The following is a 144179-nucleotide window of genomic DNA, read 5'->3' as shown; positions in this document are numbered from 1 at the left end:
GACTGATCCTGGCAACCAAGAGGTCTTCTTTATCTTTAAAAGTTGTGCAGGGGGAAGGGAGAATTCCACCTTGTGGTTTTTCCCATTACAGCATTGCAAGAACACCTGCACTTGGTTTTACTTTCTCTTCTCCTAAAGATACAGGATCAGTCTCAGGTCATGAACCTGGCAACCCTACTGACCAGAACAGTTTCTTTTTTATGATCACTTTACTAACTCAGCGGGAGGAAAGCTGACACAATTAAAAAGGAACAGTTGGAGATGGCAAACACTGAACTTGGGATTCTTCAGACATTGTACCACTGAGATACAGCCCCTCCTGAAGTTATCCAATCCTCTAACTCAGGTGTCGGGTGTTGGATGTTGTATCTGGCGCAAGCAGATGCCCAGGATGCAGAACAGTATAGTGACAGGCTAGATGCCAGTTGAAGCAATGAGCCGGACAAGCAATAAGTTTTAAGAGTTACTTTACTGACAATATATCACAGCTCTCTCTGTACAAACTCCTCGACCCCCACACTCACAAGTGTCTGCTGGCCCTCTATATAGATAAGGCCAGCTGCCCGAGCCTAGGTTGCATAGCAACGTGTCCTTGAAGATGGCTCGAGCTCTGCCAACTTTCGCTTCTAAGTCACGTAGCTCACTTGTGGAAATTTAACCTCTGCTTTCTCGGTTTAGTAGCCAACAATCCCCCACCTTAAATTTCCACATTCAGCCAGTTACATTTCTTTTCCATTTACATGTGTTACATTTCATATTTACATTTGCATCATCTGGTTTTACAGCCATTACATTTCATTAGAATCTCAGCATCATTTTTATTACATACATTTATTACAGCAATTATTCTTCATGATTCCCATCATCCCACTTTTGCTGTCATACCTACTTGATTTATCAGTTTTAAGAACTTGTCTTCACTTAGTGGTTTTGTCATAACGTCAGCCAGCATATCAGCAGTGTTACAATAAGTTAATTCCACAAACCCTTGTTTAATCATTTCTCTGATATGGTGATATTTGATGCTGATATGCTTGGTTCTCTTGGTGTGTGCTTCTGACTGAGCTAGCTTAATGCAGGTCTGATTGTCCTCATATATTTTGATTGGTTTGTCTATGCCTTTTCCAATTTCAAACAGTAGATGGTCGAACCAGGTAAGTTTGTTACAAACCAGAGACAACGCTATATATTCAGCTTCTGAACTCAATGTAGCCACTATAGTTTGCCTCTTACTGCACCAATCAATCACTGAATAGAATGACAACACCAGTAGTAGACTTGCGGCTACTGGGATCGCCAGCATGATCCGCATCTACATAGCAGCACATACTCCCGTGTTTACTGCTGGACAACACTAGACCTTTACTGCTAGTACCTTGCAGATACCTCAGGACTCGTTTTATTCCTTGCCAATCTGTCTCAGTAGGCTGTTCTACTTTTCGACTTAAGATGCTAACAGCATTACAAATGTCAGGTCTTGTTACCTTAACAAGATATTGCAACTGTCCTATGATGTGTCTGTACCTAGCAGGGTTTTCACAAACTGTCTCTGTGGTTTCTTGTTGAAATGATGTTGTCATGGGAGTCCCTACTGCCTTACATTCAGACATCCCACATTCTGCTAGTATTTGTTTTATCTTTCCTTCCTGTTTTAACACGAAACTCCCGTCTGAACCCCGTATGACCTCTGTACCTAAATAATGACTTACAGGTCCCAAACTTTTCGTTACCACATGTTGTTTCAGACTATTATGGAACTCTCTTTCGTCTTCCTCCCCATGGGAAAAGTACAGGATGTCATCTACATAAACTAGGCAGTATATGAGCCCCCCCTTTGTTTCTTTCACATACACACAGGGGTCTGCCACACAACGCTTGAAATTCATTGACTGCAGAACATCATCTAATTTTTCGTTCCAACAGCGCACACTCTGGCGCAGACCATAAAGGGATTTCTGTAACTTGCAAACTAGACCTGGCTGTGTTTCACATCCGGGAGGCTGTTCCATATAGATTTCTTCTTTTAACTCCCCATGTAAAAACGCCGAGCCGATGTCATAGTGGCTTACATGCATGTTTTCTATGGCAGCTATTTTTAGCAAAACCCTGATTGACTCATGTTTCACCACGGGAGCGAAAACTGCATCGTAGTCCGTCCCGAATTGCTGTGTAAAGCCCTTAGCTACTAGGCGTGCCCTATACCTTTGTATCTGTCCTGTACTCGACCGCTTACGTTTAAATATCCATTTACACCCTATAGCTTTCTTCCCTGGGGGCAGAGGTACTAGCGTCCATGTGCCATTTTTTCGCATTGCTTCCAGCTCCTCTTTCATCGCTGCATGCCATTCATTCTGTTCGGCTATGGGTAATTGTTTTATATCCCTGAGGCTTGAGGCCTCTTTGTCCTGCTCTGTTTTATTAGCCACAACATCAGCATCAATCACTGGTGTCTGTGCTTTCACTGACTGTGTTAGGTTAATCCCTATTGAACCTCTATGTGTCCTGTCTGTGTCTTTACTGAGGACTCTCAGCTGCATATAGAACAGTGACTTCTTTACTATCCCTTTCATGAATATTTTTTCTCCTCTCATAATATGCACTGAACCCCTTTTGAACATTACAATGAACCCCATTTCATTGAGTTTCGACACAGCCATAATGTTGACTTCAATGTCAGGAACAAACAGCACATCTGTCATAATGGTATTGAAACCTGCTAATTTCACTGTTCCTCTACTTTTGATAAGTTTCTTAGATCCATCAGCCATTATCACATGATCCTCTACATCACAAAATGTATGAAACATAGATTTATCTTTGATTATACTATTTGTTGCCCCACTGTCAATTGCCCATAAATCTTTGCAGTTGTTTCCCTGCTCATTGTTAATACATTGCTTATTCTTACTAGCATAGATCACCTGTACACATGGTTTTCTTCCTCTTTCTCTTCTTCTTGCTTCACAATTCCTTTGAAGATGTTGCTTGGAACCACAAAAATAACATGCCTTTTGTCCATACAGTCTCTCTTGTGCAGCTTTGTTGTTCTGCTTTTCCACGTTGTGTTTAGACTCAGTCTTTTCCTGCTTTGCCATTTCCTGCCTCCTTTGAAATTCTTGTAAAAGTTTGCCTTCTATATAATCCATATTGAGATTTGCATCATCCATTGCTTCCAAAGAGCTCACCAGACTATCATAACTTGAATCTAGTGAAGCTAATGTGATATACACTTTTTGCGTTTGAGAATGTTCAATTTCACGTTCTGACAACTCAGTAAACAGTCTGTTTATTTCCAACAAATGCTCCAACATGGTTGTATCTCCAGATAAGCGCATCTGATACAATCTTCTGGCAAGATATATTTTAGAACTGGCAGTCTTTTTCACATGAATATTTCTTAAAGTTTCCCAGGTTTCCTTAGCTGTTGTTGCATCATGCACGTGCAGTAATTGAGAATCATCAATAGCAAGAACAATTAACGCCTTTGTCCTCTCATCCAGCCTTCTCCAATCTGCTGGAATAGGCACCCCGGCGGGTGGGTCTTCTGCGATAGCTTTCCACAGGTCTTCTTTCACTAGAAAAGCCTGCATTTCCAAGTGCCATAATTTTTCCCTGTCAGCCTTTCCAAGGGAATCCCGGCCGATAACGTAACAGACATACTTTCACTTTTCACAGTTCACCGCCTTTGTAATTAGAGCTTCTCACCTCTGTCCTTCAGTCAGTTTTTCCCACGGCTCTCTCACAGCTTTTAGCTCAGCTTTCGGATTCTCCATCTCTCTGCTGTTTTACTCGCTGGTCTGCAGTTCTGGCTTTTCTCTGCCGCTTTTCTGCAATCCTCAGCACCAGGTAACCATCAGCACCAGGTAACCATCCTCTGCTACCACTTGTTGGATGTTGTATCTGGCGCAAGCAGATGCCCAGGATGCAGAACAGTATAGTGACAGGCTAGATGCCAGTTGAAGCAATGAGCCAGACAAGCAATAAGTTTTAAGAGTTACTTTACTGACAATATATCACAGCTCTCTCTGTACAAACTCCTCGACCCCCACACTCACAAATGTCTGCTGGCCCTCTATATAGATAAGGCCAGCTGCCCGAGCCTAGGTTGCATAGCAACGTGTCCTTGAAGATGGCTCGAGCTCTGCCAACTTTCGCTTCTAAGTCACGTAGCTCACTTGTGGAAATTTAACCTCTGCTTTCTCGGTTTAGTAGCCAACATCGGGTGTCAACAAAAATGGAGCCAAAGCAGGGCCACTGAGAAACATAACAGAGATAGGGTTGCCAGGCTCAGGGCCTGAGAATGATTTTGTATCTTTAAGAGAAGAGAAAATTCAGCCAAGTGCTCTGTCCTCACTGTGGGAGGCTGTGTGCATCTAGGATTGGCCTCCACAGTCACTTACGGACCCACAGTTAAAGACCTTATCTTGGAAAATAATCTTACTCGGTAATGAGTGATTGCCAACAAATGAATGATACCTTCCTATATAATAAGAAAGTAAGCTGTCAAACTGTCATGGCACCACACAGCTTGACATCGGGTGCAGAGGGCAGCAGCAAAGACACCAGGCAGGCAAGCTATATGTTGGTGATAGCTGCAGCAGCCTGGGTGAGTGGGCAAGAGTTTGGCAGTGGTAGCAGCAGAAGCGGCTCAATAGCTGAGGCAAGTGGGTTGGGTTGGAAAGTGTGAATGCCCGGGGGGCAGCAGGAGGTGGCACATGGGCAGACAAGTGGCACAGTGGCGGCACCAACCTGGGTGGGTGGGAGGCTAGTTGTGATGGCACAATAGCTGAGGCAAGAAGATTGAGGTGGAGAGTGTGGATGCCTGGGAGAGGTGGCAGTGGCAAAGGGGAGGGGGAGGGTGTGGAGTGGTAGGGGTGCCTGTGTGTGTGTTTGGGAGCACCTGGGGTGTTTGGAGGTGCCTGGGCGCTCTCTCTCTCTGTGTGTGTGTGTGTAAGAGAGAGAGAGAGAGAGAGAGAGAGAGAGAGAGAGAGAGTCTGTGTGTATGTGTGTTTGGGGGTGGGGGTTGGTGAGCAAAGTGAGCAGGGGGTATAGCTAGCTAGCTAGCTAGCTAGATAGCTAGATGGATAGATAGATATTCCAAAATGATAAAAGGACTGTGTTTTACTTAGTGGGGTGACCTGTGTCAGCTTCTTGGAATGCAGTATTGAAGAGTGAACAAAACAGGAAGATCTTTGCTGAGAAAGAGATGCCAACACAGACGTGATGCTGGCAGTAACAATGGAGTGATGCATTTCTGCTGAATTCCCAGAGGTAAGTGGGCTTGGAGGGCAGAGATGTAGTCCTTGCTTAGTGACATGTCAGCCCAATGATCCTCCAGCATGCTGCTCTGCTCAGTCTTGAGCTGTGTTTAGGAAACCACAGGAAAGAGACAAAGTGATACAAGATTTCCTGGAGAGGTAGGCCCCAGGATTATGTCTTTAGCTGATTTTTTTTTTTAATCAAGCTGTTGAGCATGGAAGCCAAATTTGTCAATTTCAGTTTCTCTCTGTTCTCATTTTTCCAGTCTTCAGTCCTCCACATGTGCATATTGGTTTGTGATTAAAAAAAAAAAAAAAGTACTCAAGAAAATTCATCAGCATTTTAGTGTGAATTTCTCCTAATAACACACACATGTTTGCACAGCAATTTCTCCTATAATGCCTTTTTGTATATTATTTTCACTAATATGGGCTCCTTCAATCAATAAATGCACATGTTTCTGCAACGTTCATCTTAGTATGTGCATTTTGCTACAATTACTCACATTAAGAACTGCAGCTGCAAAATTAAGAGAAGACTGAATTCTGAAGGAGGTTGCATTTCAGTTTGTGTGTTGTTTCGGAAAGTGGATTAGGTAGGTTCACTGAACTAAACAGAACTGAATTTCTCCCCCATTTGTAGCCTCCACAAAACATGCTTAAGGGGATCAATGGGTTTTAATATTTTGTTTATTTGGGGAGTAATGCAAACTCCACCCCCCCCCAAGCTCCGTGGCACTTTACAGAGCAGCGGGGCCGTTGTTCCATTGGCAGCCCTGCCACACACAGCAGCTGAGGAGGAAGGTTGGGGAACAGGCATATATCAGTGTCAGTCCAGAGCTAGCACAGTGACTAGACTAGGATTGGACCCGATGCTATCAAATGACAGCAGAGGGGCTGACTCAGGACCTGTTGGATCCAGGCCTGACTCAGCCCTGCACCGTTCCCTAGGAAACCATATTTGGGGGTTTTCTGCTGGTTCTCATCATGGGCCATCCCACTGGTGGTGCTTCTCAGAGCACTTCTGAGTGCTTTGTACCAGTGGAGGGATGCTGGGATCACTCCGCAGGCAGTGGCTGGCGAGATGCCCACAGAGGGCAGCTGTTTTGGCCCTCTGCCCAAAACCTCTCCAGCCTGGTGCAAAGGGGTTCTTTGGATTGTGCTGCAGTTTACTTAAAATATTTGTAATATGCCGCCTCTGAAGGTGAACGCTTTCAAGGCAATTTACAGTTGCGGAATTCCCTTGTGTTGGAGATCTGGTCATTCCCCATGCTATTCTTCTTCAGGAGACAACTTAGAACATGCTTGTTTGGGGCTTTGGTACATAACTGGAATGGAGTTTAACCATCCAGGTATTTGCTGTCTGCTATGTTGTATTTTTTGTTGATATTGGTTGCAATTATTAGGTTGCATTCAACTAAGTCCTGCTCAGAACAGACCCACTGAAATTAATGAAGCTAAGTTAGTCATGTCTGTTAACTTCAATGGGCCTACTCTGTGTAGGACTTTTATTGAATACCACCCATAGTCTTATGTTGCTTTTCTTTGCATGGTTATTGTTAGCTGCCCTGGGCTCCTGTAGGGGGAAGGCCAAGATATAATAATGTTTGAAATAATAATAATTATAATTATTATTTTAAAAAACCCCACAGAAATACAATAAAAATGCACAAATAATGTGGGGGGGGGCTAACAAAACAGGCAGCCCATCCAAATGTACTAAAATATAGGAACATAGGAAGATACTTTATACCATTGGTTCATCTAGCTCAATATTGCCTACACTGACCGGCAGCGGCTCTCCACGGTTTCAGGCGGTGGACATTCACTGGCTCACAGGCCTTTCTAGAGATGCCAAGGACTGAACCTGGGACCTCCTGCATGCAAAGCAGATGCTCTCCCACTGTGCAATGGCCATTCAGGGCCAATTGCAAAAGCAGACCAATAATAACAATGTTTAATACCCTTCAGGGGAAAACCAGCAGAAATGCAATGTGAGTCTTAAGATCTGGGGTTTTGTGGTGTGTGGCAAATCTCGAAGGGCAATCAACTGGAAAGGCTGGGGCTGGTGTGGAGGATGCCCTTTGCCTCGTGCCCACCAGTGTAACTGATCCTGATGGTGGGCAAAGGATAAAGGCCTTTGCTGCTGAGCTCAGAGTGTGGGCAAATTTGTAAAGACCATTGGCAGCTCCTCAAATAATGCAGACCCAAACAGTTTAAAGCTGGGCTTGCTCCAGCAGAGGCTTTGACCTCTTGTACCTCAGGGCAAAAAATTCATTCTCCACCACCTGGAAAGGAAACTTAAAGCGTTCAGCATGACCAACGTGTTCTTATGATACATGAGGCCAATGCCGATGCATTCCTTACCTGCAAACGACCCATGTGGAAGAGGTGTGAAGAAAATATTAATAAAACCAGGCCACAAGAAGCCAAAAGTGATTTATGATTGCAATCTTAAGCATCTTTGCTTGGAAGGAAGTCCGTGGCTCAGATTCATGGGACTGGCCTATAAGGCAGCGGTGGGGACAATGGTGGCTCCATGTCAGTGGGATAGAAGAATCTGCTGAAAGCACCTTGGACAGCTCCTTGAAAGTTTGGACTAAAACCCAGAGCAGATTCCGCTCTCCACCAGCTGCCACTGGGTGGGGAACCTTTTTGGCTGCATAGACCAGATCCTAATCAGGATTAGCCTAATCAGGATCAGCCCCACAGATCCAATTTGGAGTCTGAATAGGACTGTATCAAACTGAGCAGAATTTAACCTCTGCTCATCAGCTGACAAACGGGTTACACCTCACATTGACAGCAGGCACCTGTTCATGGCTGGTTTCTCTCAGTTCCTCATTTTTCTAATTTAATCTCAGTTCTCCACATTTCCACATCAGTTTGCAATTTTAAAAAATACCATGAGAATCCATCAGCATTTGGGGGTGATTTTCTCCTAATATACACATTTTTGTATGTGGTTTTGCTTCACATGCATAGTTTTTGCAAAACAATGTTCCCTTATATAAGGAATTTTTATACATTATTTTCACATATGCATTTTTCTGCACATTTTGCCCTAGTATATGCATTTTTGTGCACAATACTTGGCTGGGGAACTGCATGGCAATATTTGGAAAAGTGTGAATTTCAAAGGTTGGTTGTGCTCACATATTGTTTCAAGAAGTGTGAATTAGGTAGGTTCACCTTTAAATGTGAACGGAATTGACTTTCTTCTCCTTCCCTAACGACCGTTAATTTTGGGGTGGGGTGGGGAGGGGACTCCTCCTCCAACAACAACAACGTTTAAGTATGGTTCAGCTTTGCAAGGCAACTAATATGTTCTTCAGACAACACATTGCAAATTCTTCCTTGCTGCCATAAGACGCATTGATTTTGCAGTCAACTAAGATTCTGGCTTAGTTTGGCCTTGACATAACAGGTGCATGAAGATACAAACCCCTGGGAGACCTGGAATGGTGGGAAGACGATCTATCCGTTGTCTTGGGAAAGGCTCTGCCTGCCCTGTACAAACATTTGCTCACCCAAATGAACAAAAACACTCTTTTTTTGCCCTGCCTTCGCCTTGCAAAATCTCTCTCTCTCTCTCTCTCTCTGCCAAGGAGCTGATATGCAAATCCTATCTGGTACACAGTGCTGACCCTGTGGTTTGCAGCTGGCAACCCTCCTTCACCAATTGTGGTCATAGCTTTCTACCTGACTCTGGTGTGAGTAAGCAAAGTGGAATTAGCAGGGAAGTCTTTGTTCTTTGCAGCATAGGTGAAATATGAACATGCTGGTTTGAATGACGGCAACAAAATAAGAGCGGCCTCTTTGCATACAGGAAATAACTGAACCTGGGAAGGCTGGTGAGTGACATCATCAAACCTCTTGGCAAAACAGGAAGGCAACAGAGAACTGAAACAATCAATCGACTAAGGTGCTGCTGTATGGTAAAAACAAGGGCTGTGCACTTCACTTCCGAGCAGTGTCTTCAGCAAGGGTCAAACAGCCTGCCACTTGGCAAGAGGCAAAGGCCAGGCAGGCATAACAGGCAAATGGGCAATGTTCAGAATCATGGAAGCATGGAGCAAATGGGGTAACGCCCCATCAACCTCTGTCTCCCCTAAGCCAGCCCCCACCTGCTTGCCTTCCAACTTACAAGCAGTGCAGTGGGTGACCCTAACCATCTACTTCATCCACCTTAGTTTCCATGTTGCCCCTTGCAGAATTCAGCAGGAAGAAGGAAGGAGACAAAAGCAGAATGTATTGGCTTTGTCTGCCATTGGCTTTGGCTCCACCTACTGTTGGCCTCCCTGCCTTCTGCCCTACCAGTCTCAAGCCACAGTGGGACAGTGGCACCCCATGGGGGGGGAAACATATTGTGCAGGGGCCACAGAAGGAGCAAATTGTGTATTGCTGTACTTTGGTCTCCTTTGCACTGTACGTTTAACACAATCCTATACCACTTGAATCAATCATGGCTTCCCACAAAGAATCCTGGGAACTGTCATTTGCTGAGGATGCTGAGAGTTGTAAGGAGGTCCCTATTCCCCTCCCAGAACTGCAAATCCCAGAGTTCCCAGAAAGAGGGATGGATTGTTAAACCACTTTGTCTCTTCTGCAGGCTACTGATACTCTAAAGCAGCATCTAACAGCCCAAGAGTGGCACCTGGTTGGCCACTGTGATAACAGGATGCTGGACTAGATGGGCCACTGGCCTGATCCAGCAGGCTCTTCTTATGTTCTTATGTTCTTATGTTCTTATGTGTTGCGGAGCTCCAATAGCAAGTTATTTATTGAAAAATGAAGCAGTTTTGCTATGTACTGGTGTGAAACAAAGGTATTCACCCATATACACTGCTGTAAACAATTTAAGGAATGGTCAAACTTATAGCTGCTTTTTCCCGCAGTTGGTGCTGGTGTTGTTGTTTTTTGCTCTGCTTCGTGTTGTTTTATTTTCCATGCATCGTTTCAGTGTAGAAAATTAATTGTGTGTGTATTTGCTCTCCCAAGCCTGCTGGAGATTATGCACAGGCTCCTACTGGGAGGAGGGCAGGATATAAATCAAATGATAAATAAAGAAAATAATGAACAGAGCATGTACAAAATGCAGTCGAGATATGCACATTCCCCAAAGCCCCAAAGCTGTTAAAGATTATGTATATTGACCAGATGCACAATTCCCTCATCATGGACAGTATGTGCACGTTCTCCGTGAGGTGAATGTGCACAATGTCTGTTTGTTAGGCACATTAACCACTCAAACTTACTTTAACCCCTAACATTTGTCAAAAAAGGAAAGCTCTGATCCTTTCTTCCTACAAAGCAATGTCCCATTCTCCAAAAATACAAAAGAGAGGAGTTTTGCCTCCTCCTTTGCTGTTGATCATCCCTCCCAAATCTACAGTATGATGAACTTTAGACCTTTTGAAACAATTGCTGAGATTTGCTGGGTACCTTCTTATTGCCTGACACAGGGAGCCGTATTGTGGCCATGGCAGTTGAGCCCATGCCATGATCTGTAGCCAGCAATGCAAAATGATACCTAGGACACTGTCTGCCTGTTCTTACCTGATTGTGCTAGGGTGGGAAGGAATGTAGTTATGATGATCCTGAGAACAGGATCTTCAGGGAAGGTATCTGAAAGTTCCTTCTCCTCTGTTGAGGGGCTCAAGCCTGCCGGTGGAAAGTGTACCCACCTAGTTCTTTATGGCACCTCCACTCTGTACCCTGGAATGGGCTCACATATTGTTCCTCCTGCAAACTATTTTTTTCTGTAGATACCAATCAGTACACTGTGCATCATACTCTGGCCAACCAGGTGCAGAAATGCAGGTGGCTGAGAAGATCTGAAATGGGCAACCTCTACACAAGGAGCAAAAATATTTGGCTATAATGCAGAACGGGAAATTGCTGGAAGGGTTCCATAAGAATGTACATTCACGGTCCTGGGTCTTACGTGGGTCTGAATGTGTGGCTCAGTGGGTTCTGGGGGGGAGGTGGAGGGTTGGTATGTCAGGAAGTGTGTCGGTGCTGGCACAGGGCAGGGGGTGAGGACAACTCTGGCGAGGGCCAATCAACTTATTTATTTATTTATTAAATTTATATACCGCCCGACTAGCAATAGCTCTCTGGGCGGTGAACATAAAATAGCATAAAAATACAATGAATAACAAAATAATACTAAAATACAATCATCAATCCAATACAATAAACATTTTAAAAAGTAAATCAGTGTAACTTAAAATGCTTCAGAGAATAGGAAGGTTTTGACCTGGCGCCGGAAGGAGAGCAGAGTCGGCGCCAGGCGTACTTCCTCAGGGAGACTGTTCCATAGTTCGGGGGCCACCACTGAGAAGGCCCTAGATCTTGTCATCACCCTCCGGGCCTCCCTGTGAGTTGGAACCCGGAGGAGGGCCTTCGTAGCAGAACGTAGTGCACGGGCCGGTTCATATCGGAAGAGGCGTTCCGCAAGGTATCGTGGTCCCGCATCGTATAAGGCTTTATAGGTTAATACCAACACTTTGAATCTAGCCCGGAAACATATTGGCAACCAGTGCAAGCTGGCCAGAACAGGTGTTATATGCTCGGACCGCTTGGTCCTTGTCAGCAATCTGGCCGCCGCATTTTGCACTAGTTGTAGCTTCCGAACTGTCTTCAAAGGTAGCCCTACGTAAAGCGCATTACAGTAATCCAAACATGAGGTTACCAGAGCATGTACCACTGATGTAAGGTCCTCTTTACTCAAATAGGGACGTAGCTGGGCTACCAACCGAAGTTGGTAAAACGCATTCCTAACCACCAAGGCTACTTGAGCCTCAAGTGAGAGGGAAGAGTCTAAAAAGACTCCCAGACTACGAACCCGGTCCTTTAGGGGGAGTGTAACCCCATCCAGGACAGGGTATATATCCACCATCCGATCAGAGAACCCGTCCACCAACAGCATCTCAGTCTTGTGTGGATTGAGCTTCAGTTTGTTAACTCTCATCCAGTCCATTGTCGCGGCCAGGCAATGGTTCAGCAAATCGACAGCCTCACCTGAAGAAGATGAAAAGGAGAAGTAGAGCTGCGTGTCATCAGCATACTGATGACAACGCACTCCAAAACTCCTGATGACCTCTCCCAACGGCTTCATGTAGATATTAAAAAGCAGGGGGGACAAAACTGACCCCTGCGGGACCCCATATTGGAGAGCCCGTGGTGTCGAGCAATGTTCCCCAAGCACTACCTTCTGGAGACGACCCGCCAAGTAGGAGCGGAACCACTGCCAAGCAGTACCTCCAACTCCCAACTCCGCGAGACTCTCCAGAAGGATACCATGGTCGATGGTATCCAAAGCCGCTGAGAGATCAAGGAGAATCAACAGAGTTACACTCCCTCTGTCTCTTTCCCGACATAGGTCATCGTACAGGGCGACCAAGGCTGTCTCAGTGCCAAAACCGGGCCTAAAACCCGATTGAAATGGATCTAGATAATCAGTTTCATCCAATAGCACCTGGAGCTGGCCAGCAACCACCCGTTCCAAGACCTTGCCCAGGAATGGAACATTTGCCACTGGCCTGTAGCTGTTAAAATTGTCTGGGTCCAAGGAAGGCTTTTTCAGGAGTGGTCTCACCACTGCCTCTTTCAGACAGCATGGGACCACTCCCTCTCGTAAAGAGGCATTTATCACTTCCTTGGCCCAGCTACCTGTTCCATTCCTGCTAGTTTTTATCAGCCAGGAGGGGCAAGGATCCAGTACCGAAGTGGTTGCACGTACCTGTCCAAGCACCTTGTCCACGTCCTCGAGTTGAACCAACTGAAGCTCATCCAACAAAACAGGACAAGACTGTGCTCCGGACATCTCACTAGGATCTACTGCTATAACTTGAGAGTCTAGGTCCTGGCGGATACATGAGATCTTATTCTGGAAGTGATCGGCAAACTGATTACAGCGGGCCTCCGATGATTCCACCGTGTCCGGAGGGTTTGAATGGAGAAGCCCCCGGACAACTCGAAAGAGCTCCGCTGGGCGGCAAAGAGATGATTTAATAGTGGCAGCAAAATGATGTTTTTTAGCTGCCTTCACTGCTCCTACATAGAGCTTAGTAGAAGCACTAACCAGCGCATAATTGTATCCGTCGGGAGTTCGTCTCCATTTCCGCTCAAGCCGCCTCCTATCTTGCTTCATCGCTCTCAGCTCCGGAGTATACCATGGAGCTGTATGAGCTCTACACAGGAGAGGGCGTGCAGGAGTGATCGTGTTTACAGCCCGGGTCATCTCCGTATTCCACAGAGCGACCAGGGCTTCAGCAGGAGCGCCAGTCCTATCAGCCGGAAAATCCCCCAGAGCCCTTTGAAAACCTTCAGGATCCATTAGTCTCCGGGGGCGGACCATTTTAATAGTCCCCCACCCTTGCAGAGGGAAGAGGTTACTGAAAGTCTAAACTTCAGCAAGCAGCGGTCTGTCCATGACAAAGGGAGTGTTGTAAAACTCCCCACATCCAGATCACTTTCCCCATGCTCAGTAGCAAAAACAAGGTCTAGAGTGTGCCCCGATACATGTGTTGGACCACTAACATATTGAGATAGCCCCATGGCTGTCATGGAAGCCATGAAGTCCTGAGCCGCGCCAGACAAAGTGGTCTCGGCATGAATGTTGAAATCCCCCAGTACTATTAGTCTGGGGGACCTCAACAATATATCCGAGACCACTTCCGCCAGCTCAGTTAGGGAAGCCATTGGGCAGCAAGGTGGGCGGTACACCAAAAGGATTCCCAGCCTGTCCCTCTGGCCCAACACAAGGTGCAAACACTCCAGGCCAGTAACTGAATGAACATGGTGCTTGGTGAGTAAGATGGAACTCTTATAGACGACAGCAACCCCACCTCCCCGACCCTCAGATCTACCATGATGCTGAACCAAGTACCCTGGTGGGCAGAGCTGAGAGAGACCAACTCCTCCCTGCTCACCCACCCAGGTCTCGGTTATACATGCCAGATCGGCTGCCTCATCCACAATCAAATCATGGACGAGGGAGGTTTTATTATATACCGATCTGGCATTTAATAACAGCAACTGGAGATCTGAGAGTTGGCTGATAGGACTACCAACGACCTTGCGGGTGTGGGAAGGACCGGAACAAGGCACAGCCACAACATGTCTGGACCACGTTCCCCTTACCTGGCACGTCCTTCTCACAGCGCCATACCTTCCTTTGCCCGTCACTACGGTAATTGGGGCCCCCTCAAGTCTCCCCGCCTGATGGATAAAACTCTCTCCGAAGCACATAATACAACTAAAATATACAACAATTAAACGTATAAAAACAGCCATATATACAGCCATATATACAGCATATAAACATACACACTCACTCAGACATACATTCATATAATCAGGTACCCATTCATCTCAAATTGCATCAACACACCAACAAAAAAGTAAAAAAAAAGAAAAGAAAAGAAAAGAAAAGAAAAAAAGAAAAGAAAAAGAAAGCAGCAGCACATCAGCAAGAGCAGCAGCCTCTCCTTCCCTTGGGCGATGGTTTCTTCCTCCTGCAGGCACTGGGTCTCCCAGGCCACCTCAGCCAGCCAGCTTCCACAAAAGACCTCCCTGTCTGTATCTGGCAGTTTCTGAAAAGCTTTCTGAAATGATCAGGCCCCAGTCTGAATCTTTTAAACACTGCTTCTTTGAATTCAGCATAGGTGACGGGCCTGTCTGAGGGGAAATATTGGTATACCTCAGCCAATTCCCCTTTAATCAGGTTTGATAAATACTGCATGTATTTATCTTCAGGTAGCCCCCACAACTGAGCTGCTTTTTCAAAGGTGCTGAGGTAAATTTGAGGATCTTGACCAGGCTCATAGACAGCAAAGTCCTTTGGAGTAATTTTTATTTTTGCTCCATCTCTGTCTTTCCTTGTCTCCTCAGAGTGAAATTTCTCTCTATCAAATTTTAACTTTTCTACTTGTAATTCAGCATCCAATGCTCGTTGCTTCTCCCTCTCCTCAAACCCCAATCTCATTCTCTCAATTTCCAACTCCCTCTGTTTTTCCTTCTCTGCACCTTCCATCCTCAACTGAGCTGCTTTTTCAAAGGTGCTGAGGTAAATTTGAGGATCTTGACCAGGCTCATAGACAGCAAAGTCCTTTGGAGTAATTTTTATTTTTGCTCCATCTCTGTCTTTCCTTGTCTCCTCAGAGTGAAATTTCTCTCTATCAAATTTTAACTTTTCTACTTGTAATTCAGCATCCAATGCTCGTTGCTTCTCCCTCTCCTCAAACCCCAATCTCATTCTCTCAATTTCCAACTCCCTCTGTTTTTCCTTCTCTGCACCTTCCATCCTCAATCTCTCAGCTTCCATCCTCAATCTCTCAGCTTCCAACTCCCTCTGCTTGTCTTTTTCCTCAGCCTCCCATCTTAACTTCTCTCTCAGGTACTCTATATAAGCGGGATTGCTTAAATATCCTTCTGGGGTCTCTTCCCTGACAGGTTGTTTTTGCTGGGCAGTTGCAAATCCTATAAGTGCTACCCTCAATTCATCTACCCCTTTACCCTCGTGAGGTAAATTGAATGTTATGCACTTCTCCACCAGCTCCTCTCTTTTCATTTTTATGTATTCAGCCATGGTGTTTGAGTTCACTCACTCTTTGCCACACACTCTTTGCCAGTCACTCTCACAAGAAATCTTGTTTTGTTATTTCTGTTTGCCACACCACTGTTCTGGATTCTCTAGTATTCGTTTCTGGATTCTCTGTTGTTTGTATCCCACCGCTACTGACAAACTTGCTGCTTGGCTTTTGCAAGAGCAGGGCACGCAGGCAGACCAGAGGGAGAACTAGCTTCTATCAGGTCCACCTGTGACCTATTTAAAGAACGTTGCCCCATCCTCCACACCCAGTTCATGCCATGACTTTTCCCACCCACCCTCCTTTGTTCCAGTTTTCTGTGGTTTACCTCCTGCTATGTAGCCAGTTGCTGGTTGACAGGGCTAGGAAGGAATTTGCCCTAGGGTGATTGGCTGTTCCTGTGGATGTTTGCCTTCCTCATGGCAGGGGCTTCTTCTTTTCATCTTTTAATTCACTGTCACAACTTTATTGGCAGGAATTGGCATTGCGCAGGATCCATTTCCGGGTAACGGATGAGGATCCTCCAGTTTCCCATTTAGCAGTCCCTGTATGGTATGTGGTGTGCAGCCAAAAATACCCAAAAGCCCCAGCTTGAGGGGCAAGATGGGTGGCAGCATTCCTGGTTAGCAAGGGCCTCCACAACAATGCTCCAAGCCAAGGAGGCCCCATGTCCCCCTCTATCCTTACTCTCAAAGGGTGGGAGACACCAACCCCCTAGGTTTTTCCCCCAGCACTTGGAGCTGGGGGCAGGGGGTTCACATCACATAGCAAGTGGGCTGTGTGATGATTGGATCCTGTCCCTATGCCAGGCCAAATCCTTTATGTCACTGTAATCACTAAAGAAGTTGTGGTCATGTTCTACTTCATAACTGTCTCATGACTCTTTATTTCTCTGCCTTGGCCTCCCAGGGGCACATCGCACCTGGGCCCACAAGAAGAGCCCTGCTAAATCAAGCCAAAGGCCCATCTAGTTCTCATGGTAGCCAGTTTGATCAGAGAATTCTCTCTTAGACTTCTTCTGGCTTCAGTGTTTCTATGGAGTTCTAACAAGTTTGGGAGCCAAACTAGGAGGGCAACAAGTGTGGTGAGGGGACTGGAGAGCAAGTTCTGTGAGAAAGGGTGGGAGAAGTTGGGTATGCTAACCCTGGAGAAGAGAAGACTGAAAAGGGCATGAGAGCCATTTTCAAATATTGGCGAGGTTGTCATATAGATGATGGAGCAAATTTGTTTTCTGCTTCTCCAGAACATCCTTCCCCAGTGTGGGACTCTCTGGATATTGTTGGTCTCCAACTTCCATCAGAGTCTTAGTCAGGGATGATGGAAACTGGAGTCCAAAACATATGGAGGATACCAGGTTGAGGAAAGCAGCTCTAGAGGTTAAGATGTGAAACAATGGCTTCAAATAGACTGCCTGAACCCTTATATCCCAGCTCAATCACTGGAGTGCCATTGGTGAGGCTCATTTGACATTGACACGAAACCCAGCCTTTAGTGTAGTTGACCCAGTCCTGTGGAATACTCTTCTGACAGAGGTTTAGCAGGCACTTTCTATTTTAACCCTTGAACATTTGCTGAAAACTTTTCTATGCCACCAGTCTTATGCAGACAATTGGAGAGCAGCTTCTATAAATAGTTAGCTGATGATCTGTGATTTAACATTTTTATATGTTTTTATTGTGCATTTATAGAATTGCTGAACCAAAAAAACCCCCCATCCATCGAAATTTGCACTTCTCCAAATTTTGTAGTGCACTTCTGCAGCCGAGTAATGTGCACAAACATGAGTATACTAAGGTTAAGTGTGCTCAAAGATAAATATAATGGTGAAAACAATACATTGGATTCAATTTGCAAATGTAAGTATATTAGGCAAAACTGCATACAAAAATGTGTAAATTATGAGAAATTCACATCAAAATGCTGATGAATTTTAATGGGGGCTAAAAAAAAGAGAGGAATATTGCAAACTAATGTAGAAATGTAGAGAATTGAACTTAAGACTAGACAAATGAGAAACCAAAATTGACATATTCGTCCATCCCTATATGGGTGACCTTGTTTCTATACATGGGTTGCCCACTGTCATGTGACCTTTTCCCTCCATGCAAGCTGTGCAAAAAGATTATTACTAATAAATGAATGCACATTATTAACTTGTCATTACAGTAAACCGGTATCCACACATGAGCTGGCACAATACATTGGCTCTGTCTTCTGTGTTGCTCATTGCTCTTATCATTAAATTATTTGCTGAATGGGTTTGGTGGAGTGACTTCCTCCTCTTTGGAAAGTCCCCTCCCCCTCTCTTAACCTAAAGGCCAACAATAAGTGTCAGCATTAAGCAGTCAGTCAGTGGAACATTACATTCACCCCACACAATCCATATTATATGGATTTCTACTGGACATGGTAGTTTGGGAACATAGAACAGTAGAATTGGAAGGGGCCTAGAAGGCCATCAAGTCCAACCCTCTGCTCAATCAGGAATCCAAGTTAAACCTACCTAACAGATTTATTTATTTATTGAATTTATATCCCATCCTTCCTCCCAGAAAGAGCCCAGCTCTGCTGTCCAGCTACCTCCTGTCTCCAGTGTTGGAGACCGCACCACCTCCCTATATATAGGATGTCAACTACATATAGAGATGGAAGGATCTTTCAGTGTTGGTGCAGTTTCTCATTTTTCCAGTGTTAAATTCAGTTCTCCCCATTTCTGCAGCAATTTGCATTTTAAAAAAAAATCCTAATGAAAATTCTTCAGCATTTCTACTAATCAATACATTTTTGTATGCAGTTTTGACCAATGTACTAGTGTACAGTTGTTGCAAGCAATTTCCCCTAATCTAATGCATTTTTGTAATTTTCATGAATATATTCATTTTTATGCACACTTTTCCCTAACATATGCACTTTTGTAAACATGGGTTGGTTGGAGAACTGCATTGCAAAATTTGGATAAGTACAAATTTTGACGGAGGGCTGTGTCTTGGTTCTCATATTGTTCCAGAAAGTGCAAATTTGGTATATTCACCTTTAAATGCACACTGAATAAATTTTCTTCCCCATTCTTACCTATGTGACATTTTCAGACAAAAGCTGTGATTGAAGAAGTTGCTTTTTAAGAAACAAACAAACAAAGAAAGAAAACTCCAATATATTGAAAACTCCAAAAACAAGCTCATGTTTTCCTGTCCATTCCCTCACCCGTATTAGTCATTAAAAGTCCATAATCCATATATAGCACCTGCCTTGATTGAGCAAACTGAAAGGAATCGGAACTATTTACTTTGGCACACTCGCTTCTTTTGATGAAAGATGTTGGAATGTATGTTGTCGGCTTGTTGGATTGCAAGGAAGCACCTTAGGCTGGCCTCTGCTTGCATGTGCTCCCTGACATGGCATGAGGTATGGAACTTCCTACAGCTGCCATGCAGAAAACCGGTACTCATTTGTAGGATATGAGATATGGGGCTGAAGGGGTCATTTTGAGGGGAGTTGTGTAAATAGGAGGAAAGTAGAGGTGAATGTAAAAAGGCAATCACACGCACGCACACACACACACGCACGCACACGCATGCACACGCATGCACGCGCACGCATGCACACGCACGCACGCACACACACACACACACACACACACACAGGCACTAGGTTAGAACAGGAAGTGGGGATGGCCAGAGGAGGCTAATTCTACCCTGTTTCAGTTCTTCTGGTGCTCAATTATAGGTCCATTCCATCCCATTTGGTGCAGAATTTTTTTTTTTAATGAACACAAAAAGCCCACTTTGAAATTGTATGCATTCTGTATGCACTTTTCATGTAAAATAGACATTTTGATGTATTAGTGGTTAGAGTGTTGAACTAGGACCTGGGAGACCAGGGTCCAAATCTCCTCTCAGCCATGAAGCTCATTGGGTGACCTTGGACAAGTCACTCTCTCTCAGCTTAACCAACTTTACCAGGACCCTGGTGGTCCACAGATCACGGTTTGGAGACCCTTGATCTAATTTTTTTTAGTGGTATCGTGTGTTTCCTCCCTCCACAAAAACCCAGAGCTTGGAAAAGTTACCTTTTTAAACTACAACTCCCATCAGCCCCAGCCAGCATGGCCACTGGATTGGGCTGATGGGAGTTGTAATTCAAAAAAGTAACTTTTCCAAGCTCTGCAAAAACCCTATCAAAGGTCTAGATATCTAGAAGAACTGACAGTATTTCCCCTATGCAGGGCCGCCTTAGAGCTATTCCTACAGATCATACTTCCTGCCATTGTAGCGGATTTGCATCTGGATATTGTTGGAGTTTAAACTTGTCAAGACTAATGGCTAGTACAATGAAACAGGTGGAAAATGTAATCCATTATGTATCGAAATGTCCTTGACATGATGGTCCGAGGGAAAATTCTTTAGAAATATTTTGTCTAATTAACCACCAAGAAATGGCCAAGAAATGATCTCTTTACTCCTATAAAATGTTTACCCATTTATAACATATAGAACAGCATTGTATGCTTTAGAGGCAAGGAAACCTCAAACAGAAAGAACTAGTGTAGTGAAAGTTCTAAGACTGGGCATAGTTTGACTTTTACTCTATTGTTTTTATATAAACATGTCGTATATTAACTTTCTTATTATCTTCACGTTATTGTTTATATATTGGACATTTTGGTGTTTATTTACAAAATATTATTATTGTTGCTGTTATTATTGTTTATTAGATTTATATCCCACCCTCCCTTTCAAAAGGTGCCCAGGGTAGCACCTGTTAAAGTTGTCAAGACCACTGGCTACCACAATAAATTTCGTGGTGATGAAACTGTGTGTGTGAAAATATCTGTCTCTAATGGAGATGGGCAAATCTGTCCAATTTTAGTTTCTCTCTGTTTCTCATTTTTTTCAATCTTAAATTCAATTCTTCACAGTTCCACATCAGTCTGTGATTTTATTTTATTTTTTTTAAAAAGTCCTCCCTGGCAGCTAGGAAGGCTGAAGAGTTCAGACCACTGGTGAGACGATCTTGTCGTATGAAAGAAAGGATGCTCGGCAACACCCCTAGGCCACTTCAAAAGGAAAGTATGTGTGATGGAAACCCTGCAACAGACTCTTGAGAATTTCACTGAACTTTTCTCTCCTTTTGATCATTTTCAGAATGCGGTTTCATTTCTCATTAGTTGATGGAGAGTGGACTGGAAGTGTTTATGTGTGGGAGAACACAGAAGAAATATTCAGCAAATATAAAAAAGGGTAAAGGTGAAGGTGACCCTGCACTTGTAGTGTGAGTCATTTCCGACTCTTAGGGTGACATCTTGCGACGTTTACTAGGCAGACCATATATATGGGGTGGGTTTGCCAGTTCCGTCCCCGGCCTTTCTTTACCCCCCAGCATATGCCGGGTACTCATTTTACTGACCACGGATGGATGGAAGGCTGAGTGGACCTCGACCCCTTGTACCGGAGATTCGACTTCCTCCTTCCATTGGAATCAAACTCCAGCCGTGAGCAGAGCTTCGGCTGCGTTACCACCGCTTACCACTCTGCACCACGGAGGAGGAAATATAGCATTCTTCTATTCTATGGAAGGGCCATGGCTCAGTGGTAGAGTACCTGCATTGCATGCAGGAGGTCTCAAATTCAGTCCTCAGCATCTCCAGACAGGGCTGGGAGAGACTCCTGCCTGCAACTCATTTTTTTTTTTATAAAGCCCTCATGAAACTCTTCAGCATTTTAGTGTGACTTTCACATAATAAATACATGCTTGTGTGCAGTTTTGACTAATGTACACATCTCTGCAAGCAATATAGCTTAATACAATGCATTTGTGTATGCTATTTTCACCAGTATATTCATTTTGTGCACACTTTCCCGTAATATATGCAGCTTTAAAAAACATAGCTTGGTTGGCCTTGTAAAAATTCAGATGAGTGTGAATTTCGAAGGACGGCTGTGTTTTGGTTCTCATATTGCTTCAGAAAGTGCAAATTTGATAAATTCTGCTTTAAAAGCGAACTGAATCAGATTTTTCCGCAATCTCTAGTCAGTGTGGACAACACTGAGCTAGATGGACCAGCGGACTGACTCAGTATAAGACATCTTCCTATGTTCTGCAGGGTAGGACACCTGGACATCCTATACCATAGAGAGATTGTTCCCTTCCTCTGCCAATGAGAGCGTTCCTGAGGCTCTGAGGGCATGAAGCTGCTATGTCATCCCTGTCTTAGGGATTGGTATGTTGATGCCAGCCGGCAGCCTTTTAAGGCGCTGTTGACAAGACTGAAAGGAAGGCTCTGATTGGCTGGCAATGAGTCACACCTGCAGTATGTGTTTCGGCTTTCTCCTAGACCTCCGAGGTACGACAGTATTGCTGTCATCGACTCCATTGAATTAAGGAACTCATGTGGAATGAACCGACCGCTTTGAGCTGTGCTGCTCTTTTTCTTGCCCTAAAAGGGAAAAGGGAGCCAGCGAGACAATCACCTGCACAACGTGATGAAAGTAAACATGCAGGCAGGAAGGGATTTTGCAGAGGTAATGCGCCACAGGTAGACAAACGTTCAGCAAACTGAGATGAAACCTGACTAGCCAAACATACAATCACAGGTCAGTCTGGGGTAAGATCTTCCAGGCAATGGTGACCTCACTGGAAGATTATCATAGGCCACATCTGCACCATGCATTTAAAGCACTGTTGTATTGCATACTTGAACGAGTCATGGCTTCCCCCAAAGAATCCTGGGAAATGTAGTTGGCTAAGGGTATTGAGAGTTGTTAGGAGACCCCTATTCTCCTCACAGAGTTATTATCAACTCAATTATGACTTATGGCGACCCTATGAATCTTTGTTTATATATATTCATAGGGTTTTCATGGTAAGAGGTATTTAGAGGTGGTTTACCATTGCCTTCCTCTAAGCCTACGGCACCTGGTATTCCCATCCAAGTACTAACCAGGTCTGACCCTGCTTAGCTTCCAAGATCAGATGAGACTGGGCATGTTCAGGTAGTATGGCCGTAGGCAATTTAGTAGTAGTAGTAGTAGTAGTAGTAGTAGTAATGATAATGATAATGATAATGATAATAATAATAAATACCCAAATTGTTGCAGAAATGTAGAAAACTGAATTTAAGATTGGAAAAATGAGAAACTGAAAGAACTGAAATTGACAGGTCTTTCCATCCCTTGAACCAAAGAGTCAAGATTGAAGGAGAAGCTGGGAGTCAGGGCAAAAAATCCCACAAGAATGCAGGAACACTCTCAAGCTCATGGAAGGCCTTGTGGCTCAAGCAAGACTCAGCTGGGACAGGAAGTCCTTGAGGCTCCTTCCTGCCCATAACGGTCATAGGTTTCCCTCCCATGATCTCAGCTCATGATGGGAGAGGAATTCAATTCCGTTTGCATTTAAAGGCGAATTTGCACTTCTCTGAAGTTTGCAGTGCAACTCTCCAGCCAAGTAATGTGTACAAAAATGCATATACTAGGAGAAAGTGTGCATAAAAATCCATATGTTGGTGAAAATAATATAAAAAAATGCATTGCATTAGGGGAAATTGTTTTGCAAAAGCAGGTATATTGGGTAAGTTAGTGTGTGTTAGGAGAAATTTACATTAAAATGCTAATGTTGTTTCTCCCTCATCCCTACTCATGTGCAGAGCATAAACATGTAAAACGGGGATGGGGATCCTTTCACTCACTAGGTATGGCTGAACTATAACTCCCATCAGCCTTAGCAATCAAGGCCAATGACCAGGGATTATAGGAATTGTAGTTCATCAACATCTGGAGAACCAATGTTCCTCACTCATAACGTAGACCAAGGATGCTTCTAGCCTCAGTGCCACATCTCTGCTGTTCTGTGTGATTTGGACATCCAAATAGGCAGGAATACCAACTGTGCAGAGAAACTTTTTGTGGGCAGGAGTTCATACACTGGACTTTCTGTTTGTGCAGCTGCACACAACGCATGGATTTGGGAAGGGGAGAGAGATATGGAATCAGGGCTATGCCCTACACTTGAGTAACGCATGAATAGGGATGGGAAAGAAATTCTATTCAGTTCACCTTTAAGTCAAATTTACCAAATTTGCACTTTCCAAAACAATTAGAATTGAAACACAGCCATCCTTCAAAATTCACACTTGTTCAAATTTTGTGATGCGGTTTGCATTGGAAACAATGTTTCCAAAAAGTTGAATTTTTTCCACATTTTGCAATCAGTTCTCTAGCCAATCAATGTGTAAATAGGCATATATTAGAGTAAATTGTGCATATATTAGTGAAAATAGCATACAAAGGCATTATATTAGTGAAAGTTGCTGGCAGACCTGTGTATATCTGTCAAACCTGCATATGAAAATGTGTTTATTAGAAGGAATTCACACAGAAATGCTGAAGAATTTTCATAAGGTTTTTTTTAATTTAAGAACTGAATTTAAGATTGGAAAAATGAGAAACCGAGAGAACAAAAAAATGACAAATTCGACCATCCCTACATGCGAACAGGACTCTTGCCTATCTAGAGCCGGGGAGCTGGGAACCACTTCCAGATGTTGTTGGACTCTAACTCCCATCAGCCCCAGCCAGCACAGCCAATGGTCTGGAGTGATGGGAGTTGCAATCCAGCAACATCTGGAGGGCCCAGGCATCCCTAGCACCTCTCGGTGGAGATCAACAGAGTGGGCCCTTTCGGTAGTTCTGCCACCCTTGGAAGTTCAGAGGGGTGGCCCAGGAGAAGACATCTTCTGTGGCAGCCCCTAAGCTTTGGAACTCCCTCCCCACCGAGGTGAGTCTGGCAACTTCGCTGTACAGCGTTTGGCGAATGCTGAAGACACACCTCTTTACCCTGGCCTTTGACCCCTGAGATGTATATTTTTAGGACCCACCCTATTTTCTGTGATGCTGTTTAGGTTGTTTTTCACTGTTTTTAATCATGTGTTTAAAATGTTTGCAACCCACCCTGGGACCTTTGGATGAAGAGCGGGTAATTAATAATAATACTGCATACTCTCCCCTGGTTGATTTGCACCCTCAGATTTTCGCACCAAGCCCAGAAAGTAAAAATTTGTGCTGAAAATCTTGTGGGGGCCACAAGGTGTTCAGTCAAAGATGGTAGTGTAGTGGCAAATTCAGAAATGCAGGGTCCCTTCATGATAATCAAAGCTATGCCCCCTTTCCACTTTCCCTAATCTCCCTTGCTCTTTGTGTCATCTCCGATTCCACACTCCACTGAAACAGACTTCCCTAAGAGCCAATCATCATGAAAGGGGAGGCTGTGTGTTAGCTACTGAGAAGAGTCTTCTCTGTGGCTGACTCACCTTCTTCCACTCTGATTGGTTCCTATCAAATGACTCTTCTCAGTGGCTAACATGCTCCCTTTACATGCTGATTGGCTCATACATAGGGACCTGGCTGGGAACCTGCTACCACAAAAGTAAAGGGTCTGCAACCCCCCACAACCCCAGATGACTATATCCCTGGTCAAAGGCTTCTCCCATTCCACAGATGAAGCTTGATGACTGAAAACAGATGCATGTGTGGGGGGAATGGGGGGCTACAATCCTGGCTCAGATTAAAGCCAGACACAATGTTCTTCGGAGGCATTTCATTACCAAGCACTTCTTGGTGCTTATCACTCTGGAAGAAGAGGTTGGTTGATTAATTATTTCCATTTTTGTAGGTGGCATTGGAAGCATAATATGTCCTGCTCTGTCATTCTGGAATCGCTGACTCTGCAAGTGGTTATCACTCAAATCCTTCTCTGCGCCATGAAGCGATCCAAAACTGCTGCTAGACAGCGCCCTCTTGAGGCTAAAGAAGGAAGAGGGAAGTCAGCAATTCTTAATTGCCTAGCTCATTGAAGCTTCAGTTGATCAGGATTCGGTCATCTCCAAACTGTCAGTATTTTGCAGGAGAGATTTAAGGACATACCCAGAAAATGAAGGATGAATGCTCATTGTCACAGAACCTCCCTGAAAACAAATCAGAATGAAAGTGCCTTACAATCTAACCTCAGTGTAAGCTTTGTACAAGCAAATCAGGACGAATGCTCAACAAATAGGACTTCTGGAGAAGCCCTTAGTAGGGCTGCACCCAGCCCCCCCATCCACCCTGTGGATCCACTCTGTGGGCTTCAAGGACGGTCAGTCTGCCCTATTCCAAAGATGGGACCACCCACCCCACCTCAGATCTATCCCCAAAGTTATGTGGGGTAGGGCTAAGAGTTTTTTAAATTAAAAATATTGTCATTCGGGAAGAAAGAGATGCTATGTCTCCTTCCCATCCACCCCTGATTGAGAGCAGGTGGGTGCCACTGCATAGCTGATAAGCAAGAGGATTCCTACTGAGGGGTGCTGCTCCTTTTCAAGTGGATCACCTGCATTTAGGGAGGACTCTCGCTAAGGGGATTTGGCACACGGGGCTGAGGGAGGCCTGGCAGGGAGGAGGAGAGGACAGGTGGAAAGGCACCTATCTTCTCCACGAAGAGTTGCTTCGTTTACCTGGTTTTCCTCTTCTGTCCCATGCATGCATGCCTCTTTTTCTGCCCTACTCCCCACCCCCTGTACCCGACTCATAGTGATCCAGGACTATCTCAGTCCAACCCCCTACCTCCCCAAAAAACATGGATTCACCTGATTGGGGACATGTCAAAACAGCACCTGCATTGTAGGAGGAGGGTAGAGAATGTTCAGCTAGTTGGGGAGGGGAGGAGCACCTACCAGGACAGCAGAGATGACTCTCTCATTGTCATTCCTTTTTATACTTTAAAAGACACCTGCTGCAAGCATTCTTCCATCTGTAGCCTTAGAACTGTTTTAGGAGGGTTTTCCAAGGAGATCCGAAAGAGTTCTGATTAAACAGACAGACAGACAGACAGACAGACAGACAGATAGATAGATAGATAGATAGATAGATAGATAGATAGATAGATAGATAGATAGATAGATAGATAGATAGATAGATAGATAGATAGATAGATAGATAGATAGATAGATAGATAGATAGATAGATAGATAGATAGATAGATAGATAAAATTAAGATCCAGAGAGGAAGAGTTGATGGTTGCTTTGCCTTTATCAAAATGTATGGTGACACCACACTTGGAAAACAGGTCATCAATATTCAAAAAGGATATCATACAACTAGAGATGGTGCAGAAAAAGGCAATCAAAATTATCAGGGATCTGGAAGAACTCCCTTACAAGGAAATGTTACAACAGGTAACAGGCAGATAGCCAGTGTGGCGTAGCGGACAGAGTGTTGGACTAGAACCTGGGAGACCAGGGTTCAGTTCCCCGCTTGGCCATGAAGTTCACTGGGTGACCTTGGGTCAGCCACTGTCTCTCAGCCTAACCCACCTCACAGGGTTGTTGTGAGGATAAAATGGAGAGGGGAAGAACCATGCCAGTATGCCACCTTGAGGTCTTGGATGGTATGTGAGATATAAATATAATAATAAATAAATACAATGATTTTTTTAATTTGGAAAAAGGGCAAGGAAGGAAATTATGCACGGTGTTCAGAAAGTGGACAGAGAGGGTTCTAGAATCTCAGTCATCCAATGAAGCTGAATGGTGGGGAATTCAGGAGAGACAAAAGAGGTACTTCTTCACACAACAAATAGTTAAACGGTGGAAATTGCTTCCACACAATTGTGGAACTTGGATGACTTTAAAAGGGTCAGACAAATTCATGGAAGATAAGGCTACTAGAGTTGGTTGCCACTGGTTATACTGGTTACCCCAGTATAAGAGGCAGTATGACAGAGGTATGCAATGGCTCTGTGTGTACCCTGAAGAACATGGCAAGTCGGAGTCACAAACTCACATTCCTGAGTCAATCAGTGCCATCTCCCTGATGAGGTGCGCCTGGCGCCTACACTTTTATCTTTTCGGCGCCAGGTTAAACCCTTTTTATTCTCCCAGGCATTTTAATTCTATCTTTTAGCTTTTAATGTATATCAGGTCGTTTAATTGTTTAATATGTATGCTTTTACTGTTTTTGTGATTCTATTGTATTTTATTCTATGTTGTGCACCGTCCTGAGAGCCTTCGGGCTGTGGGCGGTATAGAAATCGAATTAAATAAATAAATAAATAAATAAATAAATAAAATTAACAAGGTATCTTGAGGCAGATCAGGGATCCCAAACACTTCCAAAACACTCTGCAGCCTCAGTTTTTTGAAAAAGTTGAGCACATCTCTCTCCTCCCCATTTAGTTTTTTGAGAAATAAAATGAAGCTGACTGAGGAAATGCCCAGAGCTCAAGAAGGGAGGGAGTAGAGAGGGATTTTTAGCTTTGATTGACAGGTCTAGTTTTTAATCACAGTGGATTATTTTCCAAGGCATTCCAATCACAGCGATTTGATGGAGAGATATTGAAGCAGATGGAGTTTCTCTTCACATGAGTCATCACTCTCTTCTGAGTTTGGGGTTGCGAGAACAGGGCATACGCAGCAGTATTAATCTATTTGGGATGCCTGCTTCTTTCCCAATAATACTTTCTTCATACGATTTCCCAAAACCATGAAGGGAGGGAATGTGATTTCTATTTTCCCACTCCATAACAGTAAAATCTGCCCTGTGGGAGTACCACTGCACCTATCTTTCTGAAAGGTGCTAGGCTTCATCTCCTTGCAATGGGCAATCATGCCTGCAATTTGCAACCAATTCTGGCAGAAATCTAAAATGTTAGAAATGTCCTTTTTTAAAATGTAAAGGTTCCCTACACTAAAACCTCTTGATAGATCTGGCAGGCTTAATGGGCTGCCTTTGCATGCATGGGTAGATAGGCTCCTGGGCCTGCAAATGTCATCCACTTATGTGAAAAAGGAAAAAAAATAGCCATTTTTAGATTCCCTATTATAGTCAATGGGGGCAAAACAGAGCTTTGGATTTAACAAACCTGGATCCAAATAACAAACTGAACCAGAACAGAGCCAATCCGAAGCAGATAAAGCTGTTTCCAATTGCTGCAGATACAGATCTAACACAAATCTTGTGGTTACTGCATTCCCTTAGCCTCTGAATACCAGCTGCTGGGGAACACGAGTGTGATAGTGCTATTGCACTTGTGTCCTGCTTGCAGGCTTCCCATGCACATCTGGCATTCTACAGTTTCATCTTGTCACAACAGTCTGGAATTTGGTGTGCAATGTGGATGTACTGAACACGATAAGCTCACCAAAATCCTAGACAGATTCACTGAGTAATGACTGAGGAAAGACAGTTCAATTATCTTACCCTGGTAAAAAACAAATTGGGGGCAAAACCAAAAGAAATTGAGGGTGCATAGAGGCTAATTGGTAAGTAAGCAGTGGTATATGTATGACTGGCATTAGAGTTGTTATCGTTGAGTCACTGGGTTAAGACTTATTTATTTCTCCAGGCCTTTTAAGTTGTGTATGTTGATCTTTCTTTAATCTGTTCTGTTGTTTTAGCTGTTTCATATTTGAGTATGCATGGTGTATTTTATGGTTTGTTTAGGGATGGGGAGAAATTTGATTCAGTTTGCACTGAAAGGTGGACCTACCTAGCCTGCACATTAACAAAACAGTGCACGAACCAAAACAGAGTCGTCCTTTGCCATTGGCACTTCTCTGAATTTTGCAATGCAGTTCTTTAGCTAAGTAACGTTTGCAGAAATGCATCTGTTAGCGTAAAATGTGGATTAAAATGCACATGTTCATGAAACCCCCCCCCATGCACTATGTTAGGGAAAACTGCTTTGCAAAAATGTGTATTTTAGGCAAAATTGCACACAAAAATGTGTATATAAGGAGAAATTCAGAGTAAACTGCTGATGAATTTTCATGAGGATTCTTAAACAAATAAATAAATTGCAAAGGGAACTTAATATAGGAAGAAAGAAAACACTGAGAGAAACCAAAAGTGACATCCCTATGTTTGTTTATTTTGGTGTGAGTTCAGTATCTCGCTCTGGAATCTGTTGAGAGCAGATTATAAATACTTTTAACATAAATGAGCAAGCAATTTTCAAAACTTTTAGAATGTTCAGATTTAAACATGGTAGAATACACTTTTTGACCACTTCTCAATTCTACACATAGGCTGCTGTGCTTATATTATTCCTTCGCAGTTCATCAATTTGTAGCAGGCAGAGCAGAGCTTGGAAAAGTTACTTTTTTGAACTCCCATCAGCCACAACCAACATGGCCACTGGATTGAGCTGATGGGAGTTGTAGTTCAAAAAAGTAACTTTTCCAAGCTCTGAGGCAGAGTTATATCCCCCAAGTCCCTCTAACTCTCTCTGGTAGTAAAATTGTTGTTGTTGTTGTTTAATTAAACAGTAATGTATTTATTTATTTCATGACAGCTAAAATCAGTTCTGATTTTGTGTCGTGGGTGAAACTGAGCTTCATTAATCCACAGCTTCAGTATTTCGATAGATTCAAAAAACTTTCAACTTCAGAGAGATACTTGACAAGAATGCGCATTCTCACCATTATTATTCAACATCTCAATAGAGCTGCTTGAATCATAGAATCCTAGAGTTGGAAGGGGCCTTGTAGGCCATCGAGTCCAACCCCCTGCTCACAGCAGGAAATCCACAGCTAGAGCATCTCCCGCAGATAGCTGTCCAGCCTCTGCTTGAAGACATCCAGCGAAGGGGATCCCACCACCTCCCTAGGCAGTCGGTTCCATTGCCGAACCGCCCTTACTGTCAAGAAGTTCCTTCTAATGTCCAATCTGAATCTCTGCTCCTGCAACTTAAAACCATTAGACCTAGTCCTACCCTCTGGGGCAGCAGAGAACAAATCTGTACCCTCCTGTATGTGACAGCCCTTCAGGTACTTAAAGAGTGCAATCATGTCACCCCTCAGCCTTCTCTTCACCAGACTGAACATGCCAAGTTCCTTCAACCTTTCCTCATAAGACTTGTTCTCCATACTGGCTGAAGCTATCGAAATGAATCAAGGCATTACAGGTTTAAGTACTGGAGGCAATGGAAAATAATTTATATGCAGATGATATATCTAATCTTGAAAGAGCCAGAGAGTGTATTTGCATGTGTTTTAAGGGTTCTTGATTAATTTGGCTGGATTTCAGGTTATAGGATTAATTTGTAAAAATCAGAATGGCTTGAATATCATATGCAAAGAAATGTGAAGGAGAAAAATGCCCCTCCCCCCCAAAAAATCCTTGGAGAGAAACTTCAGTTACTCAGGATCTTGAAGATTTAATTCAGTTCAATAGTCTTAAGTTAATGCAGGAAGTAAAAAAAGGGGGGATCAAAAAGCTTAAAGATTTCCTGGTTTAGGTCATAAAGTGGCCACACTGCCCTGAACACTCCCAATCTCATCTGATCTTGGAACCTAAGCAGGGTCAGGCCTGGTTAGTACTTGGATGGGATACCACCTGGGAATACCGGGTGCCGTAGGCTTAGAGGAAGGCAATGGTAAACCACCTCTGAATACCTCTTACCATGAAAACCCTATGAATGTATCCAAAAAAAGATTCATAGGGCCGCCATAAGTCATAATCGACTTGAAGGCATATAACAACAGGACATAAAAATGAGCAAGCTGCCACATATTTTGTTAATATTATTAAATATTGTGCCAAAAGTGAATGAAAGTTAAATTTAAAATGGCAGGATCTTTTGTTAATTTTTTTTCTGAGCAGGTAAATCTAGTTGTATCTACAACAGTTTGCCAACAACATATATAGGTGGTTTTTTCCCCCTAAAATAAAATACTATCAATATGCTGCTATGCTTGGAATCTAAAAATATGATTTGAAAACCCTCCTATTACAATATATATATATATAACAAGTGCCACACTGCAGTTCACTTGGCCACAGACATGTGGCGCTGCGAACTACAGTGTGATGATGGGCAACATTCCATGGTGGTGGCCAGACCAGGCATGGTGGAAGTGCAAGTGTGTAAGATACATCTGAGGAATTGGAGAGAAATGGAGAGAGAAGTAAACGGTGGAAGGTTTAGCGGAGAAGAGAGACAAAAGTAAAGCAGGGGTGAGAAGTTTTAATGGAGGTGGAGCACAAATGGGCTTATGGGTGTACCAACACCTGGAGATACCGGGGGGGGGAGTGGTGAGGAAAGCTCATAGGAGGGAGGCAGTGGTGGTAGCTGGTGCAGGGAAGCCATGGAAGAACAGTCATGACAGGCTGGGCAACTTCTCAGCAACTGTCCTGCTTTGCTGGTCACCACTGCCTGCCTCACCAATGACACTGTTTCAGGCTCAGCCTCAGAGGACAAGGAGGAGGGAAGCAGTGGGCAGCAGGATGGTTGCTGAGATCCTGCCCCAGCCTTCCTGATATTTCCCCTGTGACTCTCCTGGGTCATCTGCCTCCATCTCCCTCCCCCACTTCCCTCCTCCTCATGGGAGAAGGTTGAACCCTTTCTGCTCACCCTTCCCTGCGTGCTGCCTTGGAGGGAGCATTCTCCTGCTTCACCCACATGGGCAGGCACTCTTGCGCCTGGGCCAGTGATTGTCCCTACAATTGAAGTTGCAGTGCTGAAGACTTTGTTGAAGCAAAAGAAGAGGAGGAGGAGGAGGCTGCCCCATCTGTCTCCCCTTCCCAGCATTCCAAGTCTTTTGGGGGCTGGCCTAGGTGGCACTGCTATGCCTGAGATGGGGAGCGCCTCCATTTCCCCTTCTCTTCTCCACTGTGGCTTCATTGTGAGTTCCCATTGCAATGAGGAGGAGGAGACTAATGACAAAGCTGAAGACAAAGCTGTGACAGTGGCAAAGCTACTGGTGAACCTGGGGAAGCAGTTCCATCTATGGGGGGGGACAAGAATATATGTGTCCGTCTGTGCGTGTGTGTGCTGTGCATGTGCATGCATGGCACTGTAAGTTCTCTGCTGATGGAAGACACGAGGAAGGCTATGGGATGGAGGAAGGTAGCTCTTGGGGGTGGGGTTGTATCTTTTGAAAATAATGGTGGGTTTAAGGGGAGGCCTGGATAGAGGGAAGAAGGGTCTCTCTGCATGTGACAGTTTTATGCTTCTGGTGACCAGATGCAGGGGAGAAAGCTGGAAAGGAGGAATTGTGTAGACGGCAGATGGAAGTAGCTGAGGGTAAAGGGGGCATTTGCAGTGCTTGGGAGGAGCAAGAGGGGGTAAATGATAAGGGACTGAGGGAGGGAGTGCAAAGGGTGTGTAAAATGGTGTGCAAAGGGGGTGTACAAAATAGAGGGAAGAAGCAGCTTCAGAAAAGGGGCTGGGAAGAAGGGAGGCAGTAATTGCATGGGGTGATGGGATGGTCTAAGGGATTATTTGGGGGAGTGAGAGTTGGCAAAGGGTGGGGGTTGGCAAGCAAAGCAAGCAGGGATGCAGCCTCTAGTACAGCCTTTCCCAACCAGTGTGCCTCCAGGTGTTGTTGGACTACAACTCCCATCTTCCTGACCATTGGCAATGCTAGCTGAGGCCGATGGGAGTTGTGGTCCAACAACATCTGGAGGCACACTGGTTGGGAAAGGCTGCTCTAGTATATATCTGTGAAATATACTATGGCATAATAATAGGTGAGCCATATCATGATAGCGTCCCAGGAAAGAATATTCTGGACTTAATTTGCCAGGCTGGCCACTGGCACTTCCTGGACAGGAAGTAGTATAAGAGGACTTCCCTGTCTTGGTAGACATTTGCTTGAGCAACAACGATTGCCTGATCTCTGGTGTGTCTTGTGTTTTTGATCTTGCCTTTTAGTCTTGCCTCCTCGCTAGTCTTCCAGTCCTGGCTTCTAGGCTCCGTCTGCACTATACATGAAAAGCAATATTATATCACTTGAAGCAGTTATGGCTTCTCCTAAAGAATCCTGGGAACTGCAGTTTGTTAAGGGTGCCGCAAGCTGTTAGGAGAACCTTATTCCCCTCATAGAGCTACAGTTCTCAAAGTTCCAACAAATAGGGATTGTTAAACCATTCTGAGAATTGTAGCTCTATGAGGGGAATTAGGGGTCTCGTAACAACTTTCAGCACCCTTAGCAAACTATAGTTCCCAGGATTCTTTGGGGTAAGCCATGGTTGCTTAAAGTGGTATGATCCTGCTTTAAATGGATTGCACATATGGGGCCTTAGTTGACTTTGGATCCAGATTGCACATCTGTCCTAGCTTCCAGTTTCGCCGCTTTGTCAGCCTCCAATATTCACGCCATATTTTCTCAATGGAGAAATTTTGGTTCAGCGCCACAATACTTTTTTTTTAATAGATTGCTGTGAACAAAGTAATCCAGCAGATGGCACTAATGGACAGAGCTCCAGCTCAAGATAATGTTCCAATTATTCTTTTTAAAGTTGGTGCAGCCATTTCCTTGGTCTTCTTCAACCAGGAATACCAGGGGGGAGCTTGTAGGGGCACTTAAGTGCTATGCTCAGCTCATTGGTTGCAAAGGGAATCCAAATGGACAGCATCATAATGTTGGAAAGGACTTTGGAACCACCTAGTCCAACCCCTTGCTCAATGCAAGAAATCAAGAGCTAGAGCATTCCCAACATATGGCAATAAAGCCTCTGCTTGAAGGCCCCCAGTGAGGGAGAATCTACTACCCCTCTAGATAGTTGGTGCCTTGGTCAAAATGTGCTTACCATCAAGAAGTATCTCTCCTGTGACTTAATCTCATTCGATCCAGTCTTGCCTTCTACACAAGCAAAGAACAAATTGTTGACTTCTCCTATTTGGCACCTAGGGACAGGGGAGAAATTTGGTTTAGCTCTAATTTACCAAATTCACATTTTCCAAAACAATATGCAAACAGAAACGGCCATCCTTTGAAATGCTCTCTTATCCAAATTGTGCAATGCAATTTTCCAGGCAACAAAAATTCTCCAACAAAAATGCATAGACTATGGGATAGTGTGCATATAATAAATGCATATATCAGTGAAAACAACATATAAAATATATTATGTTAGGGGAAATTGCTTTCCAAAAACGTGTATAGTAGCCCAAATTGCAAAAATGTGCATAGTAGGAAAAATTTGCAGAAAAATATGAATGAATTTTCATGAGGCCTTTTTTTAAAATCACCAACTGATGTAGAAATGTGGGGAGTTGATCTTAAGATTGGGAAAATGAGAAACAGAGAGAACCAAAATTGATGTATCTGCCCATCCCTAGTGGCAGCAGGCTTTCAGATATTTGAAGATCACTATCATATTCCTTCTCCATCTACTCTTCTCCAGGCTAAACATACCTAGTTCCTTCAACCTTTGTTTTCCTTGAAAAATGGAAATGGTCTGCCTTCAAGTCAATCCCGACTTATGGCTACCCTCTGAATAGGGTGTTCATGGTAAGCAGTATTCAGAGGGGGTTTACCATTGCCTCCCTCTCAGGCTAGTCCTCCACAGCTGGCTAGGGCCTGCTCAGCTTGCCACAGCTGCACAAGCCAGCCTGTTCCTCGTCCGCAAGTCCCAGCTGGGGGGCAATCCTTACTGCAGGCCTATTGGAAGCTGCATCGATTTGAGCACAAACCCACACATCGTGTGCGATTTCTTTCCTGAGTAATTTTCCTGCATAGCAATTCTTTAGGGTTACTCACTGGCCAGAAAACAGCCATCACTGGCCCAATCTTCCACTGTGCCTTTTACAGAAGCCTGCTCTTTGGAAATCAGAGGGTGATGCTCTTCCTGCACAGAGCTCCACATCAGAATGGGCTAACTGCACAATCAAAACCACTGCTAAAGGTACCACTGAAGGACCTTGTTTGAAAGTTGGCAAACCTAACCATATGAGATATCAGAGGTGGGGAACGTGTGGCCCTCCAGATGTTGCTAGACTACAGCTCCTAGCATCCCTGACCATTGTCCATGTGGGCAGGGGCTGATGGGCGTGGAGTCCAACAATATCTGGAGAGTCCTTCGTTATGTGTAACATTGGTGCAGATATGCACAAGTATCAGTAGTGAACTGGAAATCTGTCATTCAGAGTTCTCAGGGTGTGTTTCATCTCAGGGAAGCACCATAGCTCAGTGGTAGAGTGCACACTTTACATACAAAAGGTCCCCAATTGGCAGTAGGTGTGAAAGGATCGGTCAGTCTTGGTTTTTCCAGTCTTCATTTTTCCCAGTCTTAAATTTGGTTCCCTACATTTCTGCAGCAATCTGAGGGTTTTTTTTTCTAAAAAAAAAAAATCCTTCTGCATTTTAGTGCGAATTTGTCCAAATAATTTTTTATATGCAGCTTTGACTAATGTACACATTTTTACAAGCAATTTATCTCAATATAATGCATTTTCACTAATATGTTCATTTTTATGCACACTCTTTTGTAAACATTTTTATAAACATCACTTGGTTAGAGAACTGCATCGCAAAATTTGAATCAGTGCAAACTTTGAAGGTGTTTTGGTTCTCGTATTATTTTGGAAAGCGCAAATTTGCTAAACTGGGCTTTAAATGTGAACTGTATTGCAGTGGTTCCCAGCCTGGGGGCCGGGACCCCCAGGGGAGCTGCGTAGTAATCCAGAGGGGGCCATGAACAGTAAAGAAATGAATTATTTATTAATTTTTTAAAAAAAGTCTTCACTCCCTCGACACTGTCTGCTTCCCACTGCCGCTGCAGATGACACCTCCCCCTTGCTCCAAACGAGAGGGAAGGCCTTTTGCTGAAGTGCCAGAGCGTCTTTCAGACGCACTGAGGGCAGGCATCTGCCTATAAAATACATGGCAGATGCCAAAGGAGGCTGAGGGTGGAGCTACCAGGAAGAAGAGGGGATTACTATCACTGATTCCTGTCTCCTTGCACTGCCACTACTGGCAAACATGCTTGCTTAGAATAAGAGGAGAGGGGTTTTTGTGAATCAAAAAGAAGCAAGCCTGCAAAAAAAGGCTGCTTTTCCCCTCTTTCCTGGCAGCCAGCCTGCCTCCCTAGGGGGAGAGGTTCACAATTTTTTTTCAGCTTATAAAGGAGGTCCCGTGCTCATAAAGGTTGGGAACCACTGCTGTATTGAATTTCCCCTCCATCCCCAGCTAGCAGAGACATGAAGAACATCATTTCCCCCACCAGGGGTCCCAGGCTATGGTCTGAAGGCACATAAGACCAGCTCCCTGCTGAAGGTAAGCAGGGTCAGGTCTGGTCAGTGCCTGGATGGGAGACCGCCTGGGAACCATATGTAAGCCACAGTGGGTTTCTATCATGAAAAGAAAGGTGGCGTAAGAAATGTAATAAATAAATAAATAAAAACTCTCAATCCCAGTGCCAGTTGGAATAGAGGCTCTGGTGCAGCAGATAGCAGTGGGACTTTGGGGCCAGGGGAGTTTCAGGAATGCTGGAGGGATGCAGAACCACACCCTTGAGGCTGGAGTCAAGCAGGCTATGCTCACGGCCTGTTTTCAGTAGGCTGCAAAGAGGACCTTTTAAAAACTCAAACAAGAATGGAAAGCAGCAGAAATAAAGTGGACTAATTCAGGAAGGCTCGGAAGAAGTTTTCAACAAAAGTTGGAAGCATAACAATGTGGGGGTTGCTTCACTTCTGGGGAAGTGAATGCCAGAGAACTGGTGCCCCATCACTACAACCATGGGCTTGAGTCACTGCATGCTTTACTGCATCAACTTGTGGCACCGTCAACAGATCTTCATCCATAAGTGACCAGGGCGGGATGGAGGGGGAGAGGCAGCTTCTCAGATACCCTGCTCCAGAACTGTGTATGGCTCTACAGACAAGCAGTGAAACCTTTCCTCTAGCCAGTGCAAGGCTTTCAACAGAGGAGCCACATGTTGCCGGTAGGTTGCTCTGGAGAGTTCAGAAACGGGAGGTTATTGGGGATTTGGATGTACTAACCTTTCATATCAGGCAGCTAACATGCATCCAACATTAGTGGCAGGTGGTAGGAAAAAAGTATTTGCCTGATATGCAGGGAAATCTGCTACCAGTCAGAATAGACAGTGCTAGTCTAGATGGACAAATAGTCTGATCTGGTGTAAGGAACCATAGAAATATGTGTGTTTAAATGCACACCCCACAGAAAGGACAGCATTGGCCCTGGATGCACATCTCCTGAAAAGCAACTGACAGCATACACATTTGATGTGCCTCCAGTTTATTCCTGTAGCTCCTACAGGACAGAAAAATGTGAAGGAGAAAGATGACTTCTGACTCATGTAGAGGGAGTGAAGGGAGGCAGTTTGATACTGGAGGATGGCGTTTGTAGTGTTTGGGAACCCAGGCTGTGTTTTTTGTGTTCCAGTTCACCAGAGTCTGAAGCAGTTCCAGCCCAGGTTTTACACAAAAGGCTCAGGAGCTCTAGAGCAGTGGTTCGCTCCTGGTTAACAGACCCCCTGAAGCCCATGGACCACAGGTGAAGAACCCCTGCTCTAGAGACGAGGCCCTGAGTCAGCTGAAGAGAGAGTGTTCTGGTGGGCATTGCTCATGCTTAATGTATACTGGAGTTGTTCTAAATAAAAATCCTTTGTGTAAAGAGTACGCCTTACAGTGTTAAAGTGAAAAGAGCCCCAGTTAGGAGCTTATTAAAATTTGTTCAAAATAGTGTGATGGAGGGGGGGGAAACAAATTTCAATTTTCTGTATTCTCACAAATGGATGGATTACATGTTACTGCAAGCTGGAAGAGTTAACCTGCAGTTTTAAGTGGATGGAATGGAAATGATAAGGAAACTGTGTAACTCAAGGCTTCCCAAACTGTGGTCCATGAGCTCCATTCAGGCGGCCTGTGGCATGGCTGTGGATTTGTGAAACCACTACCACCACAACAGAAGCCATGGCAAATGTCTTGTTCCCCTGCAAAATTAATCTTTCCTGATCTCTGGGAAATGAACCATTCAGAGCTTGCCTGGGGTAGGAGTACAGTTTTATGCAAGTAGCTTAGCTTATTTGTAAAATCACTGGCTTTAAACAAGTGTAGTTAGATGTAGTTGTTCATTGGTGATTAGAATAGTGCTAGCCCATCGACAGACAGACAGGTAGATCGCTTGAGATATTGGGTGGGGGTGTGTGGAGCTGGACAGTGTGTTTTTAGTTTGAAATCCTATGTGCCAGAGTTCACTGGAAAGAGAGACTGATTGCTAAACAACTTGTGGAACTGTAGCTCTGGGAGGGGAATAAGGGTCTCCTAAGAACAAACTACAGTTCCGAGGACTTTATGGGGGAGGTCATGACTGTTTGAAGTGGTGTGACACTGCTTTAAATGTATAGTGCAGAGGGGGCCAAGGGCTGTAGCTCAGTGGTAGAGCATCTACCTTGCATGCAGAAGGTTCCAGGTTCAATCCTGGGCATCTCCAGGTAGGGGTGAGAGAGACCTCTGCCTGAAACCCCAGACAGCCACTGCCAGTCAGTGTAGACAATACAGAACTAGATAGACCAATGTTCTGTCTTGGAATAAGGCAGGTTCCTATGTTCCTATGATTCCCACATCCTGATATTCTAGCAAATAAAGACTGCCAAAAAAGCCTGTAATATGTTGGGACTTTAAAATTTATTCCAACATGCTATTTTTTAAAAAATAGGCTCAGACCGAATAGGCAATCTGAACTGTAGTAAAGGCAATATACGTGTAAAAACTGTTTTTTTTCTTCATTCACAGTACAGATGTCATTTACAATAAAGTTCACAAACATCAAATGCTGAGTATTTTTTCTTTTTTTCCCTTAACATTATATTCTGTGCTTTTTACCTGCAATTTTTCTTTTGCACTCTTATAACCATAGACATTGCAAGATGCAAATGTAGAAACTGAATTTAAAATAAAATTACAGGCAAAACTACCAACTTACACTGAACTCTAAGTCTGTACATATTTACAGTACCTTTTTTGGAATGTATTGCCATTTTTTTTAAAAGAACATATAGAAACTTTCTAAAGACTATTCCACTTACAGAATACATACACCTTTTAGAAAAAAAGGCAAATATTTATCTTACATGAGACCATGTATATTAAATTTGCGCACACATCATCAATATTATTAATATTTTACATTACATTTACTAAAGTGAGCATAAGTGCCATAATAGTTCAATAATGAAAACTTGTTTTATGTCATTGTTAGGACCCCAAATTTGGTATTTATTTATTTTTTAAAAAATTACCTTTTAAAATTCACAAATACTGTGCAATAACTGGACACACCAAAACAATTCATAAAGAACACAGAGAATAAAATCAAGTGTACTTTAGGGCTGGGAATAAAAATGGGGGAAGGGCTGAAAAAAGAGGTAAGAGAAAGGCTAGATCACAATGCTTCACGCTTAGCTCAAAAATGGTTTATCGGTATCAAGAACACAACACATATTGCTTCAATGCTTTTTAAAAGCCAACTGCAATGACTTGGCATTGTATTTTTTAATGGTGGCCAAACTAGGCATTGCCAGGCATGGAAAAACACCTATAAAGAATCAATGGGATGAATACAGTGAGTGTGGGAGCATTTGAGGGATGGAAAAACGTGCCCTTGAGGTTAAAGAATTCCTAGAAATTATTCTTTCATTCACATTAAATAAGAAGTTACAAGCACTTGATACCTGGGTGATTTCATCTCAAGTGCAGTGCAGATTTTATTTGGTTTCTCCTCTTAGGTTATTCATTACTAGAAAATAAAAATTTAAAAAGTCTTGAGAGCCAATCACAAATATAAACAGCAAATGTGTTTTCCTTGAGGTTTCCCCTTTTATGAGGACTGTCATCTGAGTTATAAAGGCCAGAATTATTTTTTAATTGTCTGAAGTGAAATCAATCATAAATCAGTCAGCAAACTGCTCCTGGAATTACATGCTGGCAGAAGATTCCATGGGTATTGTAGTAGAGAATGGCCCTGGAGTATTGGCCAGCAGTGATGTGAGTGGGAAAGTCCAAGCATGCATCAGGGTCCTGTGAGAACTTTGGCTCCAAGCCAAGGGTTTCATTTGGCATGCATCCAAGTACTGTACATTGAGCTGGTTTGTGGACTACAGTAACACCTCAGTTAACAAATCCTCCATGAACCAAGCTCCTTTCAGTGAAAGCTTTTTTAAAGGTGAAACTTACCAGCTTTGCTTTACTATGGATAAACTTTCAAGCCTGTGTCTTTGCTTTAAGGTAAAACTGACCAGCTTGTGTCATTGCTTTGCTATCAATAAACTGGCAAGTCTGGGCCTTTGCTTTGGTATGGTGAAACTGACAAGCCAAGCCTGTGCCTTTGCTTTGCTATAGTGAAACTGACAACCATGTGTGTTTGCTTTGCATTAAATAGATCTCTTGCTTTCTCTCAATGCTGGATTGGGGGGGGGAGGGAAGGATCCAATACCATTCAGAGGAAAAGAAGGAGGGAAGGGGGAAGGGAGAAGGAGGGGAGTGGGTGGGTGCTGGGTAGGCACCCTTTAAAGCCCCTGTTGAAGCTGCCTCCATCATCTATGAGCAGATATAGGAACCTATCCCTATTCTTTCCATGTTATTCCTACTTCTGATACCAAAGCTTCTGTTAAAGAAATAATGTCCAGGACAACATCTGCTTTGCTAACTAAGGTACTACTGCATTCAACACCAGCAGATTTTAAGTCCCTTGGATATCCCGTAAAGATGATTCAGAACTACCACCGTCATGATTTGTCATGATGTCTGAAGCAATGCCATCCAACCAACCATGGTTTGTGTGTAGCCTCCACACCAGGATCTGAAACTACAGTTTGAATGAAAGATTGGGCAAACTGTGGTTTGACATTACATCTGAACCAATATGCCATATCTTGGATCACTTGTCTGCACTCAGCGTCTGCTGTTTGGGATAACACCTATGGATTGTCAGAGAAGGCAGAGAAAAGAGAGCAATCACACAAACCATGGTTTTCTTCCATCTGGAACATAAATCATGTTTGGTACCTGAGGTTGCATTCCTTTACACACTTACCTGGGAGTAAGTCCCATGGTAGACATGTATAGTATTGCACTGTAAATTGCAGCTAGAGCAAACCATAATTTGGTGTTATGCCCAAGACAACCCCCTAAGTGTTGTCAATTTCAGTTTAATTCATATTGCTAGGTAGATGACCAACTGTTTTGAAACTCAGGCCTTTAATTGTCATGTCCAAATGGCCTTCTGTAACTAAGGCTGCAAGCAAATACACACTTACCTGGGAGTAAGTCCCATTGAACCCAATGGAACTTACATCTGAGTAGATATGTATTGGATTGCAGCCTAATGCTGTAATCTAGGCATACTTTCTTGGTAGTAAACCCCAACAAACACAGTGGTATTTATTTCTAAGTAAATATGCATTGGATTACAAACAAAAGTAGCCATTAATTACTGACTCTCAGAACACTGGAAATCAGGAAGCATAAAAAGGGCTTAAATATAAAGTCCTCAAGAGATTATAAATCTAGTAATAAAGTGCTCCAAATAAAAAGCAATCAACTGTCACTGATGCCATCAATGTTTTAAAATAATTATCTTTGTTTCTTTGGGCTCAAAAGGGATAAAGATACTAGAGGCTCTCCAAAATCCCCAATGGGGTGCTTGGAAACCAAAATACAGAGGCCTTGTCTATGCAAAATAAATAAATAAATGGCCTAAGTCTAGGAATAAAAATGCCCAGAATTTGCAAAGGTTTTTGATGCAAAATAGCTTTACAACAAGGGTTTAAAAAGGAAAAAAACTGAATTCAAAGCTAGCTCAAAATGGAAAGTAATTGTAGAAATAATCTATGGAAAGCACAGACCAATATCACACATTTACTCTGAAGTAAATGTCACTGTGTTGAGTAAGATTTATTTCCAAGAAAGTTTATATAGAATTGTAGATTTTGGAACGGGAGTTTTAACCCACAGTTGCGCATATATATATACACATACATACATATATGGAAAAAAAACCTTTTAATAACAAAAAAATGAATGATAGAATCTGCCAGGTCTCTTTAGTTCAAGGACATGATAGGGGACCATTCTGACACATGGCTGTCTTTGTTGGCTTTCATTATAGCACCACACTGTGGAGACCAGACAGCAACGTTTGAGATTGACCCAGAACTTGACCTTCAGTGGGGCAATTTAAGTGCTTCAGGTGAGGCACGTTCTTAAGGCTTTGCTAGGTCTGCCTAGAGTGCTCAGCACCTTGCAGTTTGAGCCCTTAGGGTGTTTAGCTTGCCACAAGGAGAGCCAGCTCCACCTGGCCAGCGAGTGCACTTAGATAGGCCACCAAAAAATGCCCCAGAGACTTTCAGAAGACTCGATGATTGGTAAGGATGAGTGGAAGGAGATAATTGTATTCATTCATTTGCATGTATCAAAAACTATCTCAAAGCTTTTTTCACATGTGAGGCTTAAAACCATCTTGGCCTAAGCTGATATCTTCTGGGAATGTGAAATCTACACTAATGAGAATTTCCATTCCTGCACTCACAACTGCCACCAATTGTGCAAGAGAGGCCCATTTAACCCTTGTGTGTGATAACTTAAGCGTCAGATACGCCATTGTATAAGCTATGCCATGCCATCACTGGAGAACCTGACATTACATTGATGTCTCAGAAAGGGCAAAATGCTGTCATGGGCAGATACACTGGCATGAATATTCAGGATCTAGGCACTTGTCAGATCCCAACTAGAAAATAAAAGGAAGAGTTCAAGTAGAGTCCTCTACAGAAGGAGAAGGAAACAGATGTTGACATCCAAAGCCACAGAGCTTTGCACGGTGTCTTGGATGCTCTGCCTGTCAGCCTGTTCAATTAGCATTGTGGTCTTGTGCCAATGATGCCTGTGCTCTGTTCCTTTGCCCCACATGCACATGCACTCACTAGGATAATAAGTAGATGACACTATTTACATTTGCAGTGTTTGCCTGTTTGCAATGCAATATGGATGGAACATCCCTCTGTAGAGCCCCAACAGAGAATACAAAAGGTTCAAGAGCAACAGGCAAACATACCCAGGAAAGTTATTATTATTATTACCTCTGGGTTGTTTACAGATGCCATCAGAACAGATAGGAAACATCACTTCCAATGCATCCAAAGGAGAGATCAATCCAAAGGCTGAAAACTGAGCACCAGGTTGCATTAGATCTAGCCTCAAAAGAAAACCAGGGATGCTTAGAGCATGAATGGAGAATAGATGAGCAAATGCCCAGTAATGGCTCAATACCGAAAACCATTTTGTCCAAAAAGAGCTGCATGAAAAATAGGTTAAGTGATGGGAATGGAGGGGAATCAACCCCCTGAAATGGTACAGAATTCAAAACCATGGCAGAGATAAGGTGCTGCTCTCCAACAATGCCCACAGATGTTCTGATCCAGGGTTTGTTCCTTCAGTGAAGTTGACGGGTGACATTTTGTATCTTCTGAAGATAATGTGAGCGTGGTACCGATTTCCATTGGAGCCAGGCTTTAGCCCAGTGGCAGATGTTCGTCCCCATGACCTGTTGACAAAGAGGATTGTATTGGACCTTCAATAAAGTCTCAGATTAGGTACTGGCCACCAGTGCAGATTGTATAACAAGATCATTCTAGACCTTAGCACTGAAAGGTAGTGGAAGCAGAAGTAAACCAAGCAGAAAACAGCAACAAGAACAACCATTGTCCATCATGAAAGGAGATTTCCAGGGAACAGTGAAATTCCAGCGTCAGTTTGGTCATCTTCACAATTACATTATTTTGACCCCCCCAAAAAAAGAAAGAAGCTCCACCAAAACTATCTAATACAACACAAAAATGAAATGATACATCACAGAAACTTATTCAACTCAAATCCCATTCATTCCATGTCATTCACCTATGCGCTAGTAAAAGTTCATGGGTTTCCATGCCTGCTTTATACATATATATATATATATATATATATATATATATATATATATATAAATTCAGGATTTTATTTTATTTGTACTTTGCGTGTGTTTGTGTGTGTGTAGCATGCATATATTATAATGGAACATCTGGTCCATTGGTTAAATATTTGTGGAACGGGTTTTTGCGTAGTTAATTTTGAAAACTGTCTGTACAGGCTCCATTTAGAGCAACAGACTCTTCAAATGAATGCACTTGCTGTAGATCAGAATGCACAACTGTTTTAACAGTTGCACTATTAAAATGGCATCATCATGGCATCATTCTGTATGTGACACCAGGTTAGTTAGCCATTGAGGCTACTGCACTCTTCTGGATGGCCACCTTTTAAAATTCACTAGCGCTTTTGCCATTGCAACCTATTGATCTGAAATACAAACAATTCAATCCTACCCATGTCTACTCAGAAGTAAGCCCCACTGAGTTCGATAGGGCTTACTTGTATAAGATTGTATGGGCTGAAAGGGCCCACTAAATAAGATCAATTAACATTTGTAGTATTCCATTTAAAAAGGGGTGGAGGAATAAAATACAAATGCTTAATTACTTCTTTGTGGTGTCTATTCAGTTCCACGCATGGGTGACGTGATACAGATAAAACACATCTAAGACTAATAATACAACCCAGTAGTGGACAGCATGATGGGTACTGCTGCTCACCTGACCTCCATTCAGTTGCATCACTGCTGCTTACTGGGAGGTAGAGGGAGAGCCGGTGGCGACATCGGAATGGTGCAAACAGATCAGTGGAGTCAATCCACACTTTTCTGACCTCACCCCTTCCCCTCTACCTCCTGGGTACCAGCGTCACTGCCTTACCACACCACACGCTACTGACAGAACCAGAAATACAGATATGGTTTGGGTGTGATATAACACAAGCATGTATTTAGTCTTGATTCGTGGCAGGGGTGGAGAACCTGTGGTCTCCCAGATGTTGTTGGGATCCAACTCCCATCATGCCAGACCATTGGCTATGCTGGTTGGGGCTGATGGGAGTTGAATCCAACAACACCTAGGAGGGGCCCAGATCCCCATTATCAGTTTGCAGCATAGCCACATTTCTGGTTCCATAGCTGTGTTCATCTCTTAGCAGATGGTTCATAGTTCATGTCTGGGATCACACAGATAACCACTCAAAGAACATCAGTTTTCATAGGTAAGCATCCTGTTTTTATTTTTCCTTTTTTTCTGATTTCCAAAAGAGGGATCAGAGGAGATTTTTCTGCATCGGGATTTAAAGTAAAAATAAGTAAATCAAAAGCTGAGTTATTATTTCTCAGACTACAGAGCAAACTTCCAAAGGGCAGGATCCCCAGGGATCACAGCCCAGCCCCTATGCCTAGCGGCTGGTGAAAGGCACCCCTTAGAGATTGTGCACATGTGTCAAAGCAGCAGCCAAGTCATGGAATGTCAGTATTAAAGCAAAGATGGTGGCCAGAAAGCCATTCTCAGAACAATTTTTACATTCAATACATTCCTGTTTTTTTACAATTTCTTTTTTTCCCCCCCTCTTCGGGAGGGGGAATATTGTGTGTGTGTGTGTCTTTTTTTTTAAAGTGCTTTTGAGGGATTTTTATATGGGAGGCACATTCTGAGATTCTTTGTTTTGGAGAGATTATCTTTCACCGTTACTGGGCCCTCCCCATAAAAAACAAGTGCTAGTTTAATTTACAATTCAAGGGTAAACATTTCTTTCTTTCTTTCTCTCTCTTTTTTTCTCCTTTCCAAATCTAAAGCAGTCACAACTGTACTTAAAGCACATTTATAGGCAACCAGAGTAATGCAAATAATAGAAGGAATAATTATATAATAATAAGCACTTTGCCAGATATTAAATAAAGCAAGTAATAAATAAGGGGTATGGGGGAGGTTGTAACTCTCTGTACATGGGGGCAGGGTTGTCCCTCCCCCCCTTAATAATTCAACCATTCTCTTTTAAGAGGCGTTTATTTTCATTAAAAAGTTTTTCAGTGCGTTGGTTGGAAATGCTTCTCAGCCCTTTCCTGTCTGCATGTGGTTGAGCCCAGAGCTCATAACGGGGATGGAGATCTAACACCAAGCCCCATTCCAGATTTCTTTTTAAAAATAATAATTAGAATAATAAATCATAGCTTTCATTTGTTGGTGTATTTCAAGCAACAACCAAACACACACATGCGCGCGCACACACACACACACACAAGTCTAGAAAAGGCACACATGTACATGTGGAAACAATATCAGACTGAAACAAAGAGAAGAACCAGCAACAGTCTCCGTGGGTTTGGTCATATGCTAGAGAGCTGGGTTTCTTTTGTTGTTGTTCCTTTCACTTTGAAAACCAACTGCACGGGCAACGGTCTGTTGATTACGTGGGCAGCTTGGGTCAAAAGACGGCAGGAGGACTTAAGCGCTTCCTGTCTCGTGGTCCACTTGCCTTTGTGTTAGGGTGAAGCTGACTTGTTCCAAGGGTGGGCTCCTCCTACTACTGTGTGCCCCCGCAGGGGGAGCTGGCTCTCCTGAGAGGTTCCTTCTCCTGACAGAAGGCTGGCGCGAAGAGAGGCTCAATGAGTGCTCCAGCAGGCAGCCGGTGCTGCTGCTCCTGTCCAGCGTCTGAGCGGGGAAGTCTGAGATCAAAGTGCAGGTGGATTCAAAGGAGGTGTGTGAGCTGCTATGCTGTCCCTTCCCATTCTTGCCTGGGTCTCCTCTACTCTCCAAAGGCTTTGGAGAGCACTCATCCTCTGGGCAGGGACTATCTCGGGTGGCCATACAGCTTCCCTGCTCCGAGTCGCCAGGTTTGGTGCATGTTTTTACCCTGTATTCCTCCTGGGCTGCCTTTTGCTGATGCTCGCTAGTCCTTGTTTTCTCGTCCAGGTACCTGCTGCTCGTAGGCGTCAGGGTTGCTGATGAGGAACGGGCTTCTTCTGGGCCTTGGGCCTTGTTGCCCCTTCCTCTCGCTCGGCCAGGTTCAGAAAAGTCGTCACCGGGGGTAAAGTAGCTGGCTTGCAGTGACATCACTGATCCATGCGCCAAGCTGGGATGGCCACTGGGCCTTGCCTGGATCATCTGGATGCCCCCAATCGGAATCATAGGGAATGGGCTCCTGGGGAGCTGCTGCGAGTGCAATGGGAGATGACTGAAGATATAGTCATCCACCCGGCTTGGTGCATGGGTGTGCATTTCTTGAGGCGATTGCAAAGGCCTTATGCAGAGATGCTGAGGAATGCCTGGTGAGCTTGCTGGGCTCCTGGATTCTGTCTTCTGTAATGACAGGAGGTAGATATTAAAGAACATTGGGAGCTGCCTTATATGGAGTCAGACCATTGGTCCATCTAGCCCACCGCTGTCTACACTAGGGGTGGGGAAACCTTTTCCACCAGAGCGCTGCATTCTCTTCTAGGCATCCTTCTGTGGCCATATGCCAGCGGTGGGTGGGGCCATAAGGAAATGTGGGTGGAGCAGGTGTTAATTTTACCGTTGTACAGTAGGCCTCTTTCTACACACACTCACCCATCCCTCCCTATCCTACATCCAGGCAAAAGAAGCATGAGCAGACTTCAAGGACACATTCCAGCCAGGTAAAAACAAACAAGGGCCATGGACAGGTGTGGCCTGGGGAGAGTCCTAAGGATATGATAGAGGGACCTGGAGGCCTGCATGTGGCTCCCAGCCCTGACGTTCACTCTCCCTGGTCTACAGTGACTGGCAGTGGTTCTCCGGGGTCTTAGATAGGGAACATACCCAGGCTTACCTGGAGATGCTGGGGATGGAACCTGGGACCTTCCGCATGCAAAGCAGATACAAGGTAGGGTTCCCAGGCTCAGGGCCTGAGACTGATCCTGTATCTTTAGGAGAAGAGAAAGTCAGCCAAGCGCAGGTGTTCTTACAACACTGTAATGGGAAAAACCACAACGTGGAATTCTCCCTCCCTCCTGCACAGCTTTTAAAGATACAGATGACCTCTTGGTTGGCAGGCCCAGCCTCCAAGAGGTCTTCTGTATCTTTAAAAGTTGTGCAGGGGGACGGGAGAATTCCACCTTGTGTTTTTTTCCTATTTCAGTGTTGCAAGAACACCTGCACTTGGCTGACTTTCTCTTCTCCTAAAGATACAGGATCAGTCTCAGGCCCTGAGCCTGGCAACCCTAATACTAGGCCACTGAGCGATGCGCTCATCTTATAGAGCTGGTGCATGCAGAGACATGAGTGTACTGAGGAGGATGCATAAACTGCCTTGGTTTGGCAAGGAAATCTTAGTTTCGTGAGGGAAACACCCAAGGGAAGGCAAAGATACAAGGAAATCTGTCCTTCATTACATGGAGCTGCTCTTCTCAAACCTCTCCCCCCTTTTTTAAAGACCCTCCCACCTCAAAGAAACATTGACAAAGTAAACTATTTCATGGCTGCAAGCCTCCTTAGATTGGGCACGCAACCCATTTGCCCGTCCTGACCCACCCCTTGAAGATCAATGCCATAGAACTTACCAGTTTAGGTTCTTCATACAGTTCTGTGTTTTTTCCGAGGGACCTGTGAGGTAGAGGCATTGAAGACTGTATCCCATGCGGAGTTTTACACAGGCTTTGAACTTTTTCATCTGCTGACGACAGGCTACGAGAAGGCAAGTCCTCTCTTCCTGGGGACGGGTAGCGTGAAGGTGGCTCTGAATAGCTTTGGGACAACATCTTCTTTAAGGATAAGTATCTGGCTGATGATATATCCCTGCTTGGGGACACACGTCTCATAGGAGACACGCCTCGCTCTGGTGGAAGGTACGTTCGTGATGACAGCTCTCTTTTTGGAGACATGTACCTGCCGGGTGAGAGCTCAAGTCTTGGCGACATACTATGGAGGGGAAACACCTCTCTCCTTGGAGACAATCGGTGACAGGAGGACTTCCCCACCCCTGCAGAGAAGCACCTCAGGGAAGCAGTTTCTCCAGTTGGCAAAAACCTTTTCGGTGAAGTTTCATTTTTGGTTAACAGGTGCTTCCTAGCCAATATGGAGTGGTTACTGCCACTACTCCCAGGGCCAGAGTCCTTGCTTGGGGACCCCTTCCTTCTAGGAGAGGTGTCTTTGGAAATGGACAAGTCCATTGCTAAGGACATCTGAGGCCTTGTCATCAATTCCTTCTCAGCAGAAGCTAAGAGCCCACTGGAGGTCAAAACTGGCCGATGGAGTCTTAAGAAGCTGTGGCAGACAGCAACTTCACTGCTATCAGCTGACCATTTCATTTCTGGCCCTGAAAAGCTGGTCTGGGGACTCTGACCAGCACACTTTCTGCTATGGACAACATCTTCCAAAGTAGGCAACGCTGTCCTGGTGACTTTCTCCTGGGCGGAGTGAAAACTTCTTGGAGAATGTCCTGGCAGGGAGATGTTCTTCATTTCTGAAAGCTTCACAGGTGGCTCCTCTTGGCTTTCCTCCTCCTCCTCCTCCTCCTCCTCCTCCTCTTCTTCATCGTCGTTGTCATCAGACTCTCCCAAGTCTGAAAACTGGTGTTCTTCAAGTAGCTCAGATCCCTCCTGCCCTTCTGAATCTTGGAAGAGATCTTCGCTGGTTCCTAAGGAGGAACAGAAAAAAATATTTATTAGATATGCAGAATGGATATGTCTTTTATTTTATTTATACAATTATTCATAGGCTGCCATTTTGGACACAAGGCACATCTTATCAGCTACTTCCAAACCCTTAAGATCAACCTGGTGCCCTCCAGATGTTGCTGAACTACAACTCCCAATATCCCTGACCACTGCCCATGATGACTGGGGCTGATGGGAATTGTACTCCAAAACATCTGAAGGACACCAGGCTGGGCAAAGCTGACCTAGATAAATTAAGCTACTGCTGGGCTCAAGCCCCAAACTCTAATCGTCAGAGGACAGACTAGAACCAACGGACACACAGAAACAGATTATGGCTAAACATTAGGAGAAACTGGTGAGAAGACCCCTTTTCTCTGCACTGCATTTAAGCCAGGCAGCTGAGGCTCTCTGAAGTGCAGGAAGACTTGCACCTGCAAATGGAACGTTCAGGAGGCTAGGGAAGACTCACCACCATTGCTCTTCCCTTTTGCTTCTGTTGGTCCCCTCTGGAGGAGAAAAGAGGGAGCCAGCTGTAAGTAATCTAGCCTGGTGAGAAGACCCCTCCTCTCTGAACTGTATCTGAGCCAGGCTGCTGAGCCTCCTTGGAGTGTAGCAAGACCTAGAACTTTACTGTCTATTAACTTCTTTTGCTTTGGACTCAGGCATTCTGTTGATTGAATTTATTCTCCGTTTGCTGAATTGTTGATTTTTGTCCTGTTTGAATATTATTATTACTATTAGAACCAGTGTGGTGTAGTGGTGAGAGCGTTGGACTACAACCTGGGAGGCCAGGGTTCGAATCCCCACACATCCATGAAACGCACTGGGTGACCTTGGGCCAGTCGCTTCCTCTCAGCCTCAGAGGAGGCAATGGTAAACCCCCTCTGAATACTGCTTACCATGAAAACCCTCTTCATACTAGGGTCACCATAAGTCGGAATCGACTTGAAGGCAGTCCATGGCTACTATTACTGCTACTACTACTATGATTATTATTTGTTAGTTGGCTCATACCCAGTGGTCTCTAGGCAACTTACAACAGATTTAAAAACATACAATATAAAAACTTAAAACCCAAACGGAAAGAACAAGCTATTTGCTATGTGTTGTAAATTGACTTCTCTCCCCTATCCCAATGCTTTGCATTTTGATGTTCTGAATGTATATTGGAAGCTGCTTTGGGCACAGCTCACTGTGGAAAGGTGGTATATAAATCAGCTGAGTCAATCAAACTTCCTAATGATACAAACTGGTAAGACAACAGAAAAGAATGCCTTGGAAGGTGATGAGCTCTCTTTTGTTGGAGGAGCCAGTGTGGTGTAGTGGTTAAGGTGTTGGACTACGACTTGGGAGACCAGGGTTCAAATCCCCACATAGCCATGAAACTCACTGAGTGACCTTGGGCCAGTCACTGCCTCTCAGCCTCATGAAAACCCTATTTGTAGGGTCGCCATAAGTCAGAATTGACTTGAAGGCAGTACATACACATATATCTTAGTAGAGCCTGGATGGCAGTCTCTCAAATGACTTGGCACTATGGCTTGGCAGCAAGAAAGCAGAACATCCAGGGCAAGCTGAATCTGAGAACTGTAGTTTGTGAAGGCAGCTGAGAGTTGTCGGGTGATCCCTGTTCCTCTCCCAGAGTGATTTAACAATTAATCCCTCTTCCCAGGGAACTCCAGGAACTGTAACTCTAGGAGGGAGAATAGGGGTCTTCTAACGACTGGTATAGCACAGTGGGGAGGAGAGCCTGGCTGGGAGCCCAGAGTCTGTGAGTTCAAATCCCCGCTCGTGTCTCCTGGGTGTCAAGGGCCAGCTAAAGATCACCCCCACAGGGAGTGGCTCGGGGGTTACGTGCCCTGCCACCTGTGCAGCCGTGGGCAAGCTGCAGAGTCCCAAGGAGCCCAGTTGCCCCCCAGCTGGCACTTGTGGACAAGGAAGGGGCTGGCTTGTGCAGCTGTGGCAAGCTGAGCAGGCCCTAGCCAGCTGTGGAGGACTAGCCTCAGAGGGATGCAATGGTCAACCCCCTCTGAATACCACCTACCATGAAAACCCTATTCATAGGGTAGCCATAAGTCGGGATCGACTTGAAGGCAGTCCATTTCCAACTACTCTCAGAACTCTTCACAAACTACAGTTCTCAGGATTCTTTGAGGGAAGCCATGACTGTTAAAGTGGTATGACAGTGTTTTAAATGCACCAAACATGGGGCCTTTGAAACAAAAGAAAATAGCAGAGGAGCACCACTGTGTTCTTACGCAATTTCCATTCAGTTCAAAAAGGGCCGGGCAGGGAAACGTCTCTGTGTCCTTCCATATTTTTTATTATTCATTTGTTTTTACTGACTCTCAAGGTGTTTCAGTGTGGATGTTTATTCATCCGGATGATAGATGGATGAGGTATGCGCCCATCATCATGACTCTGGGTGTTACTCTTACACAAAGAGACTCTATTACTTGCCACCCTGGGCTCCTGCTGGGAGGAAGGGTGGGATATAAATCAAATAATAAATAAATGAATAAATAAATATTAGAATAAGAGTGAATGAAGCTGTTGGATGGGGACCTGTTTCAGATTTATCAAATGGGAGTGTTTCAGGATGGGAGAAAAGTTGGGGGGGGTGAATGTGTTTTTTTAATCTACTACAAGAAGCTGATTAAGTAGACTAAAACTCTCATGTAAGGATCTATAAGCAAGCTTTCCATTCTTCAGCAGGCATAGGTGTAGAGCAAGCAAAATCAACAGATACATGATATGATGTCCCCAGGTTGATTGGAGACCCTGGTTAGTTAGGTGAGCTGTCCCTGCATTAGGGATGGAGAAGAATTGCATTCAGTGCACATTTTTAAGTAAACCAACTTAATTTGCACCTCCTGGGCTACTTCACAGATCAGAATAAAATTATCCTTTGGATTTCCCACTTCCCTGAAGTTTGCAATATAGTTCTTGGCGCAAAACAAAAAACCACTTGCATTTTAAAAATGCATATTTTTAGGATGAAATACATTTTGAAATATGTATTTTGTTATAAAATATGTATTTAAGAGTTGTGTCCTTTTAAGTAATACTCAGAGTAGACCCGCTGAAATCAATGGACTTACTTAAGTCAAGTCATGCTAAACATGTTTTTCAAATTAAAAAGTAACAGAGCAATCCAATTTGTTGGAAGGAGTCTCCACATCCATCTGCCACTTGAAGGCCTCTGGGAGGGGAGGACGCTGGCTGTGTCGGCAAGGTGAATTGGAAGGAAAGGAAATAAAAGTTTCCTTCCGCCATCCATTCCGCACTGGCTGCTGTGACGGAGAGCTACAGAAGGGAGCCAAACAGAACCTGGGCATTGCGTTAAGTCCCCTAACCCCCTCCTCTGACATCCCCAGAACATCCCTTTTGCAGGGCTTCCACTGACTTTCTCCAGCTCCCCTTATGCCATGCCAGGCTTCCCCAGCGGACCTCCTGGGTTGAGGGGCTTCTGGCAGCATAGCTAGGGGTCTCCCATATCCAACTCACCTCAGCCCATAGGTAGCTGAGCCCATAAGTGGATTGCACCCTAAATAAATAAAAGATCAATGCAGACTGCACTTAGGAAAATAGACTAATCTGTCCAACCCTGCCCTCTCGCTTTTTTCTTTAAACTTCATTATATTCTTCCTCTTTGTGGACAGCCTGCTTGACACAAGTGCATTTTAGCTAAATATGGAAATGAGGTGTGTGTGTGTGTGTGTGTGTGTGTGTGTGTGTGTGTGTGTGTGAGAGAGAGAGAGAGAGAGAGAGAGAGAGAGAGAGAGAGAGAGAGTTGTAATTCTAAAATTACATGTCTTGCTTGCATGAAGCAGCAAAGCCCAGACAGCTAAACACATTCCAGGGGACGAGGTGCAGCCAACATCAACAGATGGGGAAGGATACCATTCTGAATATCAGCAGACTCCTGCCACAGAGCTGAGATCATCTCTCATGGTGGAGTTCTGCAAGTGCCCAGGGACTGAGAATGCCCCCTCAACAGGCTCTTGGGAGAGGAAATGGGAACCCTCAGTGTATGCAGCCATGCAGTTTGTAAGCGCGCAAGACAGTACTGTGCTGGAGGTTCGGCTAAGTGTTAAGGGCCCCCCTTTTTTTTTAGAAAGCAGATGCCTTCACGCTTTCCTGAGTGCACCTCCTCTTTGTAAGCAGAGCAAATGTCCAGTTTGCTTTGAGCCTTGAACTGCTGCCAAGGTGCTGACACACTGTGTCGCTCACAGTGTGTCACCATTAGCCCAGGAAGGATGTGGGAAATGATTGACAGGGCAAATAATTAACAACAGCTACACACACACAAACAATTCCTTTCAGGGTCTGCACCAAAATCCTCCTGGCTTTGGCCTTTTCATCCTATAACTATCCATCGCGCAGACCAGTGCTGTGATTTGCAGTCTTTCAACACACGGCTAACGAGAACAAATACAAGCTTAAATGACGCCTTTCTTGGGATGTGATCGCTTGGCTTGTGCCACCCCAAAATGTTGCAGCTCAGTCTGAGAAAGAAACATACACCGGTAGTCAAGCTAAGAGCAGGGAACACTTTTTGAGAGGCTCCCAAAGCTAATCAGTTATGCTGAATAAGTTAACAGGCTCCACAACTCCTCCAGCAATCTGACACTGCAGCAGATGTCCGCTGGCTGACACCAACATGAATGCATCTCCCTTGTGACTGACACAGTACTGGACTCAATTCTTCTCTCTTTCGCTCCCTTTTTGCACATTTTTTTTCCTCCCTAGGGTAAAACTCTGGCAATGCACCATCCATTCCAAATAAAGAATGTTTTTGCACAATGCAAAGCAGCAAGTGGGGGGGGGGGAGAGGCTAGAAGTGAGCCTAGATTAAAAGGAAGGAAAGGAACCTCTTAAGCCATATCACGGACAGCAAAAGCCAGGATGCCTCCTGTCTAAAGGCCGTAAGGTCATAATGGCATTAAGTAAAACAAAACAAAAGAAAAGAAAAAACACTGCTGGATCAGTCTGAAAGCCTGTCCAGTTCAGTATCCTATAGCCAAAGAGATGCCTCTGTGAAATCCACAAGCAGGGCAGAAAGACAATAGCTCTCCCCTGCTGCCTCACTCCAGAACAGGGCTGCTTTAGGATCAGACTAAATGATGCCTGCAATGTGTGATCTGGCGGTGTTAGCAGCCACTGGAGTGAGTGAGTGAGTGAGTGAGTGAGTATGTATGTGTGTGCGAGAGAGAGAGAGAGAGAGAGAGAGAGAGTGTAAGGGATCCAAACCCAGATTGGGACTGCAACACACAGTGAGATTTGATTAACCCTTCCCCCCCCAAGCAGCAAATCCCAATGAAAATCCTCCCCTGAGCTTCTATTTGAATTAGGAGGGCAGCTCCAATAGCAGTTTCTCTCTTGTGACAAACACCAACTTCTGTGGTGGTGGTGAGTGCCGTGTAGTGAGGAAGAGACAATCTCTCCATCTTGTGTTGCCACAGTCTTAATCCTGATTTCCCCATCACTGCCACTGCTGTTTCACAGCAATACAAAAACATCAACCGACAACAAAGCACATTTTCCTGTATCATCAAGTTTGGCTCCAAAATGACACCATCCACCTGGCAATGCGGTGAAAAAGGAATTTTTCAGGCTGCCTCTGTGTGGGATTTTAAGTGCTGGAGACAAGCACATGCCATCTGGCTAGCTAAATGCATGGCCGCATAGCTAGGTTAGTTGGTTTGCTAGTGGAAGGACACATCCTCTGGGCTTCTTACTGAATACATTGCTCTGTACTATGTTCAGCTGTACAACACAGTCATCCGGATAATGACTTTCTTAAGCTTATTCATGGTACTTAATGCAAGATACCACACTGAGCAGTCTCTCCCAAAAATCCAACTCTCCTTAATTCAACGCTCATTTTCTTTGCCCATCACTATCACAACTATCAGGAAATGGACAGGTAAATCATGGTCACTACAGAATGAAACAAACGTTTTCTGTAATAGCACCCCAAGTATGAAACTCCACCCCCTCTGGGAGGCTAGGCTGGCTTCATCTCTCTCTCTTTTTTTAATAGAGTTTTAGGTGGACCATTAAAACCTTTTTGCTCTGCATGACATTTGGATGATTTTAAATGTAAATAATTCTGCTCTGTGTTTTTAAAGTTGGGTCTCCTGCCTCGCATCTATTTGTCACAATATTGGGTGGCATCCAATGAAGCATTCTGTTGACCTAACAGGCTGGCATTGATTCCAGTTTGTTCTGTATCCGCTAGCTGTGTTTTTTTTGCTTAGAAAAATATATAGATATTAATATTGATATTTTAAAAGGAAATAATTGATATTTTGAAGGAAATACCAATATTTTAAAAGGAAATATTGATAAATTACCATTCTTACAATCAATATTTTAGAGGCGTGTTTTTTTTTTAAAGTCCATTTTCAAAAATAGTCGTGGAAATCCACTACATTAAAATCCAATCCTCAGCAATTGAGAATAAGCGAATTAATGGAAAATTTGGTACCAAATCCGAATTGGGTAGAATTCTAGCACAACCTTTAAATGGGGGGGGGATTTAAGATGAGCAGTTAATGGGCATAATAATTGGTCAGGCCTTCTTCCAAGAAGAGGGAATTTTACACATTTTCTGGTCAATATACATAATCAGCAGGCCTTTCACCTTTCACCCAAGATGCAGCAACGCAAGAGGTGGGGTGACTGGGCGTATTTAAGCGTGTGCCAGCTGTGCATATATGTGGGAGTGGTGATGCCTGGGTGAGTGGAGCTCCCACTCTGTGATCTGCACCACCACCTGATTTGTGATCATCCCCTGCACCCCGATGCTGGCAGAGATTGCAGAGAGGAAGCTACATCCTCCTTGCCTCAGCCACAGGGGCCCTTGACCAGTGCCCAACCTGGACACCCACTGGCACCAGGCCTGCCTAAAACAAGAGACCTGGCTATCACAACTATCTGCATATACCTACAGTCAGTGCTTTTTTGAGGGGTTATAATTTTTCAAGGGGAGTAAAGATAGATCTATGCACTTCGGAAAAATATGTAGCTACAGCCCCTTAAGGATGTTATCACTACAGAATGCAGGTGGGAGAATCACACCTTTGAGTTTTCGTCCTCATCAAAAACTTATGGTCCAGAAAAAGAATTGTAGCCGAGCCTTCTCCTTAAAACCTAGTTTTCTGAATGCAGGGAGTTTTAATGTTGGGAGACACATTATGATTTCCCACCATCTTCACTCAGGAGTAGTATGGCATACTCTTTCCAGATCTGTCGACTGCCTCTTAACTCTTCCTGATGCTACTCTTGTAATGCCTATTGTACAGGCATTAGGAGTGGAACCAAGGCCCCACCTGCACTATAAATTTAGAGCAATATCTAACAGGGGAACATGGCTTTCCCCAGAGAATCCTGGGAACTGTAATTTGGTAAGGGTGCTGAGAGTTGTTAGGAGACTCCTACTTCCCTCACAGAGCTACCCTTCCCAGACTGGTTTAATAGTCAATCCCTCTTCCCAGGTAACTCTGGGAATGGTATCTCTGTGAGGGGGGATGGGGTCTCCAAACAACCTTCAATACCCTTAACAAACTGCAGTTCTCAAGATTCTTTGGGGAAAGCCATGCCTGCTTAAAGTGACATGATACTGCTTTAAATGTTCAGCACAAATGAGGTCCAAAATCACTGACATTAGAGCGGTGCAGATTTCTGCAAGAGGGAGAAAATGAAAGTTGCCACCATTGGCGAAGGCTTACCCTCAGCATTGAACCAACTTTTTTTTTAAAAAAACCTTAATTTTGCTATCAATGGAGGCTGCCATTTTTAGATATTTACCTAAAGCTATGAAAAGCTTTTAGCCACAATGGCTATTTTCTATCTCCACTGCTGGAGGCAAGTATGGCACTGAGAATACCAGTTACTGAGAGTGGGGAGAGGGCAGTTGCGCTCAAGTTCTGCTTGTGGGTTTCTTATTGGGGCATCTGGCTGGCCACTGTGAGAACAGGACACAGGATTAGATGGACCTTTGGCCTGATCCAGCAGGGCTCTTCTTATGTTCTTATTTTTGTGACAGCTACCATTTCCCCCTGCAATACCCCAGAATGCTATGATGTTCAGGGCATACTGGAGGAACAAAAATGACATCCAGGCTGCCTTGTGGAAACCTGTGGCATTGCCTCTGCGCCAGCAAAATAAGGTTGATGATGATGATGGATGGAAGGTGCTGCTCAGGGTAAACCCCCCACGCTTCTAATAACAACAAAATTTGCCAAATAAGCAAAACAAAATCCCCAAATGAGCAAAATTCCTCCCCCACCTCCCATGGATGGCAAAATGTGGAGTGTCGGATTAAGACCGGGGAGACCAAGATTCAAATCCCAACTCAACCATGAAGTTCACTGGGTGACCTTGGGCCAGTCACTGCCCTTCAGCCTAACCTAAAGTTCCAGTTTTTGAAAAATGGCGGGGTATAAATAAAGATAATAATAATAATAATAAATAACCTGCCTCACAGGGTTGTTTGTGAGAATCAAACGAAGAGGGGGAGAAGTGTGCGTGCCACCTTGAGCTCCTTGGAAGAACAATGGGATATAAATGTAATAATTAAAATAAATAAATGGCTTTGGGTCTTATTGGCATGAAACATGAAGTAGCAGGGGCAGGATCGGAGCTTGAGATCGATAGACAAATGGTCAAGGAATACCTAATCACTTTGAATGAGTTCAAATCGGTAGGGCCTGATAAACTGCATCCTAGAGTATTGAAGGAACTGGCTGAAAAACTCTCAGAACCGCTGTCTATTATCTTTGCGAAATCATGGAGGACTGGTAAAGTGCTGGATGACTGGAGGAGAGCTAATGTTGTCCTTATCTTCAAAAAAGGGAAAAAGGAGGAACCGGGGAACTACAGACCAGTCAGCCTAACATCAATCCCTGGAAAAACTCTGGAGCAGTTTATAAAGCAGTCAATCTGTAAGCACCTTGAAAACAATGCAGTGATTACTAGGAGCCAGCATGGATTTATGAAGAACAAATCCTGCCAAACTAATCTTATCTCATTTTTTGACCGGGTAACCTCCCTTGTAGACTGTGGGAATGCTGTGCACATACTATACCTCGACGTCAGCAAAGCTTTTGACAAAGTGCCCCATGATAGTCTGATTAGCAAGCTAGCTAAATGTGGGCTGGATGGAACAACTATCAGGTGGATCCACAGTTGGCTCCAGAATCATACTCAAAGAGTGCTTATCAATGGTTCCTTCTCAAACTGGACAGAAGTAACAAGTGGGGTACCACAGGGCTCAGTCCTGGGTCCAGTGCTCTTCAACATTTTTATTAATGACTTGGATGAGGAGGTACAGAGCATGCTTATCAAATTTGAAGATGACACAAAATTGGGGGGCATACCTAATACCATGGAATATAGAAACAAAATTCAAAGGGACCTTGATAGGCTGGAGCATTGGGCTGAAAACAACAGAATGAAATTTAACAGGGATAAATGCAAAGTTCTACAGTTAGGAAAAAGAAACCAAATGCAGTTATAAAATGGGGGATACTTGGCTCAGCAATACGACATGTGAGAAGGATCTTGGAATTGTCGTTGAGCACAAGCTGAATATGAGCCAACAGTGTGATGTGGCTGCAAAAAAGGCAAATGCTATATTAGGCTGCATTAACAGAAGTATAGTTTCCAAATCGCACGAAGTACTAGTTCCCCTCTATTCAGCACTGGTTAGGCCTCATCTTGAATAATGCATCCAGTTCTGGTCTCCGCACTTCAAGAAGGATGCAGACAAACTGGAACAGGTTCAGAGGAGGGCAACAAGGATGATCAAGGGACTGGAAACAAAGTCTTATGAGGAGAGACTGAAAGAACTGGGCATATGTAGCCTGGAGAAGAGAAGACTGGGGGGAGATATGATAGCACTCTTCAAGTACACGAAAGGTTGTCACATAGAGGAGGGCCAGGATCTCTTCTTGATCATCCCAGAGTGCAGGACAAGGAATAATGGGCTCAAGTTGCAGGAAGCCAGATTTTGACTGGACATCATGAAAAACTTCCTAACTGTTAAAACCATATGACAATGGAATCAATTACAAAGAGAGGTAGTGGGCTCTCCGACACTGGAGGCATTCAAGAGGCAGCTGAATTCTGTTGTGAATGCTTTGATTTGGATTCTTGCATTGCGCAGGGGGTTGGACTTGATGGCCTTATAGGCCCCTTCCAACTCTACTATTCTATGATTCTATGGCATCAGGAATATATAGTATGGCATATGGTGAAGGGCAGATAAGAAATCAAATAAGTAAGAAAGAAAACAAGTAAGATGACTTACCTTCATCTGCTTCTACCTCCACCAGTGAAGACACCACCACACCCATTTCCTGACATTTTTTGCTGTGGGCTTTTGACTTCATATGCTTAGTCAGATTCCCTGAAACAAAACAGAACATACACATTTGTCAGTCCCGGCTTGCTCTCTGCATAGTAACCAGTCACATGCTCGGTGTTCGTTGCCAGATCCAGAGGCAGATGCCCTCAAGCCATTTCCATTCCTTACTCCAAGCTGCTTCCCTCAGAGCACATGGTTAGTTGTTTGCTTTCCTAGGATGATTAAAGTGTGACTTTCACAATGACTAGCTCTCATGCAACGCAGAAAAGCAGGCACGTGCTTGTCTATGTTGGGAAGGCATTACACCAGAATGCTCTCTGCTGTGAGCATTTCTGCAAGAGGGAGAAAACATCTAAAAACAGGCAGGGAAAATTAGGCAAGAGAGAAAGATGCTTACGTTAGTATGATGACAGCATGGGCCCATCTTTCTCTCCAAATCTGCCAGAGCACATATAGCAGTCGGGCAGTATCAAACACAAGGCGACCTCTCTTGGAGGCCAAGCAACAAAGCTGGTCATTTAAGTAACAGTTAAATGAGGAACATAAGCAGAGCCTTGCTGGATCAGGCCAAAGGCCCTTCTGGTCCAGCATTCTGTTCTCACAATGGCCAAACAGATGAAGCAGAACATGAGTGCAACAGCACAATGGTACTAGAGAGTAATCTGTATCTATCATGACTAGGAGCTATAGATAGCCTTGTTATCCATGAATTAGACTAATCCCTTTTTAAAACCGTCCAAGTTGGTGGCCATCATTACATTTCATGGCTGCAAATTCCAGTAGCTATGTGCTCTGTGAAGAAGTATTTTTTTTGGGGGGGAAGAAGAATTCAGGGGAAACATAAAGGCAAGAGAGGCAAGTAAGAGAGATGAAACTAAGGAAACAAAACATCTCAGCTGAGATAGGATCCTCCACTTTTAATTTTGGATGTGTGTTCTTATATAAAGGCTCATTCACCCTTGATCTTGCAAGTTTAAAAAGAATGCACACTTTGCATCATGTGAGCTCTCTTTCCCTCTCAGTTCTGACATAATGCCAAACCATGGTTTGGTGGAGTACCAGCTCCAGATGCAGAGGAACACTCAGGCAAGATGTCCTCAAGTGTGAACCCCCCTCCTTCAGTGAAAAAGCAGAGGGCAGAACTGCCACTACCACTGGTTCTCATTCACTCTAGGCTGGGAGAGTAAACAAACAGCAAAGAAGAGCAGCAGAGCCAAAGGGCTCCTCACTGTGGGCCCCCTGTTCAGGCGTGGCACTGGTAGGTGCCCAACCAAGCTGACCCTCAACGCCAGGCTGGTTTAGTCGTTTATACTGTGTGAACATACTGGTTACTACACCATTTGCGATATGCATCTGCCCTAATGCTTGATTTGGCCCCTGGAAGCCCCCAGGAGTGGGGAAGATGAGCATCGTAACATTGGAAGTGCCCTGGTGAATCGATATAAAGTTCCATCAAGTCCAAGCTTGGGCAATATTTTGTTGACGGCTGCATTCCCTGGGTGGTCTCAGGTAGAAGAGCTAGAGATAAGTAGGACCAAAGCCAAAAGGGGATGGGACCACCACCTTTTCTCTCTCCCTCTTCCTTCTTTATCTGCTGGAGAAGGGGCAGATCACTTCTGCCAAAGATCTAAACTGAAAACTTGCAGAAAGCTTTTGAAATCAGGCTGTGGGCTGCAAGTGGCCTTAGATTGCTCATCCCTGAGCAATGGAGAACAAGCAGAGGTTTCTGGAAAGCTTACCACAGGACATGAGCAAATCCGCCTTCGTTTGCTGTCACTCCCACACCCAAGCAACTGGCATTCACCAGCCGGTATCATATTGAGTTGACACACCACTGGACATCCACTGCAGATCCTCATGGTGAGATTGCATCAGAACCATCATGATCTACATCTATAATCGAGATTCCTAGCATTAGGTCGCTAGGACTTGGTTGCAAATATCTCAGAAAAGGATAGCTTTTCCACTATCCTGGAAATTGTCATGGGGGTCAATGGACCCCAAGGTCCATCTGGTCCAGGGGTAGCAAGTATGGTGTTCTCCAGATGTTGTTGGACTCCAGCTCCCATCAGCCCCAGTCACATCTGAAGGGCACCACATTGATATAATCTAATAAGGGCCAGCCAGAGGTTTCTGGAAATCCCACAGTAGGGCACAGAGAAAACAGCCTTGATGAAACCTTTTGAAGGTCTACATGTAAGAAGAGCTCTGTCAGATCAGAACAAAGGTCTGTCTGGTCCAGCATTCTCCTTCATTTAGTGGACAACCAGATGCTTCTCTGGGACCCACACATGATCATAGGAATCTGTCTTATGTTGAGTCAGGCCATTGGTCCATCTAGCTCAGTATTGTCTACACTAACTGGCAGCAGCTCTCCAGGGTTTCAAGCACAGATCCTCTCCCAGCCCTACCTGGAGATGCAGAGGATTGAACATGAGGCCTTCTGCATGCAAGGCCGATGCTCTACCACTGAACTATGGCCATTTCCCAAAGCCATGGCATATAGTGTAATAGCAGCCTCCCAATATACACTCATCCCAAGAAACCTTCCCTCTGAAGATGGAGGTTCTATTCAGCTATCATGGCAATAGTCTTAGATATTCTTGATCCTGCACTTAGTTCCTAATGCTAAGAATATACAATGTTTGCTGCATAAGAATGTTTGAAACTAATCTGAATGGAAACCCTAAAGAAAGATTTACTTTGCAGTGATTCATGATGGGTGATCCCCCGCAACCCACAGCTCAGGTTGGTTTTGTAATAGTGGGATATAGCTCAGCCACTTAGCTGTCTTCAAGTCCCAAAATTGTCATTTGCAGATGGAGATTGCAAAAGCTGCAAGGCTCCATGATCCCTGGCTTCAAAGGCTACCTCTATTAGGGCCCATGTACCTCCATGGCCTAAGAGGTTGCAGGCCCTCTCCTGGTCTACAAAGCTATGATTTGAAGCCTGAAATCAAGGGCATTTGCAAACTCCCCTGATCTTAAGCTGCAAATGGCAACCAGATATCTACAAGTTCAGGATCTCCTTAGTTGCATGGGGGTTCTTTGTAGCCTGAGATTTTGGGTGCAAGCAAGCACCCTCAATCTTGGGACAGAAATGACAACCAGACTATCGATCCCCCACAATCCATGGCTGCCTTTGACAGCATCACTTGGCCAAGAGAAACCATACTGAACTTCTCCTTGTTCAGGTGAAGGCTTGCCATTTGGAGGACTGGTCACTGGGAGCCTTTCTTCTGAGAATCTGAGCCAGAGAGTAATTCAGGGATCTAATGATTTCCTGTTCTGTCAGGCACATGCAATGAACCCCAGAAGTCCATGTCCGATCTCAGACATGGCACCAGGAACAGTGACATACACACTAAGGGTCTCCCTGGTTCCACTGATTATTTGAAATCACCACAAGTGAATGAAAAGGTGTCCACCCTCTGTTGAACAGGAGAATGGAGTGTGGTAGGATTTGATAGGGTGCAGAAAAAAAAGGGTGTGAACCCTGAATGCCTAAGGAGGGAGTTCCAATGTATTTATTGTATAAATTCTTTGAAGAAGTAGTTTATAGTATAAAATGCCCAACGCGTTTCAGCCCATCAAGGGCTTTCATCAGGGGATGATAGTTGCTAAAAACTCTATATGCACCGAAGGTGCGAAAGTACAATACTGCAGCAAAGAGAATTTACTTGATTGCTGCAGTATTGTACTTTTGCACCTTCGGTGCATATAGAGTTTTTAGCAACTATATCCCCTGATGAAAGCCCTTGATGGGCTGAAACGCGTTGGGCATTTTATACTATAAACTACTTCTTCAAAGAATTTATACAATAAATACATTGAAACTCCCTCCTTAGGCATTCAGGGTTCACACCCTTTTTTTTCTGCACGCCATTGAATGCCTTCCACCTTCCTTTCTACTAGGATTTGATAGGGAACAGAGAAAGCAGGCATGTGAGAGAAGAGAAAGAGTTACAGAGCAAGAATATTATGGAACATTTCCCTTCTCTTCCTTACCCTTCTCCCCTCTTTCTCTCTCTCTCTTTCTCCTCCAGGGATTGAGCAGACTGAAAATAGGACGACATGCACATCCTCGGTGAAAAGTCCTTCAAGGTTTGGATAGCTCCTGAGTATGTCTCAATATCTAGCAGGGTTCTTCAAATGCACTTCAACAAGATGACACAGCCAAGACTCTCCTAACTGTTGGCAAAATACCTGCAACCCAATAAACTGGAAGATTATAGTAAGCAAAGGAAACCAGCCAATTGCTGGTCACAATTGCTTTACTTGGGTAGGGGCCAAAGCGCAGGGCCAGAATGCATAGTTAGTTTACCAATACAGTCATTCTGGTCCATTTTGTCTAGCAGATGACTGACATGGTACAGAGACTGTGGTTTTGGACCATGGATTTAGGAGAACTGGGACTGACTTAGTAGTTTCAGACACATCCCTCAGTACTCCTCTCCCCATCTTTAAAGTGGAAATGTTAATGATCTGCAGTCGTCTTTGCTTCAGATTATTATTATTTTCTAATAAATAAGGATTGTAAGGAAATTTGCATATGAAACCTGCTTAAGGGGAAAGGATTCATAGCCATAAAGGAATCATCATGTGGGATTTGAAGTTTGCCCAATCCTGGACAGCAGCCATGCATGGCAATTATTGTTCTCCGGAATCACATTGTGTGAGCTCAAGTGGTGGGCCTTGGCCACAAGATAGAGTGTCTCAGCTTGGAGGACACATCCACACCATACATTTAAAACACTCTTATACCACTTTAACAGCCATTACTTCCCTCATAAGAATCCTGGAAACTGTGTGCTGAGAGTTGTTAGGAGACCACTCACAGAGCTCCAATTCCCAGCACCCTTAACGAACTACAGTTCCCAGGATTATTTGGGGGAAGCCATGACTATTTAAAGTGGTATAAGGGTCCTTCTAGACGTGTTTTATTGAGAGTGTATCTGCAATAGCTCTTGACACTAATAGTGTACTAGTGGTGGATTTATTCTGCTTAAGCTTGTTCTGTGATGCTTCCCTAATGCTATCATATTATTACTGTCTGGAGGGGCTATAGTGCAACAAAAGCAGGACAAAAATAAACCAGAACATTTGTGGTATAAAAAGTTACAAGATTTCACCAGGAAATTATGGGATAGGTAGGCACTGACTGAAAGTGAAGCAGTGTGACCACCCTGTTGGCAGGAACAAACAGTATTGAAAGCAATATCCTGTGTGACCGCCCCAATAGCATCAAGAGCACAAATCATCATGAATGTGAAATAAGAAGGATGTCTGGAGGTCCACTAAGAGTGCTTTACATGTAACATATGGGTATGGCCACTTTTTCTTTTTAAAATGAAACCATTTTCTTACGCATCAAATATCTGCATTCAAAAAAGGTCAGGGCAAAAAAAGGTTCATGCAACTCTTCCATCCAATTATTTCCACACACACTCTTTGTCACCCATTCACTAGAACTAGATCCACAGCTGCATCCAAAATTCGGCCCAGGTCTAGTTCATAAAGGACAGTATCATCATTCTAATTAATGTTTGTCATGAGATCAACTGAGTCAGAAAGAGTCCCCACCTTGTTCTATTGGACATTTTTAATTCAATTGGCAGACAAATGAAAGCATGCAGCAGCGACACAGACAAGATATGCCACACAGACATGCATAAAAGTTTCCATCATTGTCTGCTTGTCAATGAACATTATTAACTGCTTAAGCTCTTTTGTTGGAAGGTCTTTTATGGGACTTTTATGGGACTTAAGCAGTTGCCTAATGCACCTTTGCATCCTTAAACCTCAAAAGCAGCTTAGCGAGGACAAGGAGTGCTTTCTATTCTTTTCAGAGCCAAGTGCAAAGGAATGGACTCCTTCAAGTTAATCACGGCTTATGGAGACCCTATGAATAGGGTGTTCATGGTAAGCAGTATTCAGAGGTGGTTTACCGTTGCCTTCCTCTGAGGCTGAGAGGCAGTGATTCACCCAAGGTCACCCAGTGAGCTTCATGGCCGTGTGGGGATTCAAACCCTGGTCTCCCAAGGTCCTAGTCCAACACTCTAACCACTACATCACACTGGCTCTCAAGTGCAAAGGAAAGGAAGGAACTTGATAAACAATGTTGATTGCAGAGTCCAAAATGGCTGCAGAGTTGAGGGAGAACATGGGTTGCTATCAAAGGCTGTTTTTCTTGTTAACCATAAGAAGCCAAGCTTGCCACATTGGACAATGTCAACACAGCCCTCTTTCTCTCCCTATTTCTTCTCAATGACAGCATATTATAGTAACTGCTTCTCTAGGATTTATATAGGAGTGTCATCATGATGTCACCTGGAAGTCATTGCAACTGAGTGCAATCTTAGGCAAAGAGTATTTAAATTCATTCTTCTGCAAGCAGAACCTCACAGGATTGGGTGAAAATAGTCACACCTGCTTTCAGCTACTTCTTTTATAAAGCAGGGGGCAACCTGGGGCCCTCCAGATGTTGGTGGATTACATCTCAAATTGTTGTTGACTATTGGCCATGCTGGCTGGGGCTGATGGGTGTCAGACTCCATGCCTAGGAATGGACAAATCTGTCAATTTCAGTTTCTAATTTTTCCCATCTTAAGCTCAGTTCGCCACATTTCTATATCGGTTTGTGATACAAAAAAATGTCTGAGTTGCAATGCACCTTTCTCCTAATATACACTTGTGCCTCATATCATGCATTTTACATGTTATTTTCACCAATTGATGCATTTTTATGCAGACTTTCCCCAAATGGATGCATTTTTGCACACTTTTTTGTTTGGTTTAGTTGGAGAATTGCATCACAGAATTCAGAGAAGTGCAAATTTCAAAAGATAACTGCATTTCAGTTCACATTTGAGAAAGTGAGAATTACCAAACCAAATTGCTCCCCACCCCTATTCCTGACATAAGAGATTCCAATCATTCTTTATAGAATAAAGCTGAACATCATTTTCTTAGGTCTATAAAGGCCCTTCAGTAGGGGCATTGCTGGTCAGTCACTTGGGTGTTTGTCAGGTATGTTTTCCTGGGGGGATGCAGACCTGTTACTTCTTTTGCAGCCGGCCCCCTGCTGGAGTCCCTCTGCCTGTCTCTACAGCCAATCAAGCCACCACAATTCCCAAACGTGGAGTGTATGCCCTTTCCTCTTGCCTTTATTATTATTATTATTATTATTATTATTATTATTATTATTATTATTATTATTATTATTATTATTATTATTATTATATTTGTATGCCGCCCCATAGCCAAAGCTCTCTGGGCAGTTTACAACAATTAAAAACATCAAAAACAAATATACAAATTTAAAAACACTTAAAAAAAACAATTTAAAAACACATGCTAAAATGCCTGGGAGAAGAGGAAAGTCTTGACCTGGTGCCGAAAAGGTAACAGTGTTGGTGCCAGGCCCATCTCGTCAGGGAGATCATTCCTTAAGAGAGCTGGAGAATCCAGCAAGGTCAGGAGTCACTACAGCTAATCAGCAGTCGGTATTCAGAGGGGGTTTACCATTGCCTCCCTCTGAGGCTAGTCCTCCCCAGCTGGCTAGGGCCTGCTCAGCTTGCCACAGCTGCACAAGCCAGCCCCTTCCTTGTCTGCAACTGCCAGCTGGGGCACAACTGGGCTCCTTGGGACTATGCAGCTTGCCCACGGCTGCACAGGTGGCAGGGCACGTAACCCCTGAGCCACTCACTGTGGGGGTGTTCTTTAGCTGGCCCTTGACACCCAGGAGACATGAGTGAGGATTTGAACTTACAGACTCTGCACTCCCAGCCAAGCTCTCCTCCCCACTGTGCTATACCAGCTGTTAATCGTTGACATATGTCTTCTCAATCTTATAAACAGCTCTCGTCAGAGATACAAATATATGGGGGCAGAGGGATCAAGCACAAAGGCCCTATCTTGTGTCTGCGCATTCACCTAAAGTTGTGAAGAGAGCCTACAGGCTTGCAAGCAAAACTGAGGATCTCCAATTTTATGGTACAACTTGTACGTGTAGCAACTCTTGTTCACAGCTTGGGATGAATGCATGGATGGGGAACAGGGCCAATTTAAGTTTTGCAAAAAAAAAAAAATATTGGGGGGTGCTGAATGATCCTCCGTTACATTCCTGAAGCAGGGGAACAATCTTTCAGCCTCACCTTTCTTTTAACCCAGGTGTTCTCAATCTGGTACCCTCCATATGTTCTGGACTGCATCTCCCTTCGGCCTCAGCCAGTATGGCCAAGCTGGCTGGGGCTGATGGGAGTTGTAATTCAAAGCATCTGGAGGGTGCCAGGTTGGAGAATGCTGCTTTAACCTTTCCACAAAGCTACTTCCATCTCCTTTTGTTAGGTAAGGATGAGACTCGGAGTGGCCATGTGTCCTACTTTACACAGGCCAGTCCTGTATTTGAATCCAATTCCAGTTAAGTTTAAAGATGAAGAACCTCAAGAAGGGAGAGCAGGAGGGGCCTCAATGTTGCCCATCGACGCTCAGCATGTGGGCAACAGGCTGAGCAGCCACACAGGCCACCTGGTCAAGCCTTCCCCATTATGATGGTATGTTCTGTATTCCTATTTAAATAATAGTAAGGGGGCAGTATCTGACAATCTCTGTCTCTGGGCACAAGGGCTCTTGCCCTAGTGGAATGGGTGAGTTTTAATGTTGCACAACAGAAGAATCCAACACAACAGTTGCACTAGTGGAGAACATATTCTGCAACAGGCTGTGCAACCTATTGTGCAACACTGCCAGCAACCTGCTTCTGCGCTCCCTTGTGCCGCAGCATTTCCACTGGCGCAACCCATTTTGCCAGCAGAACAAGTATACTGCTAAGTGACATTAACATAGTGCTGCATTGCACACAACCCATTATTTTCAACCGTACATATTGAAATTAGCGTGTGAAAATTTTATGCAATCTGTGCCTTCTTTTCTCTCTTGGTAATGCATTTCCTTTTTTTTGGTTGATATGCAAGTGGCACCTTAGATGGGGCATGTGTTAAAACCAGTGATGCTTGAATGAGGCCAGTGGAAGTATATGATAGAGAAAACCAAGGCCACATTTACACTACATCTTTATTCTACTGTTATTCCACTTTAAACAGTCATGGCTTCCCCCAAAGAATCCTGGGAAGTGTGGTTTGTTAAGGGCGCCGAGAGTTGTTAAAAGACTCTTGTTCTCCTTACAGAGCTACAATCCCCCTGAGTGGTTTGAGTCCGTCCTCTTCCCAGAGAACTCTGGGAATTGTAGCTCTATGAGGGAAACAGAGGTCTCCGAAGAACTCTCAGCAACCTTCACAAGATTCTTTGGGGGAAGCCATGACTTTTTAAAGTGGAATAAGTGGAATAAATGTATGGTGTGAATGCGGTTCCAGTCTGGAAAGGCCCTTAGAGGGCACCCTCGTCCCATCTCTTTTGGCACTCAACCAATTAAGAATTAGCCCAGGTTTGGGTAGCCAGTTCTCAATGTAGCAGTGTACGCCTTCTCCTTTTGTGTCTGCCATTAGGAACCAAGAGGGCAAACTCAAGAGTACAAAACTCAGAACGGGGGGGGGGAGCAAAAGCAGGAAATCAAATATAACATCTATAAGATTATTTTTTAAAAAACTAACTTGCTTCCCCAGGTTTTAAACAAAGATTTCTTTGCAGTGCTTTGCAGGTGCCACCAATTAGCTGATTGGCAGTGCCTGCAAACCCCTTTTCGACCCAGCCATGTTTTTACTTGCCCCATATCTGATGTCATATATGACATCGGGGATACAGCAGGTAGGTGTGGCTTGGCCTAAACAGGATCAGTGAAGGGCATGGTCCTGAGGCCAGATAAGGTTCACAGGTTGGAGATTCCTCATCCCTAATCTACAGCATTACCCTGTGTTAGGAAGGCTGATTAGAACCAAATCGAAAGCAGTTCTCCGTATTTTGCAGTGATGGCAGAAATGACTGTCAGCCCCTTTTCATCAACGTCCTGAAATGCAAAACCAACCCCTGGGAATGAAGGCACGTGTGGTTGACATGAAATCTAGACACATGCATTTTCCTAGCTGACAATCCAGTAGAGGCACCCAGCTCCCAATCCGAGAGTTAGGAGGGCTACTTACATGACTTTCATATTGGCTGCTACAAATCTGCAAGCAAAAACTTTTAACCTGAAACCAACTCCAAAGCCAATTCAAAGTTGTCAGCTCTCAAACAAGGGATCCTGGTCATTTTTTCCTCTGACAGAGTGATTCTATACCACCTTTTCTGATAAAACTAGAACACCCAGATTCTGCAGGAAAAGCCAGGATAATTAAACCAGTTCAAAACCAATTTAAATGTATAGTGTAGATTCACCCTGAGACCAAACAGAGCAGTCCACATTCTTCTGTAATTGTGCTGTATCACAGTACAAATCAAAGCATGTAATTTTGACTTAGCAAGTTTTTCTCGGCAGAATTTTTTTTAAAAAACCCAAACCACAATGACACTGTGCTCAGGCAATACATTAACTAACCCGAGACATGAGATCTCAGTTGTATTAGGATCATATGGTTCAGCAAGGACCCAAATTTGACCCCAAATTCAGTCTTTTTTATTTCCCTTTTGTGGTGTGTGTATATGAGACACTCAGCCAGATGCAACGTGGCATCAGCTGACCTAAAAACAGCATATCACTATTTAGACTGTTTAAATGACCCAAACCCTCTGATTGTGCAGTGTACACTAATAGAATTTATTAATTCTGCAAGCTTGGGCTTCAAGTGACAGTGTCTGTAAAAATGTTGATTTATTCTCCTGATGTTAGTTTTCCAAGAATTATTTACATCACAGAAATGGCTAGCAAAGATCATTCATTTAATGGCCTATCTTCAGCACAGGAACAGTGGCTCTCATCCAAACTTCTGTGTCCATCAATGTGTGCATAAAGGTAATTTACCATTAAGAATATTCCCATTGGTTCATTCATTTGTTTACATTCACAAATTAGAACCATCCATTAGAGATGCCAGAAAAGCTTTCAATTTCTAGGTTCATATAAGCGCTTCAGAGGCTCACAATCCTAGCCTCGAAGAACAGGTAAGATTTACAGACCATTGAGTTATTCTCCAGCTTGTATTAAAATCCAAACCAGAGAATAATTCCTGCATGCACCCTACCCACTCTGCCAGGCCTCCTCACTATGCCTACACTGCTAGCCCTTAATCCTGAACCCCTTCTCCCATCTTTTCCCTTTAAGTCTTACCATGAGCACCAGGGGAGCAGTGGTGGGGCATAGGAAAGAGGGGGAAAGGAAGGTCCATTCTTTCATTCTCCAGAGCTATGAAGCATTACACAGCCAGAACATAGAGAGGCAGGAGGGAAGGAACAAACTTCAGTCTCTCATTCTTCCTGTGCACTGTCAGTGCTCCTGCTGTTGGCCAATAAGTATTTAATGGGAAAAGAATTGAGAATTAAGGGAGCTTGTGAGGAGAGATAGATAGACAGATAGTTTTTATTACGACCATATGGTCAGCAAATTGTGAGGAGAGTATTTGGGGGATCAGGGAGGGGTGGCAGGAGGGGAGGGAGGGAGGTAATGGACCAGTTCCAAACATCTGATTGGTTTGGAATATAAACTGAATTATTCTGATGTTTGTGAATGACCCGGCACATTTCCAAACCAAGCCAACAGGAAGTGGGGCAAGTCCAACCATCTGTACACTCCTTTGAAGTGAATGGTGGCAAACCTGACTCAAATCAGAACTCTAGTATCTGAAAACTACCTCTAGATCAGGACAAATGCATGCTTTTCCATTTTCACACACAATGAAGATGGTGACTGACAGTATCTCTCCACAGTCTCAGGCAGAAGCTTCTGCCAGCTCTGCTATCCAAGACCTTTCTAACAAGAGATGCTGGAGATCAAAAATTTGGTCTGCACACAAACCATGCACTCTACCGCTAGGAACATAGGAAGCTGCCTTATACTGAGTCAGACCGTTGCTCCAGCTAGCTCAGTATTGTCTACACTGACTAGTAGTGGCTCTCCAAGGTTTCAAGCAGGGTTCTGTTCCAGCTCTTCCTGGAGATCCCAGAGATTAAAACTGAGACCTTCTGCATGCAAAGCAGATGCTCTGCCACTGAGCTATGGCCCTTCCTCACTAAGCTGTGGCTGTTGTGGAAGGGGGGGAATGGGGGAAAATAGGGGAGGAGTTCCACAGCTAAAACTGCACACTCAAATTTCCCTCCATCCACAGTTGGATTCTACCCAAATTAAGTTTTGAGGGGTTTTTACTGCAATCTTTAGATTCTCCTGAATCTTGGGCACAGGATTCCAAGTGCCAACACAGTTGGGAACATCAATTCCAGCTGGCTCCTTGAGGCCTTTGGCAAAGCCCAACAGAAGAGTAACCTGCCAGAACCTGTGGGTGATTCCTGTAAGCTCTTCCACCCTGACTGCTGAAAATCCACTCTAATTCCACTCAAGGCGTAACCTCAATATCAGGTCAAATTCTACCTTTGTTTGCAATACTGAGTGGATGACTCCACTAAACTGTTACATGATCATTCCACCTGGAACAATTCCAAGGGAAAATGTCCTGCACACTCCCCACTGAAAGGAAGAGAACATTGCATTCTTGAGCATAATGGGCTTGCACAGTAGTCCCCTGGTTTCCAGAAACCAGGAAAGCAGTATATATGCTACGTGGCACTGTGCTCACAAATAATAATCATAGCAATTGTGGGTCTTCCTTGTCAAATCCCAAATTTGTGGGTTGGCCTGATTTCATAACCTCTTGGTTTGTTGTGATCCTTAGGGTTTACAGCCCAGGCATATATTTAGGCTATCTTTGCAAGAAGGATTAGGAACCTCCCTCACTTAAATGTAAATGATAAGCAAACACACTGAGCTAGAAGCTTAAAAAGGGTGGGAAGAGGCCCAACATTCCCAAGAGCTAGCAATCCCACAGGCTTTGGATCAGAAGCATGTTTGTCTGGGGGAAAGTCTTTGGATGCAAAAGTTTTGCAGATAAGGAAAGTAAAAGGCATGGGAAAATAAACAGCAATATTTCTATATAGTATTGAGAGCACTAGCACTTTTTACCCCCACACACACTTGACAGTCTCAGGGGACCTCTTTGGAACCCCCAATTAAAGGCCTTTGCCCTACAACCAAGTGCTGTTTCGTTGGTTGTTCAATCGTTGATGAAGTGGGACATGGGTCCATTATGTTTTAGCCACAATTAAGGCTCAGAAACCCCTTTCTAATAAAGCACAAGAACGGTTCATACTGCTGCAGACAAACTCTGAAAGAAGCGTGCCACACTGTCTGGTGAATTAGCACATTACAGCCTTGCTTTAGCATGCTTCATCCAATCTCAGCCAATCAGAGGTTCTGCACTTTCTCATACCCTCAAAGGATTTTAAGCATCCTTTCTTCTTTCGCAAGTGCCCCAAAGAGAATGCCAACTAGCAAGCAAATGCATTGGGAATGCGAGCGTGAAGCTGGCCGGTGCTTACCTTTGGTTTTAAAAGCAAAGTTACAGTATTTGCAGACATATGGCCTGACGTCTGTGTGCGTGCGAATGTGTTTCTTCAGCATGCTGGGTTTCTTGCAGCGAATTCCACACTCCTCACATACATACTTCCCTCGTCCACGGCCTCGCACATACACATACTCTTCGTTTGATTTGTACCTATGAGCAACAGGGTGTCATGGTGATAGAAATAAAAGATTCCCACCTTAAAGTTGTAACAAGTCTCCTTTGAAATTAAAAACCATCGCACAATCCCATTGCATTATTCATGGCTATAAGCTAAAGGAATTGGCTAGCAAATGATTGTCAAGGAAAAATCAAGCTGCAGTGTGCGCGGGAGCAGGGAGCACCACAAGTTGCTGACACAAAGCTCCCTTTTAACTACAGTTCTTCTATTCATTTCAACAGATGAGAACACGAGTGGGAAAATGCTGTTGTACTCAAGTCCCGATTGTGGGCTTCCCATGGGCACTGGACTAGATGGACCCTTTGGTCTGATCCAACGGGGCTGTTCTTACTGGAGAGCACCAATCTGCAGGTCAATTCTTCCTTTTCTATATTTGAGAAAGCCAGTATGGAAGAGCAATTAAACAGGTGCAGCCAACATGATACCCTCTGGATATTGCGGGACTCCAAATCCCACTATCCCTGACCATTGACCATGCTTGCTGATGGGAGCTGGAGTACAACAAGATCTGGAAGGCACCACTTTGGTTATCCCTGAATTAGCATATCTAGGACCAGAGGGACCAGGTTCAAATCCTCACTCCTCATGCAGCTCAGATTTCAAGATAAAACGGGCAGGAAGAGAACTGTATGTGCCAACCTGGCCTCTCTGTAAGAAAAGATCAGATGCATTAAAAATAAATGAGCGAGTTGGCTTCCCAGAGACAGTGAATAGGGAACTCTGTGAAAACATGGGATCATTTCGCATGCAGATTTCTAACAACAATCTGTGGCATTTCACTTTCCTCCCAAGCGTATGAGCACCTGCCATTTCAAATTGCCTTCAATCATATTCAGTTTTGACACTTCCTACTGTTAACAGCCACGTGATCTCCTGAATAAGATCTAAACATCACAGAGATGACGATCTGACACCTGTGGCCAGAAATTCAAGTGAAATATGTCAGGAAAAGACATTTCAGAAACTTAAATATTGTTCGTTTTGGGCTAAGCCAGGGATGAGACCTTCATGGCCTCGCTATCTGGCCCTCAAAACTCTCTTTAGACTATACCTCTCACTGGCTCTGCTTGGCACTTTTCGCCTGGCTAGAATGTGTCCCTGAACTGGGATAATTCCTCTTGCTTCTCTGGATAGGAGTGAGGGGTCTGCAAGTGTGGGTAGAAACTACCCTACTGTACAAAGCTAAAGTCTACATTTGTTGCTCTGGCCACTTTTTCTGGCCCTGCCACCAACTAGCATGTGGCCCTTAGAAGGTTGCCCAGAAGGGAAGGTGGCCCTCTGGCTGAGAAAGGATCCCCACTCTTGCCCTACACCAAGTAACTCAAGTTTCTTTTCACTTTAGTACAAAGACCAAATAACCATTCATGCAGGCACATGAAAGGACCACTGCAGCAGCTCATGGGTGGTGATACCAAAAAATGACAGAAGCAATTGCTGCAGCTTCTCTACATTCTAAGCAGACTGAAACACACCTTTTGGCCTCACTGAATTTAAGAGATCACTACCACCTTTGGGCAACAATTTCTAAAGAGTGGCTTACGTTTGGAAGCATCTCAGCTTTGGTGTCTAAACATTTGAAAGAGAATATACATCTCCCAGGAGTTGCTCAAACCTTTTCCTTTTTTTAAAAAAAAGTGGAATTCCCAACAATAAAATAGAAACGCTCAGAACTACCAGATGAAATATATTGGCTAATAAAACCAAACAACCTTCAAAAAACCACAATGAGGGCGGGAAAGTCTCTAACTCTGGGTTTACAAGTGATGCATTTATAAGAGACAAGGAAGTGAACGGCCAGTAAATGTCAAAGATATGTCAAACACGCTGTAGATGGGCACAAGGACATTAGAAGAAAAAGAGAGACAGCCACCTATAATGCTGATAAATTTCAATAAAGCTCTATAATTGTTAAGTATAAATGCAACTCAGTCATTATGTAATTTGTGAAACACTCGTACTTGCCTTTCAAATGGAACATTAGTATAATAGGTGTCTAAGGGGAAAAAACCCAAAACAAATGTCAGCAGGGTTCTAAGAATATTTATTTATTCAACTGTCTCCAGTACAAGGAGCTCAATAAGCATGCACAAAGTTCTCAGGGTATCTTCCCAGATTGGTATCTTCCCTACAATTCACAGAGAGCCTGAACAAGCAATCCTTCTTCTCATGGAATTCTGGTTATTGTAGCTCTGCAAGGAATAGGGGATCTCCCAACAACTCTCAACATCCTTTACAAACTACCCTTCCCAAGATGTTTTGGGGGAAGCCATGCCTGTTTAAAGGGGCATCACAGCGCTTTAAATATTATTATTTATTTATTTATTAAATCTAGTCATTGTTTTTCTTCATAAAAATGAACACAAAGCACATACAATAAAAAGATTAAAACCAATATAAAACTAAGACAATTAAAAAGCTGAAAAACCACCACCACCACATTACATGGATAAGATGGTGGAACAACCTATCCCCTAAAAGGGGCTACAATGTCAAAAGCCCTCCAAAAAGTAAGAGCCGAGCGCCAGGGAGAAGAGGAATGTTTTTGCTCGGCACCTAAAGATGGCACCTAATGATGGTCCCAGATGTGCCCCTCTAGGGAGAGGCTCCATAAGCAGGGAGCCAGTGTGACCTTAGTCTTATGACCTTTCCACACTTACCATTTATAGCGGTATAGTTGCGGGGGGAGGTCCCCAGATTTTTTCAGCATGCTGTCACATGACATTGTCATTATTCAGCTAGTATTCCAGTACAATGTGCTCAAAAGCCCTCTTTTTCTTCTACCATAAAAAAAATCCGATTTTTGTGAAAGATCTGGAATGGATCCCCAAGCTTTTCATTCGTGTGGCATGCGTACAAGCGTCATCCTGGTTTCTGTGTGGAGGAGTTGGGAGTTGGTGGGGGTGAGTTGAGAGACAGCTGTTTCTCATCACTTCCCTTTGACAGACGGAAGCTGTCAGTTTGGGCTGTGTGCAGTTCTGTTCTCAGGAGCAAATGGCTGTGGCAGTGACAATTAGCTGAAGACAAAATGCAGTCATGATAACCAGGTTAGCCATAATTCAGGAGATACACTTAGTTCCTCTTGGCTGACCTCTTCTAGTGTCTTATACTCACAAAAGATGTTTTTTTAAGATGTGTTGCTTTTCTGAGGTTTTGTAAGATGTTTTGCTTTCAATATTTTATAGATATTTCTAGTGTTTTGACATTTGTTTGCCGCCCTGGGCTCCTTCTGGGAGGATGGGAGGGATATAAATTTAAGTAATGATGATGATAACAATAACAACAATAATATCAACAAATAACAATATCAACTCTTTCATAAACAAAACTCAGAAACTCTTCAGTCAAGAAAACATGTTACCTTGTCTCAAGGAAATCTACCAACAAGTCATTGAAGTTAAAGAGAAAGAAAGCTACATATTTGGATGCATTGGATTGTCTCAGAAGTACTCAATAAAATTTCCCCAATTAACCGCTAATCTATTCTGACTTTGGCCTCCTTCTCTTGTTCTAATATAATGTGTTAATTTTGCCATCAAAGCAGAATCCGTTAACATAAACCAATTCCTTATCAAGGGTAGTGTATGAGTCAAAATTAGGCCGAGGGCCACAGGCAGATACAGAGTGACAGGGCTGGCCCCCTGTGATATGGTAAGACAAGACCTGTCTGTACTATACTTTTAAAGCACTTTTACACTACTTTAACAGCCATGGCTTCCCACAAACAATCCTGGGAACTGTAGTTTGTCAAGGGTGCCAAGCGTTGTTAGCAGACCCCTATTCCCCTCACAGAGCTTCAATTCCCAGAGTAGTTTAATAATCAATCCCTCTTTCCAGGGAACTCTGGGAATTGTAGCTCTATGAGGGGAACAAAGCTCTCCAAACAATTCTTGGCACCCTTCACAAACTACACTTTGCAAGATTCTTCGAGAGAAGCCATGGCTGTTTAAAGTGGAATAATGATAACAGTTCTCAACATCCTTAAAAAATGGCAGTTCCCAAGATACACTGGGGGAAGCCATGACTGTTAAAGTAGTATAATAATGCTGTAAATGTATGGTGTGGAAGTGGCCACTCTGGCAAATAAGCTATGTAGCTTGGCCAGATGCCCGTTATCTCTTCAACCAATTCTCCCACAAATCTCCTCAGACTTTCTCCACAATCTCCTCAAAAAGAACCCTTCAGTCCCCTACACTGTAAGGCCTATCACAGGGACAGGGAACCTTTTTCAGCCTGAGCACAGCTTTCCCTTCTAGTCAACCTTTCGGGGGTCACTTGACAGTCGTGCGGGGGTGAGTCAGAGGTAAAAGTGGGCAGAGCAATCAATGCAAATTTTATCCCTGAAGAGATATCCTCTGTCCAGGGAAGCAAGAAGCATAATCCAAATTCAAGGACACATTCCCCCAAAAATACACTCAAGGAGGGTACAGAACAAGGTTGGTGAGGGTGTGGCTTAGGAGGGTGTGTCACCTGGGGAGAGCTCTGAGGGCCGGAGAGAGCGCCCCAGAGGACACATTTGGCCCCTGGGCCTGAGGTTCCCCATTCCTGCTTAAGGATCTATAGCAGCTTCCAGGGGCTTAAAATACAACTTTTTCAAAGGCCTTTCTTTCCGAAGGAGCCACTGAGAGCGATCAGTCTTGCTGCTGTTCCTTGATTTCTTTCTTTTTTGTACTGATGAATTTTTAGAAAATGGTTTGAATTGATCTTACGTGTTTTAAACTTAAAAAAACCCACCATGTTTATACACTGCTTTGGAATATTTAATGAAAAGCAATATAGACATAAAAATATTATAAAAGGATGTATGAGCTGGTCATCACCTACATCCTAATACACCTGCTTTGATAACCACACAAGGCTTCCTGCACTGCTCATCCATTCACCCCCAGCAATCCATCATATCATTCCATTTACAGCTGCCTTGTTCTTGTATTACCCGTAATTACTTTCTGACATGGACCCTTTTATGAGGCCTGCCTTTGTTATCTTGGAGTCCTGTGTCAGCTCCATTAGTGCTATCAATAGACAACATCTCCTGGTATTGCCATTTTATCTGGGACTTACTGGGGAGCGGGGAGAGAGAAGAGCTATTCCTTCTCCAGCTCCCATGTGTGTGAGAGTGTGTGCATCAATAACCAAGTACTAAAACTAAGCAACTTCTTTAAAGCACAGAAATAAATTTGACTACGGAACACAAGAAGGTGTTTGAAGCATGCCATGCAACACGATTGCTGTCCTGAAAAAGTGTGTTTGTGTGATTCAATCTGCACATAATATTAAGCCAAACTATGGGAAAATACAATACCTAGTGGAACGCCTCTCTCGATATGAACCTACCCATTCACTACGGTCAACATCAAAGGCCCTCCTCCGAGCTCCGACTCACAGAGAGGCTTGGAGGGTTGTAACGAGATCTAGGGGCTTTTCAGTGGTGGCCCCCGAACTATGGGAAAGTCTTCTTGACGAGGTGCGCCTGGCGCCTACACTTCTATCTTTTCGGCGCCTGGTTAAAACCTTTTTATTCTCCCAGGCATTTTAACATATTTTACTGTTGTTAATATATACCAGGCTGTTAAATGCTTAAAATGTATGTTTTTAGTGTTTTTATTGTCATTTTATTGTATTTTTGCATTGTATTTACTTTATGCTGTACACCGCCCTGAGAGCCTCTGGCTTTGGGCGGTATAAAAATAGAATAAAATAAATAAAAATAAAATAAAATGTGAACGAGGAAGCATGCTGGTGCGCATTTAGAAAATCATGGCCACCTTGCTTCTCCCAAAGTCCTGCTGTGGCCGCTACCAGAATCTAAGATTCAACAAAGGGCAAACAAAATAATTAAAGGGATGGAACAACTCCCTTATTACGAAAGGTTACAACACTGGAGGCTTTTGGTTTACAGGAACTAAGAGGGGACATGAGAGAGGTGTACACAATTATGCACGGTGTGGAGAAAGTGGATAGGGAGAAGTTTTTCTCCTTCTCTCATAATACCAGAACTCATGGACATCCAAAGAAGCTGAACGTTGGAAGATTCAGAACAGACAAAGGAAGTACTTCACACAGTGCATAATTAAACTATGGAATTAGCTCCCACAAGAAACAGTAATGGCCACCAACTTGGATGGCTTTAAAAGAGGGTTAGACAAATTCATGGAGAATAAGGCTGTTGATGACCACTAACCCTGATGGTTATGCTCTGCTCCCACTGTCAGAGGCAGTATGCCCCTGAATAACAGTTCCTGGGAATTATAAGTGGGAAGAGTGCTATTGTACTCTAGTACTCCTTACCTGTGGAGGCTTCCACAGGCATCTGGTTGGCCACTGAGAGAATGAATGTTGGACGAGATGGACCTTTGGCCTGATCCAGCAGGGCTCATATTTTCTTAAGCCCTGGTTTGGCTTAGTGTTACATCTGGAACATCATCTAACCCTTACCCAGCTAATCACTGTGCTCTGCAGGCGAGGGTCTCCTGCAGGTACCATCTTATAAGGAGGCCTATTCTGCACAACATATGAAGTGGACCTTTAGTGTTGTGGCACCTACAAAAGGTATTTTGTTTTTAAGATGTTTTTAGTGTTTTGTCCCTTGTTTGCCACCCTGGGATGCTTCTGAGAGGGAGGGCACGACAGAAATTTGTTGGAAGTGGGGCAAGAGTAACTACTGTTCGGGTTCTTTGGTGTGTATTCCAGAAGGAAGATAGAGTCAGGGTCCTCCAGCTACTAGGCTTCCCTACTTTTACCTGTGTTCTTCTCTACCTAACTTCCTTCAGTTGTAAACTGATACACTCAGGGAAGCTGCCCTGTCCCTCCTTCGTCTTCTTCTTCCACTGTCCGAGGAGGGGACGTCTTTGTTTTTGCTCTCTCTCCTGAGCCATGAGGGCAATACCCAAATCTGAGCATTGCGCCTCCAGCTTAGTTAGTTAGTTAGTTAGCACTACGTATGCCTTTCCTATCTACTATGCATTTCTATAAATAAGGTAGCTTTTTCTTATTTTACTAAGTCTTAAGTCTCAGTGATCTAAACGCAGGGTAAAAGCATGCTACTTAGGTAAATACACACACTGGTACACACACAGCTCAGATGCTGAGTATCTCTGCATATTTCCATAACAAAATGTAATGTGTGCGTGTATCTGTTATGTGCTTTCAACTCGATTGCGACTTATGGTGACCCTTTGAATCAGCAACCTTCAGTAGCATCTGTTGTAAACCACCCTGTTCAGATCTTGTAAGTTCAGGTCTGTGGCTTCCTTGATGGAATCAATCCATCTCTTGTTTGGCCTTCCTCTTTTTCTACTCCCTTCTGTTTTTCCCAGCATTATTGTCTTTTCTAGTGAATCATGTCTTCTCATTATGTGTCAAAGTATGATAAACTCAATTTCATCATTTTAGCTTCTAGTGATGGTTCTGGTTTAATTTATTCTAACACCCAATTATTGGTCTTTTTCGTGGTCCATGGTATCTGCAAAGCTCTCCTCCAATACCACATTTCAAATGAGTTTATTTTTCTCTTATCTGCTTTTTTCACTGTCCAACTTTCACATCCATACATAGAGATCGGAAATACCATGGTCTGAATGATCCTGACTTTGGTGTTCAGTGACACATCTTTGCATTTGAGGATCTTTTCTGGTTCTCTCATAGCTGCCCTCCCCAGTCCTAGCCTTCCGATTTCTTGACTATTGTCTCCATTTTGGTTAATGACTGTGCCAAGATATTGATAATCCTTGACAAGTTCAATGTCATTATCAACTTTGAAATTACATAAATCTTCTGTTGTCATTACTTTAGTCTTCTTGGTGGTCAGCTGTAGTCCTGCTTTTGTGCTTTCCTCTTTAACTTTCACCAGCATTTGTTTCAATAATCATTACTGGTTTCTGCTAGTAGTATGGTATCATCTGCATATCGTAAATTATTGATATTTCTCCCTCCAATTTTCACACCTCCCTCATCTTGGTCGAATCCCGCTTTCCATATGATATGTTCTGCATATAGATTAAACAAATAGGGTGATAAAATATACCCCTGTCTCACTCCCTTTCTGATAGGGAACCAATCGGTTTCTCCATATTCTGTCCTTAGAGTAGCCTCTTGTCTAGGATGCACATCAGGACAATCAGATGCTGTGGCACCCCCATTTCTTTCAAAGAATTCCATAGTTTTTCATGATCTACACAGTCTAAGCTTTGCTGTAATCTATAAAGCACAGGGTGATTTTCTTCTGAAATTCCTTGGTGCGTTCCATTATCCAATGTATGTTTGCAATATGATCTCTGGTGTCTCTTCCCTTTCTAAATCCAGCTTGGACATCTGGCATTTCTCGTTCCATATATGGTAAGAGCCTTTGTTGTAGAATTTTGAGCATTACTTTACTTGCATGGGATATTAAGGCAATACTTCGATAATTACTGCATTCCCTGGGATCCCCTTTCTTTGGAATTGGGATGTATATTGAGCGCTTCCTGTCTGTGGGCCATTGTTTTATTTTCCATATATGTTGACAAATTTTTGTCAAAATTTGGACAGATTCCGTCTCAATAGCTTGTAGCAACTCAATTGGTATGCCATCTATTCCTGGTGATTTGTTTCTTCCAAGTATTTTAAGTGCAGCTTTCGCCTCACATTCTAAAATTTCTGGTTCTTCTTCATATGATTCTTCCATGAATGAATCTGTCATCCTGGCATCTCTTTTATATAGTTCTTCAGTGTATTGCTTCCATCTTCCTTTTATTTTATCTCAATCAGTCAGTGTGTTCCCCTATTGATTGTTCAACATCCCTACTCTTGATTTGAATTTCCCTTTGATTTCTCTAATCTTTTGGAATAGGGCTCTTGTTCTACCTTTTTATTATCCTTTTCTATTTCTTTACAATAATTATTGTTGTAGTTCTCTTTGTCTCTACGTACTGAAAAATGGAAATGGACTGCCTTCAAGTTGATCCTGACTTATAGCGACCCTGTGAATAGGGTTTTCATGGTAAGTGGTATTCAGAGGGGGTTTACCATTGCCTTCTTCTGAGGCTGAGAGGCAGTGACTGGCCCAAGGTCACCCAGTGAGCTTCATGGCTATGTGGGGATTCGAACTCTGGTCTCCCAGGTTGTAGTCCAACACTCTAACCACTACACCACACTGGCTCTCTGTCCCTATGTACTAGTTGCTGTATTATTGCATTTAGGGTTCTAGACATGTTTCCCTCTCCTTTTGCTTTTGCTTTCCTTCTCTCTTTAACCATTTAAAGAGTTTCATCAGTCATCCATTGAGGTCTTTCTCTCTTTTTAATTAGAGGTGTTGTCTTTTTGCATTCTTCCCTGATAATGTCTGTGACTTCACTCCATAGTTCTTCTGGTTCTCTATTATCTAGGTTTAAAGCTTCAAATCTGTTCTTTATTTGATCTTTAAATTCTTCTGGGACATTATTTAAACTGTATTTTGGCATGATGATTGCTTTGTTGTTCTTCTTTAGCTTTACTCTGATTTCCGATATTACCAGTTCATGATCTGTACCACAGTATGCTCCTGGTCCTGTTTTCGCAGAAAGTATGGAATGTCTCCATCTTCTGCATCCAATTATATAATCGATTTGATTCCTATATTGGCCATTTGGTGATGTCCACATGTACAGTCATCTTTTCGGTTGCTTGAAAATGTGTTTGCAAGAAACAAATTATTGGTTTCACATAATTCAGTAAGTCTCTCTCCTGCTTCATTTCTATCTCCTAAGCCCCATTTCCCCACAATTTCTAGTTCTTCTCTGTTCCCTACTTTTGCATTCCAGATGCAATACTGTACATCTGAACCTGGGCTTATGGATTGTTTTCCCCAAGCAGTAAGCCAAGAACCCTGGCTGGAAATCATTGTTTATCTGAAATGAGACAAACCACAAGACTGGGTTCAGACACAACACCAAGCCAAACCACAGTTTCACTCCAAGTAGTGCAGCAGGAAGACTGAAGGAACAGCAAAGCAACTGCTGTTTTCTCACTGTGCTCCAGCATGCTTGCTCATTCATGCTAAGCCACAGTTTAGCTTAATGTTACAAGCATATCTAACCTGTTTGTGTGTGCAAGCCAAGAATTCTTCTCCAGTCCAGATTTTAATCTCACCAGAGTTCAGTGCTTTAGAGATCCATTGGTACCTGTGGGTGGGACTGTCTGGGTACATGTGTGCCTGTCAGCACCACATTGGCAACCCATGTCACAGAATATAGCATGAAGGAGGGGTGGCAGAGAGAGAGAGCCCTGCCTACTTTTGGCTCTGCCCTTGCCGTCTGCTCCTCTTGGCCCCACCCACTGCTGGCATGTAGCCCCCAAAAGATTCCCTCCCACCAAAGGGAAATAGGTCCTCGACAGGAAAAGAAAAGTGCATCCCACCCTTGCATTCATTAGTGAATGGTGTGATGCCATTTAGACCAGGTCTGCTCCCTGAATCTCTCCAAGCTTGCTAAAAGCTTCAGTGCAAGAATTCTGCCTTGCCAGTGCTTGCTGTTATGATCTGATGCCTGATTGGGGGCTCTCTCTTTGCCACTCCCTTTTCACTCTATTTCTTTCCACCACCTCCTTCTACAATCTTCCCTCTCACATGAAATTAGGCCTAGGGTTCAATCTGGGGTGGGGGGGGAGAAGGAGACTAGGGATGGGGGAGAATATCTGCTAAATCGGACTAGTACCGGATTTTGACTGAATCCGACAGTCCGCTGTTGTTTTGGACCGGCACTGATTTCTTGCAATGGACCATGGCTGTAATCAGCATGGGGTTTTTTTCTGATCCCCCTGGATGTTACATAATTATCTTTGTAATTACAATTGCTATTATCCATTAACTTCGATGGATTTACATAAGCATTTCTGTTAAAAAAATAATGTAATTTTTTCACCCCCAACCCCCCCCCCAAAGAAGCAGATCAAATCAGCAAGTACAAAAGCAAGCGGGGGAGAGGAGGCGGGTTGGGATTTAAAGAGAGACTATCAGAACACAAGTGGATCAGAACTAGGCACCAAACCCCATCCCTAGAGGAGACTAATCAGTGTGTCATCAGACTTTATGTTTCTTGTGACCATCGCCTCTCTCCCTGCCCCACCACGGTGCTACATCACTATACACCATCATTTGGGGCCGTTATGGGGAAAACAAAAAGCAATGCCAAGCAGTGTGGAGGCCATAGGACCCCAGAGAAGCACCACTTTGTGCTAGTTCATTATTATTGACGAATACTTATATCCCACTTTATAGACCCAAGTGGTTCTCAAAGAGGCTTACAATAAAGACTCTCATAATTTTTAAAAAATGACATTCAACTCCGGCATCAGGAACAGAAATAACAGGGCATCTCTGTGGTGCCAGAATTATCAAGGCAGCAAATCTTGCTGTCACCCTTGAACCTCTCTGGTGTTGCCCTCCGCCCTCTGCCTACCATATGGCAGAGAGCAATGATGAACTCTGAGCTGAGGAAGCAGAAGGAACATAGAAAGCTTCCTTATACTGAGTTAGACCACATTGGTCCAGTTTAGCTCAGTATTGTCCACACTGACTGCAGTGGCTCTCCAGGGTTCCTGAATGGGGATATTTCTAGCCCTATCTGGAGATGCCAAGGGTTGGACCATGGACCTTTCTGCATGCAAAGCAGATGCTCTGTCACTGAACTATGACCCTTCCCCTGAAAGCACTGCTCATACATCACTGCAGTGGTAGGGATGCCAACAAAAATATGTTCCCTATGCCTCTCTGGCAATGCATGGATAAGGCTATTTCCGAGCCCTATTGGAGATACCAGGGATTGAACCTGGGACCTTCTGCATGCAAGGCAGCTGCTCTACAACTGAGCTATGGCTCTTCCCCTAAGGAACATAGGAAGCTGCCTTATACTGAGTCAGACCATTGGTACATCAAGCTCCGTACTGTCTACATTGACTGGCAGTGGTTGTCCAGGACTTCAGAATGGAGTTTCTTCCAGCCCTACCTGGAGATACCAGAGACTGAACCTGGGTCTTTTTACATGCAAAGCATGTGCTATGCTGTACATTGGATACAGACATTGGGTCATGTCCAAAGCATTTACCTTTTTATGGTACCATGAGTATATTTTTTACTCTTCTGCCTTAGATCATCACAGTTTAAAAACTAATCTAAAATGTGTGTAATCCATAGCAGTCCACTAGGCAAGGAAAGACATCTGACAAAAAAGACTTAAGACAACATGAATCCCTTAATCTAGAGTAGAGATGTAAGGAGGCATTGATTTCTGTTCCACCCCTGTTCATCACATGCAGCACTGCTTGTTCTGCTGCAGTTCAGTTATCGACAAAAACTATGGTATTCATCTCACTGCCTTACATAATTCATTACATAATTAGTTACGCAATTAATTACATTAGTATTACGCTATTCCATGCCATTCATTTCAATGCAAAGGAAATGCAGTGCAAATGGGGGGGGAGTAATCAAGTATGCATAACTTGTCGTCCAAAAACAACAACAACAGTGAGTTCCAGTGCTATTTGCTGGACTGATTTTCATTCCAGACATGGGATGAATAAGTGAACTTCAGCAATTTTTGCTCCCATTTCCGTCAGAATTCTCTGACATCCCTGTTCAAGGCCTTCCCCAGAGTGAAGAACTAGTTTCCTCAAAGTGGCAAGGTATACTGTAGTAATTTCCACAATATCCACAATGGACTGAAATTAATTGGTCTTCATGGCAAGTAAGATCCATGAATCATTTTGGCTCACTTATTCTAGTTAGTGATGTCTGAGCGCTTCCCCAGGCTTGCATCGGCTTGGCATAGATTAAGTTGAGCCATTCTCTCTGTCACACAGGGACAAAATCAGGCCCATCAGTTGTCCTTGGGAAAAGTAGATTTCCCAGGTCTATTTATGCCAGAACAAAAGAGAGGGAGGGGCCTTCCCCCTCCTACTCACCACCACCTCTGGGTTGGCAGCAGCAAAATTAAGTGAGCTGAAAGGGAAGGCGTTTGAAGGATCATTGGTGTGTGGGTGGATAAATGCAAAGAAGGGTGATGATTCCAGGTATTGCTGGCTGTGAGGGAAAGGAGTGCAAGTTGTACTCTGGTAGGCTCAGATTAAAATCTGAGATGGAAAAGAATTGGGGGGGGTCATTAATACTCACCTTGTATTTGAGGCAAGCATCATGAGCCCCAAGGCTTGTATTTTTGAGCCCCAAAATATGAGTCTTTGCAACAACTCAAATTCCAGTAGTTTACTTGAGAGCTAATGGTTATAAATTGTGCCCCTTTCTGTTTTTCCTGAATTGGTACCAGGTGGGTCTTCAGAAACAAAAACAAACAACACACCATTTACCTAACTTCCCACTAGGCTCAGTCGTTCTCAAGCTATTGCTCTCCGATGCAATTCAGAGCAGGATATATTCATGCAGACAGGGAACCCCAGGGCCAGGGAATTTTGCCAGACTGTCTGTTCCCAGATATACCACACCCATGTGCAAGATCAGAGCTGCAAGCAGCTGGAAAACTTGACAAAACAGGAATGGAATCTTTCGCAGAACTCGCATGCTATAAGGGCAGGAATGCTGAGTGAGCATGAAGGCAAGAAATGATTCCCAGGTCATTAAAGAAAAAATATGCTTTTAGGGTATAGCCAGTTGTCCAGTGAGGTCTTTAGTGGGAAACTGGCACTGGGAAGCTGTCTCATTCAGCTGCAAGAGAGTGGGTACATATTGAGAAACATTTCCCAAACTCTCACCAAATGAAGCAATGGGGAGAACCCTTTTTTCTGACAAAGCAACAAGGGGGGATTTTAGCTCAATTCAATGACCATGTAACATGCCAACCAGATGCACAATTTGTCGTGAAACGGAGGAACGTAGCCCCATTTCCTTTTAGGAACTATTTAAAAGATTTTTTTTAAAAAAAACTAGCATTTTAAATATATTATTATTATTATTATTATTATTATTATTATTATTATTATTATTATTAATAATAATAATGTCTGAATCTCAGCAGGGACGGTATACATACCCTCTCCCATTTTATTCTTACAACAACTGTGAGGTAGGTTAGAGGCTGAAAGAGTGACTGGCCTAAGGTCACTTAGCGAGTTTCACGGCTAAGTGGGGGTTTGAATCTGTCGCCCTGCAATCCTAGTTCAATGCTCCAACCAGTATACTTTCCCAATACCTAAGACATCACATTTTCACAAACCCAGTAAGCATTCTTATCTACTTCTTTTCTTATCAATGGGATGAAGTGATGCCAGAAAAGTTTACAATTTCCTTGTCTGGGATACAAATTTGTCCAACTCTTCTATAAGAGCATCACTACCCTCCAAAATTCTTTAGACTCGGACTGAATCCAAGGCAGGGTGCTCCCTTCCCCATAGCACCCTGAATACTGCATTGTTGCCATACCAGGTGCTAGGGACCCTGGGAAATCTAATTTTCCCAGGGTGCCCGAGTCCCTGATATGCACATCAGGTGCTGTTGGAACAACATCCTCCCAGACAAAAGAAGCTGCAATAGGCACCAGGCTGAGGAATAGAGGCCCTCAATGAGGCCTCCATGATGCCTCCCCTACTACTGCTGCAGCTACCACCCCCACCACATCAGAGGGAAAGGAAGGGGATGGCAGGGCAAGGGAGAAGAGTTCATGGGGGAGAGTCATTTCTGTTTACTCTGACATATTCACTGATGATGTCATTGCACACACAATGGTCTCAGAATATGGAACTGGGTTCGACAAAAAAAACCCATAACTAGCTATTGTCCTTCCCTTCTTTTTTTTTGTAAAATAGCTCACTCTGCCTTTTCCATGCAAATGTTGGCACAACTGTGATCAGTCAGTTCCTTACACTAAGGGAAGAGCCCAGGGTTTGCTTCACCTTCTCCTAGAACATTTACTTGCTACTACAGTGCCATCTAGGGTTGTCCATAAAGTGCGGAACAATCAGCAAGTGAGCTAGACTGCTCCCTTGCTTTGTCTTAGAACCAAACAGATACGTTCAGAAATGGGGGAACGCATTGCACAAAACTAGTCTTCCATCTGGAAAATGCACCAACCCAGGTCCAACTCTTTAACATTTACAGATGCCATAGTCCAAAACATCTGGAGAACACCAGGATGAGGAAGGCTGGTCCACACGGATGGGCAACAGCAGCTCTCCAAGGTTTCAGACAGGAGTCCTTCCCAGCCCTACCAGGAGATGCCAACAACTGAATCCAGGACCTTCTGTTTTCAAAGCAGGTGCGCTGCCACTGGGCTGCTGCCCTTCCCCTCATCTGCAGTGGAGAGACTGATGAGGAATTGGTGCAGAGGCTAAGCATGTAGATTATGATGTACTCATGAAGTGCCCCTAAGAACTGGCCTGTGGAGGGCAGATGCACACTATATGCTTACTGTATATTATGAAAAAGGATGCAATCTTGCCATCGCCTGATACCCTCTTCCCTTAAAACTGCTCCTTTCGCATTCACTAACAGCCGTCACAAAAGGAGACTGCTATTTGCATAGACGGGATTTGCTTTGACAGAACCATCTGTAGTCTAGCCAGAGGCTAAATGACTGCAGCCAGAGTTTGTGAACCACATTCTTGATCCCAGATGTGACCCTTCGTGTTAACAGTTTTCAGCTGTCCCACTGAGACACAGGCCCAGAGAGGCTGCCTGCGGAGAACCAACCAGCAGCTTTCACTCTTGTCGTCTTGCATAATCCTGACTTTTTCTGGGTCTGCCAGGGCTCTAGAGAAATAGCCATCACCCAGTACAAAATGCATGCATGGAAAGAAGACATTCCCTCTTTCCCCCCAAAAAAAATTGTTATGACAGGGGCAACGTTATATAATTTTCCCAAGAGTAATAATCCAGATTGCAGCAGCTCCAACAGTCCTTCCTCCCTCTCTCAACTTCCAATATAGATTGTAATGAGCGAATGGCTAGTGGGTTTGTTTGTTTTTTGTAAATGAATTTGTGAAGTGAATGGCTCTCATGCCTTTGCTCCAATGGGAGAGCATTAGAGGCCACAGCAAACTTAGGCTGCATCCGTACAAGAAATTTAAAGCCGTATCATACCACTTTCAAGAGTCACGTCTTCCTCGAAAGAATCCCAGGAAGTGTAGCTTGTGAAGGGTGCTGAGAACTGCTGAAAATGGAAATGGACTGCCTTCAAGTCGATTCTGACTCATGTCGACCCTATATTCATAAGGTTTTCATGGTAAGCGGTATTCAGAGGTGGTTTACCATTGCCTTCCTCTGAGGTTGAGAGGCAGTGACTGGCCCAAGGTCACCCAGTGAGCTTCATGGCTGTGTGGGGATTGGAACCCTGGTCTTCCAGGTCGTAGTCCAACACTCTAAACACTACACCACATTGGCTCTCTGCTAAGAATGGTTAGGAGACCAATATTCCCCTCAGAGAGCTATAATTCCCAAAGTTGTTTAATATTCAATCCCTCTTGTCAGGGAACTCTGGGAATTGTAACTCTCTGAGGGGAATGGGGGTCTCCTAACAACTCTCAGCATTCTTGACAAGCTACAGTTCCCAGGATTCTTTGGGGAAAGCAATGACTGTTTAAAGGTACAGTGCACATGGGCCCAAAGTTTGGCTATTTGTCCCAAGCCTTGGCCTTGCATACTCCCTCCTCCTCACCTGCTGCAATTCCCTCCCGCTGTCTCTTCTAACAGTGTCTTGAGAAACTGAGGCAGACTACTTAAAAGTGGCAAGTATCTCTGCTTGATTTCTTTGAGCAAAATCAGGGTGAGTTTTTATTTATTTATTTATTACATTTATTCTCCTACGTTTCCTCCAAGGAGCTCAAGGTGATGCACACGGTTCTCTCCTCGTCTCCATTTTATCCTCACACCAACCCTGTGAGGTAAGGTAGACTGAGAGGTGGTGACTAGCCCCAGGTCACCAGTGAGCTTCACGGCTGAGTGAAGATTTGAACCCTGGCCTCCCAATGTCCTAGTGTGACACTTCAAACTGTGAACATTTATGTGCTGCCCCACATCCACAGCTCTCAGAGTAGGTAAGAATGAAATTCCATAAAACTGCATCAGTCGTAAAACGCAACAATACAATATAAACACGCACACATACACCCGAGAAGAAGCAGTTTATCTCAAATAACCACGGCCTGATTGTCCGAAGACCAGAGTAAACAGCCAGGTTTGAACCTGGCATCTAAAAGTAAGTATCAGCTAGATTTCAAGGGGGAAGAAGTTCCAGAAACCACCACAGAGAACAACAGCCCATGTGTCCCAGTCAAATGAATGTGGTTCCTAAAGAACACCCTCCTATCCAATCTTAACTCCCAAGCAGGGACACACACATGCACCCTTGTTTTCTGCTGCTCAGCATGGAGGAAAGTCTCTTGCTGCGTAGAGAAGCTAAAAACCAGACAACCTGCCTAACCTATTTACATGCCTGCATTTCCCGGACCTAAATAGGGCACATAAAGCTTCTCAGCTCCTGCATTCTAGGAGCCTATGGAAATACTAAGAATAGCACTGGACTCTTGGTCTATAGCACAAATCGCTTTAAACACAAATGATAACCCTCTTCACTCTGTGAACCATTTTGAAAAATCAAAGCTGGCAAACGTACTCTCCTCCCTGTGCACACATACCAGCTGGTAAGGAGGACAGGGACACACGTTAGCAAGACACAGCCTGGTGTCACCTATTTATCTATTAAAACACGGACAACACTTTTATTGAAAAGTGGAGTTCATAATTAGTTAAAATCTGAAATATTTAGATAATATTGAACTATAGAGATTATTTTAATTAATATAAATCAGACCTGCACTGCAGCTGTTCCAAATGTTATGTATATATTATAAACCATCCTACCTTTAAAGATTTAAAAAATCTGTATGTTATGTTGATTTTTCCTTTTTTGTATCTGTATATTTTCATTATCGTCATAATAATGATGACTAACAACAACAACAATAATAATAAATGGTTTCCTGGAGCTAGCATCTTCTTTTCACTCTCTCTATGCAGAGTGGCAGAAAACAAATGGGACACACTGTGGTTCTGGTTCTATGCTGGTCATGAAAGCTGGGGACTACAAACCGCCTCCTCTGCAGGTAGCATAGAAATTCAGTGGGCTGTCAGCCAGTGTGCCTAGCCCTTTCTCTGCCAATCCCCTGGGAAGCAAGCCCATCTCAAGTGTTCACATAAACCTCAGAGCTCCACCCCCTCCGCAAAGTTTTTGAGGGTCAAGTGGAAGGCTGGAAGGGCCCCCAACTCATTTTGGATAAAGGAGTGTAATGTTTGGGCACCCCATATTCCCTTCCTGGTTTGGACAAACCATCGTTTACCTTAATTTACTGATTTAAAACATTTTATATACCCTCCTTACGGACAAGACATGGCTCCTCACATATAAGTATGCAAAACAATTTAAAAGATAAAACAAAACTAATTAAGCTAGCAGCATAAAAATATAAATTTACTTCAAACTAGCAATACTTAAGATTATGATGATAATCATATCATGGCTTCAGAATGCCAGCTTCATTATTCAATGAAAATGAGACTGATACAGCCAGGTCCTTAAGGCCCAATTAAAAATAGTCAAAGAGGAGGCGAAATGCACTTCCTGTGGGAGGGTCTTCCACTATGATGGAGAAACCAGTGAAAGGGCTCTGTCTCTTCTGCACACCAATCTGATGGAAGCAGGACCTCTGTAGCCAATCTTAAGATTTGGCAAGCTTCATATAGGTGCCAGCAGTCCTTCAAATAACCTGATCCAGAACAATTTGGGGCTTCAAAGGTAATCACCAGCACTGTAAATTCAGCCCAGAAATGCACAGGCAACCAGAACAACTAGTACAGAATCAGTGTTACATGCTCCGATTGCTTGGCACTGCAGGCAACCAGGCGGCTGTATTCTGCACTGGCTGACATGTCCAAACCATCATTAAAAAGCAGTCCTTTGTACAGCACATTAGACTAGCCAAGTCTGGACATAACCAGGGCCTTCATTTGCCTCCAAACTAAAATTGAAAACCATGGTTTGAAGTAGTGTTGTTGCAAAATGACACACACCTCTGCCTCCCCAGACCACATTCATGAGCCTTGATCTTGAGCAAGTCAAGGAATTCTTCTGCAGGAGACTAATGTTGGCCTGAGGGCAAGTGACACTTGCTGGCCACTGTGACAAGCTACATGACAAGAAGTGGTAAAAAGAAAACACCAGCCAATGGTAGGCACTGCACAAAATTGTTTTGCAAAAATTCACATGTGCATCAAAATCTCCACACACACAAATTTAAACCTCCTTCCCAACAAATACTTTCACATAGAGGTGTTCTAACCATCACATTAGGAGCAGCATCTGGAAAGTAGAAACCCATCTCCTGACTTATACAAGAGATTGGTCTGAAATCAAGACCAGTGAACCTGAGACAGGAGGCATATAACAGCTTGGCTTCTTGGAAACCATTCCACTGATTAAATTGTTTGTTTAAATGAAGATATCAAGAAATTAATAAACCTTGAAAATCACTGGATCTTCCATGCCCTGAAAGAAAACATCTGCAAGCAATTTCTCTGCTTTGAAGGGCCAGCTACTGCTTTGTGAGCTGGCTGAGTAGATAGCAATGCTAACCAGTTACATGGAAAGAGCAGAGGGAAAGAGAGGAAATGAAGTACATGACTGAACAAACACTCATCCACCTGGTAAAGAAATGGGTAATAGAATCGTAGGCTAATATCCAACTACATTCTACCCTGAGTAGCAGTCCCAATGTTCTTTTCTTTGAAATAGAAAAGTTGCTGGGGGGAGGCGGGAAGAGAGATTTTGATCAGAGAAGTGGAAGGCAAGGTATTTAATTCTTTCCTCATTCCCATAATTTCTCAAGTATAAATTGCCTCCCTAGTGGTTCCCAGTCCTCCCCACACCAGCACCAGGAAAGGCTGCTGGTGTGCATGTGTTATTTGGAGCCCAGAAATGGCAGGTATGGACAAGGTTAAGCACCTCTCCCCAGCTCTTTCTCTGCTCAAAATCCTCACCTGAAGCCATTTGTTTTCTTTTTTAAATGGCCGTGGGGGGAGGGGAGGCTCCATTTGCATTTGAGGCTAGCCCCTCAGACCTTTACCAGAAAAAAATGTACCTATCCAACAACACATGAGAAAATATCTTGGTGTATCACTCCCCTCCAGTCCCTGACGAAGTTTGCTACTGTTACTAATCTTTGGGTTGTAGTCAACTAAATCTACTCAGAGTAGAACCACTGTTAGTCAGGTCCATTAATTTCAATGGGTCTACTTTGAGTAGGACTAGGATTGAATACAACTCATAGAGTTGGAAGGGTCTTTAAAGGTCATCTAGTCCAACCCTTTGCGTAACACACCATTCAGGATGAAACAACAGCACCCTTAACAGAAGGCCATGTAACTTCTGCTTTAACACCTCCAGCGAAGCAGAGCTCGCCCCCTCCGAAACCACTGCAGGATGTTCCTTACAAAAAGAGCATTCTCACATTGTGTTGACAGAATTAGCAGCTGTTGGCTCATTCTCCCCATCTCAAAGTGATGGTAAAAGGACGACATAAATTAGTACAGAAACAGCTCTTTCACAAAAGGACCCTCTGTCAATTACGGTTCTCTCAGTTTCTCATTTTTCCAATCTGAAGTTCTCAGCATTTCTGCAGCAATTTGTTTTTTTGTTTAATCCTCGTGAAAATTCTCCAGCATTTTAGTGCAAATTTCACCTAATATACACCTTTTTGTAGGCACTTTTGACTAATGTACACATTTTTGCAAGCCATTTCTCATCATATAATGCATTTCTGTGTTATTTCCACTCATATATTCATTTTTAGGCACACTTTCCCCTAACATATGCACTTTTGTAAACATTGATTGGCAGACTGCATTGCAAAACTCAAATAAGTGAGAATTTCAAAGGACGGCTATGTTTTGGTTCTCATATTGTTTGGAAAGTGTGAATTTGATCGATTTAGCTTGAAATGCAAACTGAATTAAATTTCTCACCCATCCCTACTGTGGAAGTCTTATTACTGCAGACACTTGGCTTCCATTAAATAGGCTCAGAATTAGGTATCATCTATCAAGTCTGCACATCTAGAATGGTAAAGACAGGCTGGAAAATCTCAGGCATACCTATATTCTAAATGGAGAATTTTCAACTTACAGTTCAGAAAGTATCTGTTTTTGTAAATCACGTTGATTTCACTTTTCTGAAAAAAGCTGCTGCTACTACTACCACTACTACATATAATAATAATGTCCCCACCTGGCATCCTCCAATTTTTTTTGGTCTATAACTGCAACCACCATTGCTCACCATTTGCCATACTGGCTGGGGCTGATCAAAGTTGTAGTCCAAAACATCTGGAGGGCACCACATTGGCTACCCTTGGTGTATAGGATGACAGGCTTAATTCATGAACTTTGGGCCAAGTATTGCACCTGTAAGTTCCCTCCTGACCTTCTCTACTCCCTTTTCTTGTGCACTGTAACAAAAGGCTTCCAGTGTCTGTTAAATCACATTTCCCAGGACATCTGCACTGGAAAACTGGTTTACTCTTGCACTGCAAACCAGAATATGAGACCGCATTTGTACACCAAGATTAAATCACAGTTTCCCATTCAGGTGTAATAGGAAACCAAGGTTTAACAAACTCTGGAATTTTGTGTGACAGTGAGAGGGAGGAGAGAGAATAGCATGCAAGCACCACACTCATTCTCAGTCTATTAGATTAAATCATTGCTTCCTGATTGAGCTGTAATCAGAAACTGAGATTTAACAAACTCTGGAAATTTTGCATCTCAGTGAATGGAAGGAGAGAGGAAAGCATGCGGACACCACACTCATTTTCAGTCTGTTAGATTAAATGACAGTTTCCCGGTTCAGATGTAATGGGAAACCAAGGTTTAACAAACTCTGGAATTTTTTCATTTAACTGAGAGATAGAAGTGGGAGAGCACGTGGGTAAAATAGCCATTATTAGATTGATTATTATTATCTATATAATAGGCATTATTAGATTGAGATTGCGACATCTGAACTGGACCCTTGCCATCGACTCAAAAATATATTGCCATTGTAGGACACATGCACTCACAGTCCTAGCTTACATTTATCTTCTGTTTGTGCCACACTATTTTTTTAATAGTAGAGAACATCTATTTAAAGCACAGGGGTTTATTTTGAAAAAAATACATACAATAGGATCAAATTAGGTAAAAACCCATGAATCCTGGAGATAGCTAACATTCTGCATCGTGCTCTATAGATTTGTACTGTCTGCCTGCTTAAGTCAAGGGCAACCAAAATATTTTAGGGAGGGGGAAATTCATACCATAACAGGCTGTCCTAATTTTAGGTAGCCCACTCCAAGTTCTGCTATTTTTATTAGGAACAAAAAGTCCCATCTAATCCATTTTAAGAAAGAGAAGAAAGCTTAATAGTTTAGGTCAACCTATTGCTTTCATAGCTCAGCCGGTACTTACGAAATAAACGTATCAGTGTGCCCTTTCTGATACAGCAACAAAAACAACACTGTGGACATCAACTTTTTAAAACAAATAAACAAACAAACCCCCAAATATCCTCAACTATCAGTTTTATAGCTATCTACTATCTCCCATTTAGACTGCACATTTAAGAAGAGCATATGGTTTCAAAAACTATACAAGCACATTGTCCTTAAAAGAGGGCTGGGAAAGTGCAGCACTGCACCCCCGCCCTCAGATGTTGGACTAGAACTCACCCCAAAGCAGGCTGGCTGGGGCTGATGGGAGTTGGAGTTTAACAGCAGGGAGGGAGAGCTAAAGTTGAATGCAACTAATCCAGCTAGTAGCAAGTCACATAAGTGAGCTTGACTAGTAATTGATTTTTTTTATCGAGAAAATTTATAGACCGCTAACCACTGGCAAATATCACAGCGGTGTACAAAAATATTCAAAGTACAATAAATAAGACAGATTAAAAGAATTTTCCCAAAGAAGTCTGCTATGGCCCACGAGTCAATTCATCCTTCTGGGAAAGCCTATAGAAACAGGAGAGTTTTTAGCATCCAACAAAATGTATATAACGTCAGAGCCTATCTGATTTCAGAGGGCAGTGTGCTCCACAAGCCTGGTATTATTTCACTGAAGGACCTAGTCTGAGAAGAGATGTGAAGCCCCTCCCCGCAAAAAAGGAATTTTTTGGGGGGGATGGGAATTTCCCCCTATTTCCCATTTTTTCCCCTTGGGCCTTCATATCTCTAAGTCCAAGTTGGCATTAAATGAATCTACAGAGCGTGTGGCACCACAAGGAGGGCCCTCTGAGCTGATCACAGAGTAATAACTTGCAGCAATTCATGTCAAGATCTAAGCCCAAAAAACAGCATTACACAGTTTCCTGGAGTCCTTAGGAAGATAGGAAGCTACCTTCCTATCTTGCCTGAGTTAGAACATTGGTCCATCTAGCTCAGCACTGTCTACACTGACTGGAAGCAGCTCTCCAGGATTTTAAACAGGGGTTTCTCCCAGCCTTGCTTGGAGAAGCCGGGAATTGAACCTGGGACCTTCTGCATGCAAACCAGATACTATATCACTGAATTATGGCCCTTCCCCTACTGCCCCTTCCATATCTCAGGGAACACATGCAGTTTTTGACTGGTTCTTATCCAAAAAGTAGATGGACAGGTGGTGGCTCTGATAAAGGTTCATCAGGTGGTAATAAAAATACCTCCTTCTTCACAGTGGTAAATGGTGTAAATGTGTGTTAGAGATGTGCAAAAACAGGCAATCATGAATTGCTAGTGTGATTACAGCTCTGTACAGAAGTCGCTGAGAATCAGAGCCTGTTGTTCTTTTTCCTCCCATGACTTTAAGTCCAGCTTATGCCTGCAACACACCCACACCTTGAAGATCCATTTGACAGGCGTAGAAATCAAATGATGATGCAATAATCCAAACTGCCCCTCCTCTCATGCTTCAAGCAGGCCATCTCTCTTTTTAGAAAACATCTTTAAAATGTGAAGATTCATTCACTGGAACCTCCATTCAGTGCCTTAAAAACAAAAAAATAGCACACACACACACACACACACAGAATCAACTTTTTCAAAGTAGAAAAACTGATCTGGGAAGGGCATATGAAAGTGACCATGAAACATTACAAGGATCAGCCAATCAGCACTCAACATGAAGGGCTTTTGCTGTGAATACTCTTAGTACTGAAGAGGAGACTGGTAGCCCTGTACAGATGCCCCCCTCCTTAATGTGGTCAGTGAATGCATGGAGGGAAGGTGTGGAATGATGTCTACTGGCCCCGCTCCCAGCATCAGCACATCCCCAATGCCTGCATGTTTGACAGAATGTTAGAACACATGGAGGGACATGTTCTGAGGATGGCAAGGATATCTATACAAAACAGAGAGGGTGCACTTTCCAGCAGGTTAAATGATACATTTACGATTGACTGCAGGCAGCCTTCATAAAACACTGTGTAAAAAGCACACAAACCAAAGTGGGGAACCTGAGGCCCTCCAGATGTTGTTGGACGACACTTCCATCAATCCCTGACCGCTGACCATGCTGGTAAGGCTTGATGGGAGGCCAACAATATCTGGAAGACCAGAGGTTCCCTGCCCGCAATGTAAACACACCCTTAATAAAAATCCAGACCTTACAGAGGAGGGCTGAAGACAACACTCCAAAAAGATTATCTTGCAACAGACAGAACTGGCTTACTGCATGTAAGAAGGCAGTGAAGTCTCTCTTAAGGCACCACAATACTTTTGTCACAAATTCAGCTGAAAAGCAGCCCATATTCTCCTCTGTATCTCTCTTGCTTGAGCATCGATAAAACATGTATAATTTCACCTGGCATGTGGGAGGAGAAACTCCACCCCGTGGTGACATTTGTATCCAGGTGGGAGGGGAATGCTATTTTCTCTAGGTCTTAAGAATGTAAGAAGAGCTGGCTGGATCAGGCCAAAGGGCCATAGAGTCCAACATCCTGATCTCACAGTGTCCAACCAGATGCCTATGGGAAGCCTGCAAGCTGGACCTGATCGGATTATTTGCCCCTCTCGCCCAGTATTGCCCACATCAGGGATGAGGAACCATGGGTCCTCGAGATGTTGCTGGACTCCATCTCCCATTAGCCCCAGCCAGCACAGCCAATGGTCAAGGATGATGAGAGCTGGAGTCTAGCAACATCTGGAAGGCCACAGGGTTCCTCATCCCTGGCCTGTTCTGGCTGGCAGGGGCTCTCAGGTAGACATCTGACCCATCACCTACTAGGGATGGAAGGATCTGTCAGTTTCGTTTCTCTCAGTTTCTATTTTTTTCAATAATAAATTTAGTTCTGTAGCAATTTGCTAAAAATTTCTAAACAAAATCCTCATGAAAATGCTTCATCGCTTTAGTGTGAAAGCACATTTTTGTATGCAGTTTTAACTCATCTGGGCAAGCAATCTCCTAATACAATGCATTTTATATTATTTTCATTCATATATTCATCTTTATGTGCACTTTCCCCTAATTTATGCATTTTTGTAAACACTGTTCGGTTGGAGAACTATATCGCAAAATTCAGATAAGTGCAAATTTCAAAGGATGACTATGTTTCAGTTCTCATATTGTTTTGGAAAATGCAAATTTGATAGATTCGGCTTTAAATGCAAACTGAATTAAATTTTTTTCAAATCCCTAGCTGCTACTTGATCCTGGAAAATCAGAAATGTCTGTTAAACCTGAGACCTTTTGCCTACAAACCATGAGCTCTATCACTGAGTTATGAACCCTCTCCCAGTTCTCACTAACAAATGTTGCACATGGAATGAAAGAGACCTTGGTGTTTGGAGTGAGGAGGGATTTACCTTGCAATTATTTTAAATTTTTCTGCAACTATAAGAGCACTTTCTGTGAGAGCTGTCAACCATGAGTCATTGTTTGATGCATGCAATATAAACTGTTTTTGCATGATGGAATGCCTTCATTTAGATAAGAAATTCATAATATTTGGAAGGAGGACCAGGTCAGAGATTGTAAATGGTTTCCAGGGAGACAAAAATAAAATCAAAAGCACGAAAGGGAAACTCAAGCAATGCCTTGTCCAGTAAAACTTTTTAAAAAACTATTGTCACACAGAATGACACCAGCATTGTGCAGCAATGTTCTGATATTTTCCCCTAACCGCATTTGGAATACAACATTAAGGCTGCAACCCTGCCTTCATGCATTCAAGCATAACTCCTATTGGAATCAATGCCATTCTGTATACATGTCAGTGTTCAAGCCACTTGCTTGTTTGCTGCACCATTAATGTACTTCAATACCTGAAGATAAATATATGAAATTAGTGACAGGCGCAAGAGTATATTTAGAACAGAGATGAGCTGAAACTGGACCGCAAGTTTGGAATTCTTGATCACAGAGAACCCATAGGACATCGACTTCTCCCACCCCTCAGTTTTCACCTCACTTCACTACATTAAATCAGGAGTAGTCAACATGGCACCTTCCAGATGTTGCTGGAGTCCAGCTCCCATTAGCCCCAGCTGGTGTTGCCAATGGATTCACATGGGGCTGTGGGAGCTGTAATCCACATGACAAATGTAAGGTCATGATTCAACCAGATTGAACCAGGAGAGTCTACTTCAGAATCTAAACTCAGGAGATTCCTCAGGAACATAGGAAGCTGCCTTACACTGAATCAGACCCATTCGTCCATCTAGCTCAGTGTCGTCTACACTGACTGTCAGCAGTTCTCCAGGGTTTCAGATAGGGAGTCTATCCCAGCCCTACCTGAAGATATCAGAGATTGAACCTGGGGTCTTCTGCATACAAGGCAGATGTTGTGCCAGCCACAGCCCCTTGCTCAGTGCAAGCTATTGCAGCTGAGAGTATCACATCAGAGCTCCACATGCGGAACTCATCAGTGTTTCAGGTCACAACATTTGCAAGCTTGTTTTCCAAACAATACATTCTTCACCTGTTACTCCACCAAAACAAGTTACTACTTTTGTTACACATTTGCAGCATACCGGGGTAGTGTTTAATCAGGTAATTCAAGTAAGAGAACATCCTTTCCTATCCTAATCAAAAGATGTTTAATCAACGAATGAAAGTGCTTAACACTGCACTGGTAACACACACACACACACACACAGACGGCTGAACTGTTGTTCAGCTATTCCAAGCCTTTGGGGGCTAGCTCAGGGATTGCACCGGGGTTTCTCCTAAAGGCTGAGCAGCTGCCTAAGGCATATCCCATTCAGCTGTCCCCAAGGACTCCATGCTTCTGATATTGCAGCAGCGTCCCCCAAGAACAGCCCTTAAAAAAAAAAATCAATGTGTGGAAAATTTCCAAATTCCTTGTTATCAAGGAGAAGTTTGGGTATTAAAACAAAAACCAGTATTTAGCTTAAAGCATGCATGTCCCCCTTTACCTTTTGTGACAGCACCCTTAAACCAATGTTTGAGAAGAGTCCTCCTGGATCAAACCAAAGGCTCGTCTTGTTCAACATCTGGTTTCCTGCTGTGGCCAACCAGCTGCCTCTGGGAAGCCCACAAGCAAAACCTCTCTTGCTGTTGTTTCTCAGGAATTGGTATTCAGAGACATGCTCCCTTTGATCCAGAGTCTGCACGTAGATATTGTGGCAAGTGGCCACTGACAGCCGTATCCTCTGTTAATGTATCTAACTCCGTTTTAAAGCCATTCAAGTTAGGGGTCGTCACCATATCTTGTGGGAACGGATTCCATAGTGTTAACTATTCACTGTGAAAATAAGTGCATCCTTTTGGCTACAGGTGGATCTTGATTTGGCTAAAATTGAAGGGAGCCAGGAGATGAGCTTGAGGACTTCTTTAAGGGCACCCATACTTTTGATTCCACACTCCCATAGCTCGGGCACCAATAAGAGGCCCTTGATCATTCAGACCAAATGAACACAAAGTATTGTGTGATTATGGTAGGGGTGTGGAACTTGTGGCCCTCCAGACGTTGTCAGACATCATTTCCCATCATCCTTGGCCACTGGTTAAGCTGGCTGGGGCTGATGGGAGTTGTAGTCCAGCAACTCCAGGAGGGCCACAGGTTCTCCACCCTCATGATTATGGCAACAGGCAAAACAGGATAAACTTTGGTGTAGTTACGAGTTAAATATTAACACCACAAGTCAGGGAATCAAACAGATGCTCGGAAACAACTGAACTGCACACACGCAAATAGGCAAAAAATCCTCAGAAGTTTGATAGGGGGGTGGGGAGAGGGGGAGGACTTTATGCACAAATCTGGCTAACAGATGTGTGATAGCATGCCCAATCTGGTGTAGATGTTTTGCACAAGTCTGTGAGAAAGCTCAGTCACTACAGGTGCAGTTGGCAATGTTCTACCCTTGCGCTATCTGGACTGAGACACAAATGTGAACAAATGCAATCTACCTCTCTTAACGTTAGAGAGTATTGTCCTCCTAACTTCCAATGTGGTACTTAAAATGAATTCAATCCAAACCAAAAGCCCTGGGGAAAGCTGGCTTGGAGAATGTACCTTCACAACATAGTTCTCTAAAATTTCTGTAAGCAAAGCCTTGAATGAAAGATACCTGCCTGCTATTTAACTCTCTTGAAACTTGGCACTTATTCAGCTGGCGTACAGATCACTAAAAAGTCAAGGGAATTTAAGGGTGATGGACAGAAGAGAAAACAATGGAAGGCCAGGCCTGATTGACTTCCTACTGACTTCAATACGGCATCTTTTCCTGACAAGCTGCTTTTAAAAAGGACAGCTTTCCATTGACAGACACAATGGGAAATGGAGTGCAAAAGAAATACTCACCCTCCTTCAAAGATCTTGATCCTGGCGGGCTCCCCTCGTTTGGATATGGGAATGTCGTCTTCCGGTTTTCCTTTCTTCTCCTCTTCCTTATCAGGTCTCATTTCATCCTTTTGACCTTCATTAGGAAGGAGCGAAGGCAGATGAACCTACCTCCCCAAAAGATCAAAGTAATTGTTTTATTATTCTTCAAAAAGGGTTGTTAAATGAAGACAGACACCTTGGACAAGGCTCATTTGGAGAGTGAAAAAGCCAGCAGCCACATGTGGCATGGGCTTCTATATTTATTAAGCCTGATGTGGAAGGCTCTCATTTTATACCTGGTACTAGAGGTCCAAGCTGCTGGGGGGGAAAAAACTAGAATTACTTAATGGGGTAGTGCAATCATTTTCAATTCACATAAAAGGAAACTGGAGAACATAAAAAGAACCTGCTGGGTCAGGCCAATGGCTCATCAAGTCCAGCATCCTGTTCTTATAGCGGCCAACCAGTTGCCCATGGGAACCTGCAAGTAGGACCTGAGTGTAAAGATATGACAGGTACCTACTATCTGCACTTTCCTGGAAATGCATGCAGACATTTTTGTTCCGACACTCTTTCCCAGCTAGATGAATAGGTCTCTGCCTTGGGTGTCTACTTTGTAATGTTTTAAAATTTATCTGCTGCTGTTTTCTGGGTGTTTGAAGCTGTTTTTCTTGTATTTTGGACATTGCCTTGAGACAATGTCTCAAGATGGATTAATGCCACACAATGAGAGAGCTTTCCTTCTCCTTAATATGGAATACTTGTATGGCTATTTCTTGGAACTATGAAGCACAGAAGCTTGCCTGTTGCTAAGATAAATGTTACCATTTTTATTGCTTGGTATGATAATGGGCATGAGCCCCAGTCTAGCAATGCTCTTAGAAGGAGTTTCCATGCACAGATTCTCTTGCTGAGTTGGAAATAGTGCAGACTGGACATGCATCAGCTCTGCAATGAACATTCAGGTACTAGGCATCCAGTGCACTTCCCATTCATACTCCATGGTATATATATTGGGCATTCGTTGCCATCCATGTGGCAAACCAAATGGGAAGATGCTTCATCAGTGCCTTGGGCTCCATCTGCGCTATACATTTAAAGCAGTATGCTACCACTTTAAACAGTCACGGCTTCTCCCAAAGAATCCTGGGAAATGTAGTTCATTAAGGGTGCTGAGAATTGTCAGGAGACCCCTATTCCCTTCACAGAACTACAATTCCCAGAGACCCCTTTTCCCTTCACAGAACTACAATTCCCAGAGTTACTATATGGAAGAGGGATTGATTGTTAAACATTCTGGGAACTGTAGCTCTATGAGGGGAATAGGGGTCTTCTAACAACTCTCAGAACTCTTAACAAGCTAAAGTTCCCAGGATTCTTTGAGGGAAGCCATGACTGTTTAAAGTGGTAGCATACTACTTCAAATTGATAGTGCAGATGGGGCCTTGGTCTGCTTTTGCATTGTTGTGTGGGACTATGCAATGGATCAGAGCAACTGTGTATGGGCAACTCAGTAGGGCAAATGTGTTTTTCTTTAAAGCAGGGGTGGAGAAATTGTGTCCCTCCAGATGTTGTTGGTTAATGCTCAGGGATTATGGGAATTGCAGTTCAGCAATATCTGGAAGGACCAGATATCCCTGCTTTGATGCTGCCAGCACGATGCCTACTAGATACTGTGGACTACAACTCCCACAGTTCCTCACCATTGGATATGTTGGCTAAAGCTAACCGTTGTAGTCCCAAACATGGGGAAGCCACTATGTTGGCTCCCCCTTGAGAGTGTCCCTTAAGAGAGAGAAACAATGTTCTCCAGCAAGACGATCCTTGTACAAACCACTTTCTTAAAAGCAGGGTAGCATCTACGTCAATTCTTACTCACAAAACAGGCAAGGACAAAAGGAAAAACAAATTTCCTTACCTCCGACATTTTGGGATTCCTGGAACTTGAGGGCACAGTCCTCCCTGTCTCTGGACGTGGAGCAGCAGCCATGGTGTAGGTTTCTTTGCTCACCTTTTGCTTGGAGCGCAGGAGTGAAAGGGCTGCTTTGGTGGAGACACCGGGGAGGTTGGGATTATACAAACTAATGCACCAGCTGGCATACACTGAGGACCGCCGGTCAACTTGCTGGATGTGATTTGGCTTTATGTAATTTAAATAGCACCAACTGACATTAGTCGTTGTATGGAGGTTGGGGAACTGAAGTACCTTCTTGACATCTGACCCATTGCAAGACTTCTTTGAACTTTGAGCAGCTTCAGATGGAAGGACTGAGCTTGGGGAGCTTGCCACAGGAGGCTCCATGGACTCTTTGGAATATTCCTTCTTCACCATCTGTGGAAGATCCTTGCTCCGTGACTGCTTGCCAGCTGGCTGCTTATATTCCTCTTGCCCCTCAAAGCTCGAGGCCTCAGGCTGCAACAAGGCTGGCCGTGAAGTACTCTGAGTTTCCTCTGACTCTGACTGTTCAGGTGATATGTCATGGGGTGTTTCTGCCTTGACTCCCCTTTGGTTGTGCTTTTCCCCTTCCTCTATTGCACTGGGTGTCGTCGCTACTTCCAGCTTCTCCTCCATTTCGGAGAATTCTTCTTCCTTCACTCTTTTTTGTTGCTGGGTTTCCATGTTGAGTTCCAAGCTCCCAGCTGGAGACAGCATCCGCTTGCTTCCTCCAACGGTTGATGGGCTCCCTTCGAGATCTAAGATGTTTTCAGATGGGGAGCCGAGGGGAATGTAACTTTTCTTTTCTGACAGCGATAATGGCAGTCTCAGGTATGGAGTCTGGAAGATGTTCTTCTGTTCTTCAGTGATCATCTGTGCCAAGTCCAGACCGATTCCATGAACGTTGGCGGTGCAGACTAAGGTACCCTTGGTCTGATACTCATCAAATTTGGGCAGGATGATAGAAGAAGCACTGCAGTGGGACTGAGTGACCAGGATCTGAGAAAGGGTTGTGTACATTGCGCTTCCATAGGATGGCATGTTAGTCTGAATGCGAACTGGGACAACAAGGGACACTACAGGCTCAGGACGTGCAGGTACCACCAACTGGGAGATGGAGATGGATGCAGAGGGGCTGCTAGGTCGAGTCAAAATATGCAGTCTGCTCTCAGAGCTATAATCTGTGGATGGAGAGAAGATGGAACTTCCAGTCGCTGGAGAGAGGCTGGATTTGAGTCGGGGCAAATGGTCGCCAATCTCACTTGGCAACTGGAGAGCAAGCTGGGACTGGAGGGGGAGGAAAAAGGCAGAAGGGAGCGGTGGGGAGCCTGGGTAGTGGACAGGGACTAGGGATGGGCTCTGTCTGAGCGCAACATCAGCTGGGTGTGGCAGCAGCGGAGGGGCAATGTGAATCTGACCTGGGTGCAACAAAGCATCTTGCAGTGGAATGGCTGTGTTCTCAAAGATGGAGTGAGGTATATGTGGGATGGAGTACTGAGCAGAGAAGATGTCAGTCATGGCCTGGGTGGAGAATATCTCTACAGACGGTCCCGACTGTGGCAACAGATGTTGGAATGGCAAGAGAGAGATCGGTGGGGTCATATACTGCTTTTCATGAAGCGTTAAATGCGGAGATGTGTGGTGGAACACCTGCAGAGCTTCAGTGTAGGGATGGATATACATGGGCTCAGGGCAGTCTTTTGGCTTGCCCTTGTCAGTTGGGTAGCCTCTGTGAGAAGAAGAGGAGGAGGAGGAGGGTGGTGGTGGTGGTGGTGGTGGTTGCTGGTGGGACAAACCTGCAGCAGAAGATTTGCTTGAAGACTGAAGCAGCTCTTCTGTCTCTGCCCCTCCTTTGGGACCAGAGTCTGGCTCGTGCTCCAGATGCCCGGCGAGAGACGCCTGCCTAACTAGGAAACATTTCCTCCTCTCCTGCGGTGCTGATGTTGTCGGAGGGCAGGAGAGGGAAGCAGAAGAGGACAATAAGCTCCCGTAGTCAAACGATTTGCTGCGGGTCTCTGACATTGCTGAGGAGGGAGAGACGTTGGGCGTCTGCTCGGAGGCGGATCTCCGCATTTCTCGGGAAGGGTGGTGAGGGGGGTGGTGGTGATGGCTCGGCACAGTTAGCGTATGCGGGCCAAGGCCAAGAGGTTTCGCATGGGGTTCAGAGGACTGGGAAGCAGCTTCCTCACGTTCAAATGATGTCGAGTGGCTGGAGGCATGGGAGATGCTGCTCTCCTGACTCGGGCTCCTGACTGACTCAAAACTAGACTCTCCAGAAGACTGAGCCATTTCAGCTAATCTCAACCTCTTCTTTTTGGGCGGCAGCTTCTCCGCAGGCAGCTGGGAAAGAGACTGGCTTCTCTGCGGCCACTGAAATTCCTCTGTCTTCTCCGGCTCTTTAGGGGGAGGCTCTGGCTCCATTTCTGGCCTGTCAGGCTCTTCGGTGACCAGGATCTCAGGGACTTGTATGTTGGGTTGCCGCACAAGCTTTGGCTGCAGGGAATGAGCCGGCCGGCTGTGCTGGGATGCCGGGTGAGACGCATACGGCAACAACAGCTTTTCCTCTCCTTCTAAGCCACTTGGCTGTTCTACAGAGTCAGACTTCTCAAAGGAGCTTGTGTGCTGGATGACAGAGATCTCCTTTGAGGTTGTTCTCCTCTCCTTGCCTTCTGTACCAAAAGATGGTTTTGCCATCCTAGGGTGAAAGCTGACACTAACGTCGGAAAGCAGCATGGATTTACTGGGATCTGCTGGTGACTTAATGGACTCGGAAGTTATATTCAAGGCCACGTCAGTGGATTTCAAGCTAGTAAAGTAAGTGGCTTGCCCAGCACTAGAAGAGGATGTTTCAGTCATCTCAAAAGCTGGGGGGTCCTCATCATCACCAAGGCTCTTTTCTTTGCGCCTTTTCCTCAGCGGTGTCAGTTCTAAGCTCGTTCCCAGCTTATAATGCATCATCTGTGGCCAAGGATCGGATTCTACAAAACCCTTCTCGGCTTCCGATGAAGCCTGAGAACTGGAAGAGTAGGGCTTAGAGATCTGGAGTTCCGAACAATAATACTTTTTGTGGGCTTCATAATTATCCCGTTTCTTGTATCGAGCACTGCAAATGTTACACTCGTACATGAATCCTTTTGCTTTGGCACCTCTCCTCGACTTTTTGGTGAGCTCACTGTCCTTGGTTTCTTGTTCCTCAAGAGGTTTGGAAGAGCTTTCTTTGCTTGCTGCACTGACTTCCTCTGAACCATACTCCACTCCCAATGGTAGCTCAATGGCAGGCTGCCGTTTTAGCATGCGTGGGTGGGAAGACACCTGACCACGGCTTGAGACCTCCGATTCTGTGATGTGGTCGTCAAAAGAATAACTACCTCGGAAGGTATGAGGGGAACTCACGGTGCACGCAGCTGAAGGCATAGAGTGGCTTCGAAGGAGAGGCACTGTCTCTGTGGCACTGTGGGAATGCTGGAGTGGTAGCAGTGATTGTTCAGGCTTCATTTTTTCAACATGGGGGATCAACGACTTTGACAAGTCAAGCTGGCTACCAGAGCCAGGTTTGATTTCTAATGGAAAGGGCTCTCTGTACACACCAGACTTTGGTGATTCAATGCTGCTGCGTCTAGACAAAGAACTTCTCCTAGGCTTGACACTATCTATCTCACTAGTATCAACAACAGCTTCATTAATGGTAATCAGTTTGGTGATATGTTCAATAACCTGCGTCCTGGGCACAGACAAAGGAACGGTGCTAAGTTTCTCTTCAGTTGACACCTGGGGAAATTCCTGGGTGGTGGCTGCCGCTAACATGGAAGTCCGCTGGCCAATCCGCCCGCATTTGCCAAAAATAATTTCGGCATAAGACTTGGCATTGGTGTTTGGTGGGCTGATTTGCTGCTCGGCGCTCTCTGACCTGGAGAAATAGCCCGACTCTGTGCTCCCTTTGCTGCCCGGGCTAAGGAAAGCCTGTTCCTCAATCACCTTCTTTCTTTCACTGAGTCGGAGAGCAAGCTTCTGTTTGATAGTATGCGTCTCCTCCGATTTATGACTCTGGGCATGCTCCGAGCCTGGCTCCACAAACTGGCTGCTGTCGTCAAGAGACTGAGAGAGGCTAGAATGAGAAAATGAAGAGCTCTCTTGGCTAGAGCCTTGACTCCCTGACCCGTACAACATGGTTTGCTTTTGCCTGGGCGACAGGTCTACCAAATGGCCGGGCGTGCTTCTTGCTGTCTCCTCCTCCGAGTCGGTGCTTTCTCCTTCAGTAGGCTCTTCAAATTCCTCTCCAGCCATCTTCTCCATTTCCAAGCTGGAAGGGTACAACTCGGTCCCGCTCCCCGAAGCCAGCCCAGCTTTGATTCGGTGAGCGTGAGACTTCCGGTGTTTATACAAATTGCTCTTGGTTTTGAAGGAAAAGCCACATGGGATACAGGGGTACGGGCGCTCCCCCGTGTGCGACCGGATGTGCTTCTGGAGGACGCTCGGCTTGGCACAAGGCCGGCTACAGTACTGGCAAATGTATTTACCGGGTTTCTGGGGTTTCTTTTCCTTTTTGTGTCCCTCTTCTGACGATTTTAGGGAAGCCTGTGAAGCACGAGGGATGTAGACCTTTGGAGCAGAGGGCATGTCCTCTTCGGGGACGATGGAAGGGTGGGATGGTATGAGCTGGCCATGGCCAGAGTGAAGCCCGGAGGATGGAAACGAACCAGAGGGACCTGCTCTAGCCGGGTCCACTAGATGCCATGCGGGCCCCTCAACGACGTGTTCCTGCTTCCGGGGAGGCATGAATGCTGGAGACAGAGGGTGCTGCTGAAGCTGGGAGATGTGGGGAGGGCGTCCAAAAGAGGAACGCTTGGGTTGAGCTTGTCCCGTCTTCTCCTGGGTCTCCTCCCTCAAAAAAAGCTGCTGCGATGCAACGTCCCGAAGGGGAGAGCCTTGCAAAGGAGCTGAGCTGCCCAGATAGGTAGCCGCGGATGAAACGCTGCTTTGGAAAGCCTCTGCTTTGACAAGCCTCTTTCTCGGCCCTTCCTCACCCTTCTTTGTGTTCTTCTGGCTAGGTTCAGGATCCATGACCTTAGAAAGGGAAAGGGAGGGGGTGTCAAAAGATTCTATTTTGGGAAGGTGTCGGCAGGCTTCATTTACAAGGAAGGAAGTCCTCCTCTGTTAGCTTGCCTGCATTTGCTACAGAGCTGCCAAAGGGGCTGGCAGAGAACGGGTGTTGATTCAAGATTTCAAAGTGTCACTAGTTGCTATTTGATTCAGAAAGATAGAGACAGGGTGGGGGGAGACAATCAAAAGGGGGGGGAAAGGTTGAGAGTCAACAGAGTTCACACTGGTAAAGTATGACAACCTACTTCAAAGCAGGAAAACTGTCCAAAACTTTTAGTCCAAATATTTTCCTTGTGAATTTTGTCAAGGCTTTACACCAGGCCATTTTTATCGCTGTTGACAGTGGCAAGCCTTCAAAGAGGAGAAGCAACCCACAACACTGTCTCTTGTTCTTTTGCTCATGCAAACCTTTGTAAACGTGAGGCTCCCAGGCTCATCTTGCAACCATCTTTCTCCTTGGCTTGGAAAAACAGCACTTGGTGGTACTCCCTGTTGGTGGTGTGGGTGGGTGCGCGCACATGCGCACCCTCATGCACGATTCTTTCCTTGTCTTCTTGTCCTTCCACTTTGCTGTTCAGAGACCTTGGAAAATGGACTGATCACATTTCTGTAACAACATCCATCAAAGAGAAAAAGAGAGAGAGACACACACCAACATTACTGCAGTTTGCATTCATCGTATTTTTAAGCAGTTCTATATTCAGATACCTTGAACCCTGCAAAAGCATTTGGAGGTGGGGTGGGGTGGGGGTGGGTAGGATTCTAGTCCACATGCTGTCTCCATGACCATCATGAAGATTAGTAGATGTGCACCTGAAGTTCAAATTATGGTACAAATTGCAGGTGCCACGGGAGACCCACACGCAGACCTTTAAAAATAGCTGTGGAGCAGAGAAGAGAGTGGCTTGGACCCATAGCAATGGGGGAGGAGGCAGTTAACCCCTCCCTCCATTACTGTTCCCTGATTGAAATGTCCACTCCCAAAACCTGTTGTTGTTGCTATTGCTATTATTATTATTATGCTATTTATTAAATTTCTATCCATCGTCATCCTATTTCCAAGATTATGATGACAATAATAATTAATATTTATTAAATTTCTATACATCATCATAATCAATTATTTATTATATTCTTAATCCAAGCTTCCCCCCCAAGGGGTGTGTGGCAAACAATAAACAGCAAAACAACATATACAACATTTTAAAAAAAGCAAATATCCTCAGGGCTAAAAATGTCAGGGCTGCCAGTAACAGTGCATTTCAGCCATCAAATGCCTGAGTGAACAGGAGTGTTAATAATGAGGGAGGCTGATGGACCAGGGAAGGCATTCCATCAATGGGAGCAGCTATCAAGAAGGCTCTGTTGTCAGTGCCAGGGAGGCACTCTTTTTGGTCCTTAAATAATAGCCTTGCTGGAGAGGGGAAAAAGAGTCAGGTCTTCCCCAATCTCCTCAGGGCAAGGGACGTATATTTCAACTGGTGAAAGTGAGATGGGGGAAAATCCCCATCACCACCCCCTCTTCTCATGGCTGATTTTAAGCTTTTAAAAAAGATGTACAGTAGGGCCCCGCTCATACAGCGGGTTATGTTCCGGATCCCCGCTGTAAAGCGAAAACCACTGTAAAGCGGATCCTATTGACTTACATTGACCAAAATGGCGCCTGGCGGCAAAAAAAGTACCTCAGTTAACGAATTCTCCAGGAAGGAAGCATCTTTTAATGAAGGCATTTTAAGGTGAAACTGACCAGCTTCGCTTTCTTTCAAGCCTCTCCCTTTACTTTAAGGTGAAACTGACCAGCCTGTGTCTTTGCTTTCCTATCAATTAGCTGACAAGCCTATGCATTTGCTTTAAGGTAAATTTTCAAGCCTGTGCCTTTGCTTTAAGGTGAAACTGACTAGCCAGTGTGTTTGCTTTGCATTAAAGAGAACTCTTGCTTTCTCCCAGGGCTGGGGAAGTGAAGAGGGAAGGAAGGGAGTAGGTGGGTGGGTGCTGGGTAGGCACCCTTTAAAGCCCCTGTTGAAGCTACCTCCACCATCAATGAGCGGGTGCAGGAACCTCTCCGTATTCTTTCCATGTTATTCCTACCTCTGGTACCAAAGTTTCTGTTAAAGAAGTAATGTCCAAGAATGCATCTACTGTGTTAATTGAGGTATTACTGTCTTTTATTCTGTCTATCCTGACAAAAGTGACTGTTGGACACAAGTGGGCAGCTAGTCTTCTCCTCACCACCATCCCAACCACCCTCGCTTCCCCTGTTCTTCACCCCTGGAGTGAAAAGATCATGTGTATGTATATAGGGGTACTGCAATTTGTTGAAACCTTTTGCACTTGACTTACAAAAGCCTGCTGCTAAATCTGGCCCTGAAGCTGCTTACTACTGCCTGCCACAGTGGCTGACCCTGGACATTCCTAGCCTCATGGAGGTTAAAACTATCAATAGCTGTTAGAGATGGAAGGCTCTGTCAGTTTCATTTCTCTCCATTTCTCTTTTTTCCCATCTCAGATTTGGTTCTCCACATTTTTGCAGCAATCTGCAGATTTTTTTAAAAAAAAACTTCAGCATTTTAGTGCAAATTTTGCCTAATAAACACATTTTGGTATGCAGTTTTGACTAATGTACAGTTTTGCATGCAATTTCTCCTAACAGAATGCATTTTTGTATGCTATTTTCAAAAATGTATTCATTTTTATTCCCACTGTTCCCTAATATATGCACTTGGGAAACATGAATTGGTCGGAGAACTGCATTGCAAAATTCAGATAAGTGTGAATTTTGAGGGATGGCTGGGTTTCGGTTCTCATATCGTTTCAGAAAGTGTGAATTTGATACATTTGGTTTTATAAATGCAAAATGAATCGAATTTCTGATGGCTATGTTCTACCTCTGCTGTCAGAGGCAGTATTATGAATACCAGTTGTTGGAAACCGCAGGAGGGGAGAGTGTTGTTGCACTCAGGTCCTGCTTGTAATAATAATAATAATAATAAATTTTATTTTTCAGTCGCCTATCTGTCCGGGTTAGGGACACTCTAGGCGACGTACAACAAAATTAAAAACAATACATATAAATATCAGCATAACCAAATTTAAGCTAAAAAAACATCCTTCCGTTCATAATAACATAAAATGAATCTGTCCCAATCTGGTAGGCCTGCCTGAATAGCCAGGTCTTTAAGGCTCGGCGAAAGCTGGACAAGGAGGGAGCATGTCTGAGATCGAGAGTGAGGGAGTTCCAGAGGGTGGGGGCCACAATAGAAAATGCCCTCTCTCTGGTCCGTACCAGCCTAGCTGTTCTCACCGGTGGGACCAAGAGAAGGTCTTGCGAGGCTGATCTCGTCAGGCGGCATAATCGATTATTCTGGAGGCGTTCCTTCAGATATACTGGGCCGAAACCGTATAGGGTTTTAAAGGTCAACACCAACACCTTGAATTGGGCCCGGTAAACAACTGGTAACCAGTGAAGATCTAATAACACTGGGGTGATATGATCCCAGCGGCGGCTATGCTTAATCAAGCATGCCACGGCATTTTGTACCAGCTGTAATTTCCGGACCATTTTCAAGGGTAACCCCACGTAGAGCGCGTTGCAGTAGTCTAAGCGAGAAGAGACCAGGGCATGTATCACTTGGGGGAGCAGATGAACAGGAAGGTAGGGTTGCAGTCTCTGTATCAGATGTAATTGATACCAAGCTGCCTGGCTTACTGCTGTAATCTGAGCCTCCATGGACAGCTGGGAGTCAAGAATGACTCCAAGACTGCGGACCTGGTCCTTCAGGGGTAAACTCACCCCATTAAGTATCAGGTCAGTAATTCCTAACCTTCTTTTATCTCCCACAAGTAACACCTCAGTCTTATCGGGGTTCAGCTTCAGCCTATTCTCTCCCATCCATCCACTTACGGATTCCAGGCACTTGGACATGGTGTTCACAGCCAACTCTGGTAAGGACTTAAATGAGAGATAGAGCTGAGTATCATCTGCATATCGATGACACTGCAACCCAAAACTCCTGATGATAGCCCCCAGCGGTTTCACATAGATGTTGAATAGCATGGGAGAGAGGATTGAGCCCTGTGGCACTCCACAGTGAAGAGGCCAAGGGTCTGAAACCTCATCTCCCAATGCCACCCGTTGCTGCCTATCCGAGAGATAGGAACGGAACCACTGCAAAACAGTGCCTCCTATTCCTAATCCCTCTAGGCGATTTAAAAGGATACCATGGTCAACAGTATTGAAAGCCACTGAGAGGTCCAGGAGGACAAGGAAGGTGTATTCACCTCTATCCAATGCCCTCCTCATATCATCTACCAGAGCGACCAAGGCTGTTTCCGTTCCATGACCAGTCCTGAAACCCGATTGGAATGGATCTAAATAATCCGTTTCCTCCAAGTGTGTCTGTAACTGTGCAGCCACCACCCTCTCAATCACCTTGCCCAAGAATGGTAAGTTAGAGACTGGGCGAAAGTTGTTTCGCTCTTGGGGATCCAAGGACGGTTTTTTTAGGATGGGCTTTATAACTGCTTCCTTGAGGGCTGATGGCATTGCACCCTCTTGCAAGGATGCATTCACCACCGCCTTGATCCCTTTGCTCAGTCTCTCTTTACAGCTCATAATGAGCCATGAAGGGCAAGGATCAACCAGACAGGTGGTTGGCTTCACAGTACCGAGCACCTTGTCCACTTCCTCAGAGAGAAGAGGCTGAAACTGATCCCAGCAGACCGGAATGCAACTGGCCGACTCTGGCCCACTTCCTGTCTCCACGGCGAGCGGAAGCATGCTCTTCAGGCGCTCGATTTTATCGGCAAAGTGTTTAGCAAAGGTATCACAGGAGGTTTTAGAATGTTCCATGGGTTCCTGAGCAACTGGACCGACCAGGCTTCGGACCACTTGGAACAGTCTCCTGGGACAGCACTCTGCCAACGCAACAGAGGCAGCAAAGAAATCTCTCTTTGCTGCCTTTGTTGCCACTTGGTAGGCAGCTATTGCTGCTCTAACCCGTGTCTGATCGTCTTCAGTGCGAACTTTCCGCCACCGGCGCTCAAGTCATCTCACCTCCTGTCTCAGACCCCGCAACCGTGGCGTTTACCAGGGTGCTGTCTGAGTTCTATTCAGGGGGAGAGGACGTTTCGGAGCCACCCGGTCCACTGCCCTAGTGATCTCCTTATTCCACTCCATCACCAGGGATTCGACCGGGCGCCCTTCAGTCAGCTCCATATCACCCAGAGCATTCAGGAATCCATTGGGCTCCATCAGGTGTCTGGGGCAGACCATCCTAATAGGTCCTTGTCCCCTGCGGAGGGCGTGTGGCATCGAGAGATCTATATTCACCAGATAGTGATCTGACCATGACATGGGGTTAGAAGAAATTGCCCCCATTTTCAGAGCACTTTCCTCTCCTCCTGAGACAAACACAAGGTCGAGAGCATGACCGGCTACATGGGTAGGCCCTATATTACTAAGGTGCAGATCCCAAGAAGTCATGGTTTCCAGGAAATCCCGAGGGGCTCCTGTGAGGACAGCCTCGGCGTGTACGTTGAAATCCCCCATCACCACAAGGTTGGGGGAGAGCAACCGCACGCCCGAGATCACCTCGAGCACCTCAGTCAGGGATTCTGCTGTGCAGTGGGGTGGGCGGTACACAAGTAGAATCCCTAAACTGCCCTTTGGGCCCAGCCTCCAGTACATGCAATCAACAAACTTGGTCTCGTGGAGAGGGGTTCTGGTGAAACACAAAGATTCCCGATAGATGACTGCCACTCCCCCTCCCCACCTACCAATCCTCAGCTGCTGTGCATATCGGAAACCGGCCGGACACATGGCCCCAAGTATAGGAGCTGAGGCCTCATCCAGCCAGGTCTCCGTAATACACACCAAGTCTGTGTTCTCATCCAGGATCATATCGTGGATGAGTTATGTTTTCTGTACCACAGACCTGGCGTTACACAACAGCAGTCGAATATTGGATGGCCCCAGTTATCTTCTGGTGGTAAACAGGCCCGGAACAAGGGATGGATATTAAGCATCTATCCCTGGTTCCCCGATGCCGGCTTGGCCTGCTACCCGCGCCTCTCCAGAATCTGCCGCCTAGCCTCTGAATATTGTGGCTCTCCACCCCTCCCATATTATCCCCTTCCGTAGCCATCCCAAAGGCATCTGGTTGGTCACTGTGAGAACAGGACTGGACTAAATGGGTCACTGGCCCAACCCAGGAGGGCTCTTCTAATGTTCTTATGTTCAACTTCCTATTCTGCCACCCAGTGCCTGATCACATACAGCTCCAGATTGCTACTCCAGACCCTGAAGTTACTAGTTTCACTGTCAAGTGTTTCTCCAACAGTAGTCAACAACCCTGACAGGTAGGCAACTGCCATCTAACAGCACCCGAAGTCCTGGGTTTGAAGGTGTGGGGAAGTTCTCAAAAGAGCTTTCAACTTAGTCCAAGTAACAAGTGATTGTTATGAGGATTTTATTTTATTTTATGTCTATCCTGCCCTTCCTCCCAAAAGGGTGACTACGGTTAACACTGATCATATAATATTTAGGTGCTATTGCAAATGAAACACACACAACACCATACAGTCGGGTAAAACAGTCTTGGTAAAGCTTATCGAACAGACCGTAAATATTTCACCAAAGACTTCCACAGAGCAAGCAAACTGAACACAACCCTGATGAATGACAACACACATGTGCCCACACCATTTAATGGCAGGAGGGTGGGGAATACTTACAACAAAGTTGATTTCTACAGCTGTTCTTTCATTCTGTTATTTATTTATTTTGCCCAGGGCTTAATTCAACCTGCAAAACAAAACAGAAAACAAAATGCATATCCATCAGAGAAATGCATTTAAAATGAAACCATGTTTTGAACCACAAACAAGCCTTGGGTGCAAGAGTGAAACACCTTGCCTGGTCATGGAAGCCAAAACACAGACTTGGTCCCAACAAGCTGCTTTATTCCGTAGACAGATGCTTAACCCCACACAGTGAGTTGACTGTCATAGTGCCATGCACGTTTGTGATCAAATGCATGGCACTGGGCCTGCCAGCATAAAGCCCTCAAGGGAAAAGTCACAAAACAAGTTTGCCTCAGGTCGTTGGCATTAGCTGGAACAGACCTCTAGCCACAATGAAACAGATGATAGGGAATTGCTTTATAGCAGGCCGTACTATCTGTCCATCAAGCCTAATGTTGTTTACTCAGACTGGCAGTGGCTCTCTAGGATCTCAGACAAGGGTCTTGCCCAGGGGGAATGGTCATTGCTCAGTGGTAGACCTTTTCATGCAGAAGGTCCCAGGGTTTAATCCCAAGCATCTCCACGTAGGACTAGGAGAAAATCCTGCCTGAAACCCTGGAAAGCTGCTGCCAGTCAGTGAAGACAGTACTGAGCTAAATGGACCAATGGCCTGATTTAGTATAAGGCAGCTTCCTGTGTTCTTATCACCTACTACCTGATCCCTTTAACTGGAGATTCTGGGATCAAACCTAAGGCCTTCTGCATGTAAAGCATGTGATCTACTTAACTGAGCTAAGATTCCCTCCCCCGAAAGCAGGGATGAACAGTCTGAGGTCCTCTGACTAATTTCAAAAGCACTCTACAAGCAATCACTTCAGACTTCCAGCAAGAGTAATCTGTCCCTTTCCTGGCAGCCTGGAAGGAAATGGGAGGGAGAGCACCAGGGGGAAAGAGAAGCAGGTGGCGCGCACACACACACACACACACACACAGAGAGAGAGAGAGAGAGAGAGAGAGAGAGAGAGAATGACCCCACCCACATTTGGTTCTAGTTCTGCCCATTGCTGGATTCTGGTCCCACCCACCACCAGCATGCAGCCTCTGACAGTTTATCACCAAGGGGAAAAAGGCAACCCACCTTTGCACTATAGCAGGGGTAGCCAATGTGGTGCCCTCAAGATGCTGTTGGACTCCAGTTCCCATCAGCCCCAGCCAGAATGACTACAGGTCAAAGATGATAGGAGCTGAAGTCCAATGACATCTGGAGGACACCGTGTCGACTATCCCTGTACTAAAGGGTTGGGGGATTGACTCCGGCTAGGGTTTGTGGACAGAGGGTCTGCGCCAAGCTGCATAACATGCAGAAACTGTCAGAAAGGGCATATGGAGGCTATCTTATCAGGTCCTGCTCGTGGCCTTCCTGGAAGCATCTGATTGGCCACTGTAAGAACAGGATGCTAGATTAGATGGGCCTCCTTTGGCCTGATCTAGGAGGGCTCTTCACATTGGAGAACCAAATCCTGAGTGAGCGCTGACCAGCTCATGGGCAACTGTTGTCAAGCTCAGGGATGGATGGCCTGAATGCAGGAAGAAGAACATTCTGCTCTGTTCACCAGGCACTGGCAGACAGATGGGGAAGCTCCTGGAATTTAGCCTGGCAAAGGCTGGCCATAGAACTAATGGTGCCCCAGGTGAGGAGCAGCTTTGACAGCCATATCTGCTTGTTCAACCTTGGAATACCTTTTATTTTTTAAAACTGCATCTGTAGCCCATTTCATGACTTTGATGCATGGTCTGCATGCATGATTTGTCCTGTTCATAGATGACCAAATAAAATAAAATAAAATAAAAATCCGTGCACAGATCTGTACATCTGTATGCCATTTGAATGGCTTGCACTATTTGTTTCCGCTGCTGAGTAGACAGTCACGTAGATAGCCTGGCAGTGCCCAAGTGCAACATCTCAGGCCATTGCCTGTCCCTAAATCTGAACCATGAACCTGAGGCCTCTTACGAATCTGCCTGTCACAGAGGCCTATGCTGGGCATCCCTTTTTCCTATTGTGCCTGGGGAGAGAGGCAACAGGGCTTAAGCACACACACAACTCTACATTGCAGCCTCAGATCTTGAGGTTACTGATTCAGCTCTTGAGTTCTCTAACAGAAAACAACCCTGACAAATAGGCAACTGTCCCCTAACTCTACCCCCAAATGCCAACAGGTATCTATCTATCTATCTATCTATCTATCTATCTATCTATCTATCTATCTATCTATCTATCTATCTATCTACAGCACTTATACCCCAGCCTTTAACCAAAAAGCGCAACTTACAAAAATCACTTCTAAGATAGTCCCTGATCTTAGGCTCACAATCTAAAAAATGGCCATGCCACAAGAGGAAGAAAGAATGAGAGGGAGGAGGGGAAACACAAGTTCTTGAATACAGATACACAACACATACATCATATATATAAATATATCACACCTCTCTATCTCTTTCCACACACTACCAAAACAGACAAAACAGTACACATGATTGTTATGTGTAAGAGATTGTTTAACATGGGACACTTGAGAGAACTTAACACACCATAACTTGAAGGGTGGGGTGGGAGAAGGAAGCATGGAACATGGAGGCTTTCCATTATATGTCCTGTATTATGAACAATGGAGGCTGATGGCTCCAATGCCAGTGGGGTAGTGAATTTGCTCTGGGTTTAAGTCTGAACTTTCAAGGAGCTGTCCAGCGTGCTAAGTTTAAGAACCTTGAACAGCTCCTTCAAAGTACAGACTAGAACCCAGAGCAGATTCACTGCCAGACTTGCATCAGAGCCAGCAGCCTCCACTGATTGCCGACTGTGTCAGTGGGCATGGAGAGGGATTATTTTATCATAAAAAAACACTCAAAAACCTTTCAATAAACACAGAACAATAAAAAAAGATCATGGAGGTTTGGCATTTTGTAGGACAATGTCAGTACAACCAACTTTCTATGGCAAAATAGAGAATGGCAGAGTTTGTCCAAATGCATTTTGGGGGGAAAAAGTTGCTCATCTCTCCCCCCCTTAAAAAACATAAGACAGTTCTTACAGAACTTGAACGTCTGTCATAATCAAGGGATCTCAGGAGACTTCTGGACTGATGGCTTATTCAGACATACATACCTTTCAAAGCTTTCAAAGCATTTCTCCCGGTGGCACCATTATCACCTGCACAACATTTTGAAAGCATTTGGGCTTCATCTGCCCAGAGCACCTCTCCCATCTCAGCCAGCGATTCTCATTCTGCTCTCTCTAATGGGGCGGGGGGGGGAGGGAATGCTTCTTTTAAAATCTGTTGCTTCCTCAAAGCCAACTCTTTTTGTTGTTTTAAAAAATGCAATCACTTCCGCAAAAAAAGATGTCTGATTTCACTTCAGCTAGCGCATTCCAAGTGTGCATTTGCTCTTCAAACCAATGGCCATTTGGAAAGAACAGCTAAGAAGAACCAAACAAGAAAAAAAGCTACTACTATTCCCTAAACAAGTGTCCAAATGGGGGGGGGGACATAGGAAGCTGCCTTATACTGAATCAGACCAACTGGTTCATCCAGCTCAGCACTGCCTACACTGACTGGCAAGCAGCTCTCCAGGGTTTCAGGCAGGGACTCTCTTCCAGTGCTACCTGGAGATGCCAGGGGTTGAACCTGGGACCTTCTGCATGCAAGGCAGATGCTCCACCACTGAGATATAGCTCTTCCCCTGATCAATTTTAAAGTCCCAACTGGCCTCTTTGGCAGTCATTTATTTACTAGAACATAGGGACATGGAATCATAGGAACATAGGAAGCTGCCTTTGCCCAGGCAGCCCATCTAGTTTGGTCCATCTAGTTCAGTGTTGTCTGCATTGACTGGCAGCAGCTCTCCAGGGTTTCAGGCTGGGGGTATTCCAGCCCTACCTAGAAATGCCAGGGATCAAACTTGGGACCTTCTGCAGGCAAGGCAGATGCTCTACCATTGACCTATGGCCTTTTCAAATCAAGCAGTGCTAATAGAAAAACACAAGATCAGTCGCAAGAGCATAGCCAACCAAATCCCCCCAGAAATAGGGATGAGAAGATCCTCCCTGTTTTATTCCTTTTTGTTCCATGGGTTTGCTCTGCCCTACTTTCTATTCTGTTCTGGTTTAATTAGGAGAATTTCTAAATCTAATTCCAGAATTTGAGCAGGTGTTTTGCAGAACAGCTTTCAGAGCCACCCAGGTCACTTGCACCTTTCCCTCCCTCATTCATTATAGGTACTTCTAACCCACCTTTCATCCGAAGGTCCCAGTGCAGAGAACTCTTATATAAAAACCATGCTAACAATATTTTGGCTAACATCACATGGGAATGCAAGAAGTGGTTGCTGGATCAGGCCCATGGCCCAGCTAATCCAGCATCCTGTTCTCAGGGTGGCCAGCCTTATGGCAAGCCCACAAGCAGAAGCTGAGCGTAACAGGGCTCTTTCCACCTGTGATTCCCAGCAACTGGCATTCAGAGGCCTACGGCTTCTGGCAGTAGAGGTAGAACATAGCCATCTTGGTTAGTAGCCACTGATACCCTTGTCCTTCATCAACCTGTCTAATCCTCTTTTAAAGTGATCCAAGTTAGTGGCCATCGCTACCTCTTGTGAGAGCAAATTCCATAGTTTAACTATGAGCTGGCACAATACATTAATCACAATATAATCTCAATGAAAACGGCACAGGCAGCAGGAACCAGCTAAAACACATTCAGAGACATCATCACACTTCACCAGCAGCTAGGACGGGCTGCACTAAGGAGTTCTCGAGAGGGACCTCCGCAGTGCAGATGTTGGGGTTGCTCTCTGTGTCGATCCACCTGTCAAAGTTGTTCCATCGGGGGGAGGGATCTGTCCTGCCATCATTTGTCAGGTCACACCAAGACATAGTTAAGCTTCCTGATTGACAAGACATCTGAACTGAGATAATGGCACCTGAAGGGAGCCATGAAAAGAGTGTGGCATCCAAACTGGTTAGTATATAGCAGGCAAGTGTCCTTCTGTAACCTCCAAGGAAAACAGTTATTGAAGAAAAAGATCAAGAACTGCAGAAGGTCATCATGATGATGACATTTTGGACCAAATTTTATGGAGAAGAGAAGCAGCTCTTAGGTTGCACAGAACGTTTCTTCAAGCAAGATTAGCCTTTTTTTTTTTCAGAATGGAAGGTTCTGTCATTTCTTTCAGTTTCTCATTTTTTTCCAGTCTTAAATTCAGTTCTGTAGCAATTTGCAGATTTTTTTTTTAAATCCTTATGAAAATTCATCAGTATTTTCATGCAAATTTCTCCTACTAACACGTTTGTATGCAGGTTTGACTAATGAGCCTATAGTGGCAAGCAATTTCTACTAGTACAATGCATTTTAAAGTTATTTTCATTAATATATTCATTTTTATGCACACTTTCCTAGCATATGCATTTTTGTAAACATTGTTTGGTAGGATAACTGAATCGCAAAATTCAGATAAGTGTAAATTTCTAAGGACGGCTGTGTTTTGGTTTTTATATTATTTTGGAAATTGCTGATTTGACAAACTAGGCTTTAAATGTGACCCCAAGTGAATTTATCTCCCATCCCTAGCCTGAACATGTGCAGTCTAACAAGTAAAGAGGAGACAGAGATGTGAAGATGATTAGAAGCCACCTCGCAATCAGGAATCTTTATAAAGGCAGGGCTCCCAATCACATGAGGCTTTTAAGAGTGCCCTTTTGAACAAGCTTAGGGGGTCCCATCAGACATCTCATTCGATGCAGGAAAGTCAGGGGTGGAGCAGGCATTCCCAGCACATGCGGAGATGGGGCATGTAAGCCCTCACTAAACCATAGTTAGCACAAACCATGCTTTGAAAACTCAATTCAAAGCATGACTTCCAGCTGACTTTATTTTAAACCGTAATTTGTCACATTAGACATCACATAGTTAAGCGGTCTGTTTGGCAAGATGTCTAAACTGAGACAATGGCACCTGAAGGAGGCCATTAAAACAGTGTGGCATCTGGACTGGTTAGCATATAGCAGGCAAGTGTTCTTCCGTAACCTCCAAGCAAAACAGCTTGTGGAGTTATTGAAGAAGAAGAACTACAGAATCTCATGATAATAAAAGCTGTACAGCAGACACATTTAAATTCACATTCCATCTTTGAAATCTATTGCCTTTTTGTCACGTAAGGGAGGAAAGCAGAATCAATTAAAAGGCAAGGAAAATAAAACAGAAACAGCCACCAAGATACTTTTATGTCCTCACTAAAATGACAAAGTGGTCTCACTAGCTAAAGTTCTCTTAACACCTCGTATTTGCCAGGAATACAGACATAAGGGGAAGGGATTAATGCTAACCAACATGCTATCTTTTGTTTTTTAAGAAAAAAATGTGGATCTGGAGCTCAATTCTCTGGCCTACCTAACTCAGGAGGCATAAAATACTATCCCATTGCAATGCAATGTACCTTTGTCTTGATTTCAAGATATTGTTTTATTAGCTGGCTTTGATGATTCTTTAAACAAAGTTTTATTTTGATTTTAGTTGTGTTGTTGTTTTTGGTAAACCACCCTGGGATCCGCCGGACTCGAATAAATAAATAAATAAAATCCAAAACTGGGCTTAAATTAGTGACACATACATTCTCTCTCTCTCTTTCCTTGAAGGGGCTCAAGGAGACACACATCATTCTCCCCTTCCCATTTTCTACCTCATAGGGTTGTTGTGAGGATGTTATGCTAATAAGTAATGATTGGACCAAGATCAAATGAGCTTTATGGCTGAGAGGGCATTTGAACCTGCGTCTTCCATAGTCTAACACTCTAACCATCTCACTACACGGACCAATTTAGACCTTACAAGCACAAAGTGATGCCTAAACCAGGGCAATACTCTATGTATACTTACTCTCAGGGTTTAGACAATATTGTGCATGTTTGTGTGTCGCAAATTATATACAATAAAGAAAACCAACAGATACATAGATTGCTAAATAGATTCCCCACTCTTACTTTAGGACTTAAAGTTTAGAATATGGCAACCAACCACATTAGACAGTGTCCCAAAATTAAAGTAGATAAATCCTCCAGAGGACTAGATAAATTTATGGAGGATAAGGCTATCAATGGAAACTAGCCAGGATAGCTATGTTCCACCTTCACTCTTGAATCCTAGCTGCTGGGAGCTGCAGGTGAGGAGAGCAGTGTTGTACTCAGGTTCTGCTTGCAGGCTGGCCGTGGTCAGAACAGGATGCTGGACTAGATGGGCCTTTGGCCACATCTGGAAGGATTATTTTAATCTTCAGTTCCAAGGCCTGAGCACACACAGATCCAGATTGCAGCCTCAAACCCTGCAGTTAGTAGTTTAACCCTCAAGTTCTCCCCACAGAAATCAACAGTCCAGACAGGTAGACAACTATCCTCGATCACCACCCAAAGTCCTGGGTTTGAAAGTGTGCATGTGGGAGCAGTTCTCAAAAGAGCTTTTAGCTCAGCACAAGTAACCAGTGATTGTTATGAGGGTTTTATTTTATTTCATTCTGCCCATTCCCCCCCTCTTTTTCTCTCTCTTAGTTTGATCTAATCAAATGAAGTAAGCTTTGCTTGCAGCCGTTTAGACAAATGGCCAGGCATGAATCTGTGGACATCTGTATGCACGTGCCTTGTGTTGTAGATATTGATCAAGGTTGTGTTGAGTTTGCTTCCCTTCTGGAGGTCTTTGGTGAAATATTTACAGTGCATTTGATGAGTTTTACCAAGACTGTAGTGTTCGTTCTCTCTCTCTCTCTCTGGTCATGTGTGTTCAATTTGCAATAGCAGTTTACTATTATATGACCAGTGTTAACCATGGTCTCCCTTTGGGAGGAAGGGTAGGACAGAACTGAGTTTCTACCCCACCTCTAATAGTGATACAAGAAAAGTAACATTCTTCCCCGTGAGCTGCAAATTACCATGGTTGCAATGCTGCACTTAGGCACACTGCTGAAATTCCATTGCAACCTAATGTGCCTTGATGCTGAAATCCAATGGATGTAACCTTCCTTTGCTTATCAACCTTTGCTTATCAATCCTTTGCAACCTTATTGGAAAATACACCTTGAAGCATCGCTTTGAGCTTTTACCTTTTCAGCAGATTCTGTTTTTGTCACCATACTTCAGACTGAGAGCAATGGCACTTGGCTTATTTATTTAGATATATTTATACCCTGGCCTTTTCAACTGATAATAATAATACCTTCAAGGTGACTCACAAATTTAAAATGCCAAATACAGGAACAGAGCAAGCTGCTTTATACCAATGGCTCTTCCAGATAACCTGTTTATTAAGCATTCGTCCTGATTTGCTTGCACAAAGCTTCTACAGAGGTTAAACTATGTCTAGTCTTTATTGAGCATATATCCAGATTTGCTGGCAAGGTGTTTATATGACTTCCCATTAATCATTTTTTTCATCCCGCACTTTTCAGCTGATCTTTCCATCATTTCCTTCTTCTTTTTTTAATGGATTTGTTGCACTAGGGGAACAGAGCACTTTAATCCACTTTAACTGTGCAAATCTAAATTTCCAGTATATGCTTGAATCTCTCCCACAAAACAGACTCCTATGCCTCTGCTCTCCTCTGACTCCAGCTCAGATGACCTAGTGCAGCAGCCTTTCCCAACCAGTGTGCCTCCAGATGTTGTTGGACCACAACTCCCATCAGCCTCAGCCAGCATTGCCAGTGGGAGGCTGATGGGACTTGTGGTCCAACATCTCTCTGTCCTGCCAAAGTTAACAACTGCTAAAGCAGGCTCGGCTCTCTTAAATGAAGAGACCCTTTAAATTAGGAGGGTGGAGCTAGCTACCTAAATAGCGGATGTCTGCAGCTGAAACAGGTTTTGAACTCTGCCCTTATGGAGTCTCCAGCCTAAGCCCTGCATGGAGCTCTCCAAGGTGCTAGTAAACCTTTGCCTCACCTCCATACTCCTGAGGCTCTCATTCAAAACCAAATATAGGAACCCTGGAAGCTGCCTTATATTGAGTCAGACCATTGGTCTATCTAGCTCAGTATTGTTTGCACTTACTGGCTGGCCCTTCAGGGTTTCAGGCAAGGGGGCATCAACATAAGAATGTAAGAAGAGTCTGCTGGATCCGGCCAGCGGCCCCACTAGCCAAGCAGATGCCCAAGGGAAGCCTACAAGCAGGACCTGAGCACAAGAGCACTTCCCTGTGGTTTCCAGCATCTGGTATTCAGAAGCATATTGCCTCCACCGGTGGAGGCAGAGCACAGCCATTTTGGCTAGTAGCCATTGATAACCGTAACCTCCATGAATGGCTCTAATCCTCTTTTAAAGCCTCCATGGTGGTGGTCATCGCTGACTCCTCTAGGAGCAAGTTCCATAGCTTAACTATGCGCTGTGTGAAGTACTTGCTTTTATCTGTCCTGAATCTTCCAGCATTCTTCAGCTTCATGAGTTCTAGTGTTATGAGAGAGGGAGAGATGCAAGAGACTAAACTTGAGACCAGCTGCGTGCGAAGCACTTGCTCTGCCACTGGGATATGGCCTTTTCCATGTACAGCTCTTTCCAAAGACACAGTGTACAGAAACAGAAATCATTTACTTAAGTGGGCGCAGGGAGGGGGGGACTCTTTGAGAGTTCTTACCCAAGATGGTCACAGTAAAAACAGTATTCCCCCCCTCACGCACAGATCCCATCTAGCAAGTTAAACAGAAGTCTCACTTCTGCTACCTGCCAATTTAGAGGTGACATTAAATATGTGACTGGCCTTTGCATGGTTCAGTTTTGCTTACTAAATTTATTTATTTATTTTATTAATTAATTAAATTTATATCCTAGCCTTCCTCCCAGCAGGAGCCCAGGGCAGCAAACAAAAACACTAAAAACACTCTAAAACATCTTTTAAAACAGACTTTAAAATATACCAAAACATCTTTAAAAACATATTAAAACAAAAAAATAACAGTTATGGTGGTGGTGAACATTTATTAGCCACCCTTCACCCAGAGGTCCCATACGGCATTAAAAACAACCTAAAATCACAAAATAGGATGGGTCCTAAAATATATATCTCTCAGTTAGGGTAAAGGGGTGTGTCTTCAGCATTCACCTGAAACTGTACAGTGAAGTTGCCAGATGTACCCTGATGCGGAGGGAGCTCCACAACTTTGGGGCCGCCACAGAGAATGCCCTCTCCTGGGCCACTACCAGCTACAGGCCACTACAAGCTTCTGAGGGTGGCAGGGGGTGGAGGGAGTAGTCAGCTCAGATGAGTACTGTGCGGGTGAGACGGGGACCATCCCATCTGAAATTCTGAAGGGTCTCTGCCAATCGATGTAGACAACAATGAGCTGGATGGACCACAAGTCTGACCCAGGATAAGGCAGCTTCCTATGATGATAATGATGATGATATTTCCATTTATAGACCGCTCAGTATCAGAAAGATCCCAAAGTGGTTTACAATAGAATACACATGGTACAATAAAAACTATATCAAATTAATTTACAAAGCAAAATACGTGAACAATATCTATGTACATAAACACAATATAAAAGTCAGAGTATTACAGAGTATCTTATGTTCCTAGTACTCAGCAGGGAGGAGGATAAGGATAAAATTAGACTTAATTGGCTCAACCTGTCATTGGCTGTGACTCCACCTACTGTTGGCCTCCTTGCCTTCTGCCCTACCAGGCCCAATGAATGTCAGTCCCACTGGTTGGTGGAAACATTCTGATCAGGATTATAGTGGTTCATCCCCCACTCCTCACAGCCCTGATCTGGACTAGGCCCCTTGTGGTAGCAGTTTAGCAAGCAAACCCATGCACATAAAAGTCAATCACAGACTTATTATTATACAGCCACAAGAGTGGTTGTATACTATAGCCAGCACGGATTTTTCACATTCCACCATGTTGAAATTGAAAATACCCCCATGCCATTCTGCTGCTTCCCGTAAACTCATTTCAAAACAAAATCTTACAAAATTTAATAGTTCTGAAGTCAGAAACGCTTCCTTAACTAACCCTCTATGTTTTCATGGTAATATACAAAACACTCAGAAAGAATCCAGAGTTCAAAGTGTAAAACAAGAGGGAAAAAATCCAGACCCCTGTTGGACTTTTTTCTATCAGCGGTCTCATAATTTGTTGAAATTAATTAAAAATCAGCCATGCTCACAGAGTACCTATTACTGACCTTGCCCCATACTCTAACCTTCTCCTTCTGCAGTTTAAAAGTTTAAAATAAATACATGGCTGATTTTTAATTAATTTAAGATAATTAAGATTGGAGTCTATAATAGTGCAGTCATGCTCAGTAAGAACCAACTGCCAGTGTTCTAAAAGCCAGACTAACAGCTGTTTGGCTTAGCAAATTCTTCAAAGCTACACAGGAAGTGGATTGGACTATGAAAGACCAACGCAAATTGTGTTTGCATTTTGACAAATTTGTAGAGCAGTACAATATCTCAGAGAGGAGGTCAGGTCTTCTGCTCCCCTGGTGCATTCGCTACAGCTGCCCAATTTCCCTGCTTTTGAAAGTATGATAGAAATACCAGTTGGCTATAGGTACATTAAACTTAAACTGCAAGGGGTTTTTTTGCCTATTAGTGAATCATCATGAGTTTTGGTCTCACATTCTGTCTCAGTTCATATAATTTGCTCTCTGAATTAGTGTTTTTTTGTGTGTGACACAAGTACTTTCACCTCTCTCTTTCCTGCCTGTGTCAACCACACTGTGCTGCCATCCATGGCACTTCTATAACTGGTATTCAGTTGCTGGCACCTCATTTTTAAAACAAAAAACAAAAAAGCCCTGCTTTGAACTAAGGTGAGTTGGTTTGTATTATCTTCCCAACAGCGAGCCAATATGCAACCATATGTAATTCAGTTACCGCCTGAAAAAGGATTTTAAGTGATTCTTATGCTTATGAAGCACCATAATGAATAAATAAGTTAAAATAATTTATAGTCTCAGCAGAGGGGGGGGGAAACATGGAGCATCCCTTCCACAGTATGCTCAACTTCATGCATATGGATTCACTGGGAATTAGAGACGTCCTCCTTAGCACTGGACTTCGTTGGCTCCTATCTTCTCCAAACTACTTTAGGGGCTAACTATGTCGTGATGGCAAGCAAGGATAGCTGTCTGATCAACAGATCAAAAACAAACACATGTATTGCAGCCCTAATGTTGTTTTGTTTTACACAGAAAAGCTACCGGGGGACGGGGGGAGAGAGATTTTGATCAGAGAAGTGGCAGGTAAGGTAGTTAACCTTTTCCCCACTCCTATAATTCCTCAACTATAAATTGCCTCCCAAGTGGTTTCCTGCCAGTGCTGGATTTCGGAACAAGCCAAGGAAGCCACGGCTTAGGGTCTCATGTTATGAGGGCCCTCTAAACCTGTTGGTTATAACTAAGAAGTGTTATTATAAATGAAATTGCTTTTGTTTAAATAACCTTTCATATAAAACCACCACCAAAATTCTGAACCCTGACCTCTCCATCCCAATTCACACCCAGTCCTACCAACTTTCCTTCCAGGGCTGCTGGACTACTTGCTTTATCTGCAGGTAGCCCAACCTCACCTCAGACCTCAAGAGGAGACAGTGGGAGCTAGCCTACCAACACATTCCAAAGTCCTGTCCCACACCAGGCATCATTTCTGCTAATCCTCTCCTTGCTATTTTCCCACCACTTTTTCTCTTTATTTTTATGGTAGGGGGACTCTGAATCTTGACACGGCTTAGGGCCTTAGCATGTCTTAATCCAGCCCTGTTCTCATGGGATTAAAAACTTTACCAGGAAAGGTTGCTCATGTGTGTGTATTATTTGGAGACCATAAATGGCAAGCAGGCAGGGACGAAGTCGATCATCTCTTCCCTGCTTAAAATCCTCACTTGCAGCTATTTATTTTCTTTTTAAAATGGTACTGGGGGGCTCCATTACACAGCTGCTGTTAGCCCCTCAGAATCTTACCAGATAAAATATGCCTTTCCAACAACACATGAGAAAATGTCTTGCCACATCACTCCCCTCCGGTCTACTCAGAATAAACCCATTGAAATGAATGAATTAAGTTAGTCATGTCTATTAACTTCAATGGGACAACTCTGGGTAGGATTAGCCCTGAATACCACCCTTTGCTTTTAATTTGCAAACTGCTTTCCAAAATAAACAAACAAACTCTTCCAAAATGCCAGTGAGGTGAGCCACAATGATCCCTATATGCTTCCATTGGAGACCTAACATTAAGAATCAGTGATCTGCCAAGTTTATGGAAGACATGGGACTTGAACCCAAGACTGTGCATTCATCCTTCTGACTCTTGACTCTACAGCTCACTTTACACACAATTCAGTTAATTGTTGACTAATTCCCTGCATAAAACTTAAGGTATTTATTAATTATTTTATTTATACCCCGCCCTTCCTTCCAGCAGGAGCCCAGGGCAGCAAACAGAAACACTAAAACACTCTAAAACATCATAAAAAGACCTTAAAACACATTAAAACAAAACATTAAAAACATTTTTAAAAAAGGGTTAAAGATATTAAAAGACATATTAAAAGCAATTCTAACACAGACGCAGACTGGGATAGGTCTCAACTTAAAAGGCTTGTTGGAAGAGGAAAGTCTTCAAAAGGCGCCGAAAAGATAGCAGAGATCTAGGTAGGACATTCTAAAATAATTGTTACTTGAGGAAGGTCTACACCAGCCTTTCCCAATCAGTGTGCCTCAGATGTTGTTGGACCACAACTCCCATCAGCCTCAGCCAGCATTGCCAATGGTCAGGAAAGATGGGAATTGTAGTCCAGCAACATCTGGAGGCACACTGGTTGGGAAAGGCTGGTCTACACATTTGCTGGTGTCATGGCGGGAGGACCTTCATCAACAGTACTGTACACAAAAAATGGGATCTGTATACTATGTTGAAATGTGGAATGCTCTTGTTCAGAATTCCAGCCAGCCAGCTATGCCTTTTTCCCAGATACTCCATTACAAGCACACACATGCACACACACATAGTAACTCAGCATCCCATGCCCACTGAGCATGCTCAATCCTCACTGAGTTGCTTTGGAGTCCTGCCCCCTTAAAAACAGTTCCAAGCAATTTTTTTTGTACTTCTGCATAGTTTTAGGTTCTCCCAAGCCTTATGAGTGGGTAGGTGGGTGCCATTTTGGCTATGAATGAATTGGAAAATTGTGCTTGCTGTCAGTATCTATCTATCTATGACAGTCCTGCAATATCTTTTCTATGTCTCAGTTCTGCGCATTATTATGGATATTAAGGCACTTGTTCAGCCATTCATTCCCAAGTCTCCGTGCTAAAATTTCAGCCCCTCCGACATGAGCCAGATCTCACCTGAGACTCTTCGTACCAGCAGTTTGATGACCAATTAAACAGCCCAGGCAATTAACCTCTGTTCAGGGTTAACTGCTAAACTCCAATACTCCATTAGTCAGAACATTGTCTAAGCATCAGTTCCGATCCAAGAGCCCTGTGGCTCTCTGACTAATCCAAATGCTTCTGATCCTTGTGGGTCTGTGGCTGGCCAAAACCAAAAGGGACATTTCCTGCTTGGCACATGGAGCAGCAAATGCTTCATCTGCAAGATTTAGTGCCTACCTTAAAATAGGCTAAAGGAGTTAAACAGCCCAAAAGGCTTCTGGGTTCCTGTGGAGGATGACTCACAGGAAGGATGGCAGAGATGCATCTCTATAAAATATTAAAGATAATAGGCCTCTCTACCACAAACTGAGGCAATATCCAAAATGGCTAATAGGCTCCGGATCCTTCCCTCAATTCCGAGAGTCAGTAATGGCCCTGTGGGTCCATAAGCAGATGTCAGCTACATCTTGCAGGTACCACTTTTTATCCACAGCAAATTACTGCTTGGCATTTCATTGTTCTTTTTATTATGACAATACAGATTGTCATTCCTACCACCAACTCTCCACCAAGCAAGCCAATGGGTTTGGCCATAACTGTCCTTCTGGAATCAAACTAGGGCAGGAAGAACAATGCGCCCGCTCAGTATGAATGTTGGCAGAGAGACATTCAAAAACTGAAAAGAGGTTCAAGCAGGGACAGATCAAAACACACACACACAAACAGACACACACAGACAGACAGACAGACAGACACACACACACACACACACACAGAGAGACACACACACACACACACAGACAGACAGAGAGAGAGAGAGAGAGAGAGAATGATTCAGTTAATCTGTTGAAATCTTAATGGGAGAGATGCCAGTGGTATGTTGTGGAAAGCCCCGTCCTGAAAAGGCTTTGCAAGCCAAGGGTCCAACGTTCAATCCCCAGCATCTCCAGGTAGAGAAGGGTAAGACCTCTGTCTGGAGCCTTGGACACCTGCTGCCAGTTAGCAGAAACCAGGGGTGGAGACCCTGTGTGGCCCGCCAGATGTAGCTGAACTCCAACTCCCATTAGCCCCAGCCAGGGAGCCAATGGTCAGGGATTATCGGAATTGTAGTCCAACAACATGTGGAGGACCACAGGCTCCCCCATTCCTGCTGTAAACCATACTGGGCTAAATGGGCCAATGTTTGGATGTGATATATGGTAGCTTCTTGAGTTCCTAACAGTTCAGACTGATGGGACAACCCCTGCAAAAAAAGTGGCATCTCTAAACGCCATGGCCAATTCTACATGCAAAGGTCCACTGATTATTCCACAACCAGAAAACTGCACTGCACGTTTTGGGGTGGGGGATGCAGAATCAGATGTTATTTATGTTCCAGAAGCCTGCAGCCTAATCACTGGATGGTTAGTTCAAAATCTGTTTTGGAGGGTCTCGCTGAGCAGGAAAGGGTTCCCAGCAAATGGAGTGGCTTTGCCCATCCAAGCTGGCCAATGGCTTGCTTTGACAGGGTGAGACTTCTCTTGGACAACAATAGGCTTTCCTTTTAAAAAATAATAATAATCATATTCTTTTATTTTGTTATTTCAACATTACAATTCATAACAAAATATTTTTTAAAAAACATCCGTTCGTCGGTGCTGATAAAGAGCTGGTCACTCATTTATTCACAGCTGCAAAGGCACTGATAGCAAAGCGTTGGAAGGTACTCAACCTACATAGTTTAGATTGCTGGTATAAGAAGGTCTGGCAAATAGCCCTGCTAGAGAAAATATCACACAAGCTGAGGGCATCTAGGGGACAAAACTACACAAGATCAATTCTTAACAATATGGCAGGACTTTATTTCTTATACAAATGATGATACACACAGGGGCCCAATACCCTCATTCTATCCAGAAATATGGCACAGATGAATAGAGCTTTGTGGCAACTGGGTAAATGGAAAACAGAAATGAGGTCAAATAATCAATTGTAAAGTCTGATTCCCTGAATACACAGAATAAGTTGGTAGGGTAATTTCGCATACCTGTAATGTTCTAAATGAATAAGATGAAAAAATCTTTTGATTATGTACATGGAATTATGTTTTTACCCACTCCTGATTGTAATTTATAGTTTGTTCTTTCTTTCTTTTTTAAGGAAAGGGGAAAAGAGAAAACACAATAGGCTTCCCTGATTGAATCAGAGGTTTCTATACCTCCCTCCACACCACATGCATCTCTCTGTCTCTCACCATCCTCCATTCAGGCAAACAAGGTGCATCATTACAGTTAAAAACACATTCCGGTCAGGCAAAAAGCATGGAGCACTGCTGGAGAGGAATGCAGCCTGGAGAGAATACCAAGGACCAGGTAGAAAGGACTGGAAGGCTGCATTTGGCCCCTGGGCCTGAGGTTCCTAACCCTGGGTAAGACCTTTCTTATCTCAGCTTACTGTCTCTTCTGCATTTTCCCTCAAGCTTCATTCTCAAACTTCTCTACCTTCAGTGTTGCCCTTTTCCAGTCCATTGCCTGCTCTGCACCCTCCCCTCAGGCTCCTTGCCTTTAATTGCCCTACTCCTTTGCTTCCTTACTGCCTCTGACATCTGCACACTAATCAGTCATTTCTCATACAAGTTTTTAATCCCAGCCAAACTGACAGCTTCCCCTTCCCTGACAGAAGCTGCACCACAGTCTGCTTTGCTCATTGAGGAACTGAACATTAAGAACATAAGAAGAGCCTGCTGGATCAGGCGAATGGCCCATCTAGTCCTGCATCCTGAACACACAGTGGCCAACCAGTTGCCCATGGGAAGCCCATAAGCAGGACCTGAGTGCAACAGCACTCTCCCCTCCTGTGGTTTCCAGCTATTCAGAAGCATACCACTCCAACTATGGAGGCAGCCACTGATAAGACTTATCCTCCACGAATTTGTCTAATCCTCTTTTAAGATCATCCAAGTTGGTGGCCATCACTGCCGCTTGTGGGAGCAAATTCCATAGTTTAACTATGCGCTGCATGAAGAAGTACTTCCTTTTGTCTGCCCTGAATCTTCCAACATTCAGTTTTATTGGAAGTCTACAAGTTCTAGTGTTATGAGACAAGGAGAAAAACTTTTCTCTATCCAATTTCTCCATGCCACGCATAACTCTATACATTTCTATCATGTCACATCTGACTTGCTTTGTCTCTAAGCTAAAAAGCCCCAAAGCCTGCAGCCTTTCCTCATGGGGGATTCACTCCAACCCTTAATAATTTTCATTGCCCTTTTCTGAATTTTTTCCAGCTCTACAGTATTCTTTTTGAGGTGAGGCAATCAAAACTGTACACAGTATTCCAAATGCAGGCACACTATAGATTTGTAAAATGGCAGCTTTATTTTCAATACCTTTCCTAATGATCCTAGCATGAAATTTGCCTTTTCACAGCCACTGCACACTGGGTCAACATCTTCATCAAGCTATCCGCTACAACCCCAAAGTCTTGCTCCTGGTCAGTCACTGCCAGTTCAGACCCAGGAGTGTAAATGTGAAATTGAGATTTTTTGCTTCAGTGTGCATAACTTTACACTTGTTTATACTGAATTGCATTTGCCATTCCAAGGCATCACACCGCCTCAGTCAATGAGATCAAGACCGATCAAGAACAAAACATATTACATATACCTACAGAACAACTCATCACATAAAATCTCATAAAAGTCATAAGATTTTTTTTGAAAAATAAATCCTTGAAAATACACCACACCAAAATAAAACACACACACACACAACCCAAACCCCCATGAATATATTTGTCCATTAAAAGCCTGGTTAAACAAGGGTGCCCAGTTTTCCAAAAGCTTCCAACAGGTGTGACCTCAAAGATAATCTAATCTAACCCCCTGGCAATGCAGGAATTCCGCAACAGTATTCCTGACAGGTGGCAGTTCAGTCTCTGATTGGAGTCCTTCAACAAAGGAGAGTCCACCACCTTCCAAGGCAGCCTATTCCACTACCAAACAGCTTGTACTGTTAGGACATTTTTCCTAGAGTTTAGTCAAAATTGGGAAGGGCCGTAGCTCAGTGGTAAAGCACCTGCCTTGCATCCAGAAGGTCCCAGGTTCAATCCCCAGCATCTCCAGGTAGATCCGGGAGAGACTGCTGTCTGAAACCCTGGTGAGTCACTGCCAGTGAGTGTAGACAATACTGAGGTAGACAGACCAAGGAACTGACAGAATAAGGCCACTTCCTATGCTCCCACGTTATTCTATTTTTTTTCTTGAGCCCATTAGAGCATCTCCTATCTTCTGGAGCAACAGAAACCAAATTTCTGTCTCCCATCATCACTGCTACCTACCACTCTTCAAATAAGATGGCTATCATATCCTCTTTTCTGCAGGCTAAGCATACTCAGCTCCTGCAACCTTTCCTCGTAGGGCTTCCCAATCACCTGGAAGGAAATTCCATAACAGAGGGACCAGCTTCTGAAGAAGGCACTGTCCCTGCCAGGACAGATTTTAACTGCAGATGGAACAGGGAGCTGCAGGCAGGAGAAGCATTCCCTAAGATAGGTGAAATAAGGTTATCCGAATACGTGACTCAGCGGTAGAGCAGATGGGCTCTACCATATGAGTCAGCCAATGATTATTCACATCAATCTTTAGAAATGGTTTGAAAAAGTGTGCCTAAAAATTAAGACGGGCCAATACATACAGTTAGAAAAAATGAATAATAATAAGAACAACAACAACTCTGGAATTAAGTAGGGACAGCTGGATTAATTAGCCAGTACAGGTACTTGAATCCATCATTATACTATTTTAATTCATCATTGCAACGTGGTAGGGAAATACTGGTACTACCGTATTGTACCATACCACGTTACTGGTACTCCGGTACCAGCAGCACTACTTGAATACACCATTACATTATGGCAGAGACAGTACTTGAATTCACCATGGCAGTACTGGCACGACTGTATTGTACTATTGCCACGATAGTGCTGGTACAGTACTTGCATACATCGCATGCAAGGCAGTTAAGATGTCTCACTGTGGTTGTTTTTACTGTATTTTTAATGGTTTTTATTTTATGTTTTCTATTTGTCCTAAACCGCTTCGTTTTTTAAAACTGAAACAGCGGTATGCAAATACATTTATAATAAATAAATACAATGCGGTAGGGGCAATAGTGGTACTACAATACTGTACCATGGTACAGCACCAGTGCAATACCTGACCTTGACACTGCAATAAGGCAGAGACAGCTGGATTAATGACCCAGTACTTGAACCCATCGTTACAGCACTGGCTACCATCTCCAAGACAAAAAAATGTATCTCAACCCCCACCCCACCCCCAAAGCAGGTAGGTGCTTGCTAGGGATGTGCTACAATTGTGCCCAAATCGGATTTGGTACCAAATGCTCCATTAATTTGCTCATTTGTTATCGTTGAGGATCAGATTTCTATATACTAATTTTCAGCGGCTATTTCCAGAAAAAAATTTTTTTAAAAAAAATCTGTGTCTAAAATATTGATATTACTATCAGTATTTCCTTCAACTTATTGATATTTTCTTTAAATTATTGTTTTTTTTCATTAATTTTTATTCAAATTTTTAAAGACAAAAAACAAAACAAAACAAAAATTATTAAACAATAAAATAAAATGTTGACTTCCGATTTATCGCAGATCAGCTACAAGTCTACAATATATAACAATCCTGTCTCCTAAATTATGTTATAAAATCACTTTCCTCCAGTAGCTATCTTAACTATTCATCAAATCTCATAAACATTACTTTATTCTTCCCACAAAAAGTCAAAGAGTGATTTCAATTCCTTGAAAGATATATCTTTCAATTTTTCTCCAGATAAACATGTCGACCAATCCATCTCATTCAAATCCACTAGGTCCAATAATTTCAATAGCCATTTTTCCATTATCAATATTAATTCCATCTTCCATCTTCAATAACCAATAATTTCAGTAACCATTCTTCCATTATCGATAATCCTATTAAGTCCAATAATTTCAATAGCCATTCTTCCATTATCAGTGTCCCGTAATAATCTTGTTATCATAGCCATAGTCCAAATAAACATATAGATTAATCCATCTCGTCAAACCAGTTTGATCCAATGATTTCAATAGCCATTCTTCCAATATCAATATTGATTCCATCTTCCATCTTCAATAGTCTTGTTCAGTCCAGTATTTTCAGTATCCATTCTTCCATTATCAGTATCCCATATTAATCTTGCTGTCATAGCCATAGTCATATAATAAGAGTCTGATGGGAATCTCCCTCATCACAAATCTTTTCTTGCCATCAATTCTGAATATGTTGCTGAGATATTGTTGTAAAGTCACATCTCTGCTCTTCTTTTTTACAAAATGCACTGGCTCATCTCTTAAGAATTTTTCCATTGTCCCATATCTGTAGCCAATTCCATAGATTTTTTCTATGTCAAACTCCATCACATCATTCCAGTCCAAAAAATTATCCAAGACATTGATAACTTTATCTCTATTATCTTCATTAATTTCTTCAGAGACAACATTAAGTTCCAAGCAGTAAGCTTTGTTTCTTGTATCCATAGACTCCAGATCTTTTTCCAATACTACATTTGTTCCAGTCTCCAGAGCCTCCTCTCTCACAGAATCCACTATTTCTTTAAACTCCTGCGTCATTTTGCTAAATTCATTTTTCATCTTCTGTCTACCCTGTCTCCAGATTTGTTTTGTTATCTCAATCTCATCCATTATTTTCTGAAACATGATTTCTTCCATGGTCTCAGCCCCTTTCCTGATTGCCATTCTTAGAACCACAAAAACAAAAATTATTTCAGTCACAATTGGGTTAATATTCCAAATTATTGTTTTTAATATCAATTTCAGGGAGGGTAAAAATGGCTGTCTGCAAGTCATTGCATCTACCCAAAGAACAAACTTGAATTGATACCAGCCCGTTAGGTGGATGGAATGCTATCAATCTGGCACCACCCAACGGATCCCATCCCTAGTGCTCACATGTTTCGATGCTTCCTCCCACATCAAAATCCCTATCCTATGGTAACCTAGCTCATCAAGGAGAAGCAGTTCTAGCCTAGTCTATGTAATGAGAGTTTTCCGTATTTCAGCACTGGAAGATGCAGCATCGCACACTCTGCCTAAGTTGCCCAAAGCTGCAACTAAAGCAAGTGACACACCAACTAGGTGCTCATCCACCGAGATCATGGCAGCATTTTATAATGTTGCTAACGGCAAAACTAAACACACACACACACCCTCTCAGAACCACAAGAGGGAGCAATCTCATTGCGGAAAGGTCAGTCCTGGAAAAAAACCTAGTACCTGGTATCCAGGAGCGAGGTCGCTTTCGCATGGACAGCTGCTCAAGCAATGAAGCTCTAACTCTGTTCTAGGCCAAGCAGCTCAGAGGTGCATCACGCCACTGGAAAATATATAGATCAGAACAGAAACCAGGGTGGGGTAGGGCGGGGTTGTGGCTTTTTGAACACCAGTGAAACCACACGCCACTAAAACACACTTGAACTAGCTTGGAAGTTGTGGGGGTTGTATCCAACTAAGTTTTACTCAGAGTAGACCCACTGAAATTAATGGACCTAAGTTAGTCATTGTTTTAAAAATAAATAAAATTTAAAAAAAATCTACCCTGGAAGTAGAAAATCAGCATGGTGGACAGAAGCTAAGCTAAGCCCATGGACCTGACATGCTTGCTTTCCAGAAGCAAGGACTTGTTCACACATGGCTGGGTATGTAGACTGTCATTTTTGTGATGACACAACACTTAGGGTTTCATTGGGTCAAATGTGACATTACAGTTCAAGCTGCTGTCCCTGTCATAAAAACTTAGGACCAGAATACCTAAGGGACCACCTCACCCAATATATCCCTGCCTGGCAACTGCACACCTCAGATGGGGCTCTGCTGAGAGTATCATATGCCCCAGAGGTGCGCTTAGCCTGTACAAGAAACTGGGCTTTTAATATTGCAGCTCTAGCTCTGTGGAATTGATTACAAGCCAGAATCAGATGGGCAACTAGTGTCATGATGTTTAGGTGCCACCTGAAGACATTTTTGTTTAAAAGGGTTTAAAAAGGCTTTTCCTGATGTGTGACCCAGGCATTTATGGAATATCAGTTTTATATCAGATAAAGCTGTTTCATTGTTTTTGGAGTCTGTTGATTTTGTTGTTTCTAGAGTTTGTTGAATTGATTCCATTGTTTTTAGAGCTTGCGTTTTTGTGTTTTACACTGTTTTCATCTTGCACACGGCTTTGATGGCTTTATGCTGTCACACAGTCTATAAATATGTATAATAATTAATAATAATAACTCCTTCAGTCAGCAACAAGGTTTTAACATTAGCCAGCAAATGTCATATCCTCCATGGACCAAGTGAAATGGTGTAGTCATGGGAGGACTGCACCATGTGCTTTCTCTACCCATGTGAACTTGCTTTTCACTGCAATACACAAGAGCGCTATTCAATCGAAGCACCCAAGAAGCAACTGGAGAGAGGGAATCACAATGAGAAGGAATCAAATATTTCAGTGGCTGTGGCCAAATCCAGTTAAAAGGAACTAACCTGTCAATCTTTGTCTCTCCTCATCTAAATTAGGAGTGGCTCCATTTCAGAAGCGGATGGGGCGCTTCTGTTAAAAAAAAAAAAAGCTCTAATGTTCCTGTTGGGTGCCACACAATCAATCAATAACAATGAATTGTTAAAACTGCGCATCTGAAAACCACTGCGTACATATAGCTCTCCTCTTTCCTGCATGAACATCTCCAGAAGAGCACTTTCAAAAAAGACTTGAAACAAACAAATAAAATGGGCAAAGAACGCAGCTTAATATCACAGTGTCCTCCAGACATTTATTCACTTGTGATGGATTTTTTTCCTCTGCAATTACAAACTTTGGGGCAGAAGACATAAGTGGAGGGGTTTTTTTGCGTCCTCCCTCTCTCACAATACATCAGATCATCCAGTGAAATGGACTGGCAGAGGATTCAAGGCAGACAAGAGAAATAACTTCTTTTGAGAAGGGCCATAACTACGCGGTAGAGCAACTGCTTTGCAAGCAGAAGATTTAAGGAACTGCTTGCACAAGAGGGACCCATTGTGCCAGTACCTCTAACATTGGGTTGTTTAGGGGAAAGGGCTATAGCTTAATGGTCGAGATTGGCTTTGCACGAAAAAGGTCCTAAGTTCAATCCCCAATTATCTTCAGGTAGAGCCAGGAGAGACCCTGCCTGAAAGCCTGGAGAGTTGCAGCTAGTCCATGTAGACAATGCTGAGCTTGATGGACCAAGTACAAGACCACTTCCTGTGTTTTGCATCACAACACATAATTGTGGGATTTAATACCGCAAGATTTGGAAATGGCCAATGGCTTAAATGCCCTTTTAAAAGGACATTGAACAAATTCACAGGGGAGATCTTGGTGGTAACTGAAGAACTTCCAGGTTCACATGGAACATGACATTAAGACCAGCTGCTGGTGGTGGTGGTGGTATTTGTGTGTGAGGGGGTTCTTGTACAACAAGGGGAGGGGTATGGCTTTCATATCCTGCTGAGTTTCTGGAAAGCATCTGGTTGGCCAGGATGCTGGACTAAAGAATTCTCTCTCCCCCACCCCCACCACAAATAGCAAAAATGTCCTCCCCCAATTTACCACCTGTGAATGGGACAGCAATGGAGGGAGAGCATTCTTTGCTCAGCCCTGTATCAGGGGGATAGAACTTTGTATCTAGCCACTCTGCCTTGCAACAACAGTGCTAGAGGGACACCTAGTGGCAGAAAACAAACACTACCACAAAGGTTTACTACAACCAACTAAACAGTATAAAGGTTTAGCCTTTGAATCTCCCCCATGTAAGTCTTCCCAACAGGGCCAATAAAGCACTCATCCTATCTAGAGAAGATGCTTGCATAAAAGGACAATCCCCTAACCCAGACAGCAACAGATATAAAGAATACATATACACTTTTGATAACTCTGGCCTTAACACCTTGTTGTTAGTATCCTCCCAACGGGAGACCAAGACTTTAAGTTCCTTCACCTTGACAGCATGATCAGATCAGCCATTTTCTAAATCCACATGCTCATTGAATTTTCTGATAAAAATGGAATGAAAGCAAAGAAGTCATTGGCATACATGAAAATGCTTTTATATATAATATAAATGTATTAATATAACAAGAGCATGATCTCCGGGTATGTAGGCACATGATGCTACCACCATGTGGAAGCTAAGTAGGTCAGGGTCTGATCAGTGCCAGAATGGATGAGCTCCTGGGAACCATGTGTATGCTGCCTTGGGTTTCATGACAGAAGAAAAACAGATTATACATGTAAGCAAATAAGTATACTCATTATCTGCTTCATTTTAGCATGAGCAAAGATTAGACAAATTCTTATGATTAGACAAATTCATGGGAGACAAGGCTATCAAAAAATTAACAAATTAAACCAAAACTATCACTAGAAGCTAAAATGATGAAAATGAGGTTATCATACTTTGGACACATAATGAGAAGACATGATTCACTAGAAAAGACAATAATGCTGGGAAAAACAGAAGGGAGTAGAAAAAGAGGAAGGCCAAACAAGAGATGGATTGATTCTATAAAGGAAGCGACAGACCTGAACTTACAAGATCTGAACAGGGTGGTTCACGACAGGTGCTATCGGAGGTCGCTGATTCATAGGGTTGCCATAAGTCATGATCGACTTGAAGACACATAACAACAACAACAAGGCTATCATGATGGAGATGTTTTCCATCCACCATTGGAAACAGTATGCCTCTGAATTCTAACTGCTGGGAATCACAGGTGGGGAGAGGACTGTTGCACTCAGGTCCTGCCTGTGGGCTTCCCATGCTGGGCAAGATGGGCCTTTGGCTTTATCCAGTAGGGTTCTTCATAATGTTCTTAACCATGATCCCTGGCTTAGCATTAACTCTAACTGGGGATTGCGATTTGTTTGTCCTCAAGCAAACTATAACTGGGAAGCCAAGAACAAACTTTGGCTTCAGATCATGGTTTGTTTTGAGCAAAACAAACCACAAACCACAGAGAAATAAACAATAATGCCCAATGTGGCCATAACACTAATCCAGGGGTTGTGGTTTGTTGCTCCCGCTCACAGTAAGAGGCATGCCGCAAGTCCCACCTGCGTGTTTCTGGTAAACCATTCCTTATGGTTTACTGCAGCCCTCCCCTTACATGGTGCCCTCCAGATGTTGTTGGACTCCAACTCCCATCAGACTCAGCCAGCATGGCCAATGGTCAGGTATGGTGAAAGTTGGAGTCCAACAACATATGGAGGGGAAGGCTGGTTTACTATGCCATGCAAATGGAGCCATTATACCTGTTCACCTACTACTCTGAGAAACAATTGCATCCATTAAGAGACAGATGGATGCTCACCTATCTAGAATGAAGTTTTCCTGTCTAGAGTTGATCTCATCAAAAAGAAGACATTTTGTAAAGTAACATAATAAACACCTTCACGCTAAAACAAATGAGAAAAATTCAAACACCTTCAGTTAAAATAAGTCTTTCCTCTTCTATCAAAATAAAATATAATGGGGCTAATCAACCATCTGTTCAACTCATCAAACGTATTCCAAATCTACAAAGGTAGCTGTATGGCCAGTGGGGGGGGGGATTCTCTCTTCTGTTCTTTGTGCTGCCTTTGGATACTGTTTCCTGGATCTCAGAAACAAAGCGATTCCAACTCTCTTGGAGTCAGTATTCTTAATTAAAAATGAAGCCAGAAGAAATCAGCATAAGACAGAAACTTGCTTTATATAGGATGCTCTTAACAAACAAAGCGGTGGTATTGCCTTGATGAACTACAGAACAAACAAAACAGCTTCCACAGAGACTGCAGGTAAAGAAGAAAAAAAACAAGTTCCAGAAACTACATCTGGGGAAAACAGAAAGGATTCCCCTGGGTCTAATCTCACTCGCTCTCTCACACACGTATGCACTGACCCTTTGTGCATTCAGCTACAGCCCAGGACCTTTGGCTCATTCAGTTTGGAGGCACCATTTGTGGGCTCTATGCCAAGAAAGAGCTCTTGTGGCATACCAGTACAGGCCAGAAGGAAACAGGATTATAATTCTACCATTTAAGATGTGCTTTTCTGGATATATGCCAGGGTGTTGGAGCAGACAGAGCAATGGTGGCTGGGGTCCATTGTGACTGGTAGGGCAGAAGACAGGGAGATCAAGCATAGGGGAGCCAGAGGCAATTGGAGGCAGAGCCAACTAATTCTAGATTTCCCCCCATCCTCTTCCCTGCTGCCTTGTACAAGGCCAATACTAAGGCTGTATACTAGAGATGGGTGAGAATTTTTATTCAATTCGCATTTCAAGCCCAATCTATCAAATCTGCACTTTCCAAAACAATATGAGAACCGAAACACAGCCATCCTTCCAAATTTGCACTTATTCGAATATTGCAATGCAGTTCGCCAACCAAACAATATTTACAAAAATGCATGTTAGGGCAATGTGTGCGTTAAAATCTGTGAGTGAAAATAACATGCAAAAATGCATTATATGACAATAAAATGCATGCAAAAATGTGTCTATTAGCCAAAACTGCCTATAAAAATGGATCAATTAGGAGAAATTCACACTAAAATGCTGAAGAATATTCATGAGGATTTTTTTTTTTAATGCAAATTGCTGCAGAAATGTGGAGAAGTGAAGACTGGAAAAATGAGAAACTGAGAGAACCAAAACTGCCAGATCTTTCCACCCCTACTGTGTACAGACTCTAGTTTACTCTGCATACAGTTCACTCCCATCATTGTGTTAGGAAGTGGTACATACAAGACATTAGCCACAATCCATACCTATCTTATCATTTCTTACAAAATACTGTGTTTTGATATACTTCCTCCCAAACCAAGTCTGATCCAAATTGAATGACCTAGCTGCATTTTAAAACAGTA

At 43.8% G+C, this 144179-nt stretch overlaps 1 protein-coding gene and 2 pseudogenes across 1 annotated transcript; 1 reads left to right on the top strand and 2 right to left on the bottom strand.

Moving 5' to 3' along the window:
- Window positions 1–22759: 22759 nt before the first annotated feature.
- LOC133371092 (5S ribosomal RNA) lies at window positions 22760–22865 on the bottom strand (annotated as a pseudogene).
- An 8263-nt stretch (window positions 22866–31128) lies between these two features.
- On the top strand, window positions 31129–31247 carry LOC133371067 (5S ribosomal RNA; annotated as a pseudogene).
- An 11317-nt stretch (window positions 31248–42564) lies between these two features.
- HIVEP3 (HIVEP zinc finger 3) lies at window positions 42565–110575 on the bottom strand. The gene is made up of 7 exons (XM_061597261.1): window positions 110470–110575; window positions 104944–110025; window positions 103005–103150; window positions 74020–74195; window positions 60485–60583; window positions 49069–50144; window positions 42565–47848 (listed from the first exon to the last, which is right to left on the bottom strand). The coding sequence occupies exons 2-7, from the start codon at window positions 110020–110022 to the stop codon at window positions 46994–46996; spliced, it is 7431 nt and encodes a 2476-aa protein (XP_061453245.1). The 5' UTR covers window positions 110023–110025; window positions 110470–110575; the 3' UTR covers window positions 42565–46993.
- Between the last annotated feature and the right edge of the window lie 33604 nt (window positions 110576–144179).

The sequence above is a fragment of the Rhineura floridana genome, chromosome 15, assembly GCF_030035675.1.
Source record: "Rhineura floridana isolate rRhiFlo1 chromosome 15, rRhiFlo1.hap2, whole genome shotgun sequence".
Classification (NCBI taxonomy): Eukaryota; Metazoa; Chordata; class Lepidosauria; order Squamata; family Rhineuridae; genus Rhineura; species Rhineura floridana.
The sequence above is the reverse complement of the archived record's forward strand: the minus strand, read 5'-3'. Positions and strand labels throughout refer to the sequence as shown.

Coding starts and splice junctions, on each gene's coding strand:
- HIVEP3 (XM_061597261.1), bottom strand. CDS start 110,022: ATGGATCCTGAACCTAGCCAGAAGAACACAAAGAAGGGTGAGGAAGGG. Junction 60,584..74,019: donor CTTTGCTTTTAAAACCAAAG/GTAAGCACCGGC, acceptor GTTTTGTTTCAG/GGAATCTGACTAAGCATATG. Junction 47,849..49,068: donor TGTATGAAGAACCTAAACTG/GTAAGTTCTATG, acceptor CTGTCATTACAG/AAGACAGAATCCAGGAGCCC.